The 128,806-nt window shown below is 43.0% G+C and overlaps 3 protein-coding genes and 1 long non-coding RNA gene across 21 annotated transcripts in view; 1 reads left to right on the top strand and 3 right to left on the bottom strand.

Annotated features, from left to right (window-relative positions):
* Nucleotides 1-7,194: 7,194 nt before the first annotated feature.
* Nucleotides 7,195-25,270, bottom strand: LOC113840831 (myosin heavy chain, skeletal muscle, adult-like). The gene is made up of 38 exons (XM_072025816.1): nucleotides 25,052-25,270; nucleotides 24,820-24,963; nucleotides 24,571-24,727; nucleotides 23,884-23,911; nucleotides 23,686-23,797; nucleotides 23,505-23,597; nucleotides 22,251-22,314; nucleotides 22,061-22,159; nucleotides 21,851-21,954; nucleotides 21,630-21,768; nucleotides 21,255-21,373; nucleotides 21,015-21,164; nucleotides 19,888-20,058; nucleotides 18,780-19,086; nucleotides 18,597-18,673; nucleotides 18,146-18,233; nucleotides 17,936-18,053; nucleotides 17,640-17,763; nucleotides 17,418-17,554; nucleotides 17,060-17,315; nucleotides 14,947-15,189; nucleotides 14,679-14,855; nucleotides 14,457-14,602; nucleotides 14,267-14,357; nucleotides 13,790-14,179; nucleotides 13,475-13,601; nucleotides 13,127-13,245; nucleotides 12,635-12,831; nucleotides 12,081-12,264; nucleotides 11,829-11,994; nucleotides 11,524-11,648; nucleotides 10,932-11,240; nucleotides 8,744-8,947; nucleotides 8,354-8,479; nucleotides 8,076-8,246; nucleotides 7,885-7,989; nucleotides 7,665-7,760; nucleotides 7,195-7,365 (listed from the first exon to the last, which is right to left on the bottom strand). Exons 1-38 carry the CDS (start codon nucleotides 25,253-25,255, stop codon nucleotides 7,210-7,212), a joined length of 5,823 nt encoding a protein of 1,940 aa, XP_071881917.1. The 5' UTR covers nucleotides 25,256-25,270; the 3' UTR covers nucleotides 7,195-7,209.
* Nucleotides 25,271-45,568: 20,298 nt separating this feature from the next.
* LOC119713218 (myosin heavy chain, skeletal muscle, adult) lies at nucleotides 45,569-67,621 on the bottom strand. Of its 3 annotated transcripts, XM_072025814.1 has the most exons (40): nucleotides 67,525-67,621; nucleotides 67,280-67,327; nucleotides 66,114-66,356; nucleotides 65,882-66,025; nucleotides 65,633-65,789; nucleotides 64,506-64,533; nucleotides 64,297-64,408; nucleotides 64,089-64,181; nucleotides 63,193-63,256; nucleotides 62,912-63,010; nucleotides 62,717-62,820; nucleotides 62,463-62,601; nucleotides 60,726-60,844; nucleotides 60,460-60,609; nucleotides 59,536-59,706; nucleotides 58,465-58,774; nucleotides 58,286-58,371; nucleotides 57,666-57,753; nucleotides 57,467-57,584; nucleotides 57,262-57,385; nucleotides 57,040-57,176; nucleotides 56,682-56,937; nucleotides 55,333-55,575; nucleotides 55,067-55,243; nucleotides 54,845-54,990; nucleotides 54,655-54,745; nucleotides 54,178-54,567; nucleotides 53,817-53,943; nucleotides 53,596-53,714; nucleotides 52,217-52,413; nucleotides 51,635-51,818; nucleotides 51,383-51,548; nucleotides 51,078-51,202; nucleotides 50,486-50,794; nucleotides 47,649-47,852; nucleotides 46,962-47,087; nucleotides 46,696-46,866; nucleotides 46,505-46,609; nucleotides 46,287-46,382; nucleotides 45,569-45,873 (listed from the first exon to the last, which is right to left on the bottom strand). In XM_072025814.1, the coding sequence occupies exons 3-40, from the start codon at nucleotides 66,318-66,320 to the stop codon at nucleotides 45,718-45,720; spliced, it is 5,838 nt and encodes a 1,945-aa protein (XP_071881915.1). In that variant the 5' UTR covers nucleotides 66,321-66,356; nucleotides 67,280-67,327; nucleotides 67,525-67,621; the 3' UTR covers nucleotides 45,569-45,717. The 3 variants fall into 3 exon arrangements, with proteins under 3 accessions (XP_071881915.1, XP_038021457.1, XP_038021459.1); XM_038165529.2 differs by lacking the exon at nucleotides 67,525-67,621 and having other exon boundaries at nucleotides 67,280-67,445; XM_038165531.2 differs by lacking the exons at nucleotides 62,463-62,601; nucleotides 62,717-62,820; nucleotides 62,912-63,010; ... (7 more) ...; nucleotides 67,280-67,327; nucleotides 67,525-67,621 and adding an exon at nucleotides 61,758-61,776.
* A 45,863-nt stretch (nucleotides 67,622-113,484) lies between these two features.
* LOC106020524 (uncharacterized) overlaps nucleotides 113,485-128,806 on the top strand; it is a 189,203-nt gene continuing 173,881 nt past the window's right edge. For 5 of the 16 annotated variants that reach the window (XR_011804164.1, XR_011804160.1, XR_011804165.1 and 2 more), the window contains exon 1: nucleotides 113,486-113,639. This is a non-coding gene — a long non-coding RNA (uncharacterized lncRNA). Of the gene's footprint in view, nucleotides 113,640-114,394; nucleotides 114,523-128,806 lie in introns of all 16 variants that reach the window. The other 11 variants (XR_011804153.1, XR_011804151.1, XR_011804150.1 and 8 more) reach the window with 4 other exon arrangements.
* Nucleotides 120,009-128,806, bottom strand: part of LOC101802165 (myosin heavy chain, skeletal muscle, adult) — a 22,683-nt gene continuing 13,885 nt past the window's right edge. Inside the window, exons 20-38 of the mRNA XM_027447388.3 lie at nucleotides 128,440-128,695; nucleotides 127,526-127,768; nucleotides 126,982-127,158; nucleotides 126,757-126,902; nucleotides 126,567-126,657; nucleotides 126,097-126,486; nucleotides 125,824-125,950; nucleotides 124,564-124,682; nucleotides 123,969-124,165; nucleotides 123,371-123,554; nucleotides 123,119-123,284; nucleotides 122,822-122,946; nucleotides 122,356-122,664; nucleotides 121,986-122,189; nucleotides 121,582-121,707; nucleotides 121,317-121,487; nucleotides 121,126-121,230; nucleotides 120,890-120,985; nucleotides 120,009-120,288 (exon numbers count right to left, since the gene is read on the bottom strand). Of these exons, the coding sequence (XP_027303189.2) occupies nucleotides 120,133-120,288; nucleotides 120,890-120,985; nucleotides 121,126-121,230; nucleotides 121,317-121,487; nucleotides 121,582-121,707; nucleotides 121,986-122,189; nucleotides 122,356-122,664; nucleotides 122,822-122,946; nucleotides 123,119-123,284; nucleotides 123,371-123,554; nucleotides 123,969-124,165; nucleotides 124,564-124,682; nucleotides 125,824-125,950; nucleotides 126,097-126,486; nucleotides 126,567-126,657; nucleotides 126,757-126,902; nucleotides 126,982-127,158; nucleotides 127,526-127,768; nucleotides 128,440-128,695 (3,388 nt within the window). The 3' untranslated portion in view covers nucleotides 120,009-120,132. The remainder of the gene's footprint in view (nucleotides 120,289-120,889; nucleotides 120,986-121,125; nucleotides 121,231-121,316; nucleotides 121,488-121,581; nucleotides 121,708-121,985; nucleotides 122,190-122,355; nucleotides 122,665-122,821; nucleotides 122,947-123,118; nucleotides 123,285-123,370; nucleotides 123,555-123,968; nucleotides 124,166-124,563; nucleotides 124,683-125,823; nucleotides 125,951-126,096; nucleotides 126,487-126,566; nucleotides 126,658-126,756; nucleotides 126,903-126,981; nucleotides 127,159-127,525; nucleotides 127,769-128,439; nucleotides 128,696-128,806) is intronic.

Here is a 128,806-nt window from a genome sequence, read left to right as displayed (position 1 = left end):
GACAGATGACTGTGGCCAGGAGATTTTGCTAGATTTTTCTTCCTTTGATTTAATCACTTCAGGACCAATTTTACTTGCCCTCTAGCAATGGGAGTTTTAGTTTAAATGAGGTTCTTGAAAACTATTTTCTTTACTTTAACGGTGCTTATTTCCCTGTCCACTCATTGTTCTGATAATAGAAAGAGTCAGTAATCACTGTCCACAAAACAAGGCAAAAAGTGGTAATCTATCTAATCTTTCTTTGTATGAAAATTATTATTTACTTAGCATTGGCTTTGTCATTCTCCCCTATAATTTCCAAGTTCTATCTTCTCTCTTTTAAGATTTGATGATATGCAGTGTTAATATTGAACCTCCACATATCTGATCGCTAACCATCACTATATAAGATGGAATTGCTTTTCCTAAGTACATAACTTTGCACTTATCAACATTTTCTTGCCCATTGTAAGCATCACGACATTCTTCATGGTGAGGCGCCAACTGAGAACTTATGGGTAAGGATTAAAGAGAAGATAGGTAAGGGTGATACTGTAGTGTGTGTCTGCTATAGGCCACCTGACCATGCAAGAACAAGAGGATGAGAGCCTCTACAGGCAGTTAGGAGCAGCTCGGTGTTTGCAGGCTCTGGTCCTCACAAGGGTCCAATGCTCCGACTCTCTGTGACAAGGCCTCTTTGCCAGGTGCTGGCCCTGAGGGGGACCTACCTTCATCACCGCTGTGTGCCAGCTGGTGGTGTCAGGATGTGGAAGCTGTTCTGGGTCAGCCCAAAGATGGACTCAGAGCAGCATCTCTCTGGCAGTGGCCAGAGAGTCATTTGACAAATCCTTTCCTTCTGTCTCTGGCCACATGGTAATTTCACTCGATGGACTTCTTGTGCAGGTGAGGTGGTAGAATCACAGAGTCATAGAATGGTTTGGATTGGAAGGGATCTTAAAGACCATCTAGTTCCACCCCCCTGCCACAGGCAGAGACAGCTCCCATGTGACCAGGTTGGTCAAAGCCCTCCCTATCCAGCCTGGCATGGAACACCTCCAGGGACAGGGCATCCACAGGTTGCTTCTCTGGGCAACCTGTTCCAGTGCCTCAGCACCCTGACAGTAAAGAATTTATTCCTAATAGATAATCTAAATCAATCCCCTTTTAGTTTAAAGCCATTCCCCCTTGTCCTGTCACTACAATCCCTGACAAAGAGTCCCTTCCTAGCTTTCCTGTAGCCCCCCTTACGTACTGGAAGGCCACTGTAAGGTCTCCCCAGAGCCTTCTCGTCTCCAGACTGAAAAACCCCAGACCTCTCAGCCTGTCTTCATAGGAGATGTGATCCAGCCCTCTCATCCTCCTCATGGCCCTCCTCTGGACTCGTTCTAATATGTCCATGTCCATCTGGTGCTGGGGGCCCCAGAGCTGAACGCAGTGCTCCAGGTGGGGTCTTATGAGAGTAGAGCCAAGGGGGAGAATCACCTCTACCAATCACACTTCTTTTCATGCAGACCAGGATATGGTTGGTTTTCTGGGCTGCAAGCACACTTTACTGGCTCGCATTGAGGTTCTCATCCACCAACACCCCCAAGTCCTTCTCCTCAGGGCTGCTTTCAATCCATTCTCTGTCCAGCCTGTGTTTGTGCTTGTGATTGCCCCAGACCAGATGCAGGACCTTGCATTTGGCCTGGTTGAGCCTTATGGGGTTCACACAGGCCCACCTCTCAAGCCTGTCCTGGTCTCATCTGGGATGCCATCCTCTAGCATGTTGACCACAATTATGGTCAGAAATGTCCCCCTTGTCTGGTCTGCTTGAAATTCGCCTGAACAGGGGTTTCCCATGTAACATGAGTGTTCTTTATGGAACCAGGATCATCATGTGTTGGGCACATCATGGGTGGGTACCCCTGAGAAATGTCTGTAGCAGCTTCTCAATCCACGCAGTCTTCAACATCAAAGATTGTAACAGGCACTAACTCAGCAAAGTTGCCAGGCAGTTTCTTGAGTTTTACCATGGAAGATTTCACTTAGCTACCTTCCTTCCTTCGACCTTTCTGCTCCCCACAAAATGCTGCATCATTGCTAGAGAAAACAGCATGTGTTCATTGGTCACAGAAGTGTTGCAGAAGAGGGAATTGTGTTATCAGTAAATTGACAACGTACTGCAGAGGCTGGAGAAGACCTGTCTGGTGACAGTGGTCTGTATTTAGCTCAGGGCGAGGTGCTGGGCTTCCATCAGTTCACTCTTGCCAGAGCAGCAGTTCCCTGGTGTCCTCATCTGGGGTGCCCATGTGGCAGTCCTGCCAGAGGCAGTCCTGCAGCAAAGGGCTTGTTAACATGCCCAGGAAACAATCCATACATTGAATGGCTGATTGGATTGTTTGGGAACAGCCTGTAAACAGTGGATTATCTGCATAACAAGGAAATTTGGCACCTAAAGAGTTTGTCTTCCACATTATGCAAAGCATTCGGGCTGCTTCCAGCACAAGCCAGCCGCTCCGTGTGGTAGGTGTGAGGCATGCACAGAGCTGGTAGTTGAGCCAGAACAGGGTGCGGACTAGATGCTGACTCTAACATGGCTTTGTCTTCTTAGAAGGGAGAAGGGAAGGGAAGAGGTTGGCCCCTAAGACTACCTCTGCTAACAGGAGAAAATGCTGGAAAGCTGTTTCTTGTCTTGTGACTGTCAAATTACAGGTGACAAGAAAGAGCCCTTTTTAGGCTATGTACAGTTTTGTAAGGGAATGCATGTGTGCGCGAGAGCATGTGTGTCTGTGGGCAATACACAGGGGTGCCTGCACATGCCTACTGCATCTTCTGTAGCCTTGAGTGAAATGCTCTCCCATCTCTCCTCTTGCCTGCACTTCCACCCACAGGGGGGCTTTGTGTGCATGTGCATTTTCAAATGTGTCCGCATTTCACTCTGAAGAGTACACTTCACTGTGTCCTTCTCTTTGAAAACGTGCTCTTTTCATGTGACTCTGCTAAATGTCCCTAATTGACAAGGCTGGTTGGCCTATGGCAAAAGGCCTTTACCAACAGTCCTCGCAGGGCATAGTGGGCTGAACAGTGTGATCGTGCCATTCTGATCAGTTCCTCTCCCTTTTATTTTGATTGATTTTCTTTCCAGTAAGCTTCCTCCTTGTCAGCGCTGCTGAGTGAATTAAAAGTTCCTAATATAGAAGACAAGTAGTGAGGTTTGTGCCTTCCCAGCCAGGTCAGGCAGAAGAACTTTCCAACTATGTTTGTCATTCACTTGTTATCTAAGACACTGCCAGAATATTTGGAGCAGCAGTTCTCTGAAGCCCTGCCAGTTGGAGACGGGGGAGAGGGGGGAGTTGGGGGGGGGGGGGGGGGGGGAGGCGGGGGAGGGGATGAGGGGGAACTATTTGAAATCTAATTCTGCTCAATATCTGACTTTTTGCCTTCTTTGATGGCAGTTTTCTTACTGGCTTTGTTCCAGAACTTCTCATGAAATCCAGGGAGACGATAAGTAACCTAGATCCTTTGACTTTTAGACATCTCATCGGAAAAAGGAGAAAAGTTAGTCTGTCTTGGCCTGCCATTGACAAATGGCCTTTTGTCCACTCTTTCTTGTAGCTCTATGTATTTTGCAGTTTCTGTTTCAGGGTATTACCACTTGCTTAATGACAGAGCATGTTCCGCCACCCTGTAGTCAAGTCATGCTCAGGCTTTGTTATTCCTTTATCTTGCTATGGTGTGCTCTGCTTGGCATGCAAGAAGGCAGCTCTGGAAATCCTCCTGAAGGAGAACTGGGGAGGTGTCTTCTCAAGGTGTGGTTTCAGTAGGATAAAAGTTCCCTCCCCCCTTATCATCAGCCCCCTTGGAACATTTAGCTCTTATCTTGCCACTGCAGCACCCACGGAGGGAAGCCATCATTAGTAACAGCAGTGAGGGGGCTGGGTGAGAGCTGGGCAGGGTGGGCTGACTGTGCAGCCAGTTAAAACAATGCGAAGCTGCACTTGTAAATAACGGAGGAGCTGGTAGTCACTGTCCAGCTGGAAAACTATGATTTGATTGCTGTCACAGAAACTCGGTGGGAGGAATCACACAATCGGAGTCCTGCAATCCATGACTATATGCTATTCAGAAGGGACAGGCAAGGAAGGAAAGGTGAGGGAGTCACCATCTGTGAAAAACAAACAAACAAACAAACAAACAAAAAACCAAAAAACTAAAATAAACAAATAAAAACAAACAAACAAAGAAAAAAGGATTGATTGCACAGAGATGTCTCTGAACGTAAACAAACAAACAAACAAAAACCAAACAAACAAAAACCAAACCAAACCAAACAAAACAAAACAAAACAAAACAATGCACAGTTTGAGAGATTATGGGTGAAAATTAAAGACTAAGCCAACAACAATGTAAAGTTTGTGTTTGGTGTCTACTACGGGCCATCCAGTCAAGGAGAGGATGTTGATAGATGAAGAGCTCTTTCCTCCACTCCAGAAACCATCATGCTCACAGGTCTTCATTGTGCTAGGTGACTTAAACCACCCTGATGTTTGCCGAAAAAGTGGCACAGCAAACTGCAGGTGATCCAGATCCAGGAAACTATTAGAGGCAACTACTAGGGCAACTTCCTAGTAGAGATGATCGCCCAACCAGAGGAGAGACATTGGACCTGTTGCCCACCAATGCAAAAACGTATCAGAGAGGTCAAGATCAGGGGTAGCCTAGGCTGCAGTGTTTATGACCTTGTACTACAATTCTCACTCTTTAGGTATGCAGGATGAGCAAAAAGTAGAGTCAAGATTCTAAAACTCAGAAAGGCAAACTTTGGGCTATTTAGGGCACTAGATCATGGGATGATTTGGGAAACTGCCCTCACAGAAAAAGGAACAACTGAGAGATGAGAGGTAATTAAAGACTTTTTTCTTTGGGCCCAAGAGCTCTCAGTTCCAACGTGCAAGAAGTCAGGCAAGAAAGGCAGAAGGCTGGCTTGGCTAAGTCAAGGCCTCTTATCCAAACCAAAACACTGAACAAAACTGGTGACAGGGATATACATCCTGGGAAGATGATAGGGATATGGCTTGGGAGAACAGGGAGGGGATCGGGAAAGGGGATCAGGAAACGAAGATGAAAGGAATTGTATCCCCCTTGAGTGAAACAGAAGACCTGGCTACTCAACATGGAGAACGTTAAGGTACTCAACTACTTTTTTTGCCTCAGTCTTCACCGGCAAGTGCTCTAGCTGTACAGCCCAATCCATGGAGTACAAAGGCAGAAGCAGGGAGAAGAAAGAACTACCCGCTATAGGAGAAGATCAGGATCAAGGTCACCTAAGGAACCTGCATGGACACAAATAACTGAGACCTAATAAGTTGGGGTTGTTCAACCTAGAGAACAGAAAGTTCCAGGGTGACCTTATATTGACCTTTCCATACTAAAAGGTGGCCTACAGGAGAGATGGGGAGAGACTGTTTTTCAGGGAGTGTAGTGATGGGACAAGATATAACAGTTTTAAGCCAAAAGAGAGTAGATTTAGATTAGATATCAAGAAGAATTTTTTTCCTATGAGGGTGGTGAGGCATTGGAACAGGTTGCCCAGAGATGTTGTGCGTGTCCCATCTCTGGAAGTGGTCAAGGCCAAGTGTGATGGGGCTTTGAGAAACCTGAGCTAGTGGAAAGTGTCTCTGCACTGGCAGGAGGCTGGAACAGGATCATCTTTTAAGGTCCCTTCCACCCAAACCATTCCATGAATCTATTGTAGGTCCTAACAAGAACACTGCACTTCCGGCTCTCCAGCAAAAAGGGTTTTCCAGGTGCTGCACTTAGATCTTCTCTTGGGTCACAGAGTCACTGAAGTCTCACATGACTGGTGGGAGGATCTTCTCCAGGTTCACTGGGAATTTGTTACTGCTTTGGATCATTTAGGCAGTCTGTTGCAAACTTGGACTATGAAAAAGTCCTCTCAGAATAGTGCCTGTAGGAAAACCTCTGCATTGTACTTACAGGCAGTCAGAGAGATTTAGCTGCAGAAAGGAAGCTCCTTTGTTATCATGAAGTTTACATATGTTTTTAACCTAAAAAGGCCTTTCACTACATATGCCTGAGACTTGGACTTCCTAAATAGAAGTCCTGGTCCTGGGAGAACTCTAGGTCTAGAATGGAGTTAGACTTGATAATCCTTATGGGTCCCTTCCAACTCAGGATATTCTACAATTCTATGATTCTATGAATGTAATTAATCTTAATCTTAGGCTATCAGGGATTGGTGAACAATAATGTTTTGTTTTGAAGGGAAGGTAAGGATACATCTTGCCAGAGGAGGAGCCAGCTAGTGTCTTGTGTGAAGGAGGGATTAATGTGTTTGTGTTTAGTATGGCTATAAAAGGTAACAATGGCTGTAAAAGGTTTGATATGGGTATGTCCTAAGCAAAGAATAAGAGTGTTTGGGGATAGCCTGAGGGAGGTAAACACATTTCAGTTGCACATTTCCTGTGCACTGTTTTATTGTAGTGTTGTGCTTGTTCTCACTTGAACCGTGCATTTGCATATGTTACTTACTTGTCTCCCATCCCTGAAGCAAAGGTCATTGGAAGAAGGGGTAGGAAGTGGGGTACAGGTATCATGGAGGGGCTTATCCCACTGTTTACACCCCTTTTTGCAACACCTTAGCAGATAATTTGATGCTACAGCAGTTTTAAGAACTCACTAAGACATTGTGCCTAGAGGATGAAAGGTACGCGCATCATCAGCACGTCATGCCTTGTTGAAGGGACAATGCCTGTTTTGGTAACTCCACATGATTCAGAGAAGGAAGACGTGGATGTTATCACCACCACACATTATGGCACTCTGCAATTGCAAATGTTGCAGATGTTCTCAGAGGAAGGTGATGTCCTGTCTCTGGCAGGAGTTGATCAAGCAATACAAAGCATAGTTATCATGAATTTTGCTTTTCAAACTAGTAGAATCATCCATGGATTTTCTATAACGAGCAAGGGCTCTATAGATTAAACTAACAGAAGCCTTTTCATTCACTTATAAGAACAAAGGAGTTGATCGTTTTGATCATTTGAAAACAACACGATCATAAATAACTACAGAATTGAATTACAATAAATAAAACCACCGCTTCTGCAAAGTAATCTGCGGTCTTTATTCTCTAGACTTTGTCACGGTTACAAAGACACTGCAGAAGAAAAGAGAGGTTTCACATTTTGTGCATCTCTCCGGCTACTTTGCTGCCAGAAGACATCCTTATTCTTCCTCTTCTATCTTCTTGCTGTGAAACTCCCGGCTCTTTACTCGGAGCTTGTTGACCTGAGACTCTGCAATGTCAGCCCGCTCCTCGGCTTCTTCCAGCTCGTGCTGGATCTTGCGGAATTTGGAGAGGTTGACATTGGACAGCTCCTCCTGTGTGGGGAGAGGGAGTTGATGGCAAGGAGCCTCAGGCAGGGGCTTCACTCCTCATGCACCTGGGCCTTGATGGTCTGTGGTGATTGTCCAGAGAAAGCACAGACCTCCTGTTTCCTATCTACCACTGCTGACCCAGAACCCTCTCAAAGATCTCCTCATCCTCCCGTATTCATGATTCCACTGTAACATCCACCCTCATACCCCTCTGCTGACCCATAAGCCTTCACACAGCCCTCCTTCTATTTCTATTATTCTTCTTGGAAAATGATTCTTGCTCCCATTCAAGTGATACTTACAGCCTCTTCAGCTTGTCTCTTGTAGGATTTCACCTTCATCTGCAGCTTGTCCACCAGATCCTGGAGCCTGAGAATATTCTTCCGGTCTTCCTCAGACTACAGTGGTTGGTAAGAAGGAAAGAGAGAGAGTTGGTTTTGCCAACACATAAAGTTAACAATTTCCATTGGGGGCGATGTGCTGTGTGGAGGCTGTGGCAGCATAAAGAGCCTTCTACCTTACCTGGTAGGTCAGCTCCTTCACCCTCCTCTCGTACTTGCGCACACCCTTCACAGCTTCAGCGCTGCGCTTCTGCTCAGCATCTACCTCCCCTTCCAGCTCCCGCACCTGCAATGAAAAATCTGTCTTTGGAGCTTCTCCGGTACCTCTCCAAGGGACATGCTCACTTGTGCACAAATACCAGCCCCACGCACCCTGGCCTCCAGCTTCTGGATTTGCTTCTTGCCTCCTTTCAGGGCCAGCTGCTCTGCCTCATCCAGACGGTGCTGCAGGTCCTTCACTGTCTGGTCCAGGTTCTTCTTCATTCTTTCCAGGTGAGCACTAGTGTCCTGCTCCTTCTTCAGCTCTTCTGCCATCATGGCCGCCTGGAGAAGAAAGAATCAAAGGCGTTGTGCAGCTGAAGACATTTTTTTTTTTTTTGGGGGGGGGGGGATAAATCCACCATCATCAGTGAAAGGAGACCCCAACTCACATCTGTGATGGCCTTCTTGGCCTTCTCTTCAGCATTGCGGGCTTCCTGGATGGTGTCTTCCATTTCACCCTGAATTTGGGCAATGTCTGTTTCCAGCTTCTTCTTGGTGTTGATCAGGCTGGTGTTCTGTTAATTCACAGAGCAGCTTAAATATATTATTTTTAGGAAAAAAAAAAAAAAAAACACAACAGAAACAAAAGAAAAAGAAAAACAAAAACATAACATTTTCACTTATTTTGTTTAGAGTTCTGTTATTGGTTTGTATGAAGGGTATCCATTGCTGATAGTAGTTATCAAAGACTGATGAAGCAATATTCTTATTCAAAAAATTAAAAGAGGCTTAATTTATTCCTTTTTCAATTTATACATTTATTCAACCCTTGGACTTGCCTGGGTGTGGAGGAGCTGAACTCTCTCACTTGCATCCATTAGTTCCTGCTCAGCCACTTTCCTTGACCTCTCTGTCTGCTCCAGGGCTGCCCGCAGTTCCTCAATCTCAGCCTGCAAGAGGTTTGCTCTACGCTCCACCATGGCCACCTGTTCCTTCAGGTCTTCCTGTGTCCTGAGAGCATCATCCAAATGTATCTGGGTATCCTGTGAGTGAGGAAATAGAAAGTAGGAGGTGTATTTTTCCTATTTTCCTATTTCCTATTCTTAGAAACATGGAATCATTTAGGTTGGAAAAGACATCTAAGGTCATCCACTGCAGCCTTTAACCTAGCACTGCTGAGTCCACCATGAAACCATGTCACTAAGCTACCCATCTACACGCTTTTTGAAAGCCTCCAGGGATGGTGACTCAACTGCTTCCCTGGGCAGTCTTCTCCAATGCCTCACAAACATTTCAGTGAAGAAATTTCTCCTAATATCCAACTTAAACCTCCCCTGACACAACTTGAGGTCATTTCCTCTTGTCTTACCACTTGGTGCTTGGGAGAAGAGTCCCACCCCCACCTTGCGATAGCCTCCTTAGGCTCCTATAGTAGTGCAATCAGGTCTCCCCTGAGTGTCCTTTTCTCCATGCTAAACAACCCCAGTTCCTGCAGCTGCTCCTCATAAAATTTGTTTTCTTGATCCTTCACCAGCTTTGCTGCCCTTCTTTGCATGTGCTCTGGCACCTCAGTGTCCTTCTTATAGTGAGGGGCCCAAAACTGAAGATGGTATTCAAGATGTGGCCTCATCAAAGCCAAGTTCAGAGGGTTAATCACTTCCCTAGTCCTGCTGGCCACATTATTTCTGATACAAGCCAAGATGCACTTGGCCTCCTTGGCCACCTGAGCATACTGCTGGCTCATATTCAGCTGGCTATCAACCAATACTGCTAGGTCCCTTTCCTCCAGGCAGCTTTCCAGCCACTCTTCCCTCAGTCTATAGTGTTGTATGGTGTTGTTGTACCCCAAGTACTGGACCCAGCACTTAGACTTGTTGAACTTCATACAGTTGGCCTTGGCCCATCAGTCCCACCTACCCAGATCCTTCTGCAGATACTTTCTGCCCTCGAGCAAATCAACACTCGCACCCAACTTGTTGCTGTCTGCGAACTTATTGAGGGTGCACTTGATCCCCTTGTCCAGATCATTGATAAAGGTACTGAAGAGAATTGGTCCCAGTACTGAGCCCTGGGGGATTCCATTAGGGACCAGCCTCCATCTGGGTTTAATTCCATTCACCACGACTCTTTAGGCCAGGTGACCCAGCCAGCTTTTAACCCAATGTAACGTACACACATCCAAGCCATGAGTAGCCATTTTCTCCAGGAGGATGCTTTGGGAAATGGTGTGAAAAGCCTTGCTGAAGTCTAGGTAGACCTCCTTTCTAGCTTAACCCTTCAGAAGAGTTTGTAGCCATCCATTGCAGCACTCCAGTCATGTGAACCATCCCACCATGTTTCTGTGATGACAAATGTTCTATTGTTTTCCTTCCTCACAATGGCTTACAAATCCTCCTGTTTCTTGGCCATACTGCATGCATTAGTGTAGATGTGCTTCAGTTGGGTTAGTCCTCCTGTCACATTTTTAGGGGAGAAGCCCTAATTCCCACATGACCATTCCCAGATACTTTTCTGATTTCTAACCCGACAGTGTCCTTTTAGTCTTTGCCGTGACTTGACTGTCCATCTCCTGCCTCAGCTGGGATGGCAGTGCGCTGGAGCTTGCTACCACACTGTCTCATAACCACTGTCATACCACCCCCAGGCTTGTCTGTCAAGTCTGTTTTTGTACCTTTACCTCTTCAAATCTAGTTTAAAGCCCTATCAACGAGCCCTGCTAAATCCTGACTAAAGATCCTTTTCCAAAGGGTTGGAGCCCAGGTATTGATTTGCTGGCTGTTCCTGTTCTTTGCCGCATTATTCCCTGCCTCTGGAGGGATAGAGGAAAATACCACCTGTGCTCCCGATCTTTAACCTCCTTAACAAGTTTTCCTAAGGCCCTGAAGTCTCTCTTGATTTCCTTCAGACTTCTTCTTGGAGCTTCATCACTGCCTACCTGCCTATTTTCACATAGTTGTAGAACTGATACTGTACCAGATATTTTTTAGCAATGTCAGAAAGAGGTGAATATATTTGGTATTGCCATACCTTGAGCACTCCCTGTGTGTTTCTCAGGTTCTTTTGTGCCTCTGCAGCCTGGCGGTTGGCATGGCTCAGCTGGATCTCCATTTCATTCAGGTCTCCCTCCATCTTCTTCTTCAGCCGCAGGGCTTCGTTCCTGCTCCTGATCTCAGCATCCAGGGTGCTTTGCATGGACTCCACAATTCTGAGGTGATTTCTCTTCAGCTGGTCGATTTCCTCATCTTTCTCTGCTATCTTCCTGTCAATCTCAGACTTGACCTGGTTGAGCTCCAGCTGGAGGCGCAGGATTTTCCCCTCTTCGTGTTCTAGAGAGGCCTGAATAACAAAGAAACTGAATTTTAAAATCCTTTTAAAATGCTTCTTCCTAAAGTTATCTTCCAAATTATGTCTAATAATGTCAAATTATGTCTAGTAAATATCTTCCAAATTATGTCTAAAGGAAAGGGGCTCCTTCACTGTGGATGATATACATACTGAGGCTAGATCTCCAGACCCAGTAGAAACAAAGAAGTGACGTTTGTTTGAAATTCCCAAGCTTTTATCATTCACACTGTTCCAAAGTACTCCAGTCTGGAAATCGGTGTTTATGGGCATGTACCTCAGCTTCCTCCAAGGCAGCCTGGATTTCAGATTTCTCTTGCTCAATCTGTTTCTTGACTTTCTCCAGCTCATGGATTGCCTTTCCTCCCTCTGCAATCTGCTCTGTGAGGTCAGAAATCTCCTCTGTAAGGAAGGGTGAAACAAGGCATGGTCAGACATAGGGCATAAAGGAGGGAAAAGACCATACCAGCCACACGAACATGACAGGTACCCTTGCAGACCTGTGGGCAAGGACCTTTGTGGAGTGGAGGACAGGCTGGCTTGTGAGAAAATCCAGCCAGCAGCAGAGAGCTAGGGACTTACGCTGCAAGTTCTTGTTCTCACGCTTCAGCGTTTCCAGGTGGTCCAGGGACTCCTCATAGGCATTCTTCATCTTAAACAGCTCCGTGCTGAGAGAGCGAGACTCCTTCTGGGAAGCTTCCAGCTCAGCCTGTGTTTCCTCGTACTTCTGCTTCCACTCTGCCAGGATCTGAGGAGCAACAGGGTGTGAGTATGGATGTGACAATTGTGAGGAGATGCCCTGCCCAGGAAGCACAGGGCCAGAGGCCAGAATACCTTGTCAAAGTTCTTCTGCTTCTTGTCCAGAGCTGCGCAGGCAGCATTTGATCGCTCCACGTCAATCATCAGGTCTTCCACCTCATTCTGCAGCCTCTGCTTTGTCTTTTCCAGGGAAGCACATTTGGCGTTGACAGCTTCAACGTGTTCCTCTGCATCCTGCAGGCGCTGTGCCAGTTTCTTCCTAGGAAGTGGTTAGCACATTTCCCAGTTAACAAAAAAAAAAAAAAAAAGAGTATATCTAACTTTTTTTTTTTTTTCTCAACAGCATGCTTTACCACTTCACAGTCTGTAGTCCAAATCCCTTGTCTTTTTTTTTTTTTTTTCCTAAACCATACCTGTTCTCATTCTGCAGTTCTCATTCTCGAGTTCTCTGATTTCTACACATTTTGTCCTTTTCATATTCCAACTCACATACATTACAAGATGCATTAGCCTTCCTCCTGTCATTCCACCCTAAGCACACCATTGACTTTCTTCCTGACAGTATTAGAGTGGTCTCCTCAAATTTCTGTTGTTACTTTCTGCCAGCCTTCCCTGCTTTCTCCACATACTTGGCCTCCTCCAGCTCCTCCGTTCGCTGAATAGCATCTGTCTCGTATTTAGTTCTCCATTGGGCCACTTCACTGTTGGCTTTGGACAGTGCACGTTGCAGTTCTCCCTTGGCTTCTTGCTCCTCCTCATATTGTTCCCTGAGCAAGTCACAGTCATGGCGAGCAGACTGCAAGGCGTGGGCCAGGGCACTCTTAGCCTGAGGTGACAAGAGTATTTTGACATTGAATGGAAAAGTCCTGATTGAAATGTTTTTGGACATTGGTTTATTCTTCTATATGAAACAACAGCAGTTCTGGGAAAAGGCCTGGAAATTTGCAAGAGGATTAATTAACAGCAGGGAACAGACAGCAAAGCTAGCATGGAAAGACTTGCCCTGCACTAGCTAAGTACGGTTTTCTCCCATGGTATTTTTGTAATCTCATAGGTGTCTGAAGTACCTCTTGGTCAGGAGGAATCCAATGGATAAAACAGAATTTGGAAAGCCTCCTCACCTTTATCTCTTCTTCTAAGTGCCTCTTGAGCTCCTCAATCTGTTGGGTGAATGCCTGCTTGCCTCTTGATAGCTGAGAAATTAGAGCATCTTTCTCCTCCACCTGGCGTGAATATTCACCTGGGAAAGTTTGCAGATACACCCGACTTTCATTGCCATTGATGATAGTGTGTGGGCAGTTGGGGCTTTAAGAAAAGATATTTAGCAGTGTTTACAGAAACTTATGATCTTATGACATAAACTTCTCACAGGACAGCATGTAATGGACAGGCCATATGTCCGGAAGGCTCATTTCTACATTAACTCCCTGTCATTGTTCATTTGCACACTAGAGATGTGAAAGTCTCACCTGATTCTGTCTGCAGACGAGCTCTTTGAGCATTGAGGTCATTTACCATGCGTTGATGTTCCTCTTCTTTTGTCTTAACCTCACTCAGTTGGTCTTCTAGTGTGCGGCACATCTTCTCCAGGTTTGCCTGCACATAAACATGGTACTGTATCACTGTTACTCTTAAAAAACAACAACAACCAAACCAAACCAAACAAACAAACAAAAGTCCAACACACACAAAGAAACCTACATCATCAAGATCTGAGAAGGATTCAAGGGATACAATGTGAAGAGTGTACTTTGAGCACATACCCTGATAGATCTGTATTATACCTTGGCTTTGGAGACAGACTCCATGTTACTGGCCAAGTCATCTATCTCCATCTTCAGCTCACTCTTCTCCTTCTCCAGCTTCTGCTTGACTCGTTGCAGGTTGTCGATCTGCTCCCCAAGCTCAGCTGTGCTGTCTGCGTGCTTCTTCCGCAGGGCAGCAGCTGTGGCTTCGTGCTGCAGCGTGGCCTCTTCGAGGTCACGGCGCATCTTCTGAAATTCTGACTCACGCTTCTTGTTCATCTCAATCTGAGCTGCCGTAGCCCCTCCGGCTTCTTCCAGGCGCTCGCTGATCTCCTCCAGCTCTCTGGAGAGGTCAGCACGGTGCTTCTCTGCTTTTGCCCGAGAGGTTCGCTCTGCCTCAATTTCCTCCTCCAGTTCCTCGATACGGGCCTGGGGAAAATGCAAGACCCTTCACACCCATGCCCTACTTGTATTGATGTCCTTCTGAAGGGCTGAAGGGAAGGAACAGAGGCTTGCCTGCAGCTCCTTGATCTTCTTCTGTAATTGCATGCCCAGGGCTTGCTCATCCTCAATTTTGCTCTGGATCTGGCTGATTTCAAAGTCTTTCCTTTGCACAAAGCATACAGAAACACAGTGTTAACATCCAAATAACACTACCTAATAAATGCACCTGACCTGCACTCAGGTGTTCCACAACTACACTTACTTCTTCAGTTTCTCATCCAGCTGCTGCTTATCATTTTCCAAATCCATTATGCTATCGTGGGCCAGCTTCAGGTCTCCCTCAAGTTTCCTCTTAGCCCTTTCAAGGTCCATGCGCAGTTTCTTCTCTTGCTCCAGGGACCCTTCCAGCTAAACACAATTCCATTAATGCCAGGCAGGTTGAACAACATACGTGTCCTGTCTTGCTGGAGGCACATGTGCTTACATCATCCACTTGCTGCTCCAGCTTGGTTTTTGCTTTGGTCAATGTATTGACTTTGTCCTCTTCGGCCTGCAGGTCGTCCAGTGTCTGCTGGTGGGCCTCTTGGAGGGCTTTCTTCTCTTTTGTCAGCTTGGCAATGGTCTCATCCAGGGATGCCATTTCCTCTGTGAGGTTTTTCACCTTTGATGAGAAGGAGCAAGTGTAATTAAAGCAAGTAGGTACAAGACTCCCATAATAGCACAGTATGACTTACTTCTTACTTGCCTCATACCTTGTTTTCGGTGGCATGTTTTTCCTTTTCAACCTTGGCCAAGGTTAACTCCAGGTCATCAATGTCTTTCTTCAGCTCTGAACATTCATCCTCCAGTTTCCTCTTCTTGGCAGTCAGCTCAGCATTAATTTCTTCCTCATCCTCGGCCCGTTCTGTCACCTCCTTAATTTTGGCTTCCAGCTGGATTTTAGTTTTGATGAGCTGATCACATCTTTCCTCAGCATCAGCCAAGCTATCTGCTTCCTTGTGGGGAGATACAAAATATTTTAATTTTATAAATTTATATAATTCTTTGAAGTTTATCTTTTATCTCAGTAAATTGACATCTAAATTCTATATCTGGATTTGCACTTCCACACAAACAGCTGATCTATTTTTTCAATTTATTTTCTTAGGGGGAATAAAGAAAAAAAATAATGCACATCTTCTCTTAGAAATAAGGGTTGTTTTGTTTAGTTCTTTCATAAAATGTCTAAAAGAATTGTGAGCTGTGAGGATACCTCCTTCCCTGACACACTTCATCTCTGTTTCTCCTTTTGTCAGTGGAACAAATTTACAGGCTTTTTTTCCTTTGTACTAGAAATAGTACAAAGCAGCTTCCTTTTTGTAATTTTCTTATGGTGGACCAAGTATTACATTGAGAGGTAAAGCTTTTATTATGTTCAGGATTAAAATGTCACAGAAAGAAGAATATCTCTTGTCTACATTCATTAAGCGTACTGCACATACTGTAGAGGCATACTTAGTTTCTAGACACTGTGCCTGTAGTTTTCAATGCTGATTTCAGCTTGCTCTCTATTGCTTCAGTCTTTGATATTTCATTAAAATAGCTTTGCAGTGACTAAGTTTAATTGACAGACAACTTTAAAAGTAAGACAATCAAAACCAGTGTTTATTTTTCTCATTTGGACTAAGAAAAAAATCCTCAGCTTTCCCACTTTCTAACTCAAAACCCAGATCACTGTGAAACTATGGGCAATGTGAATGTATTAGGTAATTTTAGTGATTTAAATGACTTAATTAGTAATTTTGGTTTTCTTTCTAAGATGGGTTTTGAATATCAAACACTGGTGGAATATATTTTTAAACGATACTTAATTTTTCTAGTTTTTGTTTGTTTGTTTGTTTGTTTTGTGTACATGAGGTTCATAGGATATTACTAATAACACAACTACCATATGGCATGTGATGAAAATCCAGGTTGCAGATGCAAATAACTACAGTACCCAGAAGTGAAAGGTTTTGCTTAGTCATCTGTTTTTGCTTACTCATCTTTCTTGTTCTGTGCTTTACTCAAGTCTAAAGAATACAGAGATATGAAGTGTCTACCCAGAGCTGCTTTAATTTTATTATACATACATATGCTCTTTAAATTTGGCATATGTGTTTTATATTTAAGGATTATAAACTAAAGCACTGAAGGATGGGCAGGGCTCAGAAAGCCTTTTCACTGGGAAGAGTACCTTTTCCAACATCTACCAATACCAGGCTGTTACTTTTCATTATCCCAGGGAATACTGAACTCTCCTGTACATAGTAAAACACCATAGAACAGCCCCAAGAGATTAGACTTCATTAGAAGATGAGCTTCATTAGGCTGAGAAGACATTTCTAGTCATATTTCCCACTTGAATGAATGAATGAATGAATAAACCATAGTTATCAAGAAGCTGATATATAATATTATAAGCATCAGTTTGGTAACTGATATCATAATATTACAAGCATTATAACTGATATTTATAATATTATAAGCATTATAATATTATAAACATCAGTTTGAACTCTAGATTGCATATCATGTCCAAAATGCATTCATGGTTTATGTCTTGGTGAAGGAGGTACAACCGGCAGGACTCACCTACACAGCTGTAGATTGTTTCTTCCTTATAAAGCAAGAGAACAGAGTTCTACCTAAAACTCCCTGCACTGGGTATCAAAGGGCTCACCAGGCTACTGCCAGACATTATTTTAAGCAGTTTCACAGTCAGTATGATGCACACCTCACTAAGTATCTGACATATAATCTTCTATAATCTGACCATCTGTTTGGGAAAGAGGAGCCTGAATGTACATAATCTTTTGCTGGGTGGAAATAAATGGAATAACTCACAGCTTGCACTTGGAGCTGCAGATCATTTTTCTCCTGAAGCAGAGACACCATTTTCTCCTCCAGCTCCTTCCTCTTTGCCTCAGATTTTGCAAGCTCTTCCTTGGTTTTCTCAAACTCCCCCTTCATGTTGGCCATCTCCTTTTCAGATTCTGCACTCTTCAGCAAGGGCTTGATCTTAAAGAACAGCTTCATCCAGGGCCAGTGCTTGACATTCATGAATGCACGAACGTTGTACTGGATGCAGAAGATGGACTCCCTGAAGCATAATGAAATTATACATTGATTATTTTCAGTGTGATGAATGGTGACGCTTTCCTCCAGAGGAAAATGACTCTAACTGAAGATGAGCAATGTCTACCTCCTCTCCACCATTCTCTGGTACTCCACTCTCATCAGGAAGCCCCTGCACCTGGCCTGTGTGCGAGTGATGAGCTGTGCCAGCTTCTCATCCCTCATTTCCTCCAGGAGCCCTAGCAGCCCAGCTTTGAAGAACACCTTGAGAAAGGGAATGTTGCAACACATCACTGCCAGGTAGAACTAGGCACAGGCACGTAGTGATTGAGTCAGGAAGAGTTTGTACCTTGGTGTGACCAAATTTGTACTGGGTGTGATCCACATCAATTGACCCCAGAAGTTTCTCAGAAGCCTTTTTGCTATCAATGAACTGTCCCTCTGGGATAGCGCTGGCATTAAGCACCTTGTACCTGTGAAAAGCAAAAAAGCAAGATAAAGCTGAGCTTCCCAATCAACACACAGTAGATACTGAATCCAACCATCTTATCAACAGTTATTTTGGAGAATGTAGTCCAACCTGAATAAATCTAAATGAATGAACCAACTATGTTTGTATTATGCTGAGAAGTGCAACACTCTCACCTCTGTTTAAAGTCTGCATAGAGGACTCTGCTGGGGAATCCCTTCCTGCAAATTCGTATCCCTTCCAGCACACCATTACAGCGCAGCTGGTGTAGTACTAGTTCATGTTCCATGGCACCTAGCAATTTAAAGCATAAATAAATACCAGTTTTCAGCATAGAAGCGAATGGCTGTGTCAGTGGAAAATCTGTTTCTGCTGGATTGCCTTACCTGGTGTTTTTGTTTCATTTGGTATGATGCAACGGACAAAATGGGGGTGAGTGCTCCGTAGATTGGTCATCAGTTTATTTAAGTTCTCCTGTGGGACCACAATATGGTATGTGTTTAAAGAAAATCTTCGGTTCTCACTACCAGGTTCCTTGAACTTGTCACTAAAAGGTCATGCACCTAACAATGGATATGCACTCAGCTGAAAATTCTCAGCTACATAATAATGGTAACACCTCAATCAAAGTTCCCCTCTAAACATTGAAAACCATCTGCCAAGATAAGATAAAATGTTGCTTTTGACACAATGAGAAACAGAGGTTGTCTACTTCATAGTTTTACCAAAAAAACTTCTTCTCTTTTCTTTTCTTGACTTAGAACTACAGTCTTTTCTGATGTAAAATTAATCTATTTCTGATTTTCAAAGATAAAAACATATCGAATTTTTACTTACCCGAAAAAGAGCTGAGACAGTCTGGAACGAAGAACCCTTTTTCTTGCCACCTTTCTTGCCACCACCACCACTAGCCTCTGATAAAGTGAAGATAACAATATTTTTTGGTTTTTGGACCATTCATGATTCTACAGTTTTGCATAACCACTGTGCACCAGAGTGTTGACATTTCAGATAACTGACCTGCTTCTCCACCAGCAGAGGCAAAAAGTAAGGCCAATGTCTTTACAGATGACTTCTGGTACAATCCAATGACAGTTTCATTCAGGGGGTCCTTGTTCTTTTCAAGCCAGCCAGAGATGTTGTAGTCCACTGTGCCAGCATAGTGCACAAGTGAAAAATGGGCCTCGGCCTTGCCTTTGCCAGGCTTGGGCTTCTGGAAGTTGTTGGACTTGCCCAGATGCTGGTCATAGAGCTTGTTCTTGAAAGAGGTGTCAGTTGCCTTGGGGAACATGCACTCCTCTTCCAGGATGGAGAAGATGCCCATGGGCTGGGAGAAACAGCAACAAAAAACAGAGTTAAATACAATTCTGCTTTCATAAAGAGACTAGAGTAAGGCATAGGAATTTTAGAAATGGATTTTTTTGTTGTTGTTGTTCTTTTGGACATACATTTTTACATGAAATATGAATTTGAAGTGTCTGAAAATAAAATTCTGATGGATAAAAAGGAGATTTTTATTTTTGCATTAAGCCTTTCTCACATTAACTTCATGTAGACAAAGGTGCCTAACTAAATTTAACCTTTGTTCAATAGATCAGTAGGTATTTCAGATGCTTCCTGAAATCTTATTTTTTATGAGGTATCTTTCTTCTCATTCTTGTACATAATGTTACTCAAAATAGTGCTGGCTCACAGCTATGTTTTTATTCAGCATTGTTAATCCAATACCATTTTTTTTATATGTACATCTCTGATTTTAATTACAAATTGCATTTCTGAAATCACAACATTAATATTGAGATCATAATCCTGATACTGAATATTGTGCCTGAGTATCTGAAAAGAGCTCTTTCATCTTTGCACATTAGAAAATACACCTGCAGAAAATCCTTGCCATCAGATTATGTGTGATCACATTTATTTTTCTATTTCCAGGCAGGTAAAACTACAGGTCATTTAAAAAAAAATTATATTAATGTACTTAAATGATAAGATGAATGCACCTCATTCATAACCTAATCAAGTCCTTAGAAATTACTTAGAAATCTGAACTAGAGCAAAAAAATGAGGTAAAAGCCTACAATTCTGCCACAAACAAGAAATAATATTTTAAACACAATGAACGTACTTTTTCAATGAGCTCAATACAAGCAGCCAAGTCCATCCCAAAGTCAATGAACTCCCACTCAATTCCTTCCTTCTTGTACTCCTCCTGCTCCAGCACGAACATGTGGTGGTTGAAGAACTGCTGCAGTTTCTCATTGGTGAAGTTGATGCACAGCTGCTCCAGGCTGTTGAACTGCTCAGTGCAAAGGTAAGATTTACTCATACTCAAGATGCAACAATCTCTGTAATGCTTTCTCCTGTGTACTCAATCCCACACAGGAATGCCCAGTGAAAGATTTTAAAAGATCCCATTCACTTTTTTTTTTTTTTTTTGGTTGTTCTTTTCTACCTGACTAATGTTTACATCTATCACTTATTTTTAAATCAAATTCCAAAATAATTTAGTAGTCTTATCCCTAACAAGGTTTTATGTACGTTTTCCCATTGCCCTAACAAAAAACATTAGATGTTACAAGTGTTTTCCAGCAGTGGCCTGTACTCAGGTTCTTTATCTAAAGTTTTATAAAAAATTGTGTGCCTGCTTTTTGTGCCTGCACTAAAGGCAGTCAATAATCTCTTCCTATTGGAATCACCCTATGGGTCTTCGGAAGCAAAGAGTATATATTGCCTTCTTTTTCCAAAGCCTTGGGATAAATCTGTGTGGGAGTGTGGGACTTAGGTCTAATTTTCTGTTTATACAATATGTGATATTGTATCATTGGTATCTTTATACAACTTGTCAGATGATTTTTTTCAATAATATGCTCAAGCTATTGAAAAACTACAGCATTTGTGGTAATTATATAAAAAGCAGTTATTTTCCCCCTTTATACTACAGAAAGCTATTACATGAAAAATCTTTGAAGATTGTACTTTTACTTGGTGTAAAATCAGTGACATATTCAGAAAAGGCAAGCATTTCCACACAACTGCAAATTTTCTGCTTTTGCAATATATTTTTTTTCACTTTTGCAATAAAAATATATATTTTCCACTTTTTCTGCAATAAAATATGAACCCATATTTGAAATTGTAAGTCAACGGCATGTTTTCAAAAAGAAACCAAAACCCCCCAAACCATAATTCCCTGCTTTATCTTGACCCCTAATTGCCTTTTGAAGACCTTACTATGATTTCTGTTTTCCTTACATCAAAGATCTCGAAGCCAGCAATGTCCAGGACACCAATGAAGTACTGTCTGGGCTGCTTCGTATCAAGCTGCTGGTTGATGCGAACAACCATCCATAAGAACATCTTCTCATAGACAGCTTTTGCTAGAGCACCCACTGCATTGTTCACCTAGAAGAAAGAAGAATGCAGCAGAAGAGGAGCATCTAGAGTAAGATAGTAAATCAAGCCAGAGGAACCCAGTCACCAGCTGTTTGTTACCTGCTGCACAGTTTGACCCTTGGTCACATATTCATTCCCAACTTTGACTCGGGGGTAGCACAGTGCCTTGAGCAAGTCTGCTGAGTTCAAACCCATCAGGTAGGCAGCCTTGTCAGCAACTATATGCAAAGAGAGAGAGAGAGAGAATGGCAGAGAAGTAATCAGTGAACAGTGGATGTTCTCTAAGAGCTAAGTGCAGAGGTGCAAATTCTAAAACTGCAATACTGCGGTAGCCTGAAGGGAAATTTAGAAGCATGATTACTATGGAAACTGAGATTATGTTTTTATAAAAGTGAATTTGAGCAATGTGCCTGACCACCACCTGCCAACTACTTTACTGTTTCTCTTCTTGACAGTTTTATATTTTATTAATACCTTCTGTGCCATCTGGCTCTGCCTGCTCCTCTCGCTGTTTCTGCTTGAACTTCAAGTTGCCATAGTGCATGACAGCCCCTGTCAGCTTGTAGATGGCAGTCTTTTCATCAGCAGTGAAACCCAGGATGTCAATGGCACTCTGGCAATGGATTCAGTGAATGTAAATGCCACATATATTAAACGTATCAAATCAATTAATAAAATTTCTATGTGTAACTTACATCAGTAGCAATCAACTCCTCTTGGTCGTTAATGCTGGGAACAGTGATCTCACCTTGACTAACAAATTGGTAGTCATATGGGTTGGTGGTAATGAGAAGCATGTCTGAAAGCAGAAAGAAGAAAGACACAGGCTTAGTGTTTTCAGCTAGGTAGTAGGGGGAACTGTTGCTCATCAATCATCCTCAAAAAGATATAATGATCCTTCCTACCAATCAGCTCTGGCTTCTTGTTGGACATGATCTGATAAAATATGTGGTAGCTTCTTTCTGCCTTGAGCTGGAAAGTGACTCTGGACTTCTCCAGCAGATCTAACAATGAAGGCAGGCAGAGTTAGGCACATGACAGCATGTGGAAGGAGGAATTTGGGAAGAGATGTGATCATGCCAGGAGATCACTTACAAGTTTCAATGTCAGCAGAAGCCAGTTTGCCTGTGGCCCCGAAGTGAATTCGAATGAATTTGCCCTTGAGAGGAAAATAAAAAATGTATGTTGAAATTTCACTAAGGCCACAAGCATGTAACCATACAGTCTCCATACAGTCTGTACAGAGTACAGGTTTTCAACTTAGAAGATCTGTGAATTTGTTGTCCCCTCTCAAACAAACAAACAAACAAACAAACAAAAACAAACAGAAACAGAACAAAACAAAACATAACACACATACAAGAACAGTGAAACTAAGAGACAGCTCTATGTTGGCAACAGTAAGATAAAGATCTGAGACAAGTTATTGTTATTCAGTTGATATCCTGATTGAAGAGGAGAAGGAAAACCACTAAAGTAGACATTTGTTAGCTCATTTATGCTTGAGCTTGAACAGATGTATATAGAGAAAGCCCAAATGCAGTGGATTCAGTCCTTAATGAGATAGGATGCAGTGAAGGTCAATTTTACTGGAATACGTGTATGTGTTAAAATGAGTTTTTGGATCCTGTAGAACAATGGAAGGCAGCTTTTCTTTTCTGAACCATGGGCACAGGGACAATGCAATAGAATGCAAAACTTAAAGCTGCAACTGTGAATTGGTATTGCAATTTCTTAAGAACATTCACAGCTTATCGAGTACAATTTACTAATGGCTTTCTGTAATTAAAAAGATCAAAAATATGTGTCATAGAGCAGTTAGGTTTGTTACAGGATGTCTGAAGATACTCTTGTCACTTTCCCTTCCCAGGCAGCTCATATCAAGGTCTGAACGGTTAAATTACTAGACCTGCCCAGTTCTATATCTAGCAAAGTCAGATTAATATTTTGTGGATTGGATACAGGCAAATTGTTTCCTGTGTGTTAGTCTCTTCCTTCCTCTTTCTCTCCCTTTCTTCCTTTCTTTGCATTACATAAATTTACACAGCTTTGTATCTATAGTCTGTATGACGGATACTAGGAGTTTATATATACATTTATAAATTCTAAATAACAAATACATTTACACATATTTAAATGATCCCTCTTTGTACATATTTGTTTGCTGTGCTACACTTCTACAGTTAAACAGTTAATTAGACAGTTAGATATTTTTTAGTCAAGCAAAATACGAGGAAAATATGACTTCAAGGAATAAAACTATCCTACTATGTCACTTCAGAAGTGACAGGTTCTGTTCGGACATTCTTGTTCATCAATAAATGTCAAAATCTCTTATCAAAAACTTACAAAGCGTGAGGAGTTGTCGTTCCTCACAGTCTTGGCATTACCAAAGGCCTCCAGCAAGGGGTTGGCGCTGATGATTTGATCCTCAAGTGTCCCCTACAATATGATAATCGTATATTTACAGTATTTAATTCACTCGGCAGTTATGGGCTGAGTCTTGAGTCTGTCTGTCCGAAGAGCTCACCTGCATTTTGCCAGGCTGCTCCTCCTTTTTCTTCTCCCCACTAGCTGCAATTGTTGCAAAGTATTGGATGACACGCTTTGTGTTCACAGTCTTCCCTGCACCAGATTCTCCACTGTCAAACCAGACAGAGAATCAGATAGTGTGTGGTCCCTGGGCATGGGGCAGCCCTGTGAGGACCCCAGCAAGGATCATACTTACGTGATCAGGATTGACTGATTCTCACGGTCTGTGAAAGAGGCAGAAAGAAGTAGACATTGCAAATGAAGAACAAAATAAGATTAAAAATTAATGCAATACATGTAAATTATACCCAGAAAAAGTATATATATATTTTAACTTCCTTTACTACTAATAGTTTTTTCAGTTTGCAAAATAATGCTTTCCTATGAACACTGAAAATCCTTGAACAGACTTGTTTTTTTCTTACTATACTGTTATGATCTTTTTTCTCCTGCATAAAGTAGAGTGAATGGTTTCCATTTTTATTTTGTTACTTCTGCTACACAGATTGTATTTAGAGCAAAAGCAGAATTTTCAAATAACATATGGAGTTCGTACCCTGTTCCCTTTCAACATTTCATTATAGGCATAACTATATTCTTTTCTCTATCTGCTCCATTCTGCTTATTGTTTTTCCTAATATGCTAACTACCTATGGCATTAAACCTCCTCTTTAGAAATCCTGATGTAAAACGACTGTTTAAATATGCAGTGATTAATACTATGTCTGAAATAAAAAATAAAAAAAAAAATAAACACACACACACACAAAAAAACAACAACAACAAAAACAGACGTGTTAATAGAAATCAGTATATTTATCGGGAAAATTTTCTGCTTACATTTAAACATCTTTTAAGTAGAATAACTTTGAGAACCACTCACCAGTCAGCATGAACTGATAGGCATTGTCAGAGATGGAGAAGATGTGTGGAGGGGCCTCCTGGCGCTTTTTGCCTCGGTAGGCCAACACCACCTCCGGGTTGTACACTGGCAGCCACTTGTAGGGGTTGACAGTGACACAGAAGAGACCCGAGTAGGTCTAAGAGGAAGGGAGACAGAACGTTGGTTTCTGCTCAGCTTGGCACAGCAGGCCTTCCAGCTACCCAAAGGAAGAGAGCTGCTGGTACTTACATAGATCATCCAGGCTGCATAACGCTCTTTGAGGTTGTACAGCACAGCGGGTTCATGGAGGTGGGTCATCATGGCCATGTCCTCAATTTTGTCATACTTGGGAGGGTTCATGGAGAAGATTTGATCTTCCTTCACGGTCAGAGTCTGCCAAGGAAATGAAAGATCAGTGTATGTCAGCTTACAGCCCACAGTGGGAATCAAATGGTGTCTTTCAGCCTTGTTTTTCACTCACCTCTCCACCTTCAGTCTTGACAGTGACCTTTCCTGATTCTTTGCTCTGGATTGTCCCTTTCACAAAGGATTCCTTTGGATGTACCACAAAGACAGATGATTTGGCATCAAAAGGCTTGTTCTGAGCTTCAATTCTTTCCTTCTCTGACTTTCGCAGATAGGGAGCTGCCTCCCCAAAGATGGCCATCTCAGAATCTGAAGACATGGTTGATCGTTATGGAGGGGCTTGTCAGCAGAAAACACTATGAAAGAGCAGATATATTGTCCAAATGAGTCAACAATTTTTGTTGCCCTTTGGTTTATTGGAAAACTTACAGAGCATTATAGAAGGGTTTGCCTGAGAAGAATCTCAGGCAGTTCTCTGGTCTATCTTTTTGTTCAATACACATCAAATCAAGTTACTCAGAGGCTTTTCTGGTGAAGTTTTGATTATCTCCAGGGATGGAGATTCCTTAGTCTCTCTGGATACCCATTTAATATTTGACCACCTTGATGGTGACTTTTTTTTCCAAATACCTGGTCAGAAGTCCTATTGCTACAACATGTGTTTGTTGCCCCTCATCCCTTCACTCTGCACATTCAAGAAGAGCTTGTTTCTTTTTCCTGTATAACCTCAGTTTGTTGAAGAGGACAATAAGAGTCTTTATTTACACGTCCAGAGTAGACAAACCTCAGTCCTTCAGCTTATCTTGAAGGACCCTAGAGAATAGCATGAAGCTGTACTGGGGCAAGTTCAGGTTGGATATTAGCAAAAGGTTCTCACCAAGAGGGTGGTCAGGCACTGGAACTGGCTCCCCATGGCAGGAAGCCCCAATCCAGTAAGTTAAAATACTGCATCACCAATTATTTCCTTGTATGCCAATTGTTTCTGGGAATAATTATACCAAAAATTTATCAGCCTCAGTTCAAGAATTTACAAATCAAGGATGAATATCTAAATGCAGTACTGAGTTCCCAATTAAACATTGCATGTCTAGTAATAGAAAGCACCTGAGTTCCTAGGAAGTTGAACAGACAGGAAAGTTGTTTAGATGTCATGCTAGGACTTTTAGTTACCTAAATGAACCAATCAAATGTCATAACTTCACACAGTTCCTAGTAGCATGCAGAGCCTCCATTTTACTCAATTTATTTTCAGAGGAATAGAAGGACATCTCTTTGTTTGTTTGTTTGTTTTTTAAGTATGTGAGTTGTTTTTTACATTTTTACAAGTTTCCTAACATAAGAGTCACATGCAGATTATAACCCTGTAGTATAGGCTGATAGGTATTTTCTTAGCAATTTCCGACCAATATACACTGTATATCCTATACAGTAATACACATAGTTTATTGCAAATTTGTAAGATTTTGCAATCAGCTGTTCTGTCAGCTCCCTTTATCTAACTGGACTTCCTGCCAGAACAGATCATTTACTTAACTGATCCATAATTAAACATGAGAAATCCCCAAGAAGCATTTCCCAGCATGGCATCAGTGGCTACTGAATTCAAGCAAAGACACTTTGGAAGGCTTGCTTGTTATGAGCAGCCTACCCAACCTTAAGCATGCTGTATTTATCATAACAGAGCAATGTCCAGGAAAACAGGGCATATTGCAATTGCCTACACAATTGTACAGAAATCTGCCACCACAAAATAACAATTCTAAAGTAATATGCCACCTTTTCATATGTCACTTAAATATGTGTAAATTAGGCTCTTACCTCTTACGATACAAGAAGATGCCTTGCAGGCTGGAAGATGATCCGTGCTGTAAAGCAGAAATGGAAAATGCAGATCTCTCATTATTGCTGCACAGGACTTCATAAGCAAGTCACAAATTTAATGTACAAATGTGCTTTTTGTCACAGACTTTAAATGCTTGCAGGCGCACATATTTACACCAGGACTGCAGGAATGAAGTGGGAAAAACGGACTGCAAGGATGCTGTCCATTTCTGCTAGTCACAGACACTCACTTACCATGAAGTTTTCTCTGAAGACGGGACTGCCCAGATTCAAGGACTCTTTTATAGAGTCTGGTCAGCACATGCTACAGATGCCTCCTCTGTCTTTGGGCAAAGCATTTTTGGCAAACCTTGTTTTTGGCAAAACATTGTCTGGCAAACTGAACAGACTGAAAACTGGAAAGTGAGGTTGCTAGATATAATTAGAAATTTTTGGTCTCTCACTAGCTATGTGGATAAATCTCCTATAAATAATATGAGAAGATTCATAGGGGCAGAATTTCAGCTAATGCTGACTAGAGGGATGAGAGTAACAGCTATTAGATGTAGGCCATGGATGCTCAATGACTCCGAGCAAAAGCAGCAGGGACAAACATTTACTGGGCATGCAGGGTGACATTTGGGTGCATACAATAACCTTTTTTAGAGGGCAGCAGAAGTCTAATAACAGACGTTCTTTTACAGAGCTCTCCAGAGACAGATCTTGGATATGAGATGTGTATTTTTCTGTTGGCTGCCCTGCTTATCTATTTAATCAGATTATTAAATATTACTATGCTTCACTTCTTCCAGTTATAAAATAGCGTAGTATGTGAGGTAGAATAGACACTTTGAACCAACTAAGTGTTCATTAAGCATGATCCCACCTCTGGATATAGATATAAATAAAAAATAACATTCCTTTTTTTTATCTTCCGACGTCCTGGAAATCTTGAGATTACAGATTCATGGTAGGACAGATGACTGTGGCCAGGAGATTTTGCTAGATTTTTCTTCCTTTGATTTAATCACTTCAGGACCAATTTTACTTGCCCTCTAGCAATGGGAGTTTTAGTTTAAATGAGGTTCTTGAAAACTATTTTCTTTACTTTAACGGTGCTTATTTCCCTGTCCACTCATTGTTCTGATAATAGAAAGAGTCAGTAATCACTGTCCACAAAACAAGGCAAAAAGTGGTAATCTATCTAATCTTTCTTTGTATGAAAATTATTATTTACTTAGCATTGGCTTTGTCATTCTCCCCTATAATTTCCAAGTTCTATCTTCTCTCTTTTAAGATTTGATGATATGCAGTGTTAATATTGAACCTCCACATATCTGATCGCTAACCATCACTATATAAGATGGAATTGCTTTTCCTAAGTACATAACTTTGCACTTATCAACATTTTCTTGCCCATTGTAAGCATCACGACATTCTTCATGGTGAGGCGCCAACTGAGAACTTATGGGTAAGGATTAAAGAGAAGATAGGTAAGGGTGATACTGTAGTGTGTGTCTGCTATAGGCCACCTGACCATGCAAGAACAAGAGGATGAGAGCCTCTACAGGCAGTTAGGAGCAGCTCGGTGTTTGCAGGCTCTGGTCCTCACAAGGGTCCAATGCTCCGACTCTCTGTGACAAGGCCTCTTTGCCAGGTGCTGGCCCTGAGGGGGACCTACCTTCATCACCGCTGTGTGCCAGCTGGTGGTGTCAGGATGTGGAAGCTGTTCTGGGTCAGCCCAAAGATGGACTCAGAGCAGCATCTCTCTGGCAGTGGCCAGAGAGTCATTTGACAAATCCTTTCCTTCTGTCTCTGGCCACATGGTAATTTCACTCGATGGACTTCTTGTGCAGGTGAGGTGGTAGAATCACAGAGTCATAGAATGGTTTGGATTGGAAGGGATCTTAAAGACCATCTAGTTCCACCCCCCTGCCACAGGCAGAGACAGCTCCCATGTGACCAGGTTGGTCAAAGCCCTCCCTATCCAGCCTGGCATGGAACACCTCCAGGGACAGGGCATCCACAGGTTGCTTCTCTGGGCAACCTGTTCCAGTGCCTCAGCACCCTGACAGTAAAGAATTTATTCCTAATAGATAATCTAAATCAATCCCCTTTTAGTTTAAAGCCATTCCCCCTTGTCCTGTCACTACAATCCCTGACAAAGAGTCCCTTCCTAGCTTTCCTGTAGCCCCCCTTACGTACTGGAAGGCCACTGTAAGGTCTCCCCAGAGCCTTCTCGTCTCCAGACTGAAAAACCCCAGACCTCTCAGCCTGTCTTCATAGGAGATGTGATCCAGCCCTCTCATCCTCCTCATGGCCCTCCTCTGGACTCGTTCTAATATGTCCATGTCCATCTGGTGCTGGGGGCCCCAGAGCTGAACGCAGTGCTCCAGGTGGGGTCTTATGAGAGTAGAGCCAAGGGGGAGAATCACCTCTACCAATCACACTTCTTTTCATGCAGACCAGGATATGGTTGGTTTTCTGGGCTGCAAGCACACTTTACTGGCTCGCATTGAGGTTCTCATCCACCAACACCCCCAAGTCCTTCTCCTCAGGGCTGCTTTCAATCCATTCTCTGTCCAGCCTGTGTTTGTGCTTGTGATTGCCCCAGACCAGATGCAGGACCTTGCATTTGGCCTGGTTGAGCCTTATGGGGTTCACACAGGCCCACCTCTCAAGCCTGTCCTGGTCTCATCTGGGATGCCATCCTCTAGCATGTTGACCACAATTATGGTCAGAAATGTCCCCCTTGTCTGGTCTGCTTGAAATTCGCCTGAACAGGGGTTTCCCATGTAACATGAGTGTTCTTTATGGAACCAGGATCATCATGTGTTGGGCACATCATGGGTGGGTACCCCTGAGAAATGTCTGTAGCAGCTTCTCAATCCACGCAGTCTTCAACATCAAAGATTGTAACAGGCACTAACTCAGCAAAGTTGCCAGGCAGTTTCTTGAGTTTTACCATGGAAGATTTCACTTAGCTACCTTCCTTCCTTCGACCTTTCTGCTCCCCACAAAATGCTGCATCATTGCTAGAGAAAACAGCATGTGTTCATTGGTCACAGAAGTGTTGCAGAAGAGGGAATTGTGTTATCAGTAAATTGACAACGTACTGCAGAGGCTGGAGAAGACCTGTCTGGTGACAGTGGTCTGTATTTAGCTCAGGGCGAGGTGCTGGGCTTCCATCAGTTCACTCTTGCCAGAGCAGCAGTTCCCTGGTGTCCTCATCTGGGGTGCCCATGTGGCAGTCCTGCCAGAGGCAGTCCTGCAGCAAAGGGCTTGTTAACATGCCCAGGAAACAATCCATACATTGAATGGCTGATTGGATTGTTTGGGAACAGCCTGTAAACAGTGGATTATCTGCATAACAAGGAAATTTGGCACCTAAAGAGTTTGTCTTCCACATTATGCAAAGCATTCGGGCTGCTTCCAGCACAAGCCAGCCGCTCCGTGTGGTAGGTGTGAGGCATGCACAGAGCTGGTAGTTGAGCCAGAACAGGGTGCGGACTAGATGCTGACTCTAACATGGCTTTGTCTTCTTAGAAGGGAGAAGGGAAGGGAAGAGGTTGGCCCCTAAGACTACCTCTGCTAACAGGAGAAAATGCTGGAAAGCTGTTTCTTGTCTTGTGACTGTCAAATTACAGGTGACAAGAAAGAGCCCTTTTTAGGCTATGTACAGTTTTGTAAGGGAATGCATGTGTGCGCGAGAGCATGTGTGTCTGTGGGCAATACACAGGGGTGCCTGCACATGCCTACTGCATCTTCTGTAGCCTTGAGTGAAATGCTCTCCCATCTCTCCTCTTGCCTGCACTTCCACCCACAGGGGGGCTTTGTGTGCATGTGCATTTTCAAATGTGTCCGCATTTCACTCTGAAGAGTACACTTCACTGTGTCCTTCTCTTTGAAAACGTGCTCTTTTCATGTGACTCTGCTAAATGTCCCTAATTGACAAGGCTGGTTGGCCTATGGCAAAAGGCCTTTACCAACAGTCCTCGCAGGGCATAGTGGGCTGAACAGTGTGATCGTGCCATTCTGATCAGTTCCTCTCCCTTTTATTTTGATTGATTTTCTTTCCAGTAAGCTTCCTCCTTGTCAGCGCTGCTGAGTGAATTAAAAGTTCCTAATATAGAAGACAAGTAGTGAGGTTTGTGCCTTCCCAGCCAGGTCAGGCAGAAGAACTTTCCAACTATGTTTGTCATTCACTTGTTATCTAAGACACTGCCAGAATATTTGGAGCAGCAGTTCTCTGAAGCCCTGCCAGTTGGAGACGGGGGAGAGGGGGGAGTTGGGGGGGGGGGGGGGGGGGGAGGCGGGGGAGGGGATGAGGGGGAACTATTTGAAATCTAATTCTGCTCAATATCTGACTTTTTGCCTTCTTTGATGGCAGTTTTCTTACTGGCTTTGTTCCAGAACTTCTCATGAAATCCAGGGAGACGATAAGTAACCTAGATCCTTTGACTTTTAGACATCTCATCGGAAAAAGGAGAAAAGTTAGTCTGTCTTGGCCTGCCATTGACAAATGGCCTTTTGTCCACTCTTTCTTGTAGCTCTATGTATTTTGCAGTTTCTGTTTCAGGGTATTACCACTTGCTTAATGACAGAGCATGTTCCGCCACCCTGTAGTCAAGTCATGCTCAGGCTTTGTTATTCCTTTATCTTGCTATGGTGTGCTCTGCTTGGCATGCAAGAAGGCAGCTCTGGAAATCCTCCTGAAGGAGAACTGGGGAGGTGTCTTCTCAAGGTGTGGTTTCAGTAGGATAAAAGTTCCCTCCCCCCTTATCATCAGCCCCCTTGGAACATTTAGCTCTTATCTTGCCACTGCAGCACCCACGGAGGGAAGCCATCATTAGTAACAGCAGTGAGGGGGCTGGGTGAGAGCTGGGCAGGGTGGGCTGACTGTGCAGCCAGTTAAAACAATGCGAAGCTGCACTTGTAAATAACGGAGGAGCTGGTAGTCACTGTCCAGCTGGAAAACTATGATTTGATTGCTGTCACAGAAACTCGGTGGGAGGAATCACACAATCGGAGTCCTGCAATCCATGACTATATGCTATTCAGAAGGGACAGGCAAGGAAGGAAAGGTGAGGGAGTCACCATCTGTGAAAAACAAACAAACAAACAAACAAACAAAAAACCAAAAAACTAAAATAAACAAATAAAAACAAACAAACAAAGAAAAAAGGATTGATTGCACAGAGATGTCTCTGAACGTAAACAAACAAACAAACAAAAACCAAACAAACAAAAACCAAACCAAACCAAACAAAACAAAACAAAACAAAACAATGCACAGTTTGAGAGATTATGGGTGAAAATTAAAGACTAAGCCAACAACAATGTAAAGTTTGTGTTTGGTGTCTACTACGGGCCATCCAGTCAAGGAGAGGATGTTGATAGATGAAGAGCTCTTTCCTCCACTCCAGAAACCATCATGCTCACAGGTCTTCATTGTGCTAGGTGACTTAAACCACCCTGATGTTTGCCGAAAAAGTGGCACAGCAAACTGCAGGTGATCCAGATCCAGGAAACTATTAGAGGCAACTACTAGGGCAACTTCCTAGTAGAGATGATCGCCCAACCAGAGGAGAGACATTGGACCTGTTGCCCACCAATGCAAAAACGTATCAGAGAGGTCAAGATCAGGGGTAGCCTAGGCTGCAGTGTTTATGACCTTGTACTACAATTCTCACTCTTTAGGTATGCAGGATGAGCAAAAAGTAGAGTCAAGATTCTAAAACTCAGAAAGGCAAACTTTGGGCTATTTAGGGCACTAGATCATGGGATGATTTGGGAAACTGCCCTCACAGAAAAAGGAACAACTGAGAGATGAGAGGTAATTAAAGACTTTTTTCTTTGGGCCCAAGAGCTCTCAGTTCCAACGTGCAAGAAGTCAGGCAAGAAAGGCAGAAGGCTGGCTTGGCTAAGTCAAGGCCTCTTATCCAAACCAAAACACTGAACAAAACTGGTGACAGGGATATACATCCTGGGAAGATGATAGGGATATGGCTTGGGAGAACAGGGAGGGGATCGGGAAAGGGGATCAGGAAACGAAGATGAAAGGAATTGTATCCCCCTTGAGTGAAACAGAAGACCTGGCTACTCAACATGGAGAACGTTAAGGTACTCAACTACTTTTTTTGCCTCAGTCTTCACCGGCAAGTGCTCTAGCTGTACAGCCCAATCCATGGAGTACAAAGGCAGAAGCAGGGAGAAGAAAGAACTACCCGCTATAGGAGAAGATCAGGATCAAGGTCACCTAAGGAACCTGCATGGACACAAATAACTGAGACCTAATAAGTTGGGGTTGTTCAACCTAGAGAACAGAAAGTTCCAGGGTGACCTTATATTGACCTTTCCATACTAAAAGGTGGCCTACAGGAGAGATGGGGAGAGACTGTTTTTCAGGGAGTGTAGTGATGGGACAAGATATAACAGTTTTAAGCCAAAAGAGAGTAGATTTAGATTAGATATCAAGAAGAATTTTTTTCCTATGAGGGTGGTGAGGCATTGGAACAGGTTGCCCAGAGATGTTGTGCGTGTCCCATCTCTGGAAGTGGTCAAGGCCAAGTGTGATGGGGCTTTGAGAAACCTGAGCTAGTGGAAAGTGTCTCTGCACTGGCAGGAGGCTGGAACAGGATCATCTTTTAAGGTCCCTTCCACCCAAACCATTCCATGAATCTATTGTAGGTCCTAACAAGAACACTGCACTTCCGGCTCTCCAGCAAAAAGGGTTTTCCAGGTGCTGCACTTAGATCTTCTCTTGGGTCACAGAGTCACTGAAGTCTCACATGACTGGTGGGAGGATCTTCTCCAGGTTCACTGGGAATTTGTTACTGCTTTGGATCATTTAGGCAGTCTGTTGCAAACTTGGACTATGAAAAAGTCCTCTCAGAATAGTGCCTGTAGGAAAACCTCTGCATTGTACTTACAGGCAGTCAGAGAGATTTAGCTGCAGAAAGGAAGCTCCTTTGTTATCATGAAGTTTACATATGTTTTTAACCTAAAAAGGCCTTTCACTACATATGCCTGAGACTTGGACTTCCTAAATAGAAGTCCTGGTCCTGGGAGAACTCTAGGTCTAGAATGGAGTTAGACTTGATAATCCTTATGGGTCCCTTCCAACTCAGGATATTCTACAATTCTATGATTCTATGAATGTAATTAATCTTAATCTTAGGCTATCAGGGATTGGTGAACAATAATGTTTTGTTTTGAAGGGAAGGTAAGGATACATCTTGCCAGAGGAGGAGCCAGCTAGTGTCTTGTGTGAAGGAGGGATTAATGTGTTTGTGTTTAGTATGGCTATAAAAGGTAACAATGGCTGTAAAAGGTTTGATATGGGTATGTCCTAAGCAAAGAATAAGAGTGTTTGGGGATAGCCTGAGGGAGGTAAACACATTTCAGTTGCACATTTCCTGTGCACTGTTTTATTGTAGTGTTGTGCTTGTTCTCACTTGAACCGTGCATTTGCATATGTTACTTACTTGTCTCCCATCCCTGAAGCAAAGGTCATTGGAAGAAGGGGTAGGAAGTGGGGTACAGGTATCATGGAGGGGCTTATCCCACTGTTTACACCCCTTTTTGCAACACCTTAGCAGATAATTTGATGCTACAGCAGTTTTAAGAACTCACTAAGACATTGTGCCTAGAGGATGAAAGGTACGCGCATCATCAGCACGTCATGCCTTGTTGAAGGGACAATGCCTGTTTTGGTAACTCCACATGATTCAGAGAAGGAAGACGTGGATGTTATCACCACCACACATTATGGCACTCTGCAATTGCAAATGTTGCAGATGTTCTCAGAGGAAGGTGATGTCCTGTCTCTGGCAGGAGTTGATCAAGCAATACAAAGCATAGTTATCATGAATTTTGCTTTTCAAACTAGTAGAATCATCCATGGATTTTCTATAACGAGCAAGGGCTCTATAGATTAAACTAACAGAAGCCTTTTCATTCACTTATAAGAACAAAGGAGTTGCAAATGTGGGAGCATATAACACAGTGGAGGAATCCTTTCTAGGTGAAGCTCCTGACAAAGTCACATGGACTACAGGAAGAAACCCAGTCTGAACGATGTCAACCACCAGCAGGCTTACAGTGAACTTCTTCATCCAGTTAGCTCAACACAGAGTATTGTGAGATATTCCCAGGCTCCAGAGGAGATCAACTCCTATTTCCACGGCGAGTACCTTGCAGTGCTCATAGCAGGTCTGTAGCCTCACTCCTTTGTACTTTACCTTACTAACAGAGGTCTAAGTTGTGTTGTTGCTGGCGCTAGGCTTTTAAAGCTACTGCTGGCCTGGTCTTAGACCACCACATGGAAGTGACCAAATCTTTAAGGTCATCGTCTCTCTAGGGAAAACAGGAGATACATAGGCAGCAAGTTGATGCAACAAGAGATAACTAGAAGCTCATTTTGGGGAGGGGCTAATAGCACCCTTTTACAGTAAACAGTGGTGTGCCCATGAGTTACATGGAAAGAAGTTATGTGCATACTGTGTACAATAAAAATCAAGGTTGTGAAAATCCAGAAAGCTGTGGAACACTTGTCACCACAGTGTCTTGCAGCATATGCACAGAAGGGAGGCAATACACCATGCCCAGAGGCCACTGCTCAAGAGCCACAGTACTAGTGTGATTGAGGGTGAATCATGTGCTCCTGTGCCCAAGATGTGCTCTCTTGGTCATGATACAAAGATGATGTAGATGATGTTGTTGAGTATCCACTCTGAGGAGTCAATACACTTGCAGGAAGGTCTCCTAGGTGCATAGCTTTGTTCTAGGCTGTCATCCCACTGTGTCACCCAGAGATAATGCAGTTTAGCACTGTGAACCCACACATGAGCTGCTGCTTTATATGTGCCATATAGCACGGGAAGATTTTTGTTTTATTTCCTCTTGTCATTTTGTTACTGACAAGTTTATTTGCTGCTGGTTACTTACATGATACAATTAATTTCTCTTCCTCTTCTCCACACAAGTGTTGGAAATGTGTGACGTCTATACAGATGTCTGTCAAACTCTGCCTCAATCACCTCTTCTTGCATTTGAAGAGGCTTAGACTGTCTGAGTATGTCCATGTATATCCTTGTACAGGAGCAATTTGTTGTCTGTGATATTACTCAAGATGCTTCACTGTACCTTTTTGATATCTGGTTACCAATTTAATTCAATATTCAAGCATTGAACACATGAAATGTATTATGACAGTATAGTATTTTTGGATTTGTTATCAGTCTCTTTTACAAAAAGTGCAGTTTTTTTCACTTATGTTGCTAACCTGTCTTTGGGCTGACAATTTCAGAGAACTGTTACTATCAATATATTTTCTATAAGTAAAATGTTTTTTGGAGAAGTACAATGATGATTATTTTTTAAACGTTAAATACCACTAATCTAAATTTCAGCTGACTTAGATAATCTTCCACTTACTCTGTAATGACATCCTCTGCAATTTTAGCATCAAAAGTAGATCTTGCCATGATTTTATCGTTTGTTTTAATCCATTTTTCCATTTATGTATATGTTGAACTGTACGAGTTATAATTTACATACCTATGAAACTGCCGGTGGCTTCCTTCCATTGGTCAGCTAAGCACCTTTTTTCTTGTTTCATGTCCTGTCTTTATATTGACAAGGTGAGTTTTTTTTTTTTGTTGTTGTTGTTTGTTTGTTTTTCCATTTGTTGCAATTTTTGCCAATGTAATGTGGGAGCAGACACATAATTTTGAAAATCTCATCAAACTGCATTGCCTGATCATTTTTACCAGTGTCCCTGTTGATTCTCTTGAAGTCAGCCATACTGTGAAACATGACTTTCCAACTAAGTTCTGTTCTTATTATGATGTCTACTGATGTGTCTTATGTGGATGACAGACTGATCTTTTTCCTGCTCTATTCTGTGCTAGTGCAGCCTCACCTTGAGTACTATATGCAGTTCTAGGCACCACAGCACAAAAAGGATGTAAAACCGTTGGAGTGTGTCTAGAGGAGGATGACAAAGATGGTGAAGGGCCTAGAGGGGAAGACCTATGAGGAGTAGCTGATGTCACCTGGCCTGTTCAGCCTGGAAAAGAGGAGTCTGAAGGGAGACCTCATTGTGGTCTACAACTTCCTCACGAGGGGGAGTGGAGAGGCAGGCACTGACCTATTCTCAGTAATCACCAGTGATAGGACCAACAGGATTGGTGTCAAGCTGAGGCAGGGGAGGTTTAGGCTAGACATCAGGAAGAGGTTCTTCACCGAGAGAGTTGTCAGGCAATGAAACAGGCTTACCAGGGAAGTAGTCACTGCGCCAAGACTATCTGAATTTAAGAAGCGATTGGACCGTGCACTTATTGACATGGTCTAAAATTTTGGGTAGACCTGTGCGGTGCCGGGAGCTGGACTTGATGATCCTTATGAGTGACTTCCAACTCAGGATATTCTATGATTCTATTTCCCCACAATCAGGAAAATTTTAAAAGTCTAATATGGTGCAACATTTTATTCCCTTGTTACTAAACATGACTTTAAGAACATTTCTACAACCATTAAATTTGAGTTTTAAAAAATAGTCCTTTATATTTTAAAAATATAAAATTTGCTGCAGCAGATGGATTACTGTTCAATATATTATTTACTACCACAACATGAAGTATACAGTAAATACCTTAAATTGACAGGGTTTCTCAGACTTTTTCTCTATTAATAGATGTCCTTTCTGGAAACTTCTTCCCTACTGAAGTAAAAAAAAAGACAAACACAAAAACAATTAATTTAGCTTTTCTGCAACGCTCTTTTTCTTTTAGTGCTCAGAAAATGTTAATTCTAGACATATATTGAGGTCAAACCATTTGGATCATCTTTTTAGAACCTTTACTCACATTGGAACAAATTAATCCCAGTGATGCCAATTAATGGGATATTAGTGGAATCACTCTCCAATATTAGGTTATGTCACTTTCAAAGAAAGTGCTGTAAGTGTTTGGTAAGTGACAAAGAAATTGTCAGAAGTGTTGAGGCAAACACTATAGCACACATGTGCAGACATATCCACTATCTAATAATCTACATTAAACAGCTCACAGAGAACATAGACAAACATAGCAACACTCCCATTTAAAGTTATTTTTTTTAGTTCTTGTTTATACGATACACCACTTTATTCAAAAATGTTCCCCCTCAGATTTACAGCTTGCAAGTGCTTTTGTCTACCATGCTTTTGATATGAGCAGGGTATGCCGGAGGGATCAGGACCTCCTGTGGACCTCTGATGAACCAGCTGACAGGGAATACCCAACTTCTGCTGTAACAGCATTTCTGCTGTCCTCTGTGTAAAATGAGAGCTCCTGGGAATGTTAACACAAGCTGAAAAGAAATGCCAGTGCTCTAATTTTCTAGAGCAAAACTTTTCTTCCCTACAATTCTGCTAAGATGCAACTCAGCACTGGGCCATGGCAAAGCCCAAGTAAGTACATTCTTTCTGTGTAGAAACTAATAAACATTAGAATAAGTTTAACTGTGTGAATCTTTTTGTGTTTCTTGCAGGCTGTGTGCCATACTTTGGCTGGCAGGATGTGTTACCTGGTTAGGAAATGTGCTTTATAGATCTGATCTAGCATTCTCAACAGAGAATGCCATGCTAATGCAGAAGAAAAAGTGGGAAATGCGAACTGAACTCTGTAAGAAATTCACTAATTAACATAACTAATGAGACACTTGAACACATTGTCTGGGATGAAAAGCAGTTCAAAATGTTTGCTCAATGGGCTATAACAGATGCTTGTTAAAATCTATGGAGCTAGACCATAAGCCCTGAGACACTGCTGTACATGAAGTTTCTTTTTTGGTTTATTTGATTTTTTTTAAATGTATTATTATTTCTTTATTTGTATTTATTTTTGTGTGTGTGTGGTATGAGCAGCAAGCTTTTCTTCCCCTCAAGTTCTGTCCTATTCTTAGTGTTTGGTATACCTGTAATAGCTTCATTTCAAAGAAATCAAAGTTGTTAGTTCTCCTGGGATGTTGGAAAGGCCATTTTTGTAAAGTTTATGACATCCTTTTTCAGTGTGGATTCTGAGCAGTTTCCTGAAAAGCTACGGTGACAAATAATCTGCAGTTAAGGGGAAGGAGGCAATTTATTGAGCATTGGATAGGAAAGTAAAAACCATGACTTGGAATATCAGGATAAGCAATTCTTGATAGTACATCAGAGTTATCTTGTTATTTAAACTCCTCCTATCACCACATTAAACCCGAAACGATGACATCTGAGAAGTGTTTTAGGTAAGATGAGAGTGATAAAAAGGATACGTTTCCACCATGCACTGGAGATCCAGTTACATGGAAGTTGATAGGGTAGAAAGATTGAGAAGGCAATGGACAGAAGATGCTGTCTTGGAAATGTCTGAGATGTTGAAGAGTGAAACAAAAGAAGGCAGAAATCGGTGTCCATTCAATATCAGAAATAGCAAACAACCAGCTTTTAAGAAGAGAGTAAAAAAGATTATAAGGTATAATTCATCTACAGGGTTATTATGTATGGCTCAATGTCCAAATGGAAACCAGTAGCAAATTGTATCCCAAACTGAGGTTGACATTATTCAACATCTTTATTAATTATATAGATGATAGACTGAAGTGTACCCTCAGCAAATCTGCAGATGACACCAAAGGGCATTGTGTAGTTAATACACCAGAGAGAAGGCATTTTTCCAGCATGTCCAGGTCCCTACCAGAGGGACCTGAACAAGAAGGAAAAATGGGTCCAGGTGAACCTCATAGAGTACAGCAAGGACAAGTACAAGGTCCTCCACCTGAGTCACGGTAATCCCTGGTATCATTACAGATTGGATGCCAATTTGATTGATGGCAGTCCTATAGAGAAGGACTCAGAGTTACTGGTGGATGAAAAACTAGGCATGAGCAATCACTGTATACTTGCAGCACAGAAGCCAAGCATGTCCCGGGCTACATAAAGAGAAGTGTTACTGGCAAGTCAAGGGAGGTGATTCTCCCCCTCTGCTTCACTTTCATGAGTCCCCACCTGAAGTACAGTGTCCAGCTCTGGGGTCCTCAGCATAAGAAACACATTGATGTATTACAGCAAGTCCAGAAGGTTGTCACAAAAATTATGCACGGGCTCACCTATGAAGAGAGGCTGAGAGTGCTAGGTTTGTCTAGATAAGTGAAGAGAAGGGTCTGGGGAGATCTTACCACAGCCTTTCAATACTCAGAGGGAGCTTACATGTAAAACCTTTTACCAAGGCCTGTAGTGATAGGGCTTTTGAACTGAAAGAGGCTATATTTAGATTAGGGATCAGAAAGACATTTTTTACGACAAGGGTGGCTAGGCACTTGAACATGTCCCCAAAAGACATTGTGGATACCCAATGCTTATGAGGTTTAAAGCTAGTTTGAATGGGCAACCTGATCTAGTATAAGGTGTCCCCATTCCTGGCAAGGGGGTTGGACTAGATGATCTCTAAACACTCTTTTTAGCTCCCAAAATTCTATGATTCTATGAAGCTATGATGCTATATTTCTATGATTCTATGAATCTATCATGCTACATTTCTATTATTCTATTATTCTACAGTAGAAGTTTAGAGATGTTTGCATGGAAGTATTTTAGCTTCATTTTCAAGTCTGACTCTTTTGATGATGTAAATGGAAATTTTGCAGACATTGAATCTTATATATCAAGCTTCTGTATGAAAAAAATATATATATATCAAAAATGGGAATGCTTTTTTTGTTGCCCCACCCACGACATTGCAATTGTTAACTGGGTTAGAGTATAGGTGCCCTGCAGGATTTATTTATGCCAGTGCTGTGGCCATTCTGGAGATGTAAGTTACCTCACTGTTCTTTACCTTGTAGAGGTTTGAGGTTTTTATGAAGGTCAAGTTCACACTAACTGTATCTGAAAGAGTTACCTGTTGGACCCGATGATCCTTATGGGTCCCCTCCAACTCAAGATATTCTATGATTCTATGATCATAGGGCATAAGGACAGGCCCAGCATGCCCTTAGTCTATCCCTGGTGCATACCACACCATTCCTGCCCTCCCAGTTCTTCAGCAGTACCTCTGCTTTAAAAAGTGCAGCTCCCTGTTGTTGTTTTCAGTTTGTTTCTTTTGGCACCATGGCTCACAAGGGTGTGAGGAGGCACCAGACACAGCCTGCCTGTCTGTCCTTCCTGCACTGACAGGACAAAGCAGCAATTCAGAAACCAAATCTTTCCAAAGGCACTTTTTCCTGTGTTTAGTGAGGCAGCTTTTCAGGCAGTCAGGAAATGTGCATGAAATAAGTGGAGAGACAGTGGATGGATCCACCTTCCTGTGTATGGCTGGTAAAGATATGCTGCCCTGAGTCCCTGAATTCTTACCACACCTTTGCCCGCAGAAACCACTACTCTCCAGTTAGGAACAGCAGCTACCTACACAGTGAGCCAACTACTTGAAGAGTGCCAAAGTTGTAACTAGGAAATGCTCCCAATGATTAAAAGCCATGGACTCAAAAACCATGGTCTGGTAACAACAGCTAAATGAAGTTTATCTGAGTGTTTTCTCCCTCCCTCCCTCCCTCCCTTCCCTTCCCTTCCCTTCCCTTCCCTTCCCTTCCCTTCCCTTCCCTTCCCTTCCCTTCCCTTCCCTTCCCTTCCCTTCCCTTCCCTTCCCTTCCCTTCCCTTCCCTTCCCTTCCCTTCCCTTCCCTTCCCTTCCCTTCCCTTCCCTTCCCTTCCCTTCCCTTCCCTTCCCTTCCCTTCCCTTCCCTTCCCTTCCCTTCCCTTCCCTTCCCTTCCCTTCCCTTCCCTTCCCTTCCCTTCCCTTCCCTTCCCTTCCCTTCCCTTCCCTTCCCTTCCCTTCCCTTCCCTTCCCTTCCCTTCCCTTCCTTTCTTTCTTCACTTTCACTTCTTCCTTCCTTCCTTCCTTCCTTCCTTCCTTCCTTCCTTCCTTCCTTCCTTCCTTCCTTCCTTCCTTCCTTCCTTCCTTCCTTCCTTCCTTCCTTCCTTCCTTCCTCCCTCCCTCCCTCCCTCCCTCCCTCCCTCTCTTTCTTTCTTTCTTTCTTTCTTTCTTTCTTTCTTTCTTTCTTTCTTTCTTTCTTTCTTTCTTTCTTTCTTTCTTTCTTTCTTTCTTTCTTTCTTTCTTTCTTTCTTTCTTTCTTTCTTTCTTTCTTCCTCTTGTTCCATTCCTCCTTTCTCCCTTACTCTCTTTTACTAATTCTTTCTTCCTTTCATTTTGTCCTACTCTTTTCTTCCCTACTAACACCCTTTATTTTGTCTTCTCTTTCTCACTCTGTTCCTCTCCATCTGTTATTGGAGAAGAACACACATTTTTTTTTTTTGGTGAAGGCAGCTTTTCTGGAGCCTGAGCATGTGGTTAGTAAGTAATTTGAGAAGTAGAAAGAGGAATCTGTTTTTATTGGCAAGACATTTCTGAAATGACCATGTTTCTGCAGGTCAGAAATACCTTCTCTATGTCTTGGTGCCTCTTAACTGGCTAATGTGTTTGTGCTCAGGAGCCAAACCTCACTCTTTAATGTCCAAGCTGTCCTTGGTCACAAATCTCCACAGTTGATATGTGGCAACACCATTTTGGAGCCCAGCAACTGTATCTATTTTAAACTTTCTTTAGAGATGTTACTTTACGCCAGTTATGGACCCATGTTTTTCCCAAGATCATTTACCTTTGCATCAGCACTTATCATTGGATCACAGGAAGCCTGACTCCAGAAATAGTGTGTCAATGCAAAATGACTCTTGTCCTCCATGTACAGCAGCAAATCACAATTTTTCCTTACCCAACCATTAATAATCCACTCACATTCCAAGAAGTCTCTGCTTCTACTTTCTGGGTTGCTTGGTGGTAAGGGCAGGCCAGACCCATGCAATGTATGGGTCTTCCTTTCATTTCCCACAGGTGCAGCTTGAAGCAGCTAACTGGACTGATATGTCATAATTCAAGGAAATTATAAAGTTACCTTTTGTCAGCTGACTGGTTGGGAACAAATTCTCAAAACATAATTACCTACAGGTAAGAGAGAAGCCTTAACGTTTTCAATGGCTTCATGATTCTTTCACAGTTGGGCCAGAAAATTTGTTTTGGATGGTTATTTTAATATATTTTAATATATTAAAATATATTTTAATATTTTAATATTGAAGATGGATTTTAGGCATCAAAATATGGTCCCAAAGTCATTGTGGTATTTGCTAGTCAGTCAGCAAGTTGAAAAAGATACCCATGCAGCTAGAAATGCATCTGCACATTTAACTGATCCACATTTGCAAAAGACTGACTTCAGAATCAAGCTTTTTGTTTGTTTGCCTGTTTTATCATTAAGAAAAAAAAAAAAAAAGAAAAAAAAAAGCCAAGCCTAAACCAAGCCACCAAGTGAGCAGGCTGATGTTCCTTGTGCAGCATGCCCAGTATCTTCTTGAATGCTAACCAGTATGTCCCTTTTTGTGCTTTGCTGTCTTGTGATCTTTGCCATTCACAAGGTGGGAACTGAACCTTGCAGATATATTATTTTGGCTAACATGAAAAGGAAAATATTTCCATGGCATTAGCAACATAAAAAGGAATTGGCTAGAGTTCAAAGAAACTGTAATACAGAAGTTCTTTTGTTCTTTTGCATCTCTTCAAAGTGTAGAAAAAAAGAAAAACAGAAAAATAAAAGCTTTTATCTGGACAGAAGGAATCTCACCTATTTATCAGGAGCATGCTGGGGGAAGAGAGAGTGGAGAGGGGTTGTTTCCCTTCTTTGGTGCCCAGATATCACTGGCATTGATGCAACTTTCACAGCTTCACACATAAAGATGCTGTCTCTCAAGAGAAGCCTTACAATGACGTAGGAATCAACACAGCGTGTCATGTTTTCCTTCAATATATTTAGCTTCTGCCTAGCAAAGTACATCCATATTTGGTTATAACACTGGGGACTCCTTGGGTCCAAACCTCAGCACACTTAGAAAAGGAGAACCTCCTAATCCTGAATGCAAGTGCTGCAAGCACATTGACGGCTGTAGGCAGTGTGAAAGGCTTCCCTCCTACTCTCTCTTGTGCACCTCTCCTCCAAAAATTCCAGTTCCCTTCTCCAGCGGGTTCACAGCTCCTTGAAGTATTTTGTGGAAACGTAGCAGTGCAGAGCTAGCCAGGAATTCAAGAGATGCATAAATCTCCCTGTACTGAGAGGGAGTCAAGCCTTCTTTTTACCTTTTCTGATACTGTAGAATGTACCCTTAGCAGTTATGTGATGCACCACAGGCCAGTGCTGCCAGGATGGCTATTATGTACTTTAAGCCGCTCTGCTGCTTGCCCTGCAGATAATAGACTGTCATCTTTTATAAACTTCAAGGCCAGCACACTTTATCTTTGTTACTTGTTTCTTCTCTGTCCACCCAGTATTCTCTTAGTATCTACATTCCAACTCATTAATTGCTGCACGAGTCAGACTGATAGGACACCATGGTATTATTATATTTGGAGTTTTCCTCTACACAGTGCTAGACTGGGAGACTTCTTTAATGCTGTAATGTGCCCACAGTTATTCTGATGTGAAGTCTTATCTTAAAAAAAAAAAAAAGTTATTGTAGCTCTTTTTATGTATAGCTCTATTTATGTGTAGCTCAACATCATTACTCATCACAAAAGTTTATTATGGTTTTATGTTAAAATTTCAGTACTAGAAAGCACTTTACGGTACTGCAGCAGTTAGTAGGTTGTTATCTCGGCTGTATGTGTTATGCTTCCTAGGACTTTTTCCCCTAGTGTGTCCTTTTTTTCTGATTTACTTCTACCAGTCTGTTCCCATTTAATTTAATTTACAATAGGAGCAGTCTGTCTTAATATTGTCCTCATAGTCTGTCTTCATCAATGTGTATAAATATCTGAGGGGAGGGTGTCGAGAGGATGGCGCCAGTCTCTTCAGTTGTGCCTGACAGGATGAGAGGCAATGGGCACAAACTGAAGTACAGAAAGTTCTAGCTCAATAAGAGGGTGTACTTCTTTACTGGGAGGGTGACAGAGCACTACAACAGGTCATCCAGAGAGGATGTGCAGTCTCCTTCTCTGGAGATATTCAAAACCCACCTGGATACTATCCAGTGCAATTTGCTCTGGGTGATTCTGCTTGGGAGGGAGGTTGGACTAGGTGATCTTCAGAGGTCCCTTCCAACCCTACACACTCTATAATTTTGTGATTGTCTAGTCTGTCTAATAGAGAAAGTAAGGAACATAATTTAAAAGACATAATTTATTCTGTTTTAGAACTAGTTGTTAAAAATGCCACGAAAAAAAAAATTTGTTTAATATATCCTGCCTGCTGTATTTGACTCTGCTTGTTAACAAAAGGCCACTCTTTAGAGTGAGTGGTCTTCATCTGCCTCATTCTGAAAAGGCAGCACCTCAGTCCTTGCATAAGTTCCTTCATGAGGACTCAGAGCCACACAGATGGCTTTTGGGCTTGGCTCTAAATCCAGCTTGCCAAAGTGAGAATGGGCCAGCACAGACTGCCTGTATACTGCACCCATTTGGAGAGAGGTCCTCAATGCAGAAACATTTTTTGCTGTGCTGGGACAGACAACATACTCCTGCCTCTGTCCTAATCCTCTCCTGTTGCCGGTGTGGGAAGTGAATTAGTGTTAATCACAAGTCAGTAATATAAAAGAATACAGTGGAGAAACACTGGGGATGGGATTAAGAAAGCTCTATTGGTGTCCAAGTATAAAAATGAAATAAAATGATTCTTTGAAAATGTCCCAAACTTATGTAACTTATGTATTGAATTATAACAAATAAAACCACTGCTTCTGCTGTGTATGCAGAGGAACATGTAGTGTTTATTCTCTAGACACAGAGGTGGTTGTAATGATTATTTATAAAAGGCTTCCTTTTATAATGACAATCCCTGTGACAGAGGGTTCACATTTTGTGCATCCCCCAGGCCACTTTGCTGCCACGTGATATCCTCACTCTTCCTCTTCTATCTTCTTGCCATGAAACTCCCGGCTCTTTGCTCGGAGCTTGTTGACCTGAGACTCTGCAATGTCAGCCCGCTCCTCGGCTTCTTCCAGCTCGTGCTGGATCTTGCGGAATTTGGAGAGGTTGACATTGGACAGCTCCTCCTGTGTGGGGAGAGGGAGTTGGTGGCAAGGAGCCTGGGGCAGGGATTTCACTCCTCATGCACCTGGGCCTTGACGGTCTGTGGTGATTGCCCAGAGAAAGCACAGACCTCCTGTCTCCTACCTAACACTGCTGACCCAGAACCCTCTCAAAGACCTCATCATCCTCCTTTATTCAGGACCTCACCATAACAAACTGCACCAGTACACTGTTGCTCTTGAGGCGCTGTTTCATCACTTGATCTTTGCATCTATGTACTTACTCATTTGTGCTTAGGTATCAGGGTGGTTTATCTAGATGACAAAGACCCTGAAACCCTCAATCACCGAACAATGGTATTTTCAAAGTTATGTCCTCAGCATCTGTGTGACACCCACAGAAAGCAACTCTTGCCCATTTTCCAAGCAGTACTCACAGCCTCCTCAGCTTGTCTCTTGTAGGATTTCACCTTCATCTGCAGCTTGTCCACCAGATCCTGGAGCCTGAGAATGTTCTTCCGGTCTTCCTCAGACTACAGTGGTTGGTAAGAAGGACAGACAGAGTTGGTTTTGCCAACACATAAAGTTAACAATTTCCATTGGGGGCGATGTGCTGTGTGGAGGCTGTGGCAGCATAAAGAGCCTTCTACCTTACCTGGTAGGTCAGCTCCTTCACCCTCCTCTCGTACTTGCGCACACCCTTCACAGCTTCAGCGCTGCGCTTCTGCTCAGCATCTACCTCCCCTTCCAGCTCCCGCACCTGCAATGAAAAATCTGTCTTTGGAGCTTCTCCGGTACCTCTCCAAGGGACATGCTCACTTGTGCACAAATACCAGCCCCACGCACTCTGGCCTCCAGCTTCTGGATTTGCTTCTTGCCTCCTTTCAGGGCCAGCTGCTCAGCCTCATCCAGACGGTGCTGCAGGTCCTTCACTGTCTGGTCCAGGTTCTTCTTCATTCTTTCCAGGTGAGCACTAGTGTCCTGCTCCTTCTTCAGCTCTTCTGCCATCATAGATGCCTAGAAAGGCAAAACAATCAAAGGCATTTTGTGGCTGGAGACATTTTGAGGGAGGATACATCCACCATCCTCAGTGACAGAATTCCCCAACTCACATCTGTGATGGCCTTCTTGGCCTTCTCTTCAGCATTGCGGGCTTCCTGGATGGCATCCTCCATCTCACTCTGAATTTGGGTGATGTCTGTTTCAAGCTTCTTCTTGGTGTTGATCAGGCTGGTGTTCTGTCAAAGACGGAAAACATTTTCTCCAGTTTGTTGCAAAACAGAACACCTAGTTTAAGTACTATAGTATTTAAATTTTAAGTTATAATCTCTATGGCTTATATTAGCACCTTCTTAAAAATGTTATCAGGACATATACACTAGACAACAGAGAGAAGCACTCATGAATTCTAAGGCAACCTACTTACTTAGCTATAGTCCCATTCTATGTATAAGGGTAATAACTGTGATTTAGGCTAAGATACAATCCCTTAATAGAAGGGTTTACAATTTAAGAACTTACACAGATGAAAAATCAGGAAAGAAATACAATATTTTGAAATGGGACTGTCTTAATGAGATAGTGAAAATGATGATTAAGGCACCTGTTGTTATGAGAAAAAATAATTCAAATTCTTTTTCCTACAGAATATCTAAACACTAAAGAACAGCTTAGGGCAACTAATGTATTTCTTTACATAGTATTTACACAGTATTTTAACTAATGTATCTCTTTACATAGTATTTACACAGCATTTTCCATCAATGACTATTTATGGTATTTTCATCCAAGAATCTAACCTGAGTGTGGAGGAGCTGAACTCTCTCACTTGCATCCATCAATTCCTGCTCAGCCACTTTCCTTGACCGCTCCGTCTGTTCCAGGGCTGCCCGCAGCTCCTCAATCTCAGCCTGTAACAGGTTTGCTCTACGCTCCACCATGGCCACCTGCTCCTTCAGGTCTTCCTGTGTCCTGAGAGCATCATCCAAGTGTATCTGGGTATCCTGTGTGAGAGAAAAGAAAAATAAGGTGGCGCAGCACTGTTGGACAATGGCAATTACTGCCATTCTATAATAATTTAGATATGTAACTGTTATGACAACATAATCTCCTATGAAGTAAGGTTGAGAGTTGGGGCCGTTCAACCTAACAAGGAGAAGGCTCTGGGAGGAAACATTAGTTCTTAGTAGCCAGGCATTGCAGAGATTCAATGAACAAAATGAGTAACTAAAAGAAAAAGGAGGGATTGTAATACACAATAAATGTTTGTTCATTGTCTTTTGTATTATAAAAACAAGGAGTTCTGTTTGAGGAATGGGAGTTGTGAAAACTCCCTGCTGAAGTAAGGAGCTGTATAATGCTTGGCTAGACACTATGAAAATTCTTTTGCTTAATGTAACAAAAAAGAGAACCCCCTCCCCTTCTCTCCTTCTGCATCTCAGTTGCCTCTTTTGTTCAAAGACCCTGCTGCAAAGCTCGTGTAACCATCTCCTGATAAGTTGCTAAACTAGTGTATCAACATCCTGCCTTCCTGTCTCACGCTGGGCCAACATGACCAAATAAAAACAGAAGTTGAACCACAACGCTGAGGAAGACTATGGCCTTCATCTTCACGACCACCAGAGGGACAGAGACGACCCCCTAGCAACAGTGCGCGCAGTCGCAGAATATACCAGGATGTGCTGCGTAATCCCAGAATTACCAAGATATAAAAAGGGACCCTGGTGGGGGTGAGGTGCATGCTGTTGGCGGAGCCGAGGCTCCCCGGCCGCCCATCACTGTTTTGCTTGCTGTTGCTTACTCAATAAATTCCTTTCTATTATTAATGCAATGCTCTCTGAAAATTAATTAAGGGGGCAACACTTCATCAATGATGTGGACGAGGGCATTGAGTGCACCCTCAGTAAGTTTGCAGATGACACCAAGCTATGCGCATGTGTCGATCTGCTTGAGGGTAGGAAGGCTCTGCAGGAAGACCTGGATAGGCTGCACCGATGGGCTGAGTTTAACTGCGTGAAGTTCAACAAGGCCAAGTGCCAGGTCCTGCACCTGGGGTGCAATAACCCCAAGCAGAGCTACAGGCTGGGAGATGAGTGGTTGGAGAGCTGCCAGGCAGAGAAGGACCTGGGAATGATGGTGGATAGTTGGCTGAATATGAGCCAGCAGTGTGCTCAGGTGGCTAAGAAGGCCAATGGCATCCTGGCTTGTATCAGAACCAGTGTGACCAGCAGGGCTAGGGAGGTGATCGTCCCCCTGTACTCGGCTCTGGTGAGGCCGCACCTCGAGTACTGTGTTCAGTTTTGGGCCCCTCGCTACAAGAAGGACATCGAGGTGCTTGAGCGGGTCCAGAGAAGGGCGACCAAGCTGGTGAAGGGCCTGGAGAACAAGTCCTACGAAGAGCGGCTGAAGGAGCTGGGCTTGTTCAGCCTGGAGAAGAGGAGGTTCAGGGGCGACCTCATTGCTCTCTACAGATACCTTAAAGGAGGCTGTAGTGATGTGGGGGTTGGCCTGTTCTCCCACGTGCCTGATGACAGGATGAGGGGGAGTGGGCTAAAGTTGCGCCAGGGGAGTTTTAGGTTAGATGTTAGGAAGAACTTCTTTACTGAAAGGGTTGTTAGACACTGGAACAGGCTGCCCAGGGAGGTGGTGGAGTCACCATCCCTGAAAGTCTTTAAAAGACATTTAGATGTAGAGCTTAGGGATATGGTTTAGTGGGGACTGTTTGTGTTAGGTTAGAGATTGGACTCGATGATCTAGAGGTCTCTTCCAACCTAGAAATTCTGTGATTCTGTAATACCTAAAGGAAGCTTATAAAAGAGATGGACGGAACTTTTGCTTAGTCAGATAATGACAGAACAAACGGGAATGTTTTTAAACTAAAAGAGGGGAGATTTAGATTAGATGTTAGGAAGAAATTCTTCACTCAGAGAGTGGTGAGGTATTCGAATAGGTTGCCCACAGATGTTGTAGATGCCCCATCCTTGGAGGTGTTCAATAAAAGATTGGATGCGGCCCTGTGAGACATGATCTAGTGGGAGGTTAGAACTAGTTGGTCTTTAAGGTTCCTTCCAACCCATTCTATGGTTCCATAATCATGTCACACTAGATAGCTACATGCACAAAATTAGCTTTACTTTGAGAACTCCTTGTGTCTTTGCTGCAGCTTGACTGTCCATCTCCTGCCTCAGCTGGGATGGCAGTGCGCTGGAGCTTGCTACCACACTGTCTCATAACCACTGTCATACCACCCCCAGGCTTGTCTGTCAAGTCTGTTTTTGTACCTTTACCTCTTCAAATCTAGTTTAAAGCCCTATCAACGAGCCCTGCTAAATCCTGACTAAAGATCCTTTTCCAAAGGGTTGGAGCCCAGGTATTGATTTGCTGGCTGTTCCTGTTCTTTGCCGCATTATTCCCTGCCTCTGGAGGGATAGAGGAAAATACCACCTGTGCTCCCGATCTTTAACCTCCTTAACAAGTTTTCCTAAGGCCCTGAAGTCTCTCTTGATTTCCTTCAGACTTCTTCTTGGAGCTTCATCACTGCCTACCTGCCTATTTTCACATAGTTGTAGAACTGATACTGTACCAGATATTTTTTAGCAATGTCAGAAAGAGGTGAATATATTTGGTATTGCCATACCTTGAGCACTCCCTGTGTGTTTCTCAGGTTCTTTTGTGCCTCTGCAGCCTGGCGGTTGGCATGGCTCAGCTGGATCTCCATTTCATTCAGGTCTCCCTCCATCTTCTTCTTCAGCCGCAGGGCTTCGTTCCTGCTCCTGATCTCAGCATCCAGGGTGCTTTGCATGGACTCCACAATTCTGAGGTGATTTCTCTTCAGCTGGTCGATTTCCTCATCTTTCTCTGCTATCTTCCTGTCAATCTCAGACTTGACCTGGTTGAGCTCCAGCTGGAGGCGCAGGATTTTCCCCTCTTCGTGTTCTAGAGAGGCCTGAATAACAAAGAAACTGAATTTTAAAATCCTTTTAAAATGCTTCTTCCTAAAGTTATCTTCCAAATTATGTCTAATAATGTCAAATTATGTCTAGTAAATATCTTCCAAATTATGTCTAAAGGAAAGGGGCTCCTTCACTGTGGATGATATACATACTGAGGCTAGATCTCCAGACCCAGTAGAAACAAAGAAGTGACGTTTGTTTGAAATTCCCAAGCTTTTATCATTCACACTGTTCCAAAGTACTCCAGTCTGGAAATCGGTGTTTATGGGCATGTACCTCAGCTTCCTCCAAGGCAGCCTGGATTTCAGATTTCTCTTGCTCAATCTGTTTCTTGACTTTCTCCAGCTCATGGATTGCCTTTCCTCCCTCTGCAATCTGCTCTGTGAGGTCAGAAATCTCCTCTGTAAGGAAGGGTGAAACAAGGCATGGTCAGACATAGGGCATAAAGGAGGGAAAAGACCATACCAGCCACACGAACATGACAGGTACCCTTGCAGACCTGTGGGCAAGGACCTTTGTGGAGTGGAGGACAGGCTGGCTTGTGAGAAAATCCAGCCAGCAGCAGAGAGCTAGGGACTTACGCTGCAAGTTCTTGTTCTCACGCTTCAGCGTTTCCAGGTGGTCCAGGGACTCCTCATAGGCATTCTTCATCTTAAACAGCTCCGTGCTGAGAGAGCGAGACTCCTTCTGGGAAGCTTCCAGCTCAGCCTGTGTTTCCTCGTACTTCTGCTTCCACTCTGCCAGGATCTGAGGAGCAACAGGGTGTGAGTATGGATGTGACAATTGTGAGGAGATGCCCTGCCCAGGAAGCACAGGGCCAGAGGCCAGAATACCTTGTCAAAGTTCTTCTGCTTCTTGTCCAGAGCTGCGCAGGCAGCATTTGATCGCTCCACGTCAATCATCAGGTCTTCCACCTCGTTCTGCAGCCTCTGCTTTGTCTTTTCCAGGGAAGCACATTTGGCGTTGACAGCTTCAACGTGTTCCTCTGCATCCTGCAGGCGCTGTGCCAGCTTCTTCCTGGAAAGGGGTAAGTAAGCACAGCTCAAGGCTTCTGAGCAAAGGGTCTATGGTTGATGGGCTTTTTAGAAGAGCACATTTTCTGTCTTCTCAATATGTTCATTCACAGCACAGACATTGGAAGCAATCTTGAAATCATCCATTGTCATCACAATTCTGTTTCCCATGCTTCAGCACTTGTGCCTTTTGTGCCTACAATCGATAAGGTGTTTGTACCATCCTCTGGGCCAGGGAAGTATTTTTTTTACATCTTTCAAATATTTCTTTTATAGGGTATAATTTCTTCAGGCCATTGCACTGCTATAAAGCACAGCCTCCTTTTTTATGACAAAATCACATTTGTCTGTTCATATTTACTGCATTAGATTTTTTTAATCTTTCTCAACTTGCCCACATACTTGGCCTCCTCCAGCTCCTCCGTGCGCTGAATAGCGTCTGTCTCGTATTTAGTTCTCCATTGGGCCACTTCACTGTTGGCTTTGGACAGGGCACGCTGCAGCTCACCCTTGGCCTCCTGCTCCTCCTCATATTGTTCCCGGAGCAAGTCACAGTCGTGGCGAGCAGACTGCAAGGCGTGGGCCAAGGCGTTCTTGGCCTGGGGGAAAAATAGTAGTGGGATAAGGAATATTACATCCTGGAGAATCTCTTTGAATGAATGAATTTAACACTTCAAATGCAAACACTGGAAAGGTCGAGATACTTGCAGTGAAGGTTGGAGGACAAAATCTGTTAATCATATTCATAGAAACATGGAATCATTTAGGTTGGAAAAGACATCTAAGGTCATCCACTGCAGCCTTTAACCTAGCACTGCTGAGTCCACCATGAAACCATGTCACTAAGCTACCCATCTACACGCTTTTTGAAAGCCTCCAGGGATGGTGACTCAACTGCTTCCCTGGGCAGTCTTCTCCAATGCCTCACAAACATTTCAGTGAAGAAATTTCTCCTAATATCCAACTTAAACCTCCCCTGACACAACTTGAGGTCATTTCCTCTTGTCTTACCACTTGGTGCTTGGGAGAAGAGTCCCACCCCCACCTTGCGATAGCCTCCTTAGGCTCCTATAGTAGTGCAATCAGGTCTCCCCTGAGCGTCCTTTACTCCATGCTAAACAACCCCAGTTCCTGCAGCTGCTCCTCATAAAATTTGTTTTCTTGATCCTTCACCAGCTTTGCTGCCCTTCTTTGCATGTGCTCCGGCACCTTAGTGTCCTTCTTATAGTGAGGGGCCCAAAACTGAAGATGGTATTCAAGGTGTGGCCTCATCAAAGCCAAGTTCAGAGAGTTAATCACTTCCCTAGTCCTGCTGGCCACATTATTTCTGGTACAAGCCAAGATGCACTTGGCCTTCTTGGCCACCTGAGCATACTGCTGGCTCATATTCAGCTGGCTATCAACCAATACTGCCAGGTCCCTTTCCTCCAGGCATCTTTCCAGCCACTCTTCCCTCAGCCTATATTGTCACACAGGGTTGTTGTGCCCGAAGTGCAGGTTCAGTAGGGCCCTGTCCCTAGCTGGCTTGCTCACCAGATGTGTCACGAATTTATCTTCTACACACTCTAGAAACCTCCGAATCTGTTTCCTTCCTTCTGTGTTGTATTTCCAGCAGATATCTGGTAAATTAAAGTCTCTCATGAGAACAAGAGCTAGCAATTGTAATACTTCTCCCAGCTGCTTGTAGACTACTCCCTTTTCCCATTATAGCCCCTTTCCCCATAACTTCAATGTGTGAAGTTTAGTATGTTTTCATTGGCCAACTTAAAAAAAGACATCACCTTTATCTCTTCCTCTAAGTGCCTCTTGAGTTCCTCAATCTGCTGAGTGAATGCCTGCTTGCTTCGAGACAGCTGAGAAATCTGAGAATCTTTCTCCTCCACCTGGCGTGAATATTCACCTAGGGAAGCATACAGAAATGAAAAGTTTAATTGTCACTTGTGACCAAAACCAAACCTTTATAGTATGCTCTCCCATTCCACAATAGATGAAGCTTTCTCACCTGATTCTGTCTGCAGACGAGCTCTTTGAGCAGTGAGGTCATTGATCATGCGCTGATGCTCCTCCTCCTTTGTCTTTATCTCACTCAGCTGGTCTTCTAGAGTACGACACATTTTCTCCAGGTTTGCCTGTGCAGATGATGAGGTATGAAAGACGATAAGTATGTAGACTCCTCCTCATTCGGAACAACAGGATTCTCAAAAGAAAATTGCAGCCAAAAGTAAAAGCTATATCATGCTCATTGTTGCCCTCAGATTAGAAATACAGTCCTATACACAGACTTATATGCAACCTGGCCATATTTTGAAAAAGATATAATTCCACAATATTTATTTTCCATTAGTCTACAATATGTTCTGTACCTTGGCTTTGGAGACAGACTCCATGTTACTGGCCAAGTCATCTATCTCCATCTTCAGCTCACTCTTCTCCTTCTCCAGCTTCTGCTTGACTCGTTGCAGGTTGTCGATCTGCTCCCCAAGCTCAGCTGTGCTGTCTGCGTGCTTCTTCCGCAGGGCGGCAGCTGTGGCTTCGTGCTGCAGTGTGGCCTCTTCGAGGTCGCGGCGCATCTTCTGAAATTCTGCCTCACGCTTCTTGTTCATCTCAATCTGAGCTGCTGTAGCCCCTCCGGCTTCTTCCAGGCGCTCGCTGATCTCCTCCAGCTCTCTGGAGAGGTCAGCACGGTGCTTCTCTGCTTTTGCCCGAGAGGTTCGCTCTGCCTCAATTTCCTCCTCCAGTTCCTCGATACGGGCCTGGGGAAAACGCAAGACCCTTCACACCCATGCCCTACTTGTATTGATGTCCTTCTGAAGGGCTGAAGGGAAGGAACAGAGGCTTGCCTGCAGCTCCTTGATCTTCTTCTGTAATTGCATGCCCAGGGCTTGCTCATCCTCAATTTTGCTCTGGATCTGGCTGATTTCAAAGTCTTTCCTTTGCACAAAGCATACAGAAACACAGTGTTAACATCCAAATAACACTACCTAATGAATGCACCTGACCCACATTCAGGTGTCCCACAACCACACTTACTTCTTCAGTTTCTCATCCAGCTGCTGCTTATCATTTTCCAAATCCATTATGCTATCTTGGGACAGCTTCAGGTCTCCCTCAAGTTTCCTCTTAGCCCTTTCAAGGTCCATGCGCAGTTTCTTCTCTTGCTCCAGGGACCCTTCCAGCTAAACACAATTCCATTAATGCCAGGCAGGTTGAACTCCATACCTGTCCTGTCTCGCTGGAGGCACATGTGCTTACATCATCCACTTGCTGCTCCAGCTTGGTTTTTGCTTTGGTCAATGTATTGACTTTGTCCTCTTCGGCCTGCAGGTCATCCAGTGTCTGCTGGTGGGCCTCTTGGAGGGCTTTCTTCTCTTTTGTCAGCTTGGCAATGGTCTCATCCAGGGCTGCCATTTCCTCTGTGAGATTTTTCACCTTTGATGAGAAGGAGCAAGTGTAATTAAAGCAAGTAGGTACAAGACTCCCATAATAGCACAGTATGACTGATGACTTCTGCCTCATACCTTGTTTTCGGTGGCATGTTTTTCTTTTTCAACCTTGGCCAAGGTTAACTCCAGGTCATCAATGTCTTTCTTCAGCTCTGAACATTCATCCTCCAGTTTCCTCTTCTTGGCAGTCAGCTCAGCATTAATTTCTTCCTCATCCTCGGCCCGTTCTGTCACCTCCTTAATTTTGGCTTCCAGCTGGATTTTAGTTTTGATGAGCTGATCACATCTTTCCTCAGCATCAGCTAAAGCATCAGCTTCCTGGTGGGATAATACAGTTTTGTTTGAACATTTATTCTTTTAATGCAGAAGAAAGGTTATTTAATATTCTAGGAATAGATCAGCAAGACTCTTAGGATTACTTTTTGGGAAATGGATACTGTGCATTTACAATATAAATCAGAAATTTTCAATAAGTTTATTTTTTCAGACCTTTCGCAAAACCAGATATGGTGTTTTATTTTCTGTATTTCATGTATGTCAGTAGGTTATCAGGTTTAATTTACATTTTCCATTTGAAAGTGATTGTAATATATCTGTCACCCTAAGTTTCCAATTATTATGACTGTCAATTTCAAATTTCTGTGGATGTACTGAGAAATGTAAATACTTCCACTTTGTTCATCCATCATTGAGAAAATATTTGCAATTTTCTGGTAAATTTTCTAATGTGCACTAAGCTGCCTTCTTTGTAAACACTGAGAATGTGATTGAGATTAACATCACTAAATGACTGATTGCATGAGAGCTGGTTATCTGAACTCCAAAATGTTGATGCACAGCTGTTACAGTCAGTGGATACTAAACAACATTCATCTTTCCCTGAACAGACTCTCAACTCGAGGATGTTGTCTAGATGATGCCTAAGATTTTGAGACCAGAAGGCATTGGAGACAAATACATAATGTTTTCAGTTGTGTCATGGGATGTATTGGTCATCTATGTCCTCTGGGATCAGTAGCTACAGGAACTCAGGAGATATGCCTAATAAATGGCAGTAAGCTCTTCATATGGATAACTGAAGTAAGACATAATAGTTGATCAATAGAATGATTGCCCCTACTCTACTAGGTACATAGCAAAGGTGATAATGATGCCTTATGCCATGACCTTACATGGAGATGTGTAATTATAGGCATAAAGAATAAGATTTGAAATTAATTGTGAAGCTGGACCTTGACTTTTTAACAGTAACACTGAATGTAGAAATAATGTGGCCTGAATTTTACATTCAGTTATATGCTATTCAGCTTGCAATATTTCCTAAGATAGTTTAGAGTGCAGTGTGTGTATTATGTACTCTGAAGGAAGGGTTAGGTCAAATTTAATAATTTCTCTGTATAAATAAACTAATTAATGTTGCTCACAGCCTGCACTTGGAGCTGCAGATCATTTTTCTCCTGCACCAGCTTCACCATTTTCTCCTCCAGCTCCTTCTTCTTTGCCTCAGATTTTGCAAGCTCTTCCTTGGTTTTCTCAAATTCTTCCTTCATGTTGGCCATCTCCTTCTCAGATTCTGCACTCTTCAGCAAGGGCTTGATTTTAAAGAACAGCTTCATCCAGGGCCAGTGCTTGACATTCATGAATGCACGAACGTTGTACTGGATGCAGAAGATGGACTCCCTGAAGCATAATGAAATTATACATTGATTATTTTCAGTGTGATGAATGGTGACAATTTGCCCCAGAGGAAAATGACTCTAACTGAAGATGAGCAATGTCTACCTCCTCTCCACCATTCTCTGGTACTCCACTCTCATCAGGAAGCCCCTGCACCTGGCCTGTGTGCGAGTGATGAGCTGTGCCAGCTTCTCATCCCTCATCTCCTCCAGGAGCCCTAGCAGCCCAGCTTTGAAGAACACCTTGAGAAAGGGAATGTTGCAACACATCACTGCCAGGTAGAACTAGGCACAGGCACGTAGTGATTGAGTCAGGAAGAGTTTGTACCTTGGTGTGACCAAATTTGTACTGGGTGTGATCCACATCAATTGACCCCAGAAGCTTCTCAGAAGCCTTTTTGCTATCAATGAACTGTCCCTCTGGGATAGCGCTGGCATTAAGCACCTTGTACCTGTGAAAAGCAAAAAAGCAAGATAAAGCTGAGCTTTCTGAATTTTGACTTTACTTGAAATCATGCTAAAAGGATCCTTACCTCTGTTTAAAGTCTGCATAGAGGACTCTGCTGGGGAATCCCTTCCTGCAAATTCGTATCCCTTCCAGCACACCATTACAGCGTAGCTGATGTAATACCAGTTCATGTTCCATAGCACCTAAGCATTTATTGCACAAATCAGTTTTCAATACAGAATGGATGTGTCAGAGGAAAATCTCTTTCTGCTGGACCATCTTACCAGGTGTTTTAGTTTCGTTTGGGATGATGCAACGAACAAAATGGGGGTGAGTACTCCGTAGGTTGGTCATCAGTTTGTTTAGGTTCTCCTGTGGGATAATGTGCAGAAGTTTAGATTAAATTTTTTTACTTTTGCGCATTCTGTATTTAGCCATCATGAATCTAATATAATGAATCTTAGGAGTAGGGAAGTAATCAAGTTTCAAATCCAGAATTTATATTTAATCAATCCTTCTGCATACATAGTTACTCTTATTAAAAGAAAGTTTAAAATTCTGTACCTTAATCTGAAAAAAAAATGAAAAGCTGCTATATCGAAATTTTAACACAAGCCTTAATTATTATTCTTATTACATCACAATTTATGTTAAAAAAGTTCTTCACGAAGACCTTAAAGTGGTATTTTGAAAGAAATTCAGGGGGCAAACTGAAAATTGCTTGAAATATACCCTAAGTGTGAACAGAAAAACAAGAGGAAAAGGTAGTGGGTAATTTCTACCCGTTTTATAGATATTGTTCTTTCATCATAAAACTCAAGTGGTGATAAGAATGGAAGTTCAGGTAGTTCAGAGATGAAACTATGTTCATGTCACTATAGTGATAATGAAATTCATACTTTACCCGGAAAAGAGCTGAGACAGTCTGGAAAGATGACCCTTTCTTCTTGCCACCTTTCTTGCCACCACTAGCACCACCACCACTAGCCTCTTCAAAAACAAATGTATCTTTTATTATTATCTTTTGGGGGTTAATCTTCACATATTATGAATGTGGAAAAATCATAATTTAAAAAAACTGACCTGCTTCTGCTCCACCATAGTTGGCAAACAGTAAGGCCAGTGTCTTCACTGATGATTTCTGGTACAACCCAATGACAGTTTCATTCAGGGGGTCCTTGTTCTTCTCAAGCCAGCCAGTGATGTTGTAGTCCACTGTGCCAGCATAGTGCACCAGGGAGAAGTGGGCCTCAACTTTGCCTTTGGCAGGCTTGGGCTTCTGGAAATTGCTGGATTTGCCCAGATGTTGATCATAGAGCTTGTTCTTGAAAGAGGTGTCAGTTGCCTTGGGGAACATGCACTCCTCTTCCAGGATGGAGAAGATGCCCATGGGCTGGAAGATATTACAATACAGAAATAAGAATGCCTATATGATCAATGCTTGGTCTTAAAGACACTATAGTAAAAGACAGGAAGCTGAGGAACAAGCAAAACACTTTTATCTGAACAGAATTTGCTTCTGAAAAGTGAACTTAAATAAACAGTGGTTCACCTGCTTGACTCTTTGACACAGTGATTCAAGATTTTTATTTTTATATTAGTTAATTAGTTAAATTAATAAATCAGGGAGACAAACAATGATTATGTTTAAAAATGTCTTTCACAAGTATGTCTATTTTATATTTACTTCACTTTTATACTTTTAACCGGCTCCCTAAATTACACAGAACTGCAAGAAATGCCTTTCTTTTTCTTGTACTACAAGAACAGACAGAATTTATTGTCCTTTATTTACTTTAATATGAACCACAAAGAAAAAAAAAGGTATTGTCCAGATAAAATCATTCCAGAACCTTAAGAATATATAATTATTTTACATTAGGATCTTCTCTATATTTTTGAAATAATGTCTTTCAATAGAGACATCTTTCGTACAGAGATGTGTGGGGGATGACTTCCATAGTTATTTATAGACTTTGTAATATCTCTAAGGTAAAATAAGCAATTGTAGAGGTCAAGAGATATTTCAGTGACTAAAACAGAATGTATGAAATTAAACATGGAAGAGAGATTTTTTGTTTGTTTGTTTAAGAAACAGTTAATCTCTAAAAATGAGCTTTTGAAAATGCAAGACAGTTTGAATTGGAAATGTACCTTTTCAATGAGTTCAATGCAGGCAGCCAGGTCCATCCCAAAATCAATGAATTCCCATTCAATTCCTTCCTTCTTGTACTCCTCTTGCTCCAGCACGAACATGTGGTGGTTGAAGAACTGTTGCAATTTCTCATTGGTGAAGTTGATGCACAGCTGCTCCAGGCTGTTGAACTTCCCAGGGTAAAAAGAAAAAATGCCAATTGTCAAGATACAAATTTTTTTTTGTCATTCTTAATCCTTTATACATCTCTCCTGTTAAAACAGAACTATTATTAGGGCTGTGTCATAGCAGGACCTATATGAAGCTCTCCAAATAAATACCTATGTAATGAGAATGGAAAACTTTCCAGAACAAATATTCCTATTGAATCTCCTAAAATTCATGAATTGCTTCATTATTTCTTTGTTCAGCCTAAAGTATGACTGTATGACTGTATGCCCTGGGCTTCAGTTTTAATTACTCAGTCTCTCTGATCAAACATTTATCTAGTCATTTGTTGGTCTTTTGAAATATTTACACATCTTTAACCTACTATATATTTGTCACTAGACTTTCAAATCCTAAGAGATCCTAGTTCTAAGGAGATACAGTAGCTCCCTATGTATACTTACATATACATATATGTATGCAGAATTTTTAAAAAATCTTTAACATGACTCTAACATAAATCTTAAAATGTTAGTGGAAATAGAATTGTGATTGCTACTTCTATACAAACAACATAATTCTGTTCTTATACTAATGAGGCTTCTGAGGATTTTGCTCTGTTCTACAAAATAAATAAATAAATAAATAAATAAAGGATCCTCCCCCCCCCTCCCCCCCCAAGAAAATTACAAAACAATTAGCATGCTAACTCTTCCAAATAATAGTGCTTGGTAATCTCACTCTCCAAAAGCAGGCCTCAGACATGTGCTCCTTACATCAAAGATCTCGAAGCCAGCAATGTCCAGGACACCAATGAAGTACTGTCTGGGTTGCTTTGTATCTAGTTGTTGATTGATGCGAACAACCATCCATAAGAACATCTTCTCATAGACAGCCTTTGCCAGAGCACCCACTGAATTGTTCACCTAAAACAAAGAATAATGCAGCAGGAAAAAAAAAAAAAAAAAAGATATTTAATAACACAAGAGCAAGATAGTAAATGACACTAGCCAGAAGTTCCCAGTTACCAACTGTTTGCTACCTGCTGCACAGTTTGACCCTTGGTCACATATTCATTCCCAACCTTGACTCGGGGGTAACACAGAGCTTTGAGCAGGTCAGCCGAGTTCAAACCCATCAGGTAGGCAGCCTTGTCAGCAACTAAGTAGCAGGAGAAGGAGACGAAAAAAATCAAGTTGAAGAAGACATGCAGCATTTTGCGTGATAAAATACTTCCAGAGCAACTGCCATATCAGATTCTGCTTACTGTATCTCAGGTAAAGTATGGCAGTCATTAAAAAAAAATCATCCTTGTTTCAAAGGCCATTCAGAGCAGAACACCTAAATGGTATTTATGTTTTTTGAAAATCATAGAATCATAGAATCATAGAATCATAGAATATCCTGAGTTGGAAGGGACCCTTAAGGATCATCAAGTCCAACTCTTGACACCGCACAGGTCTACCCAAAAGTTCAGACCATGTGACTAAGCGCACAGTCCAATCTCTTCTTAAATTCAGTCAGGCTCGGTGCAGTGACCACTTCCCTGGGGAGCCTGTTCCAGTGTGCAACCACTCTCTCTGTGAAGAACTTCCTCCTGATGTCAAGCCTAAACTTCCCCTGTCTCAGCTTAACCCCGTTCCCGCGGGTCCTGTCACTGGTGTTAATGGAGAAAAGGTCTCCTGCCTCTCGACACAATCTGCCTCTCGACAAAATCTTCCCTAAAGTATTAAGAAACAAAGTTTTTACTAAAAATTCACCCTGAAAGCTGTTTATCAGTTCAATCCAGAGCTAATTGATATCTACACCAAAAAAAAAAAAAAAAAAAAAAAAAAAAAAAAAAAAAAACAAACAAAAAAAAAAAAAAAAAAAAACAAGGAAAAAAAAATACACCTAAGCGTTATCAAGATGACTGCCTGAGTGTAAACCAAAATATGCATTTAAGGTCCCTGCAGATTTCTTTGACAGCAGATGTAAGCTTGAAGGGGAATACATTCTGAAATTACAGGCAAGAATTAGAGTTGCCACTTTCTGGAAACTGCTAGTTATAGTCATCACAAAAAGACAGACATACTCATTCATTCAGGACCAAAACCTCAAAATGTAGTCCTGAAGCTGGCCATCTACGAACATTCTGTGGAAGAAGGCTGGGATCAGTCTTTTTAAACATACCTGCATTATATGACATACAATTGATTATGTAATCAGCAGAGAAACAGAAAGTCAGTTCTTCCCCAGCCTAGTGTACCTATGTTTCACTTAGACTGATGCTCAAATAATTCTACTACACAGTGATAACTTATGGGTTTGAATGTACAAAAGAGAAGAAAGAAATTAAAGGATAGTTAAATTTTTCCTGTGAAAAAAATCTAACTAATACCTGGTTTATACACAGTGAAATTAATGCCATGGTTTTCTTTAAAATAGAAACTGTAAATATATTTTATGAAAAATCTTCTTGCCAGTGGATCTCTAATATGAGCACACCAAGTGGGTTGTGCTATTGTAAACTTTGATAGTCCAGGAGAGAATTAATAGTAATAATTTAATATTTTATGTTTTTACATTTTTAATATTTAATATTTCATACTTCAAACAAAGATCAGGTAGCCATTGAAAAAAAGAATATGCTTTGGATGGCAGTTTCATACTAGCTCCACTTGGTAGTAGCTCCACCTAAAGACTTGGGTTTTTTTACACATTTCAACTGCTCTTCTACTATCTTTTAAAGAGAGAGTTATTGTATTGCTTCTAGGTCAACAACAGACTTTGCTAGTACCTTCTGTGCCATCTGGCTCTGCCTGCTCTTCTCTTTGTTTCTGCTTAAACTTCAGGTTGCCGTAGTGCATGACAGCTCCTGTCAGCTTGTAAATGGCCACCTTTTCATCAGCAGTAAAGCCCAGGATATCAATGGCACTCTACAATCGAAACAATGAAATAAAGCTTTGTCTGGGAGACATTACAACATTTTACTTATGTAAGTAATTTTACATGTTACTTATTTTACATTTACTCATTTTACATATTACTTACATCTGTAGCCATCAACTCCTCCTGGTCATTGATACTGGCAACAGTGATCTCACCTTGACTCACAAAGTGATAGTCATATGGATTAGTGGTAATTAGCAGCATGTCTGAAAGTAAGAAAAGGTGATGCACAGGCTTAGTTTAGTCAAGTATGTAATAGTGTAGCAAACTTTCTCCAAGTCTGGTCATTTTTCCTACCAATCAGCTCTGGCTTCTTGTTGGACATGATCTGATAAAATATGTGGTAGCTTCTTTCTGCCTTGAGCTGGAAGGTGACTCTGGATTTCTCCAGCAGATCTGGAAGGAAAATATAATTAGAAACAAGAGGAAACAAAATAAAAAAGGAAAAAATGAAGTAGGGAGAAGGCATGAAGAAAAAAAAAGCAAATGGCAGATAAACAATGGGATGAAATGAATAGATGGATATAGATAGATGAGTGGGGTGGATGGATTGCGAACAGCTCAGGAAGGTGTCTTACATGTTTCAATATCAGCAGAAGCTAGTTTTCCTGTGGCACCAAAGTGAATTCTGATGAATTTACCCTTTAAATGAATAAAAAAAAATCTTAAAATTTGTGGCATAAAAATATATCTGAAACAGTGAGTTTTTTGCCATTTATTCTACTGAGTACAGATTTTCTTAAGAGACTTTTTCTTAAGAATTAGGTATATTTCCACCATTAAGACAAGGTCTTCTTTTAAATTTTTGCCCATGAGAATAACCAATAGCATCACATATGTATATTTAAAGTATGCTGAACATAGAAAAGAATGAGTGGATTTCATTAGGCCATTTATATCTTATTCCAAAGTTTTCTAATTATATCCTGCCTAGAGATAAAAGCCATCTGAAAGACACTGGAAATATCCATTTAACTTGTTCAGCTGCCTAAATCTGTCTTGGTTTCAAACACGTGGTTTACATTGGGATTAGTTCAATTTCATATGAAGCAAAAATATTATTCAGGTAGAAACTTGTTTCTTTCCTCCTTCCCTTCCTCCCTCTCTCCCTCCCTTCCTTCTTTTTTTCCTTCCTTTTGCCTGTTTGTCTGTATTGTAGAAAATGAACACAAATTGAGTAAAGGTAAAAAAATATTGTTTAAAATTACTGCACAGTACAGGAGAAAGAGCCCATGATCTGTTATTTTAATATGTACACCAATACAAAGCACTATATATATATATATATATATATATTTCATAGAATCACTTTTTTTCAAACTCTGAATAATTAACTTCAGGGTAAGTGCTAAAGGTGTGATAGGGAAATTCCATCTCACCCTTGTAAACTCCATGGCTGAACAACAAGAAAGGACAATTGCCATAAACTCTTATTTATTATTTTTCAGAAAATATTTGGTTAAGCAAAACTTACAAAGCGCGAGGAGTTGTCATTCCTCACAGTCTTCGCATTTCCAAATGCCTCCAGCAGTGGGTTGGCACTGATGATTTGATCCTCAAGTGTTCCCTACGGGACAATAATTCCTAGTCATACTTTTCAAATATGAGGAGCAGAGAAAAGCATTTATTCAAGTGATTTTAATTCAATTTTTAGTTCAATTTACCACTTTAATTCAATTTACCTGCATTTTGCCAGACTGCTCCTCCTTCTTCTTCTCCCCACTAGCTGCAATTGTTGCAAAGTACTGGATGACACGCTTTGTGTTCACAGTCTTCCCTGCACCAGATTCTCCACTGTCAAAATAAACAGAGAACCAGAGAGCATGAAGTCAGGCAGCATGTTCCTGGGCACATGGTACTCCACAGGGACCCAAGCAGAGGGCATACGTACGTGATCAGGATTGACTGATTCTCACGGTCTGTGAAAGAGATGGAGATACAGGACATAAAGAACAAAGTAAAGAATAGAATGTAGTCAGGTAAGTTTAAGTGAATTAAAATTTAACATCACTTATGTCAAGTACAAAGATTAACTGACAGGAAATTCAGATCTGATCGGGATTATTTTTAAGCCATGTAAATAATAACAGAAAAGTGGGATAGGATAGGAGAATGTTTTCCTCTGATTCAGGTTTCCTTTCAATACTTCCTTTGCTATTTTCAACTACGTGCTGGAAGCTTGACTTAAAAACAAACAAACGAAAAGGCAAAAAAAGCACCACACACTGAGTGCAGGGGTGCCTTTCATTTCAAGTAGGAGAAACAATGTTGTGAAGATAGTAGAACTCTCAATAGTGTGGTTCAGAACCATGAAAGCTTTGAAAAAAATCATATTTCTGAGATGGAATATCACACAACCACAGAATGCTTGAGGTTAGAAGGTTCATTACCAACCAGCCTGTTCAAACATGGCCACCTAGAGCAGGTTGCCCACGATCATGTCCAGAGACCTCCAAGGAGGAAGACTCCACATCTCCATGAAACTGTTTCCAGTGTACAGTTACATGAAGCAGAGAAGTGTTTCTTAACATTCAGAGATAACCTAATTTGTTTCAGTTTGTACCATTACCTCTTGTCTGTACTATTGCCTCCTGTCCTGAGAGTAGTGAATACTGAAAAAAAGGCTGACTGTCTATTTTGCACCCTCTCTTCAGGTATTTATAGACATTGGTTAGATTCTCCCCTTGAGCTTTCTCTTCTTCAGGCTGAAGAGTCCCAGCTCTCTCAGCCTTTTCATATATGAGAGGTGCTCCAGTCCCTTCATCACATTCATGGCCCTTCAAGGACTCGCTCCAGTATGTTTGTGTCTTTCTTGTAGTGGGGAGCCCAGAACTGCCCACAGTACTTCGGGTGTGGCCTCACCAATGCTGAGTAGAGGGGAAAGATCACCACCCACAACCTGCTAGTAATGCTTTGCCCAGGATACCTCTAGCCTTCTTTGTGGAAAGAGAACACTGCTGGCACATGTTGAAGAGAACTTCATGGAACAGTCACTCTAAGATAGCTGAAGTCACTCACCAGTCAGCATGAACTGATAGGCATTGTCAGAGATGGAGAAGATGTGTGGAGGGGCCTCCTGGCGCTTTTTGCCTCGGTAGGCCAACACCACCTCCGGGTTGTACACCGGCAGCCACTTGTAGGGGTTGACAGTGACACAGAAGAGACCCGAGTAGGTCTGAGAGGAAGGGAGACAGCACGTTGGTTTCTGCTCAGCCTGGCACAGCAGGCCTTCCAGCTACCCAAAGGAATAGAGCTGCTGGTACTTACATAGATCATCCAGGCTGCATAACGCTCTTTGAGGTTGTACAGCACAGCGGGTTCATGGAGGTGGGTCATCATGGCCATGTCCTCAATTTTATCATACTTGGGAGGGTTCATGGAGAAGATTTGATCTTCCTTCACGGTCAGAGTCTGCCAAGGAAATGAAAGATCAGTGTATGTCAGCTTACAGCCCACAGTGGGAATCAAATGGTGTCTTTCAGCCTTGTTTTTCACTCACCTCTCCACCTTCAGTCTTGACAGTGACCTTCCCTGATTCCCTGCTTTGGATTGTCCCTTTCACAAAAGATTCCTTGGGATGGGCTACAAAGACTGATGATTTGGCATCAAAAGGCTTGTTCTGAGCTTCAATTCTTTCCTTCTCCGACTTTCGGAGGTAGGGAGCTGCCTCCCCAAAGGCAGCCATCTCAGCATCTGGAGAAGTCATATCTGCACTTCACTGAAGGCACGTCAGCAGAAGGTTCTAATGGGGAGAAGTAATATGGCAGTGATTATTTAAGTTGAGTCTGTGAGACTGGGAAAGATTTTATATCCTGTACCTTGGTTTCTCTTTAAGGGTAGGTCTTGTGACACTTTAATACTCCGGTATAATTTGATTTATTTATACATTTGTCATTCTTAAGTGCAATATCTAAATAATCTCATCCCCAAAGTCTTGACATGATGATACAAAATTCAAACACTGAAATTGGAATTGCCATGACTTTATTAAACTCCCCCAAAAAGAAAAAAAAATCCTAAAAAATCCTAAAAAAAATAAAAATATCCAGGAACAGGTGAATTCTCAAAACTTTAACAAAATAAGAGTACTTTTTTAGATGCTTTGTTAAACACGTGGATAGCTAAGCTAGCCAACTGCACTTGAAAATTCTCTAGCTACATTAGTACATTAGTGAAATTTATTCCCTTTGTTCAATGGTTTAAAAATATATTTTCTTTTGGGTCTGCATTAAGAATATGGGTACTTAAGAAAGCTTTGACATTTTACAAAGATGGTTAGAATATCTATATGCTCAGATAGCTTACTAATTCATACATTCTGAGGTAGGATGTACAATTTTGCACTTTTTCCACTTTTGTTCATCTTGGTCCTGTTCTGTTGCTGCCACAATGATGTGAAGCCAGCACGCCTCACTCCCTGTTTGGTCAGTTAAGTAAGGTGAAGAATATCCCCATTGGAATTTTCTGGTCTTACATCAGTTGCCAGAGGATTCGAACACGGCCACTTGAAAACTTTACCAGCTGTGAGTACCCCACTACCTGCCTACTGTAATCATCCTGGTTTTGAATATAGGGTGAAATTGTGACCATTCATGCAGCTGTACAGAAATACCACCCAAAAACATCTTTCTTTGCCCTCTAAGAATTAATAAATCAAATTCTTACCTCTCGTGACACCAGGTGTGTGTCTTGCACCCTGGCAGCCGGTCAGTACTGCAAAACACAAATGGCAATTCCCTACTTGCTGCTGCACAGAATTCCAGAATGAAAATGTGCAGGTATCTTGAAAGCAGATTTAAAACTTGAGCTGAAAAATTGAGTCCGTTCCTGGAAACAAGCACTAGAGTCACAAGTTACATGTTGTGGCATGTAAAGCTCTTCCTGCAAGCCTGCAGACCCCATACACTTACCTTGAAGCTTTCTGTGGAGACAGAGCAGACTTGCTGCAGGGACATTTTATATGATCTCATCTGCAGATGCTACAGATGCCTACTCTTTCTTCGGTCAAAACATTTTTGGCAAACCTTCTTTGGCAAAGCATTGTCTGGCAAACTGAACTAAGGGCATAATTGTCATTTGACATGACTAGATATAATTAGAATATTTTGATGTCTTACTGACTATATGAATACATCTCCTATAAATAATTTGACAAGGGTGTTAAGGAGGGAATCTGGACTAGTCAAAGCACTTAGAGAACTTGGATGCAGGACTTATGGATTCTATTGCTGACTTTCCCACCGACTCAGTGTATGACCCAGAGAGGATTGCTTGGTATGTGTGTACTGCAGATATCCCAGCTGTACAATGGGGATGACACCATTTATCTTCCCTATTTGATTCTGTGAAGTTTGTAAGAAATGCCTAAGATAAATACATTAAACAAAACATTGAAAGGGAAATAAGTATTACTAAATACATTTGGTAGTAATGTTGGTGAAAACCTGAATGTAGACAAGTAATCTGCATCCTTCAAGGTGATAGTACTGACAGCCACAGACATGGTGAGATGATCTCCTGAAACAAAGATTTGGTCACAGTAATAGGATGTTGGGGCCTAGCTGAACTACTGTGTTGGAGTCTCAGGGAGATATATGAAGTCACCTCTGACATAGGAAGAACAGCATACATACATTCATGCACACGTGTCTATCTGTGCACTTCAAATTGCAAGAAAATTGGGAGATTCTTCAAGAAATGTTGTTACAAATCTGTGCATGAATTCCTTCTCTTCCTCCCCCCCAGGGTCTTAGGAATGAGAAATCTTAAGCTTAATGTTTTTATCTATGAAATACTGTCGCGCTAAGGGGCCTAGCTGACTAACTGTTATGGGTCTGGTCGGATTCAGGGTACTGAACTATCACGGTGACGGATTTACCAATAACATAGCACATCCTTGATCTAGTCTCATTCAATGAGAACTGTCACAGCTAGGAACAATGCAGTGAAGGGCAGTTTATTAACAGCAACAGGGACACAGGTTCTTTGGATTGCCAGCGATAAATTCACTGTCCACAAATGCAAGTGAGCACACATGAAATACACAGGTACTCATCCTGGCTATTTACACATTAAAAGGCACAAAGACTCTAGAGATTTCTAAGTTTCCATGGAGACACCTGGTACAACCAAGTGTTCAAATCTTACACCACGACATCCCAATGCAGGGAAGAAGAGAGGGTCAGCCAGTTGACAGATCCTGGAAGTGAGAAAGATATCCTTTGTGATGGTAGCTTCCCTAACATCCCCTTCCTCTTATGCCAATTTACATTATCTGCCAATCTATTCTCTTTAGTGAATGGTGATAGGACCCACAGGAATGGTGTCAAGCTGTGGCAGGAGGTGTTCAGACTAGACATCAGGAAGAGGTTTTTCACTGAGAGGGTTGTCATGCACTGAAACAGTCTCCCCAGGGAAGTAGTCACTGTACCAAACCTGTCAGAGTTTAAGAAGCATTTGGACTGTGTGCTTAGTCACATGGTCTGAATTTCTGGGTTGATCTGTGTGGTGCCAGGAATTGGACTCAGTGACTTGTGGGTCCCTTCCAACTTGGGATATTCTGTTTCTATGATTTTCTATGCTAGGACAGAGTATACTGTGACTTCTGATATGGAGATGAATGAAGCTGAGAAAGGGTTGCTCCTTTCTTTGCTTGATGATATTTTAGTTCATCAAGGTGTACCCATGCTGGCAATTCAGGAAAGGACCTCAGTTCTTTCATGTCTTTTTTTCCAAGTCTGTCCTGTCAATCTGTAACTTAAAATAGAGCAAATAGATGAAGTAAAGATATGGGCCTGTAGAAGTAGACACCATTTGAATGGTCATAAGCCTTTTCAACAGGGAATGGTTACAGATTCAATGTGCCAATGATAGTTTTTTCCGTTCTTGAAGAAATTTCTTCTGCCGAATTCAAGAGCCATTCTACTGTCCCATGGATCAGCCAACACATCCAGAAAATAACTTACTTAAAGAAGCTTGCGGTCCTTGGTTTCTCCATCAATACAGAGCATTTCTTTCCATTTCTCCTCAAATAAAAATAAATAAATAATAATAAAAAAAAAACACCACAGCCTCAGCTAATGCCTGTTTCCCATATTCATGCCCCCTCCATAAACATTCATCAGCCAGCAGAGACCCCTCCAACCCTTCCCTACTCACAGCTCCACCCAGCCACAGCTGTGCACACAATCACATGCAACATAGAGTCCAAGATCCTCTGCACTCCAATATATTCTCAGTTCAGAATGCTCTTTCCATTACAAATACCTTGCACACATTCACACAGTTCTGGCAAGAAAAACTATCAATACAGCTTTGCCTATATCAGAGCATTAGATGTTTTAGGAAATCCTGGTACTGAAGGCAGGGGGATTTGCTGGAAGTCCTGGAGAGTGACTCATTTCCTAGTTTTAGGAAAAGGGCACTGTCACTTGAGCTGATTTAAATGCTGTCAGATCTAAACACATTCTTCTGGTCATTGGCATTTTGGTTATTGAAAGATGTCAGTGAATAAGACGGGCACAAGGTTAGAAAAATGATACCTGTAATCTCGGTTAACACCTGGCATCATACACTGTTCTGTGCATTCAGAGCTTTTCCAAGGAGGGCTCTGGCACTGGAGCACCCAAATTTTGGTCAGTTGGACCCAAGACTGGAGCCCAAACCCAGTCCAAGCCAGGGTGCTGGGTTTCCTAGTGGTGCCCAACAACACAGTGGTTATAGGTCGTGGCCTAGGAGGGGACAGGAGGGCCTTGGCAGCTCAGAGCACAGTGTTCAGAACACCATGGAGAGGTACTGGTAGCTGCTGTTGCTTTCCTGTGAGGTCTGCTCTCAGCAGTAGGTAGCAAACCTGTTTTATGCAGTGCTGTCATGCTGGGACAAAGTGCCCATCCTCAGGATGTGCCTGTGTCTCCAGGATCTATTTGAGAGCAGCTAGATGCCTGATTTGGGGAATTGAATATCTTGAATTTCCAATTGCCAATGACAAATAATCCAGTCTCCTCAATAGAGCTCTTCTGGGTTTTCACTGTGCAGTTGCCAAGTTATGGAGCCAGCTGCATAATAGGCAGGAGTGAGGCACACAGCCAGGCAGCTCGCTGTATGTGTGAAGTCAGCCAAGGGAAGGCCTGATTTGAAGAGGAAATGGCTAGTGAGCATATATAATTCCAGGTGTTCACAAATAGTGCTTTCAGGATAGTGAGCTCTGATGTAGTATTAGCTCTGTTGAAAAAAAGCAAGCTTAGAAACCTAAAGCCTGTTCTGGAACTGGTCCCAACCCAAGGGCAGCTTCTTGTATGTGAGCCAGGCCATACGAAGGAAGAATTCCTTCCTTGCTCCTCCATGTGCCTAATATCCTCTCAGTAGTCAGATGATCATCCAAGTATTTCAGTCAAAGTTCAAGTGCGTTTGATTACTGTTACCTGAAAGGTAACACTCCACAGCTAGCAGAAAATACCTGTATGCACGTTTGCATACAGGAATTGCATTAACAGTGACATTTAAATGTAAGTGAAAAAATATGCTCAATCCTTAATTTTACCTAATTAAAATTATGCTGTTGTGTACCTTTCTTTTCTGTGTAAGATATTATGAATATCAGGGAAGAGGATTTAGAGAATATTCATAAAACCTCTGAAAAAATAATGAAAAGATTGTGTTGCTAAGTATTGTGTGCCACAGTCACACAGTCTCGTAAGACAAGAGGACTACCATCCTTTTCTTTCATGTAGTAAATGAGGCAGCAATGAGGAGACTGAAATATCAAAAGGGACTTCATGCCCCTTAAAAGGATTTTGAAGAGATCAGAACTGCAGTTTTCTCCTCTGTCCTTTCAGATGGAGACTGAGATCCAAGAAATAGCAGCCAAACAGATCAGGTGAACGATTGGCTGCATGTCTGGTGTCATACTTGGGGTTCTGTGATCTTGGATGCTCCTTCAAGAGAAAGGGCATGATGACACCACATGGGGTGCACCTGACCAGGTGGGACAAGAGTATTCCAGATAGAAAGCTGGCTGGACTTACTACCAGAGGTTTAAACTAGATTCAGAAGGGGAAGGGAATGTACAGGAAACACCAACACTTCAGGAAACATCAGGGAAATACCTATGAATTGTCCCAAAGGAATTAGGAAGGGCTCCTCTAGAAAGGTGATGTAGCTAATAGCCCAATTGAAGTGCCTCTACACCAGTGCATGCAGCATGAGAAAGAAGCAGGAGGAGCTGGAAACCATGGTGGATTTGAAAGATGGACTGTTTGGTGGATAAGGAATTGGCTGTCTGGCCACAGCCAGAGAGTTGCAGTCAATGGATCTATGTCCAGGTGGAGGTCGGTGACTAGTGGTTTCCCTTAGGGGTACATCTTAGGACCACTGGTGTTTAATATCTTTACCAATTGCACGGACAAGGATACAGGGCACCCTCCGCATATGCAGATGACACCAAGTTGAGTGGTGCAATCGATACAACAGAAGGAAGAGATGCCATCCAAAGGGACCTGAACAAGCTTGAGAAGTGGGCCCATATGAAAATAATGACGGTCAGCAAGTTCAAGTGCAAGGTGCTGCACCTAGGTTGAGGCAATCCCAGATGGGAATACAAACTTGGAGACTCATTGAGAGCAGCCCTGCAGAGAGAGACTTGGGGCTTCTGATGTACGAAAAGCTTGACACAAGCCAGCAGTGCGTGCTTGCAGACCAGAAGGCTAAATGCATAAACAGAGGAGTGGCCAGCAGGTCAAGGGAGGTGACTGGCCCCCTGTACTCTGCCCCTTGTGAGGCCACACCTGGAATAGTGTATCCAGGTCTAGGGCCTCCAGCACAAGAAAGATGTGGACCAGTTGCAGTGGGCCAATAGGAGGGCCATGAAGATGATAAGAGGGCTGGAGCAACTCTCCTGTGAAGACGGGCTGCAAGAAGAGAGGGCTCTGGGGAGACCTTGTTGTGGCCTTTCAGTGCTTAAAGGGGGCTTATCAAAAAGATGGAGTGCAACTTTTTACATGGGCAAATAGTGATAGGGCAGGGAGATGAATGGTTTAAAAGAGAGGAGATTTAGATTACATATTAGAAAGAAATTCTTCACTCAGAGGGTAGTGAGGCACTGGAGCAGATTGCTCAGAGAAGTTGGGGATGCACCATCCCTGGTAGGGTTCAAGGCCAGGCTGGATGGGGCCCTGAACAACCTGGTTTAGTGTCTGGCATCCCTGCCCATGATAATGGGGGGTGTGGAACTAGTTGATCTTTAAAGTCCTTTCCAACACAAGCCATTCTATGATTCTATGATTATATGATTCTATGAAATAACACTGTTGTGCATTGGTGAAAGTTTGTAATGCAGCAGTCTTTACTTCACAAGATCCAAGTTTCAAGCTAATGAAGATGGGCACAGCAGGATATGTTAATAAAACTGGAGGATCCCTTATGTTTCTCCAGTATGTTTATTCTTGGCCTGGATATAGTCCCTCTCAAGAACAGCTAATTTTTGACCACTCAGTTACAGCTGGGACAGTTCTGAGAAGAATGTGGTCTTATATTTGTTCAACTTTGATTGAATTCAAGGACAGAATTCAGTTTAATTAAAAATATCTTAGTGACCTTCTAGTGACAACACCTGTACCACAAATAGCCACAGTTCCCACAAATGTGTCATGAAAGGAAAGGAAAGGAAAGGAAAGGAAAGGAAAGGAAAGGAAAGGAAAGGAAAGGAAAGGAAAGGAAAGGAAAGGAAAGGAAAGGAAAGGAAAGGAAAGGAAAGGAAAGGAAAGGAAAGGAAAGGAAAGGAAAGGAAAGGAAAGGAAAGGAAAGGAAAGGAAAGGAAAGGAAAGGAAAGGAAAGGAAAGGAAAGGAAAGGAAAGGAAAGGAAAGGAAAGGAAAGGAAAGGAAAGGAAAGGAAAGGAAAGGAAAGGAAAGGAAAGGAAAATTGCCCCCAAAAAAGAAAGGAAACTGCCCAACCCCTGTAGGGAATGCTGTAAACATGGTCCTGTGATGCATCCATCACTTTGGCAGAAGTCCAAACCTCTATTTCTTCCAAAAGCAGATGATAAATTAGAGACATCTTAGCTAACAGCTTGAGAAGAAAATCGGCCTCCTGTCTTGGACAAAACTTTCAACTATTTTATAAACTCAAGGGCAGATTAAACTCTGTGTCCCTCTTAAGCTACAAGTATTTTCGTATGGAATTAGATTTAAATACTTGAAAAATTGTTTTCAATATAGGTACCAGAAACAAGTGTAATTAAATAGTTTCAACTAAAAGCTAAATTTGCTGGCCTAAATCCACCCCATTCAACATTGTGTGGTTGACACAGATGACTGTCATCTCAGACAGAATGCTCAGACAGAAGCTCAGCCATCATCAGTTCCTTATAAACTGTAACAGACCAGCAAGACTGAAAACATGTAGGCTTGCAGCACATATATTCATTCACTTTAAGCATACTAAAGGAAAATCTCATTGCTGCGACTATTTTTAAGTGTCATATCACAGAATCAGAGAATCACAGAATGGACAAGTTTGGATGGGACCTCTGAAGATCATCTAGTCCAACCCTCCTGCTGAGCAGGATCACCTAGAGCACATTGTGCAAGATAGCATCCAGGCAGGTTTTGAATATCTCCAGAGGAGACTTCACAGCCTCTCTGCGTAACCTGCTGCACTGCTCTGTCACCCTCCCAATAAAGAAATGTCTCCTCATATTGAGCCAGAACCACCTGTGCTTCAGTTTGTGCCCATTGCCTCTCATCCTGTTACTGGGCACAACTGAAAAGAGGTCAGCTCCATCCTCTCAACACCTGCCCCTCAGGTATTTATACACATTCATGCAGTCTCCCCTGTCTTCTCTTCTCCAGGCTAAGCAGGCCACAAGGGCACATTGGTCAGCCTGCTGTCCACCAGGACTCTCAGATCCCTCTCTGCAGAGCTGTTACCCAGCAGGTCAGCCCCCAGACTGTACTGGTGCTTGGGGTTGTTCCTCCCTGGGTGCAGAACCCTGCGCTTGCCCTTGTTGAACTTCATGAGGTTCCTCTAGGCCCATCTCTCCAGACAGTCCAGATCCCTCTGATCAGTGCACAGCCCTCTGGGGTATCAGCCACTCCTCAGGGCTTTGTGTCATCTGCAGACTTGCTAAGGGTGCACTCTGTTCCATCATCCAGTTTGTTGATGAATAGGTTGAACAGGACTGAGCCCTGGGGGACACTGCTAGCTATAGGTCACATGAACTAGACTCAGCTCTGCTGATCACAGCCCTCTGAGCTCTGCCATCTGCCAATTGCTAATCCACCTCACCATCCACTCATCTAGGCCACACTTCCTGAGTTTGTCTATGAGGACGTTATGTGAGACAGTGTCAAAAACGTTGCTGAAGTCAAGGTAGACCAGATCCACTGCTCTCCCCTCATCTACCCAGGTAGTTGTCTTATCATAGAGTGCTATCAGATTGATTAAGCATGATTTCCCCAGTCCGTGCTGACTGCTCCCATTCACCTTATTACCCAGCACCTGCTTGGAGATAACCTCCAGGATGACCTGTTCCATCACTTTTCCAGGCATTTTTTGTGGATGTCAAGTTTGCTTAAATGATCTCTGACCTGATCCTCTTTGACCGAGAGAAAGTACTCCTTTATCCAAATTTACTGATTTGCTAGTTTTCAGATTTACCAAAATTAATTTCAAATGAGCCTTGGCCTTCCTTGTTGCATCCCTGCATACTCTGACACATTTCTCCCAAATGGTCTGTCCCTTTTTCCACATGCTGTAAACTGCCTTCTTGTGTTTTAGCTTTGCTAGGAGCTCTGTGCTCATCCACACAGGTCTCCTGATCTCTTTGCTTGCCTTCTTACTCATAGGGATGCAGCGATTTTGAACTTAGAGGAAGTGATGCTTGAATATTGACCAGCTGTCTTGAACCTCTTTCCTGCCCATCCCAATCCCATGGGATTCTTCCAGGTAGATCCCTGATGAGGCCAAAGCTTGCTCTCCTGAGCAAATAACATCCCACCATACTAGAAAATCTTTCACTATAAAAATACATTTTAGTGCCTTAGTTTTTTAGGAGGACCTTCATTAATCAGTACTTGCAAATCTAGTCATCTTGGTCTTCCAGGTCATAGTTGAACACCCCATCCCATGATATCCCACAGTTTATTTCCCATTTTAAAGGAATGCTTTTGCTGATGTTAAATTTGCCGAACTGAAAAAAATCAAAATAAACATGCTAATTGTTTATTTTTTAAATTTGCCATTTGTCTTCTGCCTTTATCTGGAAAAAATGTATTAAGAGAGAAAATTCTTTACCTGATATTCTGGGGAAAATGGATGCCACTTTGCAGGTTCATGTGGTAACATAGCTGAGCACGTATCCCAGAGACACACAGTACTCACCTAAAATATAGACACAGACAGATGAATCCCCTTCGTTATGACTGGCTGGCAGAGGCAGGAGGTGACTAGTGCAGGCACACATACAGCACTCTCCCTTGAGTATTGGCATGGCCCATTTGTCCATCCAGCATCCCTGCCCAGATCCCAGGCCCCCTTAACTGCTTTAGAAGTTTCCTCCTCATCAGCCGATCCCACCTGGTGCTTGCTGCAAACATACAGCTCTCACACACTCATCCCATATGCATCCCACATTTGAAAATCCCGCTGGATGTACCAGCATGGACACTCCACTCTCCTGATATCCTAGACTGTACCTCAGGCCCCACTGAACTCTGAACGTGCTGACTGGTTCACCTTGGAGTTTGCTGGTGAATGCACATGCACAATTCTGTCCTCCCTTCCCTCCCCCCCACAAGGTTTGGGGACGATAAAGGCACTCAGCCCCCCAGCAGCCAGCACCAGGCACACAGGCTATGCTTCACAGCCCTGTTCCAGCTGCCAGTACAGAACCAGGCACACACCTCACTCGTGCCAGCCCTCCACCTCACCCAGCTGGTTTGGGAACACACAATACTCCTGCCCCAGTGGCTGTGAGCAGAAGACCCTATTCGCTCCAGTAGCTGGCATTGAGTTACTCCATTTACTCACACAGTCAGCACCACAGGCTGGGGTGCCTGCTCACCTGGCCTGACTCCAGGATCTCTCACCAATCTTCACAGACCCACATCCAAGTCTCACCAATAGCTGGCACTTTGTCCTTGCAGCACACATACAAATGGGACAGAGTGTGAATACAGAGAGAAAGCTGAGAAAAGATTTAATAAGAAAATATATAAAAAGATAGGACAGACCATTGTGATCAGGTGCAGGCCTTAGCCAGACAAGTGTAGTATTTGGCCCCATTTTACACTTGACCAGGTCTTTAAAACCTTTTTCTGATTACACCCCCCTCCCCTTTTTTTTGTTCCTCCTGCTCCTCTTCCCCCTGTGAGAAACATAGTTGTGTTTTTGCAATATAAGGTGTTTCTGCAGTGGAAAATTACACTAACCTTGAATATTCAAAAGTGATTGTGCAGGCAAGACAGTAGAATAGCAGTGGGGAGTATGTTAAGCAGACAAGTGGAAGGTCCCACTTTCCCAAAATATGAGCAGTGCAAAATTGGTAAAAACAAAAATGGGCTCTCTAGTCATTAGAGAAGGAGTTAAAAAAAAAAAAAAAAAAAAAAAAAAAAAAAAAAAAAAAGGAAAAGAATAAATTAATGGTTGGTCAAATAAAATTGTACATATACGGTACAGAAAGGTATCAAGTAACTTGTGAACCTGTAGCACTCAGCCAATGAGGAAACAGGGGAGGCAATAGGTTATGATAGACTTTTACTGTGTGCTCCTGCCTCCACTGCAATCACGAATAAAATAAGTTATCAGAAGACTGTCTGAGAAAATCATTGAAATATTTCTCACACTCCTACACACCCCTCATGGTTTTGCAGAGCTCTACAGTTTCCTGCAGCACTCCCACCCCACCTGTGCACTCCTATCTTATCAGCTGCAAGGTTGCAAAGTTGATCTTGGAAGTGGCTCCTGTAGTCTGACAGTTCAGCAACTAGTTTAACTGTAAAGTTTCTTTCATGACATCATCTCCATTTTTGCTTTGTCTGGTCTGTTTCTCAACATTTTTTCTTATTGCTCTCCTTTCTTTTCTTCTTATCACCCCCATCCAGAAATCTTTGCTCTTACAACTTTGCTCATTTCAACACTTCCACATTATATCTTTCTTTATCAATTAGTACAACTGAGTGTGTTTGTTTGTCATCGTTGTCTCCTAGCTAATCAGGTATCACAGAACCACAGAATCACAGAATTGAAGGGGTTGGAAGGGACCTCGAAAGATCATTGGATCCAACCCCCTGTTAACGCAGGTTCCTTAGAGCAGGCTACCCAGGTAGGCGCCCAGACAGGCCTTGAATATCTCCAGAGAAGGAGACTCCACAATCTCCCTGGGCAGCCTGTTCCAGTGCTCCGTCACCCTCACCATGAAGAAGTTCTTTCGCATGTTCGTGTGGAACTTCCTGTGCTCTATCTTGTGGCCATTACCCCTTGTCCTGTCCCCGCAAACCACTGAAAAGAGGTTGGCCAAACCCCTCTGTCTCACACACCGCAGGTATTTATACACATTGATGAGATCCCCTCTCAGTCTTCTTTTCTCCAGGCTGAACGGACCCCGGTCTCTCAGCCTTTCTTCATAGGGAAGATGCCAGGCCCCATATCATCTTTGTGGCCCTCTTCTGGACTCTTTCCAGGAGATCCCTGTCTTTTTTGTACCAGGGAGCACAGAACTGGACACAGTACTCCAGGGGAGGCCTGACCAGGGCAGAGTAGAGGGGGAGGATCACCTCCCTTGATGTGCTGGCCATGCTCCTTTTAATGCACACCAGGATCCCATTGGCCCTCTTGGCCTTAAGGGCACACTGCTGGCTCATGGTCAACCTGTTGTCCACCAGAATCCCCAGGTCCTTCTCCTCAAAGCTTCTCTCCAGCAGGTCATCCCCCAGCCTTTACTGACATGTGTGGTTGTTCCTTCCCAGGTGAAGGACTCTACACTTGCTCTTATTAAACCTCATTTGGTTTCCTCCTTCCCATCTCTCCAGCTGGTCCATGTCTGGCTGAATGGCAGCACAGCCTTCCGGCATATCAGCCACTCCTCCCAGCTCTATGTCATCGGTGTACTTGCTGAGGGTGGACACTATTCCCTCATCAAGGTTGTCAATGAAGATGTTGAAGAAGACCGGACCCAGCTCCTACCCTTGTGGAACACCGCTAGTCACAGGATGCTACTGGATCAATCAGATATGCTACTGGAATAACTATTCCCACATTCTCACACACCCTCATTGATTAGTGTGACTGGCCAGGTTTGGTTCCCATCTACGCCTCCCCTTCTTACTAACCCTTGTTGCATTGGATAAGGTCCTTGACCAGATACTCTTAGAGGAGCAGACCTTTACATACCTTTATAGCAAGGAAATTAGACTACATATTAAATTCAAGTTTTCAATGCAAGGTGACCAGGGAAAATTAATTCTGACTACACCTGTAGAAATCAAAGATGAAGAGGAGCAACAGATGAACATCATTGAAAAATGCCGGATATGAAGGGCTTCTGTGTCACTGAAACTATGGATACAGATATCACATCTTTATTTCCTTGTAGTTGAGAAGTCATAGTGAAATCAAAGAAAAAGTCTTGGACTGTCCGGTCAGAATAAAAAAAATGCAAATACTCATGTTCAGTCACCCACAGGAGTGTCCCCTAAAGGGTTTTGAGCTACTCATATCACACAGAATCACAGAATCTCTAGGTTGGAAGAGACCTCTAGATCATCGAGTCCAACCTCTAACCTAACACTAACAGTCCGCACTAAACCATATCCCTAAGCTCTACATCTAAACGTCTTTTAAAGACTTCCAGGGATGGTGACTCCACCACCTCCCTGGGCAGCCTGTTCCAATGTCTAACAACCCTTTCAGTAAAGAAGTTCTTCCTAACATCTAACCTAAAACTCCCCTGGCACAACTTTAGCCCATTCCCCCTCATCCTGTCACCAGGCACATGGGAGAACAGGCCAACCCCCACCTCACTACAGCCTCCTTTAAGGTATCTGTAGAGTGTGATAAGGTCGCCCCTGAACCTCCTCTTCTCCAGGCTGAACAAGCCCAGCTCCTTCAGCCGCTCCTCATAGGACATGTTCTCCAGGCCCCTCACCAGCTTTGTTGCCCTTCTCTGGACTTGCTCGAGCACCTCCATGTCCTTCTTGTAGCGAGGGGCCCAAAACTGAACACAGTACTCGAGGTGATTATATCTGGTGATCATATTTGGCTGCACCTTTTTTTCTTTCATGAAGATGATCTTTCTCCCACTAATGATTAATTTATGCTTCCTGACATGCAGGCCTATAAGTTTCTTACAAATAAGTCTATAAAACCAAGTACACATTCTTGTGTTCTCTAAGTCCATAGACACTGGTGAGTTACACTGGAGAAAACTGGCTCATGCTGTCTTTTCCTAGTATCTTCCACTTTGTCAGGGAACATTTGCAGCTACAAGAAGGCAATCATATACTGATAAAATATTAGCGTATTCCCTGCCAATCTTTTGATCTGTGCCAACTGCCACTCTCCTAAGTAGATTCAAAAACATAAATGGACATTTGGCATTTTCTTGGATCATTACCAATACACAGTCTGCATCCAGGCTCACCATTCTTCATACAGAAATATTTTACTTCAATAAGCATAAGCAGTCCCATGCCAGCTGGCCTAAGTTCCTGGACATGTTTAATTTACTAGTTTAGCATAGCCTTACTGTAGAAAGGTTTTGAGCTGCCACAAAGATACCTGTCCCTGGGAAGGGAAAGAACTTCTGGAAGAGTGAAGAGTATCTTGATACAAAAATGAAAAGCATCTTAAATTTCTACCATTCCTGTTTCCATCTCTGCAGGACTGCAGTCCCCTGACACTGGAAGCAAAGCACAGCACAATCGAAACAGAAGAGGCAGAGTGAGAGGACTCCCTGTATATAGCCTGTACTGCACAGTAATGCAGAGTAGGCAAGGCACTGCATTGCTGACATTCCTGTGGAGGAGAGGGGATTCAGGCATGCTGAAAATAGATTCCTCTTGAGATGAAGGTCAGGCAGCTGCCTCACTCTCTGCCAACCCTGAAGATATAGATTCCCCTCCCCCTTGTTCTGTGACTGAGAGATCGTGAGTCATAGCAAGGTCTATGTCCCATTAGGAACTTCCCCCTTGTGTGTTTTTGTCTTGGTGCCATTCATCTCATGAACTGGAAATTTTTCTTCAGCTGACATAAGCATGTGGATGAGGGGAGAATGGTGAATGTAATGCACCTTGTGAAATACCATGCAAAACAACTTTAGGTTCTGTGTAAATCGGTAAGGATTTTTTGCAGTGTATTTTGCAGATATCTTGTCTGCAGCTGAGGAAGTATGTGCCAGACAAGTAGTTTATTGTGAAGTTTTAAAATTTTCTGGTCTGTTCAAGGGGTAGCAATCAGCAGCTAATTAGTAGCTGGCTGGCAGCTGTTAAGCAGAACGGTTCCTCTGAGGTTCACACTGGGTCCCTTATCTTTCAAAATCTTCTTAACACCGTGAGTCACAACACAGAATATACCCTTGGAAAATCTGCAGATAATATCAGTCTAGGGGAAGTGGCTGAACATCACAAATGGAAGAGTGGGACAAATCTAGTGGGACCTTGATAAAGCTGAGAGCCACACCAATCATGAAACTTAGTAAGGAGAAGTACAAAATTTTCCATCTGGGGCAGTATAACCTCTAGGAACTGAGAAGTGTCTTAGGATTGGCTATGCTGGAATGCATATAGGGGTTTGGGAAGATGCTAGTTTGAATGCAAGCTGGCAGTGATTTCTCACTGTCAGGAAAGCAACAGGGTGTCCAACAGATTGAAGGAAGGTATTGACCTTTCTGTCCTTGTGGCTGGTACAGCCCCATCTGGAATACAGTGTCACATTTTGGGCTCTACATTTCAAGAGGGACATGGAAAAACTGCAGAGCGTCCAGTAAAGGGCTACAAAGTTGGTGACCAACCTAGAGCAGATTAGTCAGGCTAATAAACATCTACCTGGGTTTATTTAGCCTGATGAAGAAGTGAAGGGATGATCTAATGGCAGCCTACAACTACCTGAAGGGCAGCTATAAAAGTGGGAGATCCAAACTCGGCAGGAGTAGATGATATAACAAGGGTATATAACATTGTGTGGGCCAGACTCACTTTAGGAAGAATGTTTCTACTAGGAGAGAGTACAGCTTGGCAGCAACCTGCCCAGAGGCAATAAATAAATAAATAAATAAAAGAAAAGAAAAAGAAAAAATAGGGACCTCTATTTATGAAGGTTTTTGAATTTTAGATAAGAAAGACCATGTCTGATACAGTGATATACTGCTGGCAATGCATCTGCTTCAAAGAGATCAGACTGGAGACCTCCAGAGATCCTTTCCCACCAACACTTCTATACTGCATGCCCTTAAGGAAGGAGACATTGCAGCAGAGGAAGGGATATTTTGCTCTAAGTTGGTGGTCCAGAAGTATTCACCCTTGGAAGTACCCTCGAGCTCTCTGCTCCTTCAGTCAGAATATGCCCCCCCATAAAGTAAAGGAAAAGAAGCATGGTGCCAGAGATGAGTCTCCAGCTCCATAGGTCCTTCTTTGTCTTGGAGAAATTGAGGAAAACTATCATTGTTCTGTATTCAATGACTAACATCTCTATAACTTCTTCAAGGCAAAACATATTACTGTTAAAAGCAATACTGTATGGCAGTCAGTAACTTTTGGTGCAGACAAGAAGGTGCTAGTGATACCTGTTTCACCACAAGTCAGTTCCACAAGTCAATGCTTTTAACTGATTTACCTCTTGGCTCCCTACAGATGCCATAAGGGAGATTATCCTGGATATCTCCCTCTCTCTTTCCCAACACCTTTTCTACTTCACTGTCATCCATCATGCCCAAAGGTGTAACTTGCTGCTTCATCCTCACACACAGGCATCATAGGTCAGTCTTGTCTCCATGTGCAAATGGAGCAGATCAGTACCAACCTGTCTCTTCTGGTTAAATGCCTGACTGCCAGGTATTTAACTGGAGATAACACACACATATAATAATAATAAAGCTGCAATATATCTGTGTATTGCTCTGAAACCACGAGTCCCTGTCTGCTATGCTTCACAGATGTTGCATTTTGAGTTGTTTCCTTGTCAAGAGAATGAAAAAATCTGGTACCAGGAACTTCCTGTAACCTAGCAGAGAATATATTAAATTCTTTTACTGACTAGAGCTGGAATGTGTGGAGACATCCCATCAGGAGCTCATCTACAAAAGAGGTGTTAGAGACTGGGCTCACACTGGCAGAAGAGACAATAGGAGAAGCTTCCCATTTGAGTTTACTGGGTATCAGTGGGTCATTAGTGTCATTTGATAGAACAAACATTGTGAGAAAGAAGTGCAATAGGAAACCTGAGGTGGAAAAACAAGATGGACTCCACCATTAAGTAAATTTACCTCTTGGAATTACTTTGAACAAGAGACAGACACCAAATTTCATAGCAGTTAGGAAATGCTGATAACATAATCCTTGAACATCTGTTTTGAATACAGCCAATATAGCTGGTTGGAGTACAGTACTTTGAAACCAAGAGGTCAGAACGTCATTGTAAATCATGCTGTGGGGTTCCCAGACAGACATGGCAATGCTGAGTCCAAAAGCTGTAGTACTTTGGAAACTATCAGGGGAGAACTACTGATTCTGTAAAAAGCTCTGGTAACACCTGTGTTTAAGTACTCATTGTGTCTCCACTGCCCATGGCACCCCACGAGTGGGATTCACTCAGCCCTCTGGAGGCCCATCTCTGCTGCAGTCACACCTCAGTGTCTGAACCCAGTGAGTGCCTGAGGCCATGGCCCAGCAGAAGAGGGATACAGGGATGAAGTCCTTCACCTCCTGGGCACGCACTCAACCTGGAGCCATGGACAGCAGCAGTGTCTGAGGCTTCCTGTGCTTGGACTGCCTGGCCCTTGCAAGTGGAAGGGCATCCCCATCCCAGGGAGCAGCAGCTGTCCTGGTACAGCAGCAACAGCACCTGGGCTTCAAGCTCTTCATGACATGGCCTCTTTGCCAGGTGCAGGCCCCGAGAAGGACCCTGCCTGTATTGCTGTTGTGTGATATCTGTGGATGACAGACCTGTCAGGATGTGGAAGCTCTCTGACAGTGGCTGAGAGCCTTGCTGGTGCATGAGGCAGAGAAGGGATGGCAAGTATATGAACAAGGAAATTTGATGATGCTTCCCCTGAGCACTGCCCCATTCCCCAGTGGCTCCTGGCTCAGGTACACACTGATCTCAATGTCTTTGTTGGGTGTATGTGTGTGTCAGGCATCTGCATCTGGGTCTTCCTCATGAATTTGTGTGGCAGCTTTCTGAACAAATGTAAACATTCAGCATCCACTCTGCTGATGGTAAGAAGCTATGCAGATTAACCACAATTTGTTTATTCTATTATACCAAATCATCTCCAAAGGATGGTTCTAATGGTGGAGACATTCTGGGGCTGACAACCTCTTCTCAGGATCATCTATTGTTATGATCCTGTTGCAGGCTGAAATGAGACCAAAAGTTGTTCATATTCAACATTCATGAATTGTGCAAGTATCTTCCCAAACTTTATTTTACTGATTTGGAAGAGCCAAATGACATCTGATTTGATATGGATATCTGCACTATTCCTTGGCCTGAGCAGTTCCATCAATGGAACATCCATAAGGATCCTAGCCCAGACAGTTATGTTTATGGATGTTAGTATCACTCCTTAGGACTGGGTTTCAACAAAATGGAGATTGTTCTTCATTCTTCAAAATTTGAGAGGAAGGTTAGAGATCTCTCCGTAATGAACATAGCATTTGACTCTGTCAGCAGGACAGAAAATACAATCCATGCCTATAATAATGTAAGGATTTATACAATTCTAGGCAACATGAGTTCATCTAGAGTGGTAAGTTTCTCTATATTCGTGGAGTTGCACACATAGAAAAATACAAGTACACCCACATTTTCCCATGCACTATTTATAGAGTTCTTACATTCTCCTTCTGGGCTGGCTGTGTGGAGACTGTAGTCTTCCTTGGAAGAAAATTCTGCATGAATGTAGAGTGGCAACATTTTCCTGAGACAGACATGATTCATGTTTCTGAACAGGAATCTCATAGTCCCTTTTCTACCCTGTTTCCTCTTCTCAGTCCTCACTTATTGCCATGTAAATTGACAAATTCAAGTGCTCACAACTCTCTTTCATTAAAAATGAAACCAAACAAATAAACAAAAAACAACAAAAGATTGCTGCATGACAGGGTGAAAACTTCCGTGGGCTGGTATGGTGAAAGACTTCTTGCTAGAGAGATTTCTCTGCTCCTGGTTTTGCATGGTGGTGTGGAGTCAGTTCCTTCTTTGGCAACTGAAGTGAGGTGGAAGAAATGTCCTCCTTGTCTATGTCTCCATGGAGTTTACCTGGAAGGGGGTCTCTTACGTGGCATCAGAGTTCCTTAGGGAATGAGGATCATCATGGGTTGGTCACATGAGTGCCCCAATAAATCTTTGTAGCAGCTTCTTTGTCATCTCCCACCTTCCCCCCCCCCCCCCCCCCCCCCCCCTTTGATGTCAAAGATTGTAACAGGCACTAACTCAGCAAAGTTGACAGGGAGTTTCATGAATTTGATCACAGAGGATTTCATGCAGCAATGTGCTGTGTGTTTTGATGTGTCCTGCCCTCCCACCATTACAGCATTACCAAAAGCAGTTCCCAAAGCTTTTAGGAAAAGGAGACAGTGAGTGGGGTGTGATTTGGGAAAGCCATCCCTACATCATACATCAGTGTGAAGGAAAGAACCAGGCTTTGCTGAGCTAGCATTCTGTGCTCTCTTCTGCGGTCACCCCAGATGCATTGAATAAGAAGGAGTTGGAAAGCCTGGGACCTCACTGTCTCAGCTGGTCAGAGGCAGCACAGCTCACCCAACATAGGAGCAGAGCAGGGCCAAGCAGATCTGCTTCTGCTTAAGGGTAGGTACAGATGGAAGGGAAAACTGTGCTGGAGAGGAGTCTTAAAACTACACTGTTGCTCCAGTGGGGTGTAGTTCATGTCACACACCTTCTCCAGAGTATGAGAGCATGACTGACCCTCTGTCAGTTTGACAGTATTTTCCATTCTGCATAAAATTTCTGGTCAGCTGCCATGATAGAACAATGCTGTTGTGGGTCAATATAGCCTGCATTTGGCTTAAGGGAAGGTTCTGGGCTTTCATCAGTCTACTTTCACCAGGGAAACTGTTCTGACATGTCCTCAGTTGAGTTGTCCATGAGGCAGTCCTGGCAGAGGCAGTCCTGCAGCAAAGGACTTGCTGACATGAAATAATCTGCACATTGAATGGCTGCTTGGATAGTTTGTGAACAGCCGGCATGGCATGGGGTCTACTAAACAGTGGATTATCTGCATAACAAGGAAGTTTGGCTTCTGCAGTGTATTCGGGGCTCTGCTGATACAGGCCAACAGGGTGGTAGGCATGTACAGGCAGAATGTGATTCCACTTGTAGTGATGATCAGTGAGTAAAATGTGGCATGAATGAAGTATTTCTGTAGTATGATATTGCATAACCTCCATCAAACAGCTCATCCAGAACAGAATGCAGGTGGGTGCCAGAGAATAGAGGCGGCAGTAATCTCCTGCTAATATAACAAATAAAGAAAAGGAAAGCTCTATGAATTGACTTATTATTAAAAACAAACAAACAAAAAATATAGAAGGTCAAAAGTGTAATGATGTGCCATGGTAATTATAGAAAGAGGTCATCACATCAGCCATTTAAGAACAGAGGAAAAGTTATTGGCAGTCAGTACAATATTGCCAACCCATTTATAAATTCAGCATTTAGAAGGCATCTTCACCTAGCAGTTGTCTCCCTAAGGGGTGGGAAATGTTTGACATGTTGTGAAAGCTTTTGTTAAATGATTTTTGTGATTTACACACTCAGCTATTGCAGCTATTGCTGAGACATCATTTTGGCATATTTATTTGTCTACGTAACAATAATACAGTTTGTGGTCTATAAATCTGGCCATGCAGAGAAATTTACCAACTACCCCTGCCATTCATTTGTTATTCATGACACTGTGAAAAATTCTGGTAAGTTTTGCAGGACACCACACTCCTTACAGTCTAACTGGGACCAAAAAGAAATTGAGCTTAAAATTAGATGTAAGAATGTTGTCATTTGAAAAGCAGATGGACAGGAACTCAAAACTAGGGTCCATCCCAGTGAGAGTTTCTGTGTCTCTGTCAATCAACATGTCACACAATCTCATCAAGTCCCAGATTACTAACAGTTATAGTGAAGGAATGGAGAAACAGGTATGGAGAATTTTTGATATGATGCTTACCACTACAGTGAACAGAATTTGATGGTGTTTTCCAGTTCTATGTTTCTTTAAAGTTTATTTGTTTACCTTTAAAACTCTTGGCATATATATCCAGCATATGTTTGAGGATCAGAAATGTATCTCTAATTCTCAGAATAAATTCACTTATGGCTAATTTACATAATTCATTCATTCATTCTACTGCCAACATTTTCCCTCAGCTTAAAGACATCTTTTTCCTCTTTGTTTTTTCTTCTCAGTAGTTACATGAATCAGTCCACCTTGTATCAGCTTCACCTTGCTACACTGAACAAGCCAAGCCTTTCCAATCACTTATCATAAACTAGTTAATCTGTTCTCATGACCACTTTAATAACTGCAACCAGCACTTGCTCTAGTTAAGCAAATCTTTCTGAATTGTTTCATAAACACCGGTTTTATTGAGATCACTGTTGAGGATTAATTTATTTTTCCCCATTCTTCAGTACAGCTATTGCATTTGTGTGTGTGTGTAGCCAGGGAAGTGGTGGCATCACCATCCCTGGGGGTGTTCAAGGAAAGGTTGGACCTGGTGCTAAGGAACATGGTTTAGTGGGTGATATTGTAAAGGTGTCTTCCAACCTTAATGATTCTATGATTCTATTATAGTATTACTCCTGGTTTGATAGATTCATCAGAGCACATGAGAACAAAATAGCATACATACATGTAGCCTCTCTGTTTGGAAGGGATCAGATCAATGTTTTGGAGTTCAGCACAGGCAGCAGAAGTGGCACACTGATAGTAGTTGCGGTCTTTCACCTGGAGCCACAGGCATGAAGAAGTCACAGGCCAGAAATGAAGAATTCAGAGGCACTCAAAAAGGAAAGAGGGACTTTGGTTTTAGTTCCTATTCTTTTAAATATCCATATATTTATTGTCTCCAGCTATGGAAATCAATCAATCAATCAATAAGAAATTACCTAACATAGGTTTCATCCTTGGAAGGCATTCTGAAGTACTGTCATCTCAGCAAATTTTTATTCTTTAAAATTGTTTTAGAATTTAAAATTCTGACTTCTTCCAAACCCTTCTCAACTTTTCCTACACATCTCTTTGCATCTGTTGTTCCATGTGCTCCTTTATCACCTGATGGAGAAGAACAGAGACTAAGTCTTTGTGATTTTTTATTCTGTCTCTTGGCTTTTCACTGGCCAAAAAGTGCTTAGTCAGACATTTCATGTCATTGTCCCCCTGCCCTCTGTGAAGGATTCCTTGCATACTTAATAGCATTTGTCATTATCCCCAGCTTAAGTATCACATTCCTATTTGAAAGGACATCCCAAAATTGCTTTTATAACATGATCTGATATTTTAATATATATGCAAATGTTCTCAGACCTTGCAACATTTCATTGAATTGAAATATTCTCAAACCTGGTTTTGCTACACTGTCATTCAGTCTGTAGAACATCTTGCCCTTCTACTGTTTTCATCAGCTCTTTGTTGAAACTGAAAGGTTTATTCCCGGGTCTTTCTCCATTTGTGAAATTACAGGATCCAGTTAATTCTAGGTTCCAATAAGTCCAATAATAACATGATTGACTGGTGACAATGTTTGCCTACTTGCATATTGAGTAATAGCCCATATTGATCTGTCAAAAATAAACCATGCCTAAGTGTTTTGTGACAAGTTAAAAGGCTCTCAAGATACAAGAAAATCAGTAAATAATTTTAGCAAAAGTTTTGAGAAGTCTTGTTATTTTCTTAAAAGTCATAAATTGGGGAAATTAACTTTGAGGTAAAAATGGTAAAATGTTTCTGAAAGAGTTGTCATCAACAGGTCAGTGTTAAATTAGAAGAACGTACTGCATTGCATGGCAATGACTGAGATGAGCACTGCCATTAACACATGGGTGATAAATCACAGTTTTCATAGTCATTTTTCTGGTGGTCCTAGCTGGCTGCAAATATGCTAGAAGGCAGTGCTGAAACTGAAAAAGGGACAATAAAAAATAAACTTAAATCATCACCACAGACAACAGATGCAATTCCACAAGGCTGAACGCAAACTATCCAAATTGAGGGTAAACAATAAATTGCACCAAATGAAGAGTAAAATATTCTGATGAGTAAGAGGAAAGCTAGGCTGAAGTAGCATGAGAAAGCCTTTATTGCTCAGCATCAGCTGTAATGCTCAACTTACTTAAAGGTATGTATTTCTTTATTCCTAAATCAATTTATTTAGTGATCTGACAGTGTTTTCCATCCCACTCAAAATTCCCCAAGCCATTTCTGCACAGTATACACTCCTTCAGGCCAAAATAGTATGCACAGATTCTCTCATTCTCTCAGCTCTCTAAAGACTGTCCTAAGCTCTATATGTCCTTCCAGCTCCCATGTGTACCCCTACTTTCTCTTCCTTTATTTTTAACCATTTATTTTAGTCCCATGTCGCATAGGTACTTAAGGTGTGAGGAGGCACCAGATACAGCCTGACTGCCTGTCCCTTCTGCAGCACCAGGATAAAGCAGAGATTCAGGAACCAGATGTCTTTACCAATGCATTCTCTCCACTCAGTGAGACAGGCATTCAGGTACTCAGGCAACGGGCATGGTAAGGTGGATAGAAAAACACAAAATATGTTCAGGGCTGGTAGATCTTTCTTTCAGTCTTTTCCCAGAGGTTCACCTGCATTCTTTCCTCTTAATTACACTTTCCTTGCAAAGTTTTCAAATTTCCACTCATCACTGCTTAACTAATATCTATCTGTTCATGCTACTTACTCTCTTGATTTTGAAGGAGCTCCAGCAGCATGTGCCAAGGTGAACATTTCCCTCAATGAAACAAAACAAAACAATAATAAATAAATAAATAAATAAATAAATCATAAAACTGCCATTACCAAGTCTTAAATTACAATTCAGGACTGAGAAACACTGGGTGCATCAGATGTGCTAATCTGTGCATCAGATTACTAACACAGTTTCACTAAGAAGTCTTACAGAACTGAAGAAGTCTCTCAAGGAAAAATACTTTCTTTGTAACTTGAATGTCTATGCAGTATAAACAAGGTATCAGATGCATCTATTTTAAACTTTCTCTCTGAGATGTTCCTTTATGCCATTTATGGACCCATGTTTTTCCCAAGATCAGTTACCTTTGCATCAGCACTTACCAGCTGACAGGCAGCCTGCCTCCAGAAATAGTGTGTCAAAGCAAAGTGACTCCTGTCCTCCATGTATGGCAGCAAATCACAAGGTGGGGATAAATTAATTTTCCATTCCACCTCTATTAATGTTCCATTTAGATCCTGATAATCCACCAGACTATACTGGGTGTTTAGTGGAGTTCTGTACAGTGCAATGTGTTGGAATTTTGTGTGTTTCTTGAATGTGTCATTTATAACAGAAAATCTGATAGATAATTTTATTTTAAAAGTCTGCAGAGTTTTACTATATAAAAATGCCTACAATATCAATGTTTTGTGCAAAACCAGTGTATGACAGATGCTTACTAATAAATAAATAAAAACATTAAAATATTTTATGATTGCTGTAAAATAAATACATATTATCCATTTCCTATTCTTTCTAACATCATCCAGCATAAATGGAATTGATTATGGCTAATTTTAAATCCCTCAAGGTATGATTAGAGTCTTTGACCTTCAGCAAACAGGAATAGACCTCAACCTTTTCAACAGTTTAAACAAAAAAATAAACAAAAAATTATGGACTATAAACTTAAGACTTCACATTATCTCTTTCCTGTTACTCTGTGTTAATGGAAGAAAGTGTGATGGCTCCAACTACTTTCAGTACTTCTGGTACTACACAGGACTGGTTTCCAGATATCAAATATTATCACTAGTGCCCAGTAACACTTCACATGGTTGAACTTGTTGCCCTCTGTAATATTAAGTGAAAGAAAACAATGTAGAATCATAGAATCATATAATTCTTGAGGTTATAAGGGACATCAGAGGATTATCTATTACAACTCTTCTGCTCAAAGCAGAGCCAAATAGAGAAGGAAGCTCTAGTAAGTTTTAAATACCTCCAGAGATAGACACTTCTCAATCTTTTAGTCAAAGCATGAGGAATCTGTTTTGTTGTTGTTGTTGTTAATGGCCAGTTGAGTATGAGCGAACATACTCTGGCAGCCAAAAGGGCCAACTATATCCTAGGAACTCTGGAATGTACAGACTGGGTGATGGATGAGAGGCTGGAGAGAAACCCCATGGAAAGAGTCACTGAGGTGATCAGCTCCAGTGCAGACGTATTCTGCAGCGGAGCAGGGGATCAAGGTGGGCAACGTTTTTTCCTGCATTGAGGCCATTCAAGGTGAATGAAGGATCTACTATGACCCAGCAGCCCTTCCAAGGGCAGCTGTTGAGGCACAGGCAGAGCCAGAAGCCCACCCCCTGCCATACAAAGGCAACCCCTGGGGAGCATGGTGAACACCATGGGCAAATGGGGAATGGTCTGTCAGTCAGGGCAATTCGCACAGCAGTTCATGCAGGCAGGGCAAGCACAGAGGTCGAGCAAGGTCAGTCACATATATGTTCTGGGAAGAATGGTGTCCATCCGCTGATGTGTGTGTCCTGCCGGCCTGTGGCTGAAACCCAGAGGGGTGGGCTGCAGCCTCCCCAGGCAGATGCCTCCACTCAAACAGACCTCCCGAGGATTGAAAGAGAGGCCCAGACCCTCAGTTCTGGGGAGCTCCAATCCTAGTTTCATCTAGGGAGGTCCTCCTAGGGTGTGAAGGCAGAAGAGGGTGTTATAGGTGTAAGTGTGCCCAGCTGGATGAGCTCTTTAAACAGGTGGCTCATTTGCGAGGAGCTCACCAGGCAGTGTAGCATTGAGAAATCTGAGCAGGAGATTGACAAATGGTATTACATGCTGGCACGGTCCAAGCAACAGCCCTGCCTTATGTCCAGGCAAGAGTTAGGGAAACAAGCTTGCAGCCCAAAACAAGAACATTTGAAAGACTCACAGGACAAGGGAGACTGGACCCTTGTCTCTGATCGCAGATGGAAGAGGAGTCTCCCCCCACCCCTGAAGTGCCCCTGCACAATAGATACGAGGTTCTAAGGCAGGAGAGTGGAGACTCTGGGAGAACTAGTGAAGACCTCAGAAAGACCAACCACAGGGAACTCAGAAAGGATGACCACATAAAGTTGGCTCAGTCTTTCCCCCCAAAAAAACAACAGTGCCACAAAGAAGGCACGAAGGGTGTCAGTCATTGGAGACTCCTCTGAGAGGCACTGAGGCTCTCATTTGCCATCTGTACAATCTCTCCAGAGAGGTTTGCTGCCTGCCTGGGGCCAATATTCATGATATTACAAAGAGGCTACCGAGTCTGGTGGGTCCCAAAGACTACCATGCCCTCCTACTTTTTCAAGTAGGATCAATATCAAAATCAATATCAATATCAAAATCAACCCCTTCCTACTTTTTCAAGTAGGATCAATATCAAAAAGGATTTTATGTCCCTTGGAAAGATGTCAAAGGCATTGGGAGTGTAAGTAGTGTTCTCCTCTGTCCTGCCAGTTGGTGACTGGGACCCAGGAAGAAGGAGACGAACAGGCCAAGTGAATGATTGGCTGAGTGGCTGGGGCCATGCCCAAGGTTTTGGGTTCTATGACCATGGAAGTGCTTTTGAAGGACCAGGCATGCTGACACAGGATGGAGCACAGCTGTCCAGGAGGGGCAAGAGAGTTCTGGGCAGTAAGCTGGCTGGGCTTATCAGGAGGGCTTTAAACTAGATGTGTTATAACCAATGTATGCGGCATGGGAAACAAGCAAGAGGAATTGGAAACCATGGTGCAATTAGAGAAATATGACCTGATTGCTATCACCAAAACACGGTGGGATGGATCACATAATTGGAACATTTGAATAGAGACCTACAAACTCTTCAGAAGGGATAGGCAAGGAAGGAAGGGAAGGGGTGTTGTCCTCTACACTAGGGAAGGAATTGATTGGGAAGAGTTGCCTTTGAGAAACAGCCACAGATATGTTGAGGGCTTATGGGTGAGAGTTAAGGACCGCACCAATAAAGGACAGCTTGTGGTTGGGGTCTACCACAGGCCGCCTGATCAAGGGGAGCCTGTAGATGAGGCATTCTTGCAGCACTCACATGCTTTTATGCTGATGGGGGCTGTCAACTACCTGGATGTCTGCTGGGAAAACTACACAGTAGGCTGTGAGCAATCCAGAAGATTACTGGAGTGTTTTGAGGATAAATTCCAGTAAAGCTTTACTTTACCTGGTGCTCACCAACATGGAAGAGATCATTAAAGAGGTCAGGACTGGAGGCAGTCTGGGCCACAGTGACCACACTCTGGTTGAGTTTGTGATCTTGAGGAATACAGACCTGGCATAGAGCAAAGTCAGGGCCCTGAACTTCTGAAGAAGAAAGTTCAAGCTATTTAAAGACCTAGTAGCTGAGATCCCCTGGAACACTGTCCTTAGGGACAAAGGAGCTGAGCAGAGCTGGAGACTCTTTAAGCATGTTTTTCTTAAGTGTCTGAGTGCAAGATAATCATCTCATATTAAGTGATGATGACTCATTCAATAAGATTAAGAGAAAGGATATACAGAATCTACTCCAAGTTTAATTTAAGGTTTTTACACAGTAAGGAAAATCCTTAACACAACCATTCATGGACTTAAACAAAAGTTTAGAATGCAAGAGGTATAGCAGCTATCAACAGTGGATGGAGATCTTTTATATCTGTTAATGTACATATATAAAAAGTGACTTCTATAGAAACCAAGCATCGTTTCATGGTGAATTGCATGTTCTGAATGAGAATGCCAAACAAGCCCACTATCTTCTTCCTGCCTATGCAACCAACTCTATGGCAGACAAATCTTCAGTCTGGGCAGTTTCTTAAAAAATTTAGTTCCCTTCCTCAAATGCCTAAAGCGAAGCTTTAGCACTGGATGGAAGAAGTCTGCACTCTTTTCCACAACCCACAAGCTAAGGCCAGTGCTGTGGCAGGTGTGCCATGCTGTAAGAAGAGTTAGCCTCCAGCAATTCTGAAGAAATATCACAGTGAGAAGGGGGTGATGCATGCCTCACCCTCATAACAAGAGGAAGAGGCTGTTACACTACGCCAAGATCCTCTGTGAACAAAATTAATCAACCTTTTACTCTGTCCATAGGTCCATTTCAAGCATCAGGACCAGTGGCTCTGTCTGTCCTACTCAGGCCCGCCAGCTCTGCCTCCTCCTTCCCCTCATCACTTAATAACCCTAAGTTCCCCTTTGTCTGTTCACAGACTATCTTGCCTGTTTATTGCCATTCTCAGCATGCTAGGCTTTTTCATTTTCCTAACAACAGTTTATTAGCCCAAAACCATGGTGCAATTAGATAAATATGATCTGATTGCTATCACAGACACTTGGTGGGGTGGATCATATAACTGGAACATTAGAATAGATGGCTATAGAGAGATATAGAGATAGACAGACAAGGAATAGAGGGGGTATTGCCCTCTACACTAGGGAAGAGATTGTCTGTGAAGAAATTGTGAAGAAATGTCTCTGAGAAACAACCACAGACAGGTTGAGAGTTTATGGGCGAGAGTTAAGGACCGCACCAATAAAGGACAGCTTGTGTTCAGGGTCTACTACAGGCCACCTGATCAAGGGCAGCCTGTAGATGAGGCATTCTTGCTTCAGCTACAAGAAGCATCACACTCACACGCTCTTATCCTGATAGGGGACTTCAACCACCTGGATGTCTACTGAGGAAACTACACAGCAGGTTGTGAGCAATCCAGAAGATTCCTAGAGTACACTGAGGATAACTTCCAGGTCCAGGTACTAGACAAACCAACCAGAGCAGAAGCTTTACTTTACCTGGTGCTCACCAACATGGAAGAGCTCGTTAAAGAGGTCAAGATTGGAAGCAGTCTGAGCTGCAGTGACCACACTCTGGTTGAGTTTGCGATCTTGAGGAATACAGACCTGGCATAGAGCAAAGTCAGGGCCCTGAACTTCTGAAGAAGAAAGTTCAAGCTATTTAAAGACCTAGTAGCTGAGATCCCCTGGAACACTGTCCTTAGGGACAAAGGAGCTGAGCAGAGCTGGAGACTCTTTAAGCATGTTTTCCTTAGAGTACAAGAATGCTCCATCCCTCTACATAAAAAAGCAGGCAAGGAGGACAGACAACCAGGATGGCTGAGCAAGAACCTGCTGGTCAAACTGAGGTGCAAGAAAGAAATGTACAGGCAGTGGAAGCAGGGACATGTGGCCTGGGAAGATTACAGGGATGTGGTCCAGATGTACAGGGATGGGATAAGAAAAGCCAAGGCACAGACGGAACAGAGCTTGGCAAGGGATGCAAAGAATAACAGGAAGGGATTCTAGGTACATTGCTCAGAAAAAGAAATGCCAACGAGAGTGTACCCCCTCTGATGGATGAGAAGAGTGAACTGGCACTGACAGACTTGGAGAAGGCTAAAGTACTCAGCAACTTCTTTGCCTCAGTCTTCACTGATAGTCAGGCTTCCCATGTCTTTCATTTCCCTAAACCTGTAGAGGAAGGCTGGGGGAGCAAAGTCCTGCCCACTGTAAGTGAATAGCAGGTTCAAGACCACCCGATGAAAATAAACACATATGAGTCTACGGGGCCTGATGGCATGTATTCCAGGGTCCTGAAGGAATTGGCTGATGTATTTGCCAAACCTCTCTCCAACCTATTTGAAAAATCCTGGCAGTCAGGTGAAGTCCCTGGTGACTGGAAAAAGGGAAACATCAGTCCCTTTTTTAAAAAGGGTAGAAAGGAGGACCCAGGGAACTACAGACTGGTGAGCCTCACCTCTGTTCCTGGCAAGATTATGGAAAAGATTCTCCTGGAAGCAGTGTTGAGGCACATGCAAGACAAGGAGGTGACCCAAGACAGGCAGCATGGCTTCACCAAGGGTAAATTGTGCCTGAACAATGTGGTAGCTTTCTACGATGGAGTGACTGCATCAGTTGACTAAGGAAGACTTATTGATGTCATCTACCTGGACTTCTGCAAGGCTTTTGACACAGTGCCACACGGCATCCTGGTCTCCAAATTGGAGAGATATGGATCTTATGGGTGGACCATTCAGTCGATAAGGAGTTGGCTTGAAGGTCACACCCAGAAAATGGTGATCAATGGATGTATGTCCAAGTGGGATGAGAACGATGAGAAGTGGTGTACCACAATGGTCCGTCCTGGGACTTCTACTGTTTAATATTTTCATCAATGACATAGACAGTGGGATCGAGTGCACCCTCAACAAGTTTGCAGATGACATCAAGCTGAGTGGTGCTGATGATACAATAGAAGGAATGGATGCCATCCAAAGGCACCTGGACAGGCTTGAGAAGTGGGCCCACATAAACCTGATGAGGTTCAACAAGTTTAAATGCAGGGTGCTGTACGTAGGCTGGGGCAATCCCAGATGTAAGTACAGACTAGAAGAAGAACTCATTGAGATCAGCCTTTCAGAGAAGGATTTTGGATTTCTGATGTATGAAAAGCTCGACATGAGTCGGCAGTGCATGCTTGCAGCACAGAAGACCAACTGTGTCCTGGGCTGCCTCAAAAGATGAGTGACCAGCAGGTCATAGAATCATAGAATCATAGAATAGCCTGGGTTATAAAGGTCCTTGAAGATCACCCAGTTTCAACCCCCCTACTCTGGGCAGGATTGCCAGCCACTAGAGCAGGCTGCCCAGAGCCGCATCCAGCAAGGCCTTGAATGCCCTCCTTTGGGTGCTCTGTAATAGTTTCTTATCCTTAATACAGTGCAGTGCCTAAAACTGTACACAGTACTCAAGTTGGGGATGCACTAGCCTGGAGTGGGACAATCACTTCCCCCAGCCAGCTAGTTACACTGTGCTTGATGCACCCCAGGATACGGCTGGCCCTGTTGGCTGCCAGGGCACACTGTTGACTCATATTCAATTTGCTGTCAGCCAAACACCCAGATTCCTTTCTGTGGGGTTGTTCTCCAGCTTCTTGTCCCCCAGTCTGTACGTACATCCAGGATTGTCCTGTCCCAGGTGCAGAATCCAACACTTACTCTTGTACAATTTCATGCCAGTGTTGATTGACAAGCCCTCTCAGCTGTCACAATTTCTCTTTAAGGCCTCTCTACCCTTGAGGGAGTCAACAGTTCCTCCTAATTTAGTGTCATCTGCAAACTTAGTATGCATTTGTGTCCTGCATCCAGGTAGTTTATGAAAACATTAAAGAGAACTGGCCCTAAAATGGAGCCCTGTAGAACCCCACTTGTGACTGACTGGCTGCCAACCTGATGTAACCCCATTTACCACAACTTCTTGAGGCCAACTTGTCAGCTAATTGTTTACCCATTATACTGTGTACTTGTCTAGCTGTATGCTGGATATTTTGTCCAGAAGGATACTGTGAGAAACACACACTGAAAGCTTTTCTGAAAGTGAAAAGACCCTGTCTGCTGGCTTCCCTTGGTCAAGGAGATGGTAATCTTTTCATAAAACGACATTGAGTTTGTTAGGACTTTCCCCCCATGAACTAATGTTGGCTATGACCAATGACAGCATTGCCTTTCAAGTGTTTTTCAGTAAATCCTAGAATTATCTTCTGCATAATTTACCAGGTACTGAGTTGAGACTGACAGGCCTGTAACTACCAAGGTCTTCTTGCTCTTCTTGAAAACTGGGACAACTTTGCCAGCTTCCAGTTGACAGGGACCTCTCCAAATTCCCAAGATGGTTGCAAAATAATGGAGAGAGGTCTTGTGGTCAGATGAATCATGGGGCTCCATAGGCATAAGTGCATTCAGATGGAGCAGCAAATACCACACAAGTTCATAGTTGGCTGGGAGTTTGTGATTTCCGCAGTCATGGTCCTCTAACTCAGGGCTCCAGGAGTCCTAGGGCCCATCATCATCTGTGTTACAGACAGAAGCAAAGAAGACATCAACCATTCTTTCTTTATCTACTTCTGTATTTGTGAGGTGCCCAACTTCATCAAGTAATAGATCAATATTATCTCTGGTCCTCTTTTTGTTGTTAACATAATTTAAAAATACCTTTTTGTTGTACTGGCCAGCTTCAACTCTAATTGAGCCTTGGCGACATTAATTTTCTCCCAATGCTGGCAAACAGCATCTCTGTAGTCCTCCATTGTTACCTGACTTTGCTTCCAATGTCCATACACTTTCCTTTTCCACCTAAGCTCTAGAAGATCCCTGCTCAGCCAAGGCAGCCTTCTTCCCTGCCTGCTTGAATTCTGAAGTTTTGGAATCATCTGCTCCTGTGTTCTAAAGATATAGCTCTTAAAAGTGACCAGCACTGATGGCACCGAATACCTTCAAAAGCAGTTTCCCGGGGACCTTACTAACTAGTTCCCTGAGCAGTCTGCTCCCTCCATATCCAGGACTGAAGTTTTGCTGGCATTTTTTCTCTTCCCAGGAAAGTGTTTAAACTCATCTACTTCTTGGCCACAGTGGCCAAGATGTCAGCCAATCACCACTTCACCCATGCACATTTCAAATATTCTCTAGTGTATCCTGTACCTCATGGAGATGACAGGATGACTTAACTAACAAACCATTCTTTGACACAGTCTCCCATAGGATCATACTGGACAAGATGTCCAGCATGTAGCTAATCAAAAACATCATCCGATGGGTGAACAATTGGCTGATGGGCAGGGCTCAAAAGGTTGTGGTAAATGTGGCCACATCAAGCTGGTGGATGGTCACTGGTGGGGTCCCCCAAGGCTCCATTTTAGGGCCAGTCCTCTTCAATGTCTTTATAAACTATTTGGATATAGGACTAAAATGTGTTTTGAGCAAATTTGCCGATGACACTAAACTTGAAGGAATTGTGGACTCTGTTGAGGGTGCAAAAGGCCTTGCAGAGAGATATGGACAGACTGGAGAGCTGGGCGATCACCAACCGCATGAACTTTAACAAAGGCAAGTGCCGGATCCTGCACCTGGGATGGGGCAACCCTGGCTATACATACAGACTGGGCGACAAGATGCTGAAGGGCAGCTCTGCAGAGAGGGATCTGGGGGTTGTGGTTGACAGCAAGTTGAATATGAGCCAGCAGCATGCCCTGGCAGCCAGCAGGGCCAACCATATAATGGGATGCATCAAGCACAACATTGCTAGTCGGTCAAGGGAGGTGATTGTCCCGCTCTACTCTGCGCTGGTACAGCCTCACCTTGAGTACTGTGTGAAGTTCTGGTCACCACAGTAGAAAAAGGATGTAAAATTGAGTGGAGGGGCAGGCACTGATCTATTCTCCTTAGTCACCAGTGATAGGACCTACGGGAATAGTGTCAAGCTGAGGCAGGGGAGGTTTAGGCTAGACATCAGGAAGAGGTTCTTCACTGAGAGGGTGGTCGCACACTGGAACAGGCTCCCCAGTGAAGTAGTCACTGCACCAAGCTTGTTGGAGTTTAAGAAGCATTTGGACTGTGCACTTAGTGACATGGTCTAAACTTTTGGGTAGACCTGTGTGGTGCCAGAAGTTGGACTCGATGATCCTTATGGGCCCCTTCCAACTCAGGATATTCTATGATTCTTCAACCCTTGGCATGCCATCCCATAGCTTATCACTGTCAAGCCTGATTTTATCCTTTTAACCTCTTCAAGTCTAGTTTAAAGCTCTTTCAATGGGCCTTACTAAGTCATAATCAAAAATTCTTTTCCCCCTTTGAGAAAGGCTCATCCCATCAAGCACCAGGAGGTTCACTATCATGTAGATAATCCAGACCATCCCATGATCAAAATCATGCTAAATTTAGACAAGACAAACTAAGACATGTTTATATACACCGTTCCCCCAGGTATAAGTGCAGGTGGAGAAGATACCTAGGTAGTTAGTAAGTAGTTATTTGACTTATAAAAGATACATACATAACAAAGAAGTACTCTTTTCTGGTCAAGAATTCTTCTGAGTCACAGAAACAACTCAAGCAAAAACTTCATTAAATTCTCAAATATTTTCTTTTCAGAACAGTAGAAATTCCTAGATGCCAGCATGAGGCTTGTCTGGCTGGTCATGACTGATCTCCATTTCTTTGCAAAAATTAAGTAAAATATTTCCCTTTTCAACAATTATTATGATGTAATTCTAATTACAACAGAGAACATAGACATCTTTTAGTCTATGTTCTTTGTTACGTTGAAGAGGAAATGGGCTATCAACGTTGCTATTACTAGTATACCTTTCTGAACCTTTAACTTTTACACCAGTTCCTGGTCTTTGATTCTTTCAAGTATTCATTTTGCTTGTCCAATTTTTTGGAACATTTTTTATTCCATGTAGAATCTCAGAAAAGTTGAGATTGGAAGATACCTGTGGAAATCACCTAGTGTAACTCTCTCACTCAAGCAAGGTGAACTTTAGCATGCTGCTGTGGATGTTGGGTACAGAAGCATACCAGAATTGCTTGTCTGAGCAGCCCCTAATTATCTTTCTTCAGGTGCAATTCACCTTGATGGTGATTTTTTATATCTGATGCCTTTAGATTTACCAGTCTCTGCACTTCTAAGACATTCATTGACCAGGATACCCCTGCTTCCAATTAGATGGCCTACATGTCATTGGTTGTCTCTGATTGTTATATATGTTTTGAAATACATTTTTATCTCTTGGTTGCTTACTCTGAAGAATTAATCCCTGGGAATTCTGTCCCAAGGAATAGTACAGAGATGCTAGCTTGGGGATATTTGCTGTTCTGCTCTCCATAACTCATGTGTGAAGAAAAGATTTGGGATGGGAAGAAAACTGGTTCCTGTTTTGTTTTTTGTTTTTTTCTTTTTTCCCCATATTTTTGGGAGTTCTGTCTTGGTGGCACTGGGCTCTTCCAGATAAATAATGCAAATCTTTCTGCTGCAATGCAAGCTAAGCTTTCTTTGTTGGCCTGCAAAGGGTTTATCCTTGATTTAGTGGGTAGAAAGGCTCCTCTGACATCCCAGAAACAATGTTTATAGTTCTTGATATTTGATTTTGATTAAATAAATCAGGGTAACAGGTTATAGACAGTGTTTTCCACAATGCTGACTGTCAGGACAACTTCACAGAGTTTATAGACTCTAGAGGAAAAGAGGTTACCATCTTCCCCTTTTCAGAAGACTGAATCTTTGTAGACAAATACTGGGAAATCAGCTAGCATAGTTGTGCAGACTATCCATACTGTTTCTCTCTTGGACAATGACATGGACTTGTTCTTCCTTACTTGATACTCCTGTAGGGATGACTAACCCAAACCACAATTGCACTCAAATTATCCTTTCCCAAAAGACCTGAGGACAGGCTGGTAATGCTGAAGGATAACAAAGCATTTCTGAACATGCACCACATTGGTAAGTGATGTGTTGCACTGCAAAATTAAAGTTCCCAGGTAGTTTTGCTAAATTAAGGCTTGTAAACCCTTTGGTATTAAAGATGGGAGGGACAAAGAAAATGCTGCCACTGTTTATTAGTGGTATGCATTTTTTTCCCTAAAATATGATGCTGCTGCTTCCCTCAGTAACACTGATGCCATAGATGAGACCTCCCTCCAGCAGTACTCCACAGAAGACAAAGTGTGTGTGGGGGGGACACCATATCTACCACCTCGCTCCTGCTGACAAAATTAATCCACATCTCGATACAAAACAAGTGCTGGAGAAATTATCTCCCAGTCATTCTTTTACCTGGTCAACTGAAGGAAGTTTTTAGTCTCCTGCACATAAGAACTTATTTTCTTAATAAAGAGATCTGTGAATGTGATGAAACACACACACACACACACAAGTGTAATGACAGTCGTGTTCAGAAACGTTTATGGAAGAATTAGCTACTCTGTACAACATGTAGAGATTTCTTCCTAGGAACACTTCAGGCTCTGCACAGCAAAGGCAAGACCAACTCTGGAGGAAAATGTTAGAGCACCGTAATTGGTGTGGTGGTACATGCAGGTGTAAGTGTATAGATGGGTGTATACATGAGTGTTCAAGGAGTCATGTCTTAAAATTAACTTAGGATATCCAAAGCAAATGTAAATCCATGAGTTTTTATATTTGGCTCAGATCATATTCTCTTTGCAGCTGCCAGAGCCAAATGTTTCACTCACTCCTCAGAGAACTCAAAGCTCGCCCTCATATCTTAACAAGTCAGCGAAAGTCTAGCTTCTTCCTGCTGAAACCCAACCCCAAGGAGCAAGCATGCTAACATCCATAAAAATAACTGTCTGCTTTAGGGTCCTTAGAGAAGGGTTTGCTATTGGATTCCTGAGCCCAGTATAGAACAGGAATTTTCACAAGTAGGGCCCGTATCCCAGCTTTGTTCATTTGAAGAATTGCACACTTCATGTGTGGCAGAGAGAGGAACAATTTTATCTTGTTTTCCTTCTCTTGACATGTTCCAGGGCCTCGATGTCCTTCTTGTACTGAGGGGCCCAAAGCTGTACACAGTACTCAAGGTGTGGCCTCACCAGAACTGAGTACAGGGGAGCAATCACCTCCCTGGTCCTGCTGGCTACACTATTCCTGATACAAGCCAGGATGCTGCTAGCATTCTTGGCCACCTGGGCTCACTGCCAGCTCATGTTCAGGTGAGCACTGACCAACACCTCTTTTCTTCTTTTCACGATCCTTTTCTTCTGCACAGCTTTCAAGCCACTCTCCCCTCCAGCCTGTAGTGTTGCATGGGGTTGTTGTGACCAAAGTACAGGACCCGGCACTTAGCTAAGTTGAACCTCATCCCCTTGGCCTCTGCTCATTGATTCTACCTGTCCAGGTCCCTCTGCGGGACCTTCTTACCCTCTGGCAGATCGATGCTTCCCCCCAGCTGGATGTCTGCTAGTTTGTCTGCTGCACAATTGCTTTCAGCTCCTCCTGTTTGTTGTGCATGCTGAGTGCATTGATGTAGATGAACTTGAGTCATGCCATCATCCTCAACGCTGGGACTGCTCCTCCAGGCTCATCTCTGTCAAGTCTTATTTCCCCTCCACCCCCCTTCATACCCAGTTTAAAGCCTGAGTCCTGCCAGTTCCTGGGCTAGAGTCCATTTCCCTCTTTGGGACAGGATTGATGATGGGTCCTCGTCAACAGCCATCAGATTAAGTGCCAAGTAAACCTCAGCTGTGACCAATAAATAAATAAATAAATAAATAAAATTCCTATGAAGGCACCAGCCTCTCAGCCATGTATTAATTACCTGGGCCTTCCAGGTCCACTCAATATTCCTCCCTACCACTGAAGGGATAGAAGAAAACACCACTTGCACACCCACTACACCCAGTAACTGCCCCAATCCCCTTTAGTCCCTTTTTATAGCCTTCAGGCTTCTCTCAGCAATTTCATCACTGCCAGCCTGAATTATGACTAAAGGGTAATAACTGAAGGGGCGAACGAGGTCAGGAAGTTTCCTGGTAATGTCCTTGACCAAAGCCCCAGGCAGGCAGCAGACTTCCCTATGGGTCTGGTTGACATATGGGGCCCTCTGTTCCCCTCTGAAGGGAACTGAAATGGCCCTATGACCGTTAGCCTTCTTTCCTTCCTTGTTAGAGGAAGTCTTAAGGCATGGATTCAATTTCCTTGCCCTAGACAACCTCCTGTGTGCACTTTCCCTCACATCCTCACCACCCTGTCCCTCAAGCTCCAGGGCCTCAAATCTATTGTGTAAGGACACCTGGGGAAGTGAGGTGGGTAGGGAGGGTGCTCTCCTGCAACACTGAGCAGGAACCTGTTTCCATTCCTCTCCATCTTCCAGGTCCTCTCCCTCTGCCTGAAAGCACCAGGGCACTGGGTCCATCACTATCTGGGGTGTGTTTTTCTGGTGCCTTTCTCTCAGGCATGGCAGGGAGTGACTCTGCCAGTCTAACTCCTGCTAATACTCCCTGATGGTCCTTAATCTCTCCACCTCCTCAAGCTCTGCCACCAGGCTGATCAGATCCTCCAGCTCCTTGCACCTCATGCAGGCAGTATCTCTGCAAAATATCATTTACAGCGACAGGCTCATGCACTCTCTGCAGCCGAAGACCCGAACAGCTACATCTTTGGATAGACACTCAGTCTGGGTCACCACAGCCTTTTTGACAAACACTTCAGAGAGTACTTGCTGCCTGGCAGTGACCATGTCTGGGTTGCTGTCTGGGAGGTAGCTGGTAGGTGAGCTTGTCTCCAGAGTGGCAAGGGATCCTCCACCCTCCCTGCTCAACCTGCTTGTGCAAACTGCTGTGCAAACTGCCATGCCCTGCCCTGACATCTGTGCCACACCCTGACTGTTGTGCTATGCCCTGACTTCTGTGCCCTGACTGCTGTGCCATTGCATGACTGCCTGCCCTGTTTGTCGTGCTCGAGCTCCCTGGGGGCTGCCTTTGTACAGCACGGCGGCTGTTGGCTCTGCCCACACCTCATAAGCTGACCTCATGAGGGCTGCAGAGTCCTGGCAGCTCCCTCAGCTGCTTATCCAAAGAGAAAGTTTTGGAACCTGGTAACTTGCCAAGAGCAGAATGCAACAACTCTTACAGAGTTGTATGTCAGGACAGCTAACAGCTTCAGACCATCTCGATCCAATTTATAAATAAAAATTTCTAAACCTAACTTTTCATTCATTCTCAGTATGTAAAGAGTGGAAAAAGTGAAAACAGTGTTTTAAAACACTTTCAATAATAGTTTTAAGGAACCCAAATCTGAAAAAAACTATACCCATGAATGTAATTACCAAACACATGGTAAAATATCCATCAGAGGTCTTTGGAACCACAAGGAAAGCCTAGGAATAGTTATTCTCACTCTGGAAGTGCAATTCAGCCTCAAATGATTTGTTTTACTAACAAGTACATACTCAAAGAATACTTTGTCTTTCCTCCTCTGGGTCACCAGTTTATCTAGATGCCTGTCTCAGGAAATGTCTAGTGTAAGAAACCGTGAGCTCTCTTTTGCCCATGGAACTAAATCAATGGGAAAATGCAAAGGCCAGTTACCTTCTCACCAATAGACAGTGCTTCAGGCAGGTGGAAAGACTCCTGTTTGGGGTCCTGTGACATCTAGCTACCCCCTGGCATCCTAAGCAATCTGTCACACTGTATGGAAGAGGTACATTTTTGAACAGCTCAGGCACTGCTCCAAAACATAGATAAACTGTGAACAGCTAAGTCCAGCCTGCAAGAACAGGCAGCTAAAATCAGAACCAGTTCCTGGATTAGCTTGAGAAAAGAGTTTCTGTGAGCTATCCACTGGGACATGCTGTTCATGTCTTTTCTCAGAGAGCTCTGACACCCATTCTCACCCAGAATTGGCTCCTTCTGCTTTTCTCCACACTTCAGTTGCCTCCTGCTCTTTCACAGGAGTCTATTACAGGACCAGAGTTTGTTTCTCTGCTCAGCTCTACGCTTAGACACTTCACGATCATCATTGGCCCTTTTGGCTTTGTCCTCCCTCTGTTTTTTTTTACATGCCCTTCACAAAGCAGTATCTGTACTGAGTAAGAATCTTGTGATGGCAGAGAATCATCTTTCCTTGAGAATTATTTCATCTGGTGCCCAAAAATTTCTGGTGTCCATTGGTGTCTTTTGAGTGGATGGATTCCTCTATAGCATGAAAACATATTGCATAAGTTTATGCCTCATTTGGGTGTTGAAGACTTAAATGAAAAAGAAATGTTATATTAAGATGGCTTTGGTGCTTTGACAGCTACAATTATCTCAGTTAGATATGCTCATGATCACACTCCGCTACTAGCATGCCTAATAGTGTACCTGTACAGGCAAAATTTGTGAAAACTTTTGTCACACACCACTATAGAGTACAGGCAGATTCTTTGGGCATCCTTGGAAGACTGAGGACTGGCCACAGAGCTGTGGTTTTAATTAGAGATTTATTATTACATAAATAATGATAATGATAATGATAATGATGATGATGATGATGATGATAATAATAATAATAATAATAATAATAATAATAATAATAATAATAATAAATAACAATCATCATCAGTACACAGGCTTTTCAGTTACCTGGACAGACTCTCTGTAGATTGGGTCAAATTCTGATCAACCAGCATGTGATGCAATCATTACCCAAACACAGTTTTTACATAAATGGATATTAGTCACTCAGTCAGTCCTTGGAAGAAGACGATAGTGTAGGCATGCCTGGCCCCAATGGGATCACCCAAAGTATCCCAGCTGGTATACTGTGTTCAGCTCTGGAGTCCCCAGCACAAGAAGGACACAGAATTATTAGAATGAGTCCAGAGGAGGGCCACAAAGTGGCTGAAGGACCTCTCCTATGAAGACAGGCTGAGAGAGTTGGGGTTGTTCAGCCTGGAGAAGAGACAGTCCAGGGAGATCTTATAGCCACCTTCCAGTACCTAAATGAGGCCTATAGGAAATCTGGGGAGGGACTCTTTATCAGGGAGTGATAAAACAAAGCGTAACCACTAAAAAAAGAGGGGAGATATAGATCAGATATAAGGAAGAAATTATTTCCTATGAGAGTGGTGAGGCACTGGAACATGTTGCCCAGAGAAGTGGATGCCCTATCCCTGGAAGTGTTCAGGGGCAGTTTGGATGGGTCTTGTAGCAACCCAGTCTGGTGGGAGGTGTCCCTGCCCATGGCAGGGGGATTGGAACTAGATGAACTTTAAGGTCTCTTCCAACCCAAATCATTCTATGATTCTCTGACCACAGGTTTTTGCCATCCAGCTGCAGGTCGGATGTATGTCCAAGTTAGGGCTTGTGGCTGCCTGATTTTATAGACAGTGCTCCCTGTGCTGTTATGCTTCCCTGTTACAGGAAAAATGTCACCATCTCCTGTCATCCCAGCACCTGGTTACTGATAATGCTAATGGGCTTAACTACCCTATGCATTGGTGCTACCCATACCCTCTTGGTGACTCAGCACTTGGGTCTTGATAACAGTAAGTACCCTTTTTCACACTGACAATGGGTGTCCCCTCACCCTGGGACCACAGAGAGGAGAAAGAGAAGGGGGCAGGGGTATATATTAATAGCTTGCTGTCCTGGTCTGCATGTGAGAACTCACTACTCTTTTTGGGGGGAGATAGTAAATTACCTCAGATTTTAGTTTAAATGAAACACCAAAATTTCCATGTGCCTGAGAAAAATCATCAATTGAATTGCTAAATTATGAAGCCAAATGATCAACAGTGATTATTAAATATAATCAGCAAGAGCCACATGACTCCTCTTGAAAGTGAAGGCTTCATTCTGGCATGGCAGACATGATACACCTTGGAGAATGAAATGCAGATATTCTGAACAGCTCCTAAAACCATAGAGTTTTCATGGGCAGAAGCCACTTTTCCTGAACTGCATTAGCATTCTTGAATATTTTGTCAATCAGGACAGACAGCGGAGCATGGCTGCAGCCAAAATATAAAGGTTCTACCTGTACCTGTGATTCTGAGAATTGGTTATCGAGGATCCTGTTCTGAGGACAATGTTCTGTAAGGAAATTATTGAATGTTGAATGATGAATGAAGACTCTGTTCTTCTAGCAGCAAGTTAGAACAATCATCAGATGTCAGATTGATCCAAGTCTTAAATCATTCAGATCAAACTCCAATTTTAAACCTTTGTACCAGTATTTTTACAGGAAAGTCATTAATTACAGTGAAAATGCCATCGTTATGAATGCCTGCCTTGCCACCAAGATCATAGAATCGTAGAATCATAGAATATCCTGAGTTGGAAGGGACCCGTAAGGATCATCAAGTCCAACTCTTGGGACTGCACAGGTCTACCCAAAAGTTTAGACCATGTCACTAAGTGCACAGTCCAAATGCTTCTTGAACTCCAACAGGCTTGGTGCAGTGACTACTTCACTGGGGAGCCTGTTCCAGTGTGCAACCACCCTCTCAGTGAAGAACCTCTGTCCAGGATCAGCTTTCAGGAATTCTGGGTCCCAGAAGACAGGATGAATGGTAGTAGCAAGGAAGATGAATCTTTGGTGGAAGAGAATCTGGTCGGGGAATACTTGAGCAAACTGGATGTATGCAAGTCTGTGGGCCATGATGACATGCACTCACAAGTGTTGAGGGAGCAGCGGCTGTGATTGTAAGGTCATTCTCTATAATCTTTGCTTGATTGTGGCACCTGGGAAAAGTGCCTGATGAGTAGAGGGAAGAAAATGTCACCTCTATCTTCAAAAAGGTTAACAAGGAGGACCCAGAGAGCCAGTCAGCCTTGCTTCAGTCCCTGGGAAGGTGATGAAGTAGCTAATTCTGGAAACCATTTACAGGCACATGAAGGAGAAGAAAATCATCAGGAGTAGTCACTATGGATTCACCAAGGGGAAGTCATGCCTGAACAACCTGATAAGTTTCTATAATGAAATCACTGGCCTGATGGATGAGGGGGGAGTTGTGTCTGTTGTCTTCCTGGGCTTCTTTAAGGCCTTTGACACTGTACTGCTGTGGAATAAATGCCTAAAGTAACTAGGAAAATTAAACTAGCATTAAAAAAAAATGTATAGCATTGAAGAAGCTTTCAGGGTGGAGTGTAGCTGCACTACCTAAGTGTTCCCTAGGCTTCCAACTTTAGATTCTATTGCACTAGGGGAAGCTGGTGTGCTGACTCTAAGGAACAGTACACAGTGTAGAGGAGAGTGGAGACACAGTGGCTAGGCTCTGTGGCAAGATGGGGACTCGATTGTTCTTTTGCACACTGAGACCACTAAGCTGAAAATTTACTACCCTGAGCCAAAGACCTGTCCTGTTTTTGACAAAATGCTGCACTCTAGTGAACTTTGGATAATTAAAATATCATTATAATACCAAAACACACCTCCATCCCAAAAGCTACCCACCTCCAAGGTGCGACCACCCCTCACTGAGCACACATTCTGAATTTCTCAGAGCCTATATCTTTAATCAAAAGTGAGAAAAGAATCATAACCAAGATATGATTGACTAGAATCACTCAATCTCCACCTAAAAGATAGAAAATAATATAAATTGGTTTAAGAGAAAGGGGATGTTAGAGAAGATACCATCACGAACGATATCTTCTGACTTCTGGGATCAGTCACTGGGCTGAGCCTCTCTTCCCCTCCCCCCATTGGGACGCCATGGGGTAAGATTTGAACACTTGGTTATACCATGTGTCTCCACAGAAACTTAGAAATCTCTAGAGGGTCTATACCTTTTAACACATTAATAGTCAGGCTGTGTACCTGTATTACACTTAATTGCATTGTTCCTAGCCATGATAGGTCTCATTGAACATGACTAGAGCGAGGGCGTGCTATGTTGTTGGTGAATCTGTGACCATGATAGTTCAGTACCATGAATCCGACCAGACCCATAACAGTTAATTGGCTACGCCCCTTACCATGACAACCACATAAGATCTTAATAGAGAAGCTGTTGAAGTACGGGCTTCAATGAAGTAAAATTTTAATATCTTCATTTGCAATCTGGACTATGGGGTAGAGTGCAGCCTCAGTAAAATTGTGAATGACACAAAACTGGGGGGAGTGTGTGACTCACCAGAGGGCCGTGCACGCAGACAGAGAGAGACTTTGAAAGTCTGGAGGGGTGAGCTTGTGGCATAATGACCACACGGATACCAGGGTTCTATTAGGATCAGTAACTGCTACTTCTTTATTGATTACATAACTTCAACTCTCTCTTATTGAGGGCATAACTTCATCTCCTACCCTGAGGGCATAACTTCATCACCCTTCTTATACCATTTGCCCCACAGCAGTACTTTTCCACAAACTATTCATTGGTCAAACAACTTTGCCCAGCAAGGGCAAACACCCAGCAACTTCCATGCCTTAACGCCTCCTGAATCACCCTTCTTTGTTCCCTCTAAACTCTTTACATTCCTGATGGCCTCATCATTAAGAGTCTGATGTTATCACCAACCACGGGGCTTGTTGACCCCCATGGCCACAAACATACATGAACTGACAAAAATCTCATGAAATTCGACAAGAGGAAAATGAGAAGTTCTGCATCAGCTCAGGAATAACCCCAGGCATCAGGATATGCTGGAGGCCACACAGAGCAGGAAAGCAGCTCTGCAAAAAAAGGACCAGGGAGTCCTGAGGGGCACCAAGCTTAACATGAGCCAGCTATGTGCCCTTGCTGCTAAGAAATCTAATAGCATACTTGGCTGCATTAGGCAAAGTATCACCAGCAGGTCAAGAAAGGTGATCCTTCACGTCTACTCATCATTGATGAGAACACACCTGGAGTACAGTGTCCATTTCTGGACCCCCAGAACAAGACAGACAAGGACATACAGCAAGAGTCCAGCAGAGGGCCACCAAGATGAGTGGAGCACTTATGAGAAGAAGTGAAGCACTTATGGGCCTCTTCAGCCTGGAGAAGAAAAGGTTCAGGAGGGATCTTATCAATGTCCATAAATACCTGAAAGCAGATGCACATGGGTTAAATCAGGTTGGCAGCCAGTCAATCACAAGTGGAGTTCCACAGGGCTCCATTTTAGGGCCAGTTCTCTTTAATGTTTTCATAAACTACCTGGATGCAGGACACAAATGCATACTAAGTTTGCAGATGACACTAAATTAGGAGGAACTGTTGACTCCCTCAAGGGTAGAGAGGCCTTAAAGAGAAATTGTGACAGCTGAGAGGGCTTGTCAATCAACACTGGCATGAAATTGTACAAGAGTTAAGTGTTGGATTCTGCACCTGGGACAGGACAATCCTGGATGTACGTACAGACTGGGGGACGAGAAGCTGGAGAACAACCCCACAGAAAAGAATCTGGGTGTTTGGCTGACAGCAAATTGAATATGAGTCAACAGTGTGCCCTGGCAGTCAACAGGGCCAGCCGTATCCTGGGGTGCATCAAGCACAGTGTAACTAGCTGGCTGGGGGAAGTGATTGTCCCACTCCAGGCTAGTGCATCCCCAACTTGAGTACTGTGTACAGTTTTAGGCACTGCACTGTATTAAGGATACGAAACTATTACAGAGCACCCGAAGGAGGGCTACACAGATGGTGAAAGGGCTGGAGGGGAAGGTGTATGAGTAGTGGCTGAGGTCACTCGCATTGTTCAGCCTAGAGACAATGACACTGAAAGGTGACCTCATTGCTGTCTATAGTTTCCTCACAAGAAACTGGGAAACATGGTTTCATCCTTTTATGATAAGTTAGATTCTACTCAAAAAGAAGTTAGAGGTTCCTGAACAGGCTATTTTGCCTCCTTGTCCTACCTGTTTTGAAGGGCTCCTCACCTTTCTACTCTGCTTTACTTTCCGTTGGGCAAAACTGTTTACCTTCTTGAGTCCTATCTATTTTGATAGGTTCCTCTCTCTTCTACTGTGACTGATTTGCTTTCCAACAAGCTTCCTACGTGTCAACACTGGCTTAATGTGTTTAAAATAGATGAGAAATGCTAAGGTTTGTGTCTTACAAGCCAGTCTGACTGTGGTGCTTTCCAAACATACTTGTCATTCACTTGTAGTCTAAGACTGCCAAAATATCTCTAGTAGAGGTTATTGCATTTGCAGTCTGGTTAAGGCCTGCTAGAAGGCTATAGAGAGAGGGGCACAGCAACACTGGAGTAGCAGTGAGTCTCACACTCTTCTATTATAAGCCTCATCTTTATAAATAGTGGAAAATAACCTTAATTCTCTTAAATACAACAATCTTAATAAGAGGATTGTTAAAAGAATATAAAAGGGGGAGGAGAAGGAAAAAAAAAAAAAAGTACAACAGTTTCTACATATATTTCTAGTCCAATTAAAGACCATTATACAGGAATAATGGCACTCCACAAATTTTTGAAGCAAGCTCATAAGCCGTACATCTATGTCTTTGATTGTCATATAAGTTAGCTAGCCCACTGGTAAAGAAAGGTTCCTAAAAGTACTGATCTGTCTTTCAGAAGAATGATCTAAAATCCATCCTGAAAGCTAGGGCAGTATCAAGATATTTTGTTAACAAAGGGATCAGGAGCCCAAGTCTTTGTACAGAGAAGGACTGATCTGAAAGCCGGATATACGCTCATAAAACTTCCTCTAACAGACATTGAAATAAGAAAGGTTAAAAATCCCATTAACTATGGCTCAAGTAGTACTGAAGTTGGAACACTCCTTTTTGAAAAGGAGAGTATCCAGTTACTGATGGGGAACTGTACTGTTGCCCTTCCCAAATAGTTAATCCAATAACCTGCAGAATAGGTAAGAAGGCAGACAATGTGATATGAGTTTGTTCTTTGTTTTATGTTCACCAATGAATTTCTGCTATTTGATTAGCTGTATAGTCAAAAAGAGGAAAGGTCAAAGAGACCCACAAACCTCAATAGGAATTTATGGAATTTATGAGAAACCAATCCTAAGTCTTATGTACATCAAGTTGTTGTATATGTTCAAATGCTATGTAATGACAGAAAATACAGAATTGATCTGGACCAATATGTGCCTAAGATCAGTAAGTTTCAAAAAGTGTTATAGGGTAAAAATACACTATATTCTAAAAATGTGAATGCATCCATTTCAAGGGAAAACTTGAAGCTTTGAGACATGAAGGGGAGGTTGAAATAATAAATAATATTATTGATGAGATTAAAAATCCTCATAGCTACGTCATACAGCTTTTATGGATGAGTAATTTAACAGCTTACTGTGGCATGGGTAAAAAATGTAGGCAGTAAGAAGGCTGTAGATATCACTAGACCCGTTTGCCAACAGTTCAAAGGAAGCCAGCAAAAATTTGTAATTCAGAGAAAAACAAAACAGCAAGAAAATCCGTAAGTTCTTTTCAGAGGATCAAAATATGGCATTTCTTATGCTAGGTCTAACTGTAAGAAGTTAATGATATTCTCATCTAAGACATTTGAGTGTACTCAGTTGAGGTGATTTTGAGAGCAGCTCTATAGAGAATGTTGCAACTAAACTTTATGTCTACTTATATAATGCTCCTCACTAATTATAATATCTGAGAAGTATGGGATGAGAAGCTTTTGAGCAGACTGCAGAAAAATTAACTAAGTGACAGCATCCCATTTATAAAACAGACTTGTCAGGCTAGTTAGAAATTACTATTTCTCAATGCTGGCTTTAAGACTATTGACAAATTGTATTGAAAAAAGTGTTTTCAGAAATTTTGTTGACATTTATCGCTGACATGGGACAACGAGTTTAACACAACTCCTGATAAACAACCGAATTAAATTTCAGAGATCAGTCAGCTTAGTACTGGTTCTTCCTGCACCTGGTAGTTCACCCACAAAATGAAATCTATTATCGTCTAAATTTAAAAAATATATATATATTAAAAACAAAAGAAAACAAAAGAAAAAAAAAGATTTGAGGTAGAATATACATTTTCTTGAGGTGATTGGTACACTCCTTTAAAAAACAACAACAAAAAAACAAAACAACAACAACAACAAAAAAAACCACCCACATTTATTCTGTGATGTACAACTTGTGAATGCTGTTGTCAGCCATACTATCAATTAGAAGGGCATGTGCTTGGGAACATCAACGTGACCTGTTAACTATCAGAGTATATGGTATGATGTGTAAAACATAGTCTCATTCTGCTGTTCCCTGGGTAAAAGGAGAACTCCCAGGAATGTTGGCAGATGATAAGCAGAAATGCCAGAACACTAATCCTTCAGAGCAAATCTCCTCATTGCTACACTTTGACTAACATGTTGCTGTGAACGGGACCTGGAAATGGTAAGGACACACTTTATTTATTAGATTTGATAAGTATTAGATCACATTAAATTAATTACAGAGAATGCTTTCTGTATTCCCTGTAGAACATGTCTGTTAAATATGGAGATTCGTATGTTGTCTTGCCTTCTAAAAGTATTCACAGAAGGTCTATTCAAATGTTCCTGATAAAGACTTCATGTGTTGAAGAGGAAAGGAGTTAAAAAAGATAGAATTTGAACTAATTTCTTTAGATAAATCATTAATCACAATTGTTAATATGACATGTGGACTAACTCTCCAGGAATTAGGATATTAGGAACTAATAGTTCACCTACATATATCAATGAAAGGTGCAATGCCTGGAGCTAAATGTAAATCTCCTTAGAATATTATAGATGATGACTAGCTTGTGCTACAGTTCAGGTAAGTCAGCAGCAGATACGGCCATCCTCTTTCCTAATCCTGCTCTTCAAGAATAAGTATTTGCAACACTTTGTGCATTTGTAATTCAGCCTTACAGCATAAAAGGAGAAGCAAATATTCCATGTCCTGACATAGGGAATTTAGATAATGGACTTGCATGCACTTGAAGACTTCTCTTTCCAGTAATAACTCTGTGTTCCTCACATAGACTAAAAGCAACTTAGTCAATTGAAAATGTCCTGAAACAGTCACTAGACATAAAAGAGGTGGTTGAATATGCAGCTTGTGACTGAAAACAAGCAGTACTATACTATCAGGGTTTACAGTTCAGTCATGTCCTATTTCCACAGCAAATACTAAGTGACTCCTAGATGAAGATGGTGACATTCAGAATACCTTTTTCTTCACACGTTTAAGCAGCCAAGTGACTCCAGTTACAGAATGGCTGAGAGTAGTGAAAAGGCCTAGAACTCTCTGGGTAAGTGCAGAAAGCAGAGGAAAAACAGGTGGCCGAAAGTCAGAGAAGGACAAGCAGGTGGATGTAAGGGAAATTAGGGTTAATAGTATGATACTAACATTAGGATGCAAATGACTCAGGAAAAGATGTTAGGTGGCACGTTCCTTAGCTGACCCTCCATCTGTCACAAAATTGGAGAGGTGTCATGAGATTATCATTACTCTGATGTGTGACTCGCAGACACTATAAATGGAAAGTACAACTAAACTGTAATTTGCCTGAACTCTGAGTGACTATTTCCTATCCTTCTAAAGCTATAAAGGCCATTACACTTAATCACTGCTTTGACAAGCATGCAGGTGTAACCTTTGACTTCTTCATCCATGCTGTCAACTCAGTGATGCTTTGCTGCTCCCTCAGGGATTTCGCCAGCTGGTCTATGTCCTCCTGGAGCAGGGTGACCCCTAGGGGCTTCTGGGCAAATCTGCCACAGAATGAAGGTGTTAATGCTCTGCAGAGTGCTCTCTCTGCCAAGAGTATACATTAACCTTGGACTTCACCTACTAGTACCCTGAGTCTCGGGTCTTTCTATATGTGGAATCACATATTCCCACCAGTACACTTGTTTTCCAAAGGGCTACCCAGATGAGTAGAATAAAATGCTTTAACGGACTTCTTCCTTTCTCTCTTTCATGAAAAATACATGGTCTTTCTCAGCTGGTAATTTCTTTAAGGGTTCAGACAGACTTATGAAGAACTGAACTGATAAATTTGGCTTGTCAGAATTCACTGAGAAGAAGCTTCTTTCTGTAGAACAAGTTATCATAGCTCTGCGAGACTTTGCAATCCATGCAGCTCTACTGGAGTAACAAGCTGAACTTGTATGAAATTTCACTCAGAGATGTTTCTTTATGCTAATTCTGGACCAATTTTTTTTTTTTTTTTAAAGGTCAATGACATTTGCACTACTACTAGATAAATAGGCAGTCTGACTCCACAGGGTGTTTATACAGACTAATTCTGATATTGAAGGTATGGTATTGAACAAACATATGGGAAATGAAATATAATTTAATTTCCATGAATTGATGAGTTATTTAACTGAAATAAGTAAGAAGCAATTCCAGATTCACAAGATCTAAAAAAATATTTAGGACATGATGTTTATTTTTTGACCTTTGGCTGGACATATGCATCCTGGTGGCACACACAGGTCAAACAGTTGCTAATAAATATCAATATCATTGAACATTAATGGCATGTTAACCATTGATGTAGTTTAATATTTTACTTTTAAAAATAGTCAATCAGAAAACTTAAATTTCTATTATAGAGTAATCATCTTCTATTCAAAGAGAGTGTCAGATCAAACATGTAAAGTCTTTGATACTTTTGACATGACAAAGAAATTTTTGTCAAGTCATAGAATCATAGAATCATAGAATATCCTGAGTTGGAAGGGACCCTTAAGGATCATCAAGTCCAACTCTTGACACCGCACAGGTCTACCCAAAAGTTCAGACCATGTGACTAAGTGCACAGTCCAATCTCTTCTTAAATTCAGACAGCTCGGTGCAGTGACCACTTGCCTGGGGAGCCTGTTCCAGTGTGCAACCACTCTCTCTGTGAAGAACCCCCTCCTGATGTCAAGCCTAAATTTCCCCTGCCTCAGCTTAACCCCATTCCCGCGGGTCCTGTCGCTGGTGTTAATGGAGAAAAGGTCTCCTGCCTCTCAACACCCCCTTACGAGGAAGTTGTAGACTGTGATGAGGTCTCTCCTCAGCCTCCTCTTCTCCAGGCTGAACAGGCCCAGTGCCCTCAGCCGTTCCTCGTACGTCTTCCCCTCCAGGCCTTTCACCATCTTCGTAGCCCTCCTCTGGACACTCTCCAACAGTTTCATGTCCTTTTTATACTGTGGTGCCCAGAACTGCACACAGTACTCGAGGTGAGGCCGCACCAGCGCAGAGTAGAGCAGGACAATCACCTCCCTTGACCTACTAGCGATGCCAAGTCATTGGTGTGTAAAATCTCCTTATAAAATAATACCATGGCTTTGGATATGAATGCTATCAAGTCTGCTCATCTGATTCCACCACAATAATTTTTCCGGTCACTGAACAAATGGAAAGCAGACAAAAAATAGTATTGTATATTGTATATTATATCAACACCAATTAATAAATGTCTCAGTTTAGTACCTGAAAAAAAATAATTTTGGACTGACCTAAAGTTTTTCTTCAAATTATACTGATTATACCAAATTTTATGTCTTCAGAAATGCCAGCATGGCATTTTTTATTCAAAACAAAAACCTTGTCTGCTAATAGAATCATAGAATCATAGAATGGTTTGAGTTGGAAGGGACCTTAAAGATCATCTAACTCCAACCCACCTGCCATAGGTTGCAGCATGAAGATACACTCCACTGTGGTACCCCATGGACTGCAGAGGGACAGCCTACTCCACCATCGGCCTCTCCACAGGCTGCAGGGGAACTTCTGTCCCAATGCCTGGAGCACCTTCTCCCCTCCTTCTTCACTGACCTTGGTGTCTGCAGAGTTGTTTCTCACTCCTCTCTTACCCAGCTGCTGTTGTGCAGCAGATTTTATCCCTTTCTTAAATATGCTCTCCCTCAGCCTGCTTTCATAAGAAAGGTGCTCCAGAATATTGATCATCCTTTTGCCCCTCCTTTGGACTTGTTTAAATACTTCCATGTCCTTCTTGTGCTGGGGGCCCCAGAGCTGAATGCAGTACTCCAGGTGGGGTCTCATGAGAGATGAGCAGAGGGGGAGAATCACCTCCCTCAACCTTCCGGCCAAGCTTCTTTTGATGCAGTCCAGGATACAGTTGTCTTTCTGGGCTGCAAAACTTCTTTTTATACAGCTCAGGATACAGTTGCCTTTATGGTAAAGATGGCAAAGAATGTATCAGAAAACCGAGTCTGTCCTGGTCTGTGGTGGAGAATGAGTGCAGAGGATAAAAAGGAGTGTATGTTGTGAAGAAAGTATGTTGGTGAGTTTACATCTTGGAGATGGATAACACTTAGGATAATTCTGCCTTAGCCATACAGACATGGATCTGTTTGCTGAAAGTTTCCAGCAGACTGAGTATTGCTTTGGAAGCAAAGCCCATGCTCTCAGTGGTTTCTACACACATACTGAGGGCCCACTGTTAGCCCTCAGCAATTTCTAGGAGACCTCAAGAGCTCCACTAGCATGCTCACCTTTGAAAATTCTGTAGATGAAAAAGGAGACAAAGTTTTAGGAGACCAGTGACCTCAGGACTTGACATAGCCATGGTCTGCATATCATGACTGACCTCCAAGCAGATGCTGTCACTGCATTATCCTCCTAGACAATCCAGGCCCAAGGCAACTGCAGTCAAAGCTACAGCCCAAATTCACTATGGCATTTAAGGCACGCCCTAAACCAGGTGCTGGACATCCAGAGGACTAGCTATGCAGAGCACGGGTATGTAAACACATAAGACCAAACCAAAAAACCCTTTTTAATTCCCAAACCACGTATTCACCCTCTGCCCCTTAGGTTTTCTGCTTTGGTGGTCTTGTTCTCACTGGCAGCTTCATTTTCTGCAGCTCAGATAGAATTGGAGTGGAGGATGCTCCCTCCCTTTCCCCCAAACAAGTTTGTGCTCTGCTGCAGTTATGTAGAGTCTACAAGAAAAGATAAAATATGTCTGCTGTTACACCTTGAGTGCTCTCTGTCTTCCTGTACAGCTCTAAGCCAATGTAACATGGATAGGGTTTCTGTGTAGTTGGTAACTACTGCTAAAGTCCTCCTTTGTTAACATGTACAAGTTTGTTTTGAATCAATGTAATCCTTCAGCGTACACGGACAACTGAGAGTTTCATAGATTATACACATACTGGGTGAAGAACCCACACATCTTTTTACTGTAGAATACCTTGCCTTCAGGTAGTTTCATCTGATTTCCACACACATTCCTACAAAGAGACATACACACTCTCCACCATGGTCAGCACTCCACGCTCTGTTATTATATTTAATTCCAGAGCGAGTTAAAATGTTGATCCTTCTCAGGCCTCTCCACATGGTGCCATCTTTATACGTCTGTTTTGTATCTCACTTGGTTGTCTGCTTGCCAATTTTAAATTTCTGGGTTTGCTTAATTGGTCCTCCTATAGAAGCAGTTCCTTGCATCTGGTTGTCTTCATCACCTTTGGAATGTTTTCTGTTCCCTCTGTGCCCTTTTAAAAATGGGAGGAATCAGACCATGAATGGTATTCAAAATTTCATCATACTTCTTTCTGATCACAATGCAGTGGAGTGATCGTTGTCTCTGTTGTGCCCACACATAATTCCTTGCAAAATCAGTTTGCCTCTTTTTATTTTGCCTTTTGCTATGACTGTTGAGCTGTGAGCGGATGTTGTCATGCAGTTATCCAGAACACGTGGAAAACCTTGCTCCTGACCAGCAATTGTCAGCTTAGTGTCCACCCTTCTGTGTGTGACACTGCGTTATGTTCCCCTAAGTGCCTCTTTTTAAGTGTACTGAATTTTGTATGCTATCTTTAAATGTCTGTCTGTTTGGTGCCATTAAAGCCTTCTCTGGGTTCTTAGGCATCAGTCATTGCCCTAAGTGCTTGGAATGATATTATTTCATCAGGAAGCATTGCACACCTTCCTGCTCAGCACCCCTTCAGGTTGTTTTATGGATAGCTTGGGCAGCACAGACCACTCACAGAGAACTCTTCCTTCATTCTGTGTCTTTGAGGATTGTTTAGACAGGTGAGAAGGTTCCTTCTTATCCCATGGCTACCTCTCTCTGTCACAGCCTTTTTTGGGAGACCTTGCTGAAAGGGTTTGGGAATCCTCATGGGTTTTATTTGATGGGTCTACCCATCCACATGCTTATCTACCCTTTCAAAGGGTTCTGTGCTGATCCCGATATAAGATGGACTTGAACTTAACAGGGTTCATCTTTTTGGAAGGGCACAAGAGTCTTTACAGTCCCCCAACCACATCTGACCATATTAATGAAACAAACATACTGGAGGCTAAAGAACACCTTATATCAGCTTCACAACAAAACATAAATTCTGTCAGTTATCGGCCCTCCACAAATCTGCCTTCCAAAGTGGCCAGCTAAAAGAGCAGTTAACACCTGACATTGTCTAGGTTAACTGTTACGTTGCTTGCTGCACAACTGGAAGGCAATTGAGGCGCTGTATGGGCAAACATAACACCAGAGGTTTGGGACTAAACCATAAGTAGGCTGAACTGGAAGGAGTCACTATCAGGAAATACTATTGTGATTTCTCTGCCTTTGATTTGCCACTTGCAATCTTGCCCCAGTCACTAAGTGATATAGAAGGGATGAGCCACTGGGAGGCAGGTGACAGAAAGCTGTACCGTGATGTTGGTATACAGAGGCTATAACCAAAGCTGTGCCCAAAACCAAATGATGATAGAGACCTAACCAGTAAAAAGAGAAGCAGATGAGAACTAATGCTCATGGTGACCATGTGAAGTAATCTACAGACTTTATTCCCTATGTATGCAGGGGGCCACAAATCCCAGTTATGGAAGAAGTGACAGAGGGTTCACATTTTGTGCACCCCTCAGGCCACTTTGCTGCCACGTGACATCTTCACTCTTCCTCTTCTATCTTCTTGCCGTGAAACTCCCGGCTCTTTGCTCGGAGCTTGTTGACCTGTGACTCTGCAATGTCAGCCCGCTCCTCAGCTTCCTCAAGCTCGTGCTGGATCTTGCGGAATTTGGAGAGGTTGACATTGGACAGCTCCTCCTGTGTGGGGAGAGGGAGTTGGTGGTGAGGAGCCTGGGGCAGGGGTTTCACTCCTCATGTGCCTGGGCCTCGAAGGGCTGTGGTGAAGCACAGGCCTCCCGTCTCCTATCTACCACCGCTGACCCAGAACCCCCTCAAAGACCTCATCATCCTCCCTTATTGAGGACCTCAGTGTGACAAACTGCCGTGTCACTCTTGAGGAGCAATTTTGTCACGTGGTCTTCTCATTTTGTGTGCTTATTCTCCTACTACTCGGTGCCCAATTTTCCATGTGGTTTATTAGGTTGAGAAAGACTCAGAAACTCTGTGCTGTTACCAGCGTCAGAGATTCATGAGCTTCTCAGTCAATGGACTGAGAATTTGGGGAATTTTGGTCTGACTTCCTGAATCAAACACGTGGCAGGATAACCCTTGGTTCATCCCTGAGTGCAGCATGCCCAGAAGAAGGCGAGGCCTGCTGACACGGGAATGAACCACATGGTCAAGACTGTTGTGTCTTTGGAGTTACTTTCATGCCTCTTTCCTTGTATTCGTGCTCATCTCAATGAGTGTGCTGCTCCAACGGAAGGGTGCACATGGCCATTCTCCAAGCAATACTTACAGCCTCCTCAGCTTGTCTCTTGTAGGATTTCACCTTCATCTGCAGCTTGTCCACCAGATCCTGGAGCCTGAGAATGTTCTTCCGGTCTTCCTCAGACTACAGTGGTTGGTAAGAAGGACAGACAGAGAGTTGGTTTCCCCACACCTCCAGAAAACATGTCCTCTTGGAGTTCATGGGAAAATGCTTTGGCTTTCTGTGAGAAGGGTGTGTCAGCACAAAGATGCCTCTTGCCTTACCTGGTAGGTCAGCTCCTTCACCCTCCTCTCGTACTTGCGCACACCCTTCACGGCTTCAGCACTGCGCTTCTGCTCAGCATCTACCTCCCCTTCCAGCTCCCGCACCTGCAATGAAAAATCTGTCTTTGGAGCTTCTCCGCTATTTCTCCAAGGGACGTGCTCCCTTGTGCACAAATACCAGCCCTACGCACCCTGGCCTCCAGCTTCTGGAGTTGCTTCTTGCCTCCCTTCAGTGCCAGCTGCTCAGCCTCATCCAGACGGTGCTGCAGGTCTTTCACCGTCACGTCCAGGTTCTTCTTCATTCTCTCTAGGTGGGCACTGGTGTCCTGTTCCTTCTTCAGCTCCTCCGCCATCATGGCCGCCTGGAGAGGCAAAGCAGCAAAGCCAGGTCGGGGCCAAAGACATTTTGGGGGAGGATACATCCAACATCCTCAGTGACAGAGTTCCCCAACTCACATCTGTGATGGCCTTCTTGGCCTTCTCTTCAGCATTGCGGGCTTCCTGGATTGTCTCCTCCATTTCACCCTGAATTTGCACGATGTCTGTTTCCAGCTTCTTCTTGGTGTTGATCAAGCTGGTGTTCTGTGTAACAGGAAGGATAGGATTTGTACTGTCAGATCTAACACCTCCACATCAAGAGTTGAGAGTGAGAGTAATGTTTATGAAAGTATTTAATTCAAAGGTCCTCTTTAGAGCCCTAGTGGCAAACCAGACATGGGTGCCTGGCTGGACTGGTCATGTCACAGCTTTGCTCTTCAAATACGTACACAGCAAGATGCATAGCAACAAGCAAGACATATAGCAGTCTCGTTCTATGTTATCTCCTGTGGGCAGGATTCATATCCAGCAAAGTATCTGACCTGGGTATGGAGGAGCTGCACACGCTCGCTTGCATCCAGAAGCTCCTGCTCAGCCACTTTCCTTGACCGCTCTGTCTGCTCCAGGGCTGCCCGCAGCTCCTCAACTTCAGCCTGTAAGAGGTTTGCTCTGCGCTCCACCATGGCCACCTGTTCCTTCAGGTCTTCCTGCGTCCTGAGAGCATCGTCCAAGTGTATTTGAGTATCCTGTAAGAGAGGAAAGAGAGATTATGAGGTGGCTGATCACTGCAGCACTGTTGGACAGAGACATCAGAGACATTTCCTGCTCTTTTAATAAATTATTTGTACAATTACAATGTTGGTGTAACATGAGGCAAGATAGATGCCTACGTGCACATACTTTGCTTTATACCTTTAGCACTGCCTGTGTGTTTCTCAGGTTCTTTTGTGCCTCTGCAGCCACACGGTTGGCATGGCTCAGCTGGATCTCCATTTCATTCAGGTCTCCCTCCATCTTCTTCTTCAGCCGCAGGGCTTCGTTCCTGCTCCTGATCTCAGCATCCAGGGTGCTTTGCATGGACTCCACAATTCTGAGGTGATTTCTCTTCAGCTGGTCGATTTCCTCATCTTTCTCTGCTATCTTCCTGTCAATCTCAGACTTGACCTGGTTGAGCTCCAGTTGGAGGCGCAGGATTTTCCCCTCTTCATGTTCTAGGGAGGCCTGGACAAGTTAGTAGGAACAGTGAGTAAACTATGGCTTGCTTTCTAAGTAATCTCTAATACAATACCGCATGAAATACAGTTTGTCTTTCTTGCCACATCTGCAGATTTCTGCTCCCATTCTTTCAGTCTGGACACCATTCATTAGCACTGTGTACCTCAGCTTCCTCCAGGGACGCTTGGATTTCAGATTTCTCCTGCTCAATCTGCTTCTTGACTTTCTCCAGCTCGTGGATCGCCTTTCCTCCCTCTGCAATCTGCTCCGTGAGGTCAGAAATCTCCTCTGTAGGGAAGGGTGAAACAAGGCATGGTCAGACATAGGGCATAAAGGGAAAGGCCCTGACGCACCAGGCTGACAGGTCTCTTCTCATCACTGCGGGCACTCACGCGTGTGGAGTGGTGGGTAGACAAGCTTGGGGGAAAGCCTGGCCAGCAGCAGAGGGCTAGGGACTTACGCTGCAAGTTCTTGTTCTCACGCTTCAGCGTTTCCAGGTGGTCCAGGGACTCCTCATAGGCATTCTTCATCTTAAACAGCTCCGTGCTGAGAGAGCGAGACTCCTTCTGGGAAGCTTCCAGCTCAGCCTGTGTTTCCTCGTACTTCTGCTTCCACTCTGCCAGGATCTGAGGAGCAACAGGGTGTGAGTATGGATGTGGCAATTGTGAGGAGATGCCCTGCCCAGGAAGCACAGGGCCAGGGGCCAGAATACCTTGTCAAAGTTCTTCTGCTTCTTGTCCAGAGCTGCGCAGGCAGCATTCGTTCGCTCCACATCAATCATCAGGTCTTCCACCTCGTTCTGCAGCCTCTGCTTTGTCTTTTCCAGGGAAGCACATTTGGCGTTGACAGCTTCAACGTGTTCCTCTGCATCCTGCAGGCGCTGTGCCAGCTTCTTCCTGGGAGGAGATGATCACAGCTTCAGGTTAGAGAGTAAAGGGTAGCCAATTTTATAAGATTCACAAGAGGGCACTTGCCTGCTTAGGGGACTTAGTTCCTTGAGCTGTCCGCAGTATTTATTCTGTCCAAGGCAGCGTGCCGCCTAAAGGGCCTATTGCATCTCTGCCCTAGCACCAACTGAGTATTCAGACTGTCTTAGCTCTTCTAACTCCCTAAGGGTAAGTTTGTCCTTCCAGTCTGAACTTTTTCCACAGCACGCTTTTCATCTTTCTCCTTCTCTGCCCTCTACCACAAAGAGAGTATATAGGTGCCTTCATCCCATTCCTATCTTGACCCATCTTCAAAGACTCCTTCCAAATACCCTTACCAGTCTCAGTCTTCTCTACCCAATCAACATCCCACTTCCCACATACTTGGCCTCCTCCAGCTCCTCCGTGCGCTGAATAGCGTCCGTCTCATATTTGGTTCTCCACTGGGCTACTTCACTGTTGGCTTTGGACAGGGCACGCTGCAGCTCACCCTTGGCCTCCTGCTCCTCCTCATATTGTTCCCGGAGCAAGTCACAGTCGTGGCGAGCAGATTGCACGGCATGGGCTAGGGCATTCTTGGCCTGTGGGGACACTGGGATTAGTAACCTGGATACACATCTTGAGATGCATCTTGACGATGAAATTGTCATGCGCAGGAGAACTGCCCCAGGGAAAGGGTGGGTAAACTCTGATGAGAAAACCGTATAGCTGGGAGATGATGCATCCCTCATAAACGAGTGCTAGAGGATTAGGATGCGTTAGTGAAAGGTGGCCAGGGGACACTGATCTCTTGTTTCTGTAAATGTGCCTACAGATCTGTGTCCATACTGTCTTGGAGGGCATCAGAATCTCATTAAGGGCTTGTGGATGACTTCCTCTAGCATCCAAATCACTATGGTTCCTTCTCTGTGTGTTGGGATGAGTATAACTCATGCATTTCTGGGTGATGTGGCTTGCAGGAAGTAGGGTACTTCCAGACCTTTATTTCTTCCTCTAGATGTCTCTTCAGTTCCTCAATCTGTTGGGTAAATCCCTGCTTGCCCCTAGACAGCTGAGAAATCAAAGCATCCTTTTCTTCCACCTGGCGTGAATATTCACCTGGCAAGTGAAAAATTCACAAATAAATAAAGTTACACTAACAGTAGAATCATAGAATCATTTAGAAAGACCCACCAGATCAGCAAGTCCAACCATGCTGTAACACTATACTACCAAGTTCACTACTAAACATTTTTCTGAGCATCACATCCATTCATCTCTTGAACACCTCCAGGAATGGAGACTCTACTACTTCCCTAGGCAGCCTGTTCCAGTGCCTAACCACTCCTTCCACAAAGAAATTCCTTCTGTCTTCTAATCTAAACCTCCCCTGATGCAACTTGATGCTATTTCCTCATGTCCTGTCACTTGTCATCTGAGGAAAGAAACCAGCACCCACGTTGCTACAACCAACTTTCAGGTAGTTGTAGAAAGCCGTGAGGTCTCCCCTCATCCCCCTTTTCTCAAGACTAACCAAACCCAGTTCCCTCAGCTGCTCCTCACATGTCTTGCATGTCTTGTTTTCCAGTCCCTTCACCAGCTTCTTTGCTCTTCCCTAAACATTTTCCAGGAGCTCAGTATGTTCTTTGTAGCGAGTGGCCCAAATCTGAACACAGTACCTGAGGTGTGGTCTCACCAGTGCCAAATACACAGGGACAAACACTTCCCTAGACCTGCTGGCCACACTGTTTCTGATACAGGACAGGATGACATTGGTGCCCATCTGGGCACACTGCTGGCTCATGGTAAGCCAGCTGTGGACAAGCACCCCCAGATCCTTTTCTGCTGAGCAGCTTTCCAGACACTCTTCCCCAATCCTATATTGCTGCACTTGGTAGTTGTGACCCAAATGCAGCACCCGGCACTTAGCTTTGTTGAATACCACACAATTGGTTGCAGCCCATTGATCTAGCCTACCCAGATCGCTCTGCAGAGCCTTCCTATCCTCAAGCAGATCAACATTCCTGTCCAACTTGGTGCTGTCTGCAAAATAACTGAGCGTGCACTCAGTCCCCTCAACCAAGACTGTTGATCAAAATGTTAAACAAAGCTGTCCCCAGTACTTAGCCCCGGAGATCACTGTAAAGCCCTGTAATCTGGGGTTGCTTTGAGCCGTTAGCCCAATTCTTGCTTTGCACCGTGGCGTATCCTCCTGATTTGCAGGTTCTGCCATTGCACCTCAGGACTGAGGATGTCTCACCTGTTTCTGTCTGCAGACGAGCTCTCTGAGTATTGAGGTCATTGATCATGCGCTGATTCTGCTCCTCCTTAGTTTTAATCTCACTCAGCTGGTCTTCCAGAGTGCGGCACATCTTCTCCAGATTTGACTAGGTATCAAAAACAAGGAAGGAGAGAAAATTAACTCCTGGACTCTGTCTAATTCTCACAGCAGGATTCTTATAGGAGAGTGTGACTAGTAGATTCAGGCTATGTGCTGTACCTTGGCCCTGTGAATTCTACTGCAATTCTTTACCTTGGCTTTGGAGACAGACTCCATGTTACTGGCCAAGTCATCTATCTCCATCTTCAGCTCACTCTTCTCCTTCTCCAGCTTCTGCTTGACTCGTTGCAGGTTGTCGATCTGCTCCCCAAGCTCAGCTGTGCTGTCTGCGTGCTTCTTCCGCAGGGCGGCAGCTGTGGCTTCGTGCTGCAGCGTGGCCTCTTCGAGGTCGCGGCGCATCTTCTGAAATTCTGCCTCACGCTTCTTGTTCATCTCAACCTGAGCTGCTGTAGCCCCACCTGCTTCTTCCAGGCGCTCGCTGATCTCCTCCAGCTCTCTGGAGAGGTCAGCACGGTGCTTCTCTGCTTTTGCCCGAGAGGTTCGCTCTGCCTCAATTTCCTCCTCCAGTTCCTCGATACGGGCCTGGGGAAAACGCAAGACCCTTCACACCCATGCCCTCAGATGTCCTTCTGAGGGCCAGAAGGGAAGGACCAGAGACTTGCCTGCAGCTCCTTGATCTTCTTCTGCAATTGCATACCCAGGGCTTGCTCATCCTCAATTTTGCTCTGGATCTGGCTGATTTCAAAGTCTTTCCTTTGCACAAAGCATACAGAAACACAGTGTTAACATCCAAATAACACTACCTAATAAATGCACCTGATCCACACTCAGGTGTCCCACAACCACACTTACTTCTTCAGTTTCTCATCCAGCTGCTGCTTATCATTTTCCAAATCCAGTATGCTATCATGGGCCAGCTTCAGGTCTCCCTCAAGTTTCCTCTTAGCCCTTTCAAGGTCCATGCGCAGTTTCTTCTCTTGCTCCAGGGACCCTTCCAGCTAAACACAACACCACCATTAATACCAGGCAGGTTGAACTCCATACCTGTCCTGTCTCGCTGGAGGCACATGTGCTTACATCATCCACTTGCTGCTCCAGCTTGGTTTTTGCTTTGGTCAATGTATTGACTTTGTCCTCTTCGGCCTGCAGGTCGTCCAGTGTCTGCTGGTGGGCCTCTTGGAGGGCTTTCTTCTCTTTTGTCAGTTTGGCAATGGTCTCATCCAGGGATGCCATCTCCTCTGTGAGATTTTTCACCTATATAGTGGACAAAATATTTAGTATTCAGTCAAAAACTTGACTGCTGGTGCAGTGTCCTGGTTTCAGCTAGGAGAAAGTTTCCAGCTTTTATGGTGTTGTATTTCCCAGCTCTTATGGTGTTATATTTCAGATCTAGGATGAGAATAATGTTGATAACACACTGGTTTATGTTGTTTCTGGGCAGTGTTCACACCAAGTCAAGGACTTTTTAGCTTCTCATACTTCACTGCCAGTAAGGAGGATGGGGGTATGCAAGAATCTGGGAGGGAGAGAACCACGATGGTTAACCCAAAGTAGGGGGATGCTGGCCTAATATGGGAGGTATCTATCCCTTCTCCCTTTGTGTGACTCTCCATGTGTGTACCTTGTTTTCAGTGGCATGTTTTTCCTTCTCAACTTTAGCCAAGGTTAACTCCAGGTCATCAATATCTTTCTTCAGCTCTGAACATTCATCCTCCAGTTTCCTCTTCTTGGCTGTCAGCTCAGCATTGATTTCTTCCTCATCCTCAGCCCGTTCTGTCACCTCCTTAATTTTGGCTTCCAGCTGGATTTTGGTTTTGATGAGCTGATCACACCTTTCCTCGGCATCAGCCAAGCTGTCTGCTTCCTGATGGGGAGACAGAGATTTTTGTGGGTTATAACGTTTTGAAATTTCTGTTGTGTTTTCTTTTTCCCTCAAAGACCTCGTATTTAATAGTTATTACTTTTTAAATTTAGTCATCATGATCATCATCATATTTGGGTAGCCAAGATTTTTCCATTTGTGGGAATAATATAGTGAAGAAAGTAGTGTTTTGCTTGGAGTTAAGAAACTGCATGTTCCTAACTGAAGTTGAAGACCAAGGATCTGTGTGTGTGAAGGTAATCTAGGCCTTATTGTGTATCTGTGTTTAGGTGAAGTGGGTCCTTCTAAGGGTTGCCTTTAGACTGTTACATGGGTAGACAGCTTTGAAAGTTGAACAGATGGAGATGCCTCCTTTTCAAGTCAGACAAAGGTGTCTGCTGCTTATTACCTGTTGGCTAGCACTACTTGGCTCTTTTCTCAGGACAGCAGGGCTACTGAGTCTCCTTTAACACTTAGAGTTATCCTCACTGACTGACAGAGAACTTGTTGTGCCCCTGGCAGTGTTCACAGTTACTCAACTTTAGAGTAACTTTGAATGTGTGACTTTTTTCAATTGTAATTTAGTCAGCTTCCTGTAATTCTCTGCTTGGGTGAGAAATGATATCTGCCTGTATAACGTTTTTTCTCAGGAACAAACAAGCAGTGACACTCACTGCCTGCACTTGGAGCTGAAGGTCATTTTTTTCTTGCAGCAGAGCCACCATTTTCTCCTCCAGTTCCTTCCTCTTTGCCTCAGACTTTTCAAGCTCTTCCTTGGTTTTCTCAAACTCTTCTTTCATGTTGGCCATCTCCTTCTCAGATTCTGCACTCTTCAGCAAGGGCTTGATTTTGAAGAACAGCTTCATCCAGGGCCAGTGCTTAACATTCATGAATGCACGAACATTGTACTGGATGCAGAAGATGGACTCCCTGATATAAAATTTGCATAGGTATTACATGCCTTGGGTGTTACAAATTTAGACTCAATTAATTTTACAGAATCACAATATCATGGAATTGTAGGGATTGGAAGGGACCTCA

The sequence above is a fragment of the Anas platyrhynchos genome, chromosome 19, assembly GCF_047663525.1.
Source record: "Anas platyrhynchos isolate ZD024472 breed Pekin duck chromosome 19, IASCAAS_PekinDuck_T2T, whole genome shotgun sequence".
Classification (NCBI taxonomy): Eukaryota; Metazoa; Chordata; class Aves; order Anseriformes; family Anatidae; genus Anas; species Anas platyrhynchos.
This window is presented reverse-complemented; position numbering and strand designations above follow the sequence as displayed.

Bases quoted from the DNA above. Each gene is read 5' to 3' on its own strand.
- LOC113840831 (XM_072025816.1), bottom strand. From the start codon at position 25,255: ATGTCTTCAGATTCTGAGATGGCCATCTTTGGGGAGGCAGCTCCCTAT. The intron at 23,798-23,883 runs GTAAGTATGATC...CTGGTTTGACAG, and splicing joins AATCAGTCAATCCTGATCAC to TGGAGAATCTGGTGCAGGGA. The intron at 22,160-22,250 runs GTAAGTGATCTC...CTTCATTGTTAG, and splicing joins TTCTGCTGACATTGAAACTT to ATCTGCTGGAGAAGTCCAGA.
- LOC119713218 (XM_072025814.1), bottom strand. From the start codon at position 66,320: ATGACTTCTCCAGATGCTGAGATGGCTGCCTTTGGGGAGGCAGCTCCC. The intron at 64,534-65,632 runs GTGAGTGACTTC...TCTCTTTCACAG, and splicing joins CTATCAGTTCATGCTGACTG to ACCGTGAGAATCAGTCAATC. The intron at 52,414-53,595 runs GTGATGTCTTTT...TTTTTCCCCCAG, and splicing joins ACTTAGAGGAAGAGATAAAG to GCCAAGAACGCCTTGGCCCA.